Here is a 109,033-nt window from a genome sequence, read left to right on the forward strand (position 1 = left end):
ATGTGTATCTAGAACACAGGTAGCCAGATCTGATCAAAACCCCCGCTTGTTTGCATTTTAATGGCCCATTTTCCCAGGACAATAGAACTCCAATCAAGCAACCGGTACAGTCACAGACTGATCGGCGCCACTCCCCTTACTCAGAAAGCTCAACTGCCAAGGTCAGCGACCGCTAAGGACCCGCCCAGCTACCAAGGCACTTGCCCCTTTATTGGCCAAAATCGAAGACAGTGATCAGAGCCCTGTCACAAACTATTGGGTCCAAGGTTAAGGACCGCCCCTAAGAGCGCAAAATCCCAGAGGGATAAAAGAGGACACAGCCATGTGTTCTGTCTCTTTTGGATCCGGCCTGTGCCAACCCAATTGCAGCAGGCACAGCCAGCTAAGTTCAAGACCAACGATTGCTACCTGACGGATGAGCCCAGCAGAGACAGAGCCACGTTCTTCGAACCAGCCAAGTAAAATCCAGATAAAGGCCTTATCCATTTGCACAGTGCCGGTCGCCCTGAAGTTAAGTATAGGTTATTGTAGCTGATAGGTGTAGTTTATCTCGTAGTAGATATTGTGTTTGCATGTCAAAATAACTCTTGTGTATGTAAATAAACCATCTTTTGAACTAACTAACTGGTTGTGTGGTCATTTGATCGATATAAGGGTAGGCTTGTGGTTCACCAAAATTATTTGAGAGCAACAATTCCAGTGCATGTTCGGGTACACAGAGGGAGAATTCAGAATGTCTAAATTTGAACATGTCCCCGGAGCAGTAACCTGGATTACTAGTTTGGTGACAGTACCACGATGCCACCAGTTTTCCACAATCCACCAACTGTTGTATCTTTAAACTAACAGTGCAAAATAAACAGGCACGATTTAACAAACCAAAACAGAGTCCGTTGTGGGCTGGGATCCATCCCTCCATCTAATGCCTCACCAAGGCCGCATTTAGCTTCATATCCAGCACTGAAAAGCTCCGACGAGTGGAACTCCTCAGTGCAGAAAGAGATCAGAAATGGCACCCCGATCTCTTGAACACCCGACGCGACCCACGGGCCGCCCGCAACACCCCAATACAAAAGTTTATACAGAGACACTTACTGACACAAGAGCCGAGTGGAGTCAGGATATATTTAGATGTAGGGCAAGATTTAGCACAGGGCTAAATCGCTGGCTTTGAAAGCAACCAAGGCAGGCCAGCAGCACGGTTCAATTCCCGTACCAGCCTCCCCGAACAGGCGCCGGAATGTGGCGACTAGGGGCTTTTCACAGTAACTTAATTTGAAGCCTACTTGTGACAATAAGCGATTTTCATTTAATTTCATTTCTAGCGGCCGCATTATCCTGTAATGGTGGCGAAATTACGCGAGGGTCCAAAAACAAGGGGTGGAATTCTCTGATAATGGGGCTATGTCCCCACGCCCATGAGAAAATGGGCGCGAATCACTCTGGATTTCCTGGAGAAAGTCCAGAGTGATTCTCCGTTTTAAAGGGGGCTAGCAGGGCCCCGGAGTAGTCCTCGCAGCTCCGGCTGCTGATACGGGGCCCTGTACCTCCGGCCGCGGGTACGCGCAACATGGCCGACAATATAGCCACCCCCCCCCCCCCCCAGATCGCGCGCGGCCGCCCATCGGTGGCCCCCGATCGCGAGCCTGGCCATCCTGGAGGGCCCCCCGGTGACGGATCTCCCCCCACCAGGGCGGCCGAGGACTGAGTCCGCAGCTGCAATTCCGAGCTCCCGCCGGGTGGAACCATGAGTGAACCACGCCGGCAGGAACTCAGCCAGTTGTTGGCGGAGAATCGCCGCGGGGGCCTCTTTCAGTGGCCCCCAACCGACGCCATGTCGACCGCGCATGCACGACTGGAGAATCGCGGGAAGGCGTCGGACCCGATTCTCCGCTCCCGCCCCGAGGAGGCTCGGAGAATCCCGGCCAAGATCTCAGTTTGAGATCTCTCCCCCACCCCCCTAGCCACTGATGTAATCAGGTTTATGCTCAGATGGGTGTGAACCTGTTATCCATATATTTTAAGAAATTATCATGTAATTATCGTGTAATGATCTGTATGAGCATGAGGATATGTGGGTTTCCCTTATCCATGGCGGGGGGGGGGGGGGTGTTTGGGTGAAGGGGCCCCTTCTGCATGGGGGTTGGGGGGTGTTTCCCTTACCCGATGTCCGTGGGGGCACGGCCTTAAATGTTACTTTGAGATCGGTGCTCCCTTTAAAATGGTGCCCCAATCTCAGACTTCTGGCGTTGCTGCCATGTTTAGGCCCCACCCCTCCAGCTGGCTCTGTGATCCTTGCCAACTTTTTGAAATTCCACAGAGTGCTGTTAAATCAGGCGCGAAATGGTGGTTGTAAAGCCAACAAGTTTCTCACCTCTTATGTCACTTGATTCCACAATCTTGTGCAATTTTGGGAAGATTGCACCTGTAATGTTTCAACCTATGATTAAATCTATTCCAAGTGAAGATTGGCTCTGGTTTCTTCCTTCACCAACTGTGTTTCAGTAATATAACAGTCTGTTCCCTCCTTGAACATAAAACAAATCCCATGCATCATTTTGAAGAACAGGAAGGGAGTTATCCCAATTATTATCCATCTCCAAACATCGCCGAAAGTAGATTATCAGGCCACTTTGACATTAGTGGGACCTTGCTGTGTGCAATGTGGCTGCCACACTACAACACAAATTTTCACATCTCACATTGAAAAGCTACTTCAAATGTAGGCTATTGGCTACACAGTGCTTTGGGATGTCCTAAAGTAGTGAACAATGCCTTTGTTCTCTATCTTAACAGGATTAATCCTCTCTGTTTCTTTTTTCTCAGACAATTCAGTGAAGTAAGCAATATCTTCAGAATAATTTTTAATTGGAAAATTCAGAGCATTTTGTTGAACCAGCATGGTATGTATCAATTGTTGTTGGTGCCTGCAGTTTTTCTGCTGCAGGTTACAAATGGGAATGCACACAGCAAAATAAAAGAAAAAATAAAGTTACAAATACCGGGGCTGTGCGTGTGGAAGTAACTGGAGAAACTGGAAATGTGAGAGTTTCCCATTCATTTAAAATTTGTGTATCGTGACTGTTGGGCTGACAGGTTTGAGATTCGGTTGCTGCATTTGAGTAATTTAGACTTTTTTTCTATTACCCTGAGTTTCATTTCCCTGTTTAAATGTATATGAATTTATTTTTCCCTAATTTCTTCTGACCTTTTCCAGCTGGTGTCACTTTCTGTACTTGGAACTTGGCTTGAAATTATCGGGTAGAGTTTCCATTTTGGACAAGATCGGTGATTCTGGCGCAAACTGCGGCCATTTTGAAAAACATTGTTTTCCCCCAATTTTGCCATCAAAGCATGTGCATTTCGTTGAATGCAAAATCATCCCTGAGGCAGTGCAATTGAGCCGTGTTTTAAAATGGATCATTTTTTAAAAATTGCCTTAACTTTTCATTCACATATTTAAAAGTAGCAATTTGGTGAAGTTTGATTAAAACAACTGAAAATGGGTTTATCACAAAAAACAAATATTTTAAATATTTAGCCGTGATTGAATGGTGGAGCAGACTTGGTGGGCCGAATGACCTAATTCTGCTCCCATATCTTATGATCTTATGGGAAATCAGTGCCAACCCACCATCTCAGGGTAACCTGATTCAAATTGCTGAAATTCACTTGTGATAAATTCATCAAACTATTTGCTAATTATATTTGGGTATAATGGAGTGTTTCTTAGTAAATTGAAGCAGAAATTACATTCAAAAATTTTAAAGTTGACTTTTTAGTGTCCTTGGACTCAAAATAGTCAGATTGATTATTAAAGCCTCTGTGTTATATGATTCTCAATCCCACACCAACGTGGTTGAATCTTAGCTGACGCTTGAAGTGGCTTTGCCAACCGGTCATTTGAGTTAAATGGGTAGTAAGTGGCAAGTCAGGATCAGCAGAAAATATCAGTCTGTTCAGCAACACCAATCTCCTGAGAATGATTTTTAAAAAAATGAAAAACATCATTAAGATCCCACTGAAATCATAGACACCAATGTGTATGAATTCAGGCAGGACCTTATCCAGAGCAGGGGCAACGGAACAGGTCTTACGTCTGTTAAACTGCTAACCTGTATGGGTTAAAATCTACACCAAAGTAACAGAACTTTTGAGGAGCCATGCCAGTGAAGGTTTTCCCTTTACTTTCATTTTAGTCCAGCTCTGTCACACTGTGGTGAAAAGTGTGGTGAAAAATGCTACCGCAGCATTTGTGGGAAAAAAAAGTCTGCTACGTCCACCTGCTTGTGACAGGTTTCTCCACACCACAGTCCCACAGACAGACTGACCATTTTCCAGTTTTCTATTTTTAGATAAGTAGTGGTATTCATCCAACTTTCATTTACCGCCACAAATATATTCACATGGTAGTAGTTCAAGTATGTTAAAACCCAAAAGTTACAAATACTCAAAGGCGAACTTCAACATTACCAAACTAAATCTGCCCTGTTGTCTGTTGTGCTGTAAATGTGTAACGTTTCTACAAGCTGTTAATGTGATTCTTTATGTTCCATGATTCTTCGCCCCGTGACTGGCAGGGACTTAAGGGACTACTTTAGAACTCATTGCAATGCTTCACTTGTGAAAAATCAACCGAGTGGCAGATCCGGCCCGGGGGGAACTCATTAACAAAGTGCTGAGGTTAGCAGCTCGGTGTGGAGAGATTGGTTGATGTGAGTCTAGGTCGAATCATTCCATGCTGCAATGTATTAATTTTGCAAACCACCTATCCGCATTTTCCAGCATGTTGATATTAATGATCTCACCTCCTTTTCGGGTTATACCAATGGGAATGCGATGGAGGAAACAGAGTCTGCCAGTGTCAGCTCAGTGACTTTATCGTTAATTAAATAAATAATATTTACACAGTATGTCATGAAAAAAACAGTTTCTCAAGGAGGCGATGGGAGTCTGACCCCACCAGCTGGAGAGTCAGCAAGGGCCCCACTTCTTTCAAGGAAGCCTCCCCCCACTCTGGGCACGGTAGCACAGTGGTTAGCACTGCTGCCTCACAGTGCCTGGGACCCGGGTTCAATTCCAGCCTTGGGTCACTGTGTGGAGTTTGTACGTTCTACCCGTGTCTGCTTGAGTTTCCTCCGGGTGCTCCAGTTTCTTCCCACAGTCCAAGGATGAGCAGCTTAGGTGGATTGGCAACGAGTTTAAAAAATGCCCCTTAGGTTAGGTGGGGTTACAGGGTCAGGGAGGAGGTCTGGGCCTAGATAGGGTGCTCTTTCAGAGAGTCGGTGCGGACCCGATGGCCTGAATGACTCCCTCTGCACTGTAGGGATTCTATGGTTCTAGGGTTCTAAATTGAGCAACACTCAGGCATTTCAGTGGACACTGACAGTAATGAAGTGACGGTGCCTTCTCTGGGATCAAGGACCCTGGGAGCAGTAGTCCCACCTGCTGAGAGGTGCTGATCAATCAAAGGCTGGCAGCTCTAATTGAACAGCAGCACCACGGGGGAGGCCATGTTTACTGCCAGTAAGTCATCCACTCAAGGCTTAGTATCATCGCTGAATCCCAGGCCACAGGTCAATAATGTTGGGGGGGGGGGGGGAGCACCCGCCCTCGCCTATTGATGCAATACCAGCAGTGGGATGAGGCTATATTTGGGCATTAAATGCCCACTTCAAGGCATTAATTGAAGGCAGGACAGGAAGGCCATCCAAAGGCCTTCCCACCACGGATTTAATCAGGGTGGGGGTGGGAAGATGCTCCTTCTGCTCCTGCTTCAGTTATGTCAGCATCACAGGCTAATATCGTCATTTATATGGGTAACTCCAGCAAAGCCAGGAATGACCTGCTGGAATAGCAGCCCTGATATTGAATCTTTTAAATGGAAATAGTCTAACAGAAAATGGGTCTTGAAGATTTCAAGTGATTTTGACAATTTCCTTTGCCAGCTTATTCCACCCTGAAATTGTCCTTGGGAAGAATGCTTGTTGATACAGGCTGCCATGGAAAGAAATAGAATCAGTCGTTTGGGTGGATGGCTTCCTCGCGTAACGTCATTGCCGGAGGGCATCAGATATTTGTTTCTGTCAGTCCCCACCAGACCATTCCAGATTTTCAGTCTGCTTTTCCCCTTTCTTTCCTGCAGTGGTTCCCCTTCCAAAACTTTCATGAAGGTTGTGACATTGGTGCATTTCCCACACTGACTCGTGCAGAATAATGCAGCTTCGATCCTATATATCTCTCTCGCCGTGCAAGGAACCCACGCGCAACTTGAATTCTCGAGAATTGGGTGAACATTTGGTAAGCCACAAATCTGAAATGGTTGCTGCGGTACCATAGATTCGTCCTCAGAAATCCAAGAACTGTTTGTTTTGGATGTTTTCCTCTGAATAGGGAATCCTCAATCCTCAACCCCCACCCCCACGCCTGATGAAATGCCCCCTCACCCCCAAAACCAAACTCATCCGCAGGAAGAGCATTCCATTCCATTCACGATTCTCTGTTGTAAACGGATGGACCATAACTTTACATTGAACAATGTCAGAGGCTTTAAACTGTAGCAATATGAATGTTGCAGGGATTTTCCTTTACCATAGAATGTTAGAAACCAGGGGCTGGTTTAGCACAGGGCTAAATCACTGGCTCTGAAAGCAGACCAAGGCAGGCCGGCAGCACGGTTCAATTCCCGTACCGGCCTCCCCGAACAGGCACCGGAATGTGGCGACTAGGGGCTTTTCACAGTAACTTCATTATGAAGAACAGTAGTTGGTAATGATCCAAAAGAGTGTTCACTGTTTATGGAGAATAGTAAAAATTGGTTGGGACGAAGAAGTATGTATTGCATTGGCACTAATACCAAGAGATGGGCCGGTTAGGTGGATTGGCTATGCTAAGTTACCCCTTAAGTGGGGTTACAGGAATAGGGTGAGGATTGGGCCTAGGTCGGCTGGTCTTTCAAAGGGTTGGTGCAGACTGGATGGGCCGAATGGCCTCCTTCTGTACTGTTAGGATTCTATGATTCTCTATTTAGAGGTTTCTAATCCTCGTGCTTCCACACTCTGCAACTACACTTGCCAATTTTACAGAAATAGGTTTCCTGCAAACTTACAAGTATTGGGTCAGTATGAACCAACGTTATTTTCAATGTAAAACAATAACATTAAATGCTGGACTCCGTAGGTCTGACCGCATCTGTGGACTGGGAAACAGGGTTCCAGTTTTGAGTCCGTACGACTCTTCTTCAGAGCTGAAGAGGGGTAGAGATATGATGGATTATATGGTTGGAGAGGGGTGTGGAGAAGATGGAGCAGAATAGGTCAGGATAGATGGGAGCTCAGGAGAGATTGACAAAGATGTCACGGACACAATACAAAGGGAGTGTTAATGGTAGTTTTAAAAACTAAAGGAGGTGCTGATAGTGACATATAGGCAAGGTAGCAGAATCTGTTAATAGCAGAATGTGTTGATATGTTTTCAAGATATAAGCTTTCCTCTTATTACATCGACTGCATGAAATGTCATTTTCCAGGTTCACAGAAACCTATCAAAGAACTGGTTACGGCAACATAAAAACTGCAGTCAGAAAACTGCACGATGGGAAAATGATAAATTTTCTTTAATAAAAACAGAAAATGTTGGCTAAACTCAGCAGGCCCAGCAGCATCCGTGGAGAGGGGAACAGTGTTAACGTTTCGAGTCCATATGAGGCTCTGTGGTGTCACACGGACTCGAAAGGTTAACTGTTTCTCGTCCCACAGATGCGGCCAGACCTGCCGAGTTTCTCCAACATTTTCTTTTTTTAAATTTCAGATTTCCAGCAACTGCACTTTTATGTAAGCAATTTTTAAACTCTACCCTCCGCAGCTCAGTCATGACTCCGGTACAGCCATTGCAACCAATCCAGGTCAATATGCTGCAGATGCTGACCTGGGGCGGGATTCTCCGTCCCACCAGTCAGCCAATGGAGTTTCCCATTGTGGGGCAGCCCCAGGCCGTCGGGAAATCCTCGGGCGTGGGTGAGCTGCAGGCACAACGGAGAATCTCGCCAGCGGAGAATCCATTGTTTTTCAAGAAGCCTGCTCTAATCAGGCAAGCTAACTAATATTGAAGAAAGAACCTTTGCTAAGGCAACATTGGACATAAACAATTTGTAAAAAATTCTTAGGCTGGAGTAAGGAAATCGCTAGACAAGATATTTATGCAAATTCTTCATGAAAATCAAACAATCTGCAACTTGTGTTCCAGAGGTAAAGTCCCTGTATCAATTTCCATCCGCAGTTTACAGAGCTAAAACTAGGTCATTCATTATCACCTGATTTGTACTAAAGCCAGTTACAAGAAAAGCTCAGCTGGGGTCATGGGAATTAATTGCATTGGACTTTCACACGGTTAATTCTACCAGAGGCAGGGTCAGATGCCTGTAACTCATACGAGAAGCCTTGAGGTAAAGGGGTGGGGGCTTTTATCCACGGACAAAGTCCTACTTGCCCACAAAAAAGGCAGCCGTGGAGGTGGATGATGGTGTCATGATATTCAAACACACACATCATGATAGATAGACCAACAGACCAATTAGCACACATAACACGACAGCCAATCACAGACAAGAGCAAACACAGTATAAGACAAGAAACACGACACCTGGTGGTCAGTCCATCTGGAGACAAGGACAAGGACAGGACCTGATTAACAAGACACTCACACTGTCACCATGTGCTGAGTACCAAGACAGATCTGTAAATAACAAGTTGGAATAAAACTGCGTTGTACCAATCGCAACCGTGTTGGTTCATCTGTACCTCAGAGCACCCAACACCACATGATACCAGTGAGTGGATCGATACCTGCCGGCAAATCTGCCATCCTGAGCCATGGACTTCCACAACAAACTGCAGCCGTTGCAAGTCGCTGGGAACCTGGGCACCAATTGGAAGATCTTCAAGCAGCGATTTGAACTGTACATGCGAGCCAACGAAAAACAGGGTGCCTCAGATGAAACAAAGATTGCCATGCTCCTCACTACCGCAGGTCAGCACGCGATCGATGTATACAACTCCTTGGTGTTCGCGGAAGGCGAGAACCAATCTATATATGACACGGTCCTCCTCAAGCTCGACCAGCACTTCAACGTTGAGGTCAATGAAAGCGTTGAGAGGTATATCTTTCAGCAACGCCTGCAAGGTAAGGATGAGCTCTTTCAACCCTTTCTGACGCACCTCCGCATACTCGCGCAGTCCTGCGGTTACGGCACCACCTCAGAGTCCATGATCCGGGACCAGATCGTTTTTGGCGTTGCCTCCAGTGGCCTACGCCAGCAGCTTCTTAAAATTAAAGGCCTGACCTTAGCATCTGCAGTGGAAGCCTGTGTCCTGCGTGAAAATGCGACCAGCCGCTTTGCCCAATTTCAGGCGACCGAATCGGCACGGAGGGGGTCCCAAGCGATCGAATCGGCAAGCCAGGCCGCCCACGAGGCCAAACGCATCCAGGCAATCGAGTTTCTCCCGGCCCGCGGCCCGGACAAGGGCGGCCGTTTTGCGCGCTTTTTGAGGTCCCCCGCGTTTGTGCGCGCAAAAACCAACGGTAACATCGAGGGACGCACTGCGCAGGCGTGCCTGACGCAAGACCGAACTGCGCATTCGCAGTGGCGTAACGAACGTCATGACATCATGACGTGCGGCAACTGTGGAGCTGCACATTTAAAAGGGCAATGTCCTGCAAAAACCCAACAATGCCTACGCTGTGGCAAGGTGGGCCACTACGCTGCCTACTGTCGAGCGGTTCAACCGATGGATCCTCCACATCTCCGACAACCTCGCAGACACGTGCGAACCATCCAGCCTCCACATCAGGACATCCAACCCAACGACACAGATGACCAAGACGCCTTCCGGATTGCGGTCATTGATGTGAACCAGGTCAACACCATCAATCCGGCAGACGAATGGAGTGCCACCCTGACGGTCAACCGATCGCCGATCACTTTCCGGCTGGACACTGGCGCATCCGCCAACCTCATAGCATGGTCAGCATTCTCTGCCATGAAGGTCAGACCACCAATCCAGCCATCCCGGTGCAAGATGGTCGACTACAACGGGAACGTTATCCCGGCCATGGGATCCTTCCAGCTCCAGGTGACACACAGAACACACACGGCCACACTCTCGTTCGAAATAGTTGGCTCATCGAAGGACTCCTTGCTGGGCGCACAGGCATGTAAGGCTCTCCACCTTGTACAACAAATTCTGTCTCTCTCTCCAGACGACACATCTGACTTCCCGGATAATGAGTTCAACGCACAGCTCCAATTGCTCCTCGCCCACAACCAGGAGGCATTCGAAGGCATGGGACCACTGCCATACACATACCGAATTCGCCTCAAACCGGACGCCATCCCGGTTGTTCACGCACCTCGCAGGGTTCCTGCGCCACTTAAAGACCGCCTCAAGCTGCAGCTGCAGGATCTCCAGGACCAAGGGGTCCTATCCAGGGTCACGGAGCCCACGCCATGGGTCAGCTCCATGGTGTGTGTCAAGAAGCCCTCTGGCGAGCTCCGCATCTGTATAGACCCCAAAGACCTCAATAATAACATGATGCGGGAACATTATCCCATACCAAAACGGGAGGAGATCACCAGTGACATGGCCCAAGCGAAGATATTCACGAAACTGGATGCTTCTAAAGGGTTTTGGCGGATCCAACTGGACCCGTCCAGCCGAAAGCTGTGCACCTTTAACGCCCCTTTCGGCAGATTCTGCTACAACCGGATGCCATTTGGCATCATCTCGGCATCCAAGGTCTTCCACAGAATCATGGAGCAGATGATGGAAGGCATTGAAGGGGTGTGCATATATGTGGACGATGTCATCATCTGGTCCACCACACCGCAGGAGCACATACATCGTCTCCAACGCGTTTTTGCCCGCATACGGGAAAAAGGACAGCGCCTCAACCGAGCCAAGTGCGCCTTTGGCCAGACCGAATTGAAGTTCCTGGGGGACCACATCTCCTGGTCAGGGGTCCGTCCGGATGCAGACAAGGTGAGCGCCATCACAGCTATGCCGCGGCTGGCCGACAAGAAGGCTGTCCTACGATTCCTTGGTATGGTCAACTTCCTAGGGAAATTCATTCCCAACCTTGCCTCCCACACAACGACTCTGCGCCATCTCGTAAAAAAAAATCTCCAGAGTTCCAGTGGCAACATACACACCAGCTGGAATGGGAGGAGCTCAAACGCAAACTCACTACGGCACCAGTGTTGGCGTTCTTCGACACATTCTCGTCCCACCAAAATCTCAACTGATGCCAGCCAATCCGGCATTGGAGCAGTGCTCCTGCAGAGGGATGACACGTCATCATGGGCCCGGTTGCCTATGCATCACAGGACCTGATTAACAAGACACTCACACAGTCACCACGTGCTGAGTACCAAGACAGATGTGTAAATAACAAGTTGGAATAAAACTGCGTTGTACCAATCGCAACCGTGTTGGTTCATCTGTACCTCAGAGCACCCAACACCACAGATGGGACTTCAATTGCATTACGCACACGTGAATGAACCTTTCCAGACTGCCCACATCTGCCTTGCGAACTGTCAGCAGGCAAGCACAAATGGCACTTACAAGGCGTGATCTTCCGGCCTCGTTACACTCGCGCTCAACCGCTCGCTGCATCTCCATGCCAATCCCTGGATCGTGTACCCGTTCCGGGGGCAACTCTGTCCCTGCCTATCTGCCCCCGGACCACCCATAACCCGCACCGGCTGCCGAGGCCTCAGGCCGTGCAGCAAAAGAATATTGCCAATAGGGAATTGGCTATTGTGGTTAACTGAGCACTTCACACAACACAAGTGTATTCCTGTGGGTGGGCGGGCCATGTAGCATGCGGGAGTCATTACCTAGCTTTTCAAACAGACCATGATGCCTGGACAGTTTATCTGAACACTTCGGGAGGCAACACCACACACGCAGCAGCCAACATCCGAACACCCAGGGGATGGGGCACAGCTCCAGTGACATGTCCATGGTTAGAGGGTGGTTGTGCCACGGGGAGGGGCCAGCACCGGCCCGGGTGATGTTATGAGCGAGTGTTTGGGGTACAGGGTCTGGGGCCTGGAGAGGGAGGTCCACTGCAGCCTGGGGTATGTGGAGAGGGAGTTCAGAGTAGGGTGGTGGGGTGGGAAATCGATGGGGGCATCGATGGGCGAATGGAGCCACTGCTGTTTGTCGGTCTAACACACTCTCCCAATGCCTTACAGGTATCGAACGCAGGGATGTTGGACGCAGTTGGTCCCAGACCCTGTACCCCAGACACTCGCTCATAACATCACCCGGGCCGGTGCTGGCCCCTCCCGTGTCATAACCACCCTATAACCATGGACATGTCACTGGAGCAGCACCGTCTGCTCAGGATTGATGCTGCAACCCCTGTGCCGGATTCCGCCCCATACCCAGAGGACCCGGCCGCCCATCAGGCCAGGATGGGACCCAGAGCGGGAGTCCCACTACGGCCCAGGATGTATCGGCGCTGCAGGAGGCTCCGCCTCAACAAGGAGACGGTGCGACACCTGTGCCATATCCTCGTGGACCTGGTACCACTTGGAGGAGGAGGAGGGTACCCGCTCCTGGCCATTAAGGTCACTGCAGCCCTGAACCTTTATGCGCACGGGATCATTGTGTATCTCAGCCACAGCCCCCAGGTGCATTAGGCAGGTCACGAATATCCTGTATGCCCGGGCGGAAGACTACATCATTTTTGACATGGGCCAGGCCCAACAGGATGCCCGGGCAGCAGATTTCTCCACCATTGCCAGGATGCCCCAGGTCCAGGGAGTCATAGATACCACGCATGTTGCCCTGCGCTCACCGGGCCATCTGGGAGTGCCCTATGTTTACTTATAGGGGTTCCACTCCCTGTACAGCACGTGTGCGACCATCAGATGCAGATAATGCATGTGTGTGCACTGACAAGGTGCCTGAGTGGCACTGCCAAGCTGGCTGCAACACTGCCAGGGCAAGGGTTCCTAGGTGCCCAAGTGGCACTGCCAAGGGTCAGGACCCGAGGGGGGGCCTTGCCCGTGAAAGGAGGGTGGAGAGGGGTTTGAAGGGTAGGGGTGTGCAGGGCAGGTAAGTAGGGCCTCTGGGTGGTTTGGGGGGGGGGGGGGTGACAGGTGGGGGTCCTGGAAGGGAGGGGGATTCCCAGGGACACCAAAGCGGGGTGTCCTCACTTGGGGGTATTGGGTATTACCCATGTGTGTGGGGGGCCCACAAGCGCACTTAGAGATCGGGACACCCTTTCAAAATGGTGGCCCGATCTTGGCGCTCAGCTCCCCAGTGCAAACAAAATTCGAAGTGTGGGCTAAACCGGCGAGAAACACCCCAGGGTCCAAAAAAGTGACTAAGTGTCACTGAATAGCAGTGTGGAACTCGCATGCAGAAAATTCCCAGAAAAACACGGGTCGTCATGGGCGGAAAGGGGGGCCATTTTGGATGGACTGGTTTACGGTGCAATTAAGTGAGGCAGAACTGGTGGGGAATGATGGGGGGGTGGGGGGAGGGAGGGGGGGGCGGTACATAGATACATAGAAGATAGGAGCAGGAGGAGGCCTTTTGGCCCTTCGAGCCTGCTCTGTCATTCATCACGATCATGGCTGATCATCCAACTCAATAGCCTAATCCTGCTTTCTCCCCAAAACCTTTAATCCCATTCGCCCAAGTGCTATATCTAGCTGCCTCTTGAATATATTCAATGGTTTAGCATCAACTACTTCCTGTGGTAATAAATTCCACAGGCGCATCACTTTTTGGGATGAGAAATATCTCCTCGTCTCTGTCCAAAATGGTTTACCCCGAATCCTCAGACTGTGACCCCTGGTTCTGGACTCACCCAACATCGGGAACATCTTCCCTGCATCTACCTTGTCTAGTCCTGTTAGAATTTTATAAGTCTCTATGAGACCCCCCCCATATTCTTCTGAACTCCAGCGAGAACCATCCTAACCTAGTCAATCTCTCCTCATATAACAGTCCCGCCATCCCTGGAATCAGTGGTAAACCTTCGCTGCACTCCCTCAAGAGCAAGAACATCTTTCCTCAGAAAAGGAGACCAAAACTGCACACAATATCCCAGGTGTGGCCTCACCAAGGCCCTGTATAATTGCACAGTACAAAGTCTTACAACACCAGGTTAAAGTCCAACAGGTTTGTTTCGATGTCACTAGCTTTCGGAGCGCTGCTCCTTCCTCAGGTGAATGAAGAGGTATGTTCCAGAAACACATATATAGACAAATTCAAAGATGCCAAACAATGTTTGCATTGTTTGGCATCTTTGAATTTGTCTATATATGTGTTTCTGGAACATACCTCTTCATTCACCTGAGGAAGGAGCAGCGCTCCGAAAGCTAGTGACATCGAAACAAACCTGTTGGACTTTAACCTGGTGTTGTAAGACTTTGTACTGTGCTCACCCCAGTCCAACGCCGGCATCTCCACATCCTGTATAATTGCAACAACACATCCCGGTAGTGGGGAATGGAGACGTAAACCTCTGGTAAGGGCCGTGACGTAGAACATCCTGGGCTAAATGAGCTGGTTAAAAGGACCCAGATTTTTGTGCACCCGAGGAGTTTGAAAGCTGAGGCGATTTTTCTGCAGGAGGCACATCTCCGGGTGAAGGATCAGGTTAGGTTGAGGAAGGGATGAGTGAGATAAGTATTTTACTCTGGGTTTGATTCAAATTCATCGGAGGTGGCCATTTTGTTGAACAATAGGACGGGGTTTGTGGGGGCCAGGGATGTTCAGGACCTGGGGGGGGGGGGGGAAGATATGGGATGGTGAGTGGGGTGTTGGAGGGGACTGCGGACTGCCGGTGGTACACGTCAATGTACATGCGCCCAATTGGGACGACGCAGTGTTCATAAAGGGGTTAGTGGGAGCAATCCCGGACTCGGATATGCACCAACTGATTATGGGTGGAGATTTTAATTGTGTGAGGAGCCGAAGATGGACAGATCGATGGGAAGATAAAGGGGATCAAAGGATGAGTTTCTATCCCCAATTCCTGTACTCCTGGTTTAAAAAATGTGGAAAAACCTGGGGCTGGGTCATTAGCTCCATGGACCTGACCACTCTCTTCACCATCGCCCCTCAGCTATAATTAGCTTTATGCACAAATGAAAAATTCCTTGAAGGGAATTGAAGTCAAGTGATGCCCCATCTATACAACAGGTGTGGCCACCCAAATACCAACAGATCTTGATGTCCTTCCATTTCTGCTGTGACGTTGCTTTGGTGGTGTTGGCAAGAAATGTGGAACGGACTGCAGAATAAACGTACAGATGTGAAGCAAGCACTGCACTGAAGGGAAGGGCAGACTGGGAACATTCAGAAGTGAACAGGACAAAATGTGCATGATGCTTATTAAGCTTTTGTTTGTTTAATCAGTACTAATGGACCCATTTACTGGCGTACAATTGTGATTTCCTTTGTAGAGATCTTGACTGGATTACTTTGGATTTTGGTATTTAATATCGTAATTAAAGGGCATGGTTTACTTCTTGGGTTGCTGTCAAAATAACCAGATCAGGGAGATAGAAACAGGTTGGTAGTTTTAAAGGTAACGGTTTCACGTTGATCGTTCATTTTCATCAAACGAGATGGGGAGGGGTTGTCATTTACTAAAGATCACCTGACATAGTCGGACCTTGAACTCTGGCAGTACCTTATTGAAAAATAAGCTCATGAATGAAGCATATACTGCCGTACAAACCTTAAAAGTGCCAGGCAACTACTCAACTAAGCCAGTTCTTTCAGTGTGCCGTAAGTATAATCATTTCTTTTGCCCAAGATTGTAGACAAACATGGGTGTCATGCCCAATTAATCTCAAGTGCATACGGTAGGCTGAGCCAAGAAGAGAATTGGTCTGCGTGACTCCTCGTCAGACAATTCTAATCCAACTACTACATTCCAAACATGGAGGTCGACAGAGGAAGAATAAATAAGGTTCACAGAAAGAGTGTTTTGCCGTGGGGAGTTGAAAGAAAATGTAGTTTGAATTCTGGAGAACAATAGGGCAAGAATAATGAGAAGGCAACTGAACAAAATTTCTTTGACATAGCATTACTTATTAATTGACATGTTTTTATTTCTGAGTTACAATTCCGAACTGCAGATACCAAGTGAAAAAAATCAATAACATCTATCTTAGCAAATCATACAACTTTCTCAATTGTTGTATTCAATACCATCTTTGCTAATCTCCATTCGTCAATCTAAACAGTACATAATCGACCAGCCTCCTTATTTTCTTCAGTTTAATATATATATATATATATTTTAAAATCTTGGTTCAGCGGCAAACTTTTGAACAGGAAATATGAAATGTGCCCACGCAGCGAATGGGTGTATGTTAACAAAGAATGAAGAGGATGAGAATATGATTAACAGCAATTCACAGAAAGTATCCACTCACTGTGGAGCAACGAAGAGGCAAAGTATCAGAAAACTGTGAAGACAGAAATAAAGACAACAACCCTCAGAACCTGGCAAAAAACCCATGACATTTAGAAAATCTAAGATTTGGGTGCCCAAAACTAATATATTGGGAAGAGTTCAGAGATGACTCAAGCGTAGCTTCAGGGCTTCAAATGACTGTATTGAGACAATCAAAACTGAACTAGGTTTTTACATTCCAGTTTTCTCCTCTGCTGAAGCTCAATTTTTGCTGGAGTTCCACATGTATTTGGTGCCTTGCCCAAATGGTGGTTCTTTATGAGAGGTGGGGTGGAACATCAATACACTACTGCCAGTTTTGTACGCTGGTCAAAGTTGAACACCTGTTATATACACCCAGCCAGATTTTCCTTTATTGAACCGTCTGCTACTGTCCATCTTCATCCTCAGTTGAATAAATGTCAACATTCCATGGAAGGCATCACAGCCCAGGACATCTGTCTTCCCACCTGACATCTTCACTGAACCTTTCATGTGGGGATGACAAGATGGCAATCAGCAGTTAAGGGAGGGGGGGGTCACAATTCACTTGGGGACTCAGTTGCTGTGGCAACATACACTTTTTACAAATATGTTATAGTCTGGATCTATGAATAGACAGTAGATGCTCCAACTTTCTCCCTAGCACACGGCTGTCTGGGAATCTCTCCCACTCTTACTGCCTGCCATTGGCGTGCACTGGGAGGATTTCAACAGAACTTTCTTGACCATCAAATCCTGTGATGGTACTTGAACCCGGAGCTTCTGGCCCAGAGGTAGTGACACTAACCGCTGTGCCCCAAGACCTCCCAATCAGCAGTAGCTCACGTTTAAAAAAAAAAAGAAAATGCTGGAAATATACAGGTGTAGCTTCCTCAAAACATCTTCAACTGCTTGAAGACCTTCCCCTTTTGCTAGCTTGAGACATTAGGAATATATTTTCCATTAGAAGATAGCATATTACATGGATTGAGACAATGCTAGACAGAAGACATCTATGAGTACATTTACGTGAACATGTTTGATGTTACAACTGGATTTACTACTGAAAGTTTGAGATTTCATTTTAAGCAAGTCGAAAAGGTAAAATATTTGTTTTTAAACATTTGTTTATTGTTTCAGTTAACATCTGGATTACAGTGACAGAAGTGCAATAATTAGTGATTTCCCCTCACCCCAATTCCTTGTGATTCACTTACACACCAATTGCACTCAAGGAAAATAAATCACATGCGGTTACAAAGTGCATATTGCACAGAGAGCAGCTCTGCGTCAGTAAGGCAACTGGAGCACAAGACTGAAAATAATCATCACTGAAACTGTTCTAATAATCGATACATTTCACCTGACAATCCATTAGTAATGAAGAGACAAAAGGCGGGGAATGGGGGGTGGGGTGTAGAAGGGAGATCCCTTTCACAGCAAATTAAACAGAAATCAAACGTAATGTGTTCAGTTATTCTCAATCCCTGAAGTCCCATGCGAGATAAGGAGGGAACTTTTCTAAACATATAGTTTGGTCCCTTTTAACTTCTCAATAGGCACACTTTATCCATGGCTTGAAGGATGCTATAAAAAGTAGATAAGATGAGTTATTCAAATGATCTACTTATTCACTGTGAAACACAAATTATTGCTGGATCATCAATGAAATAAAAGATACCAAAAGCTCAATCTACTTTCACTGGATTGGATTCAAAATATTGCTGGGGGCGAGGAGAATGGAGGAGTCCCTATAAAGAGTACTATAAAATACTCACATGGTACCATTCCTCCCCTTCAGACTAGTGTTGGTGCTGGTATCATAAAGATTCCAACTTTACCACCAGCTTCTTCCATTTATTGCTTGTTTTACGTGAATTTAAGTCACTACATTGTATAATGTTAATTACACAGAGGACATAATAATATGGGAGGGGCGGGTGCCACATCCCTCCAGAAACCACGCTGGCGTGAAACAGACCGGCTCCTCACCAACCTGCCCCGTAGCAATAAAGTGCTGCGGAGCTCATTAATGAGGGCCAAGTGGGACTTCCACCCCTCGTCCGTTTGGCCGGCAGCTGTATTAGTCCCAGCAACTCCAGGAGGGCGTCAGTGACAACTGCCAGGACTGCAGCTAAAGAGGGGAGCTAAAGGCCTAGAGTACCTAAAACAGCTAAGTTTAGGGTCTTGGGAGAGGAGGGTTTGGGAGCATTCGGCAGAGGGTGGGTTTAAGAGAGGGAGTTGGTAGGAAGGAAAGGGGTCCACCATCTAAGTGAGGAGCAGCCCTGAGATTGGCAAAGTACAGGCCCCCGAAGGACCTCCCCCCCAAAATAAAATTCTTGCTGCCCTTTAGCCCACCTCGCTGGGGGTGATCTCGTGGGTGGGTGGCGGAAAAGTGGCGGGATAGCTGTCAAGCCCATTTTATGTGCCCCCCTTGTGGGAAACCTGCCCACCAGGGGCACGTAAAATTCAGCCCATCACTCAAACAATATGTTTTGCTAAATTGAAAACACAAGCATTACCTGTTTAGTGAGAAACCTTCTTCACAAAGATTGACTAAAGCATAAAGTTGTCTCAGTGCATATTCATACTAAAGAGAAAACAGCAATATTACAAATAGATATGAGCAGTTCTTTGCTATTTCTTTAGCATTGAGAATTAAGTTAGAACAAAGTTCAGTTTAAGGGTTCAATGTCCAATTTTAAAACGCTCATCAATAAATTTTTTGCAAGAACTTTTTCGCAACACCGTAACAAAATCAATGACTATATGTTCACTAAGCTCCAGTGATTCGGAAGTCAGATAGTCCATAGACCTGCTGTTTTATGAAGAATGATAATTGAGAGACAATTGCTGTACCACAATATTGGTTTGTTAGGTTACATATATGACACAATTGGGACGGACATCAAGGACGTTGTTTTTCCCTGTTATTTTCTATTGGTCCTGATTGCAATAACATGCTCAGATGCAGCTCCACTGGGAGAAGATGCCCTCCAGCTCCTCAACCAAGAGGTTAGCTTTCCGCTGTGTTGCACATTGAGCGGGGTCTGGGTCACCAACCTGAACCCCATGTTATCTTAGCCAGACGTTTACTGCATTTACAAAGATTGTGCAGCCAGCAGCAGTGACCCGCGTTTAAGTTGATTAATCTCAGCTAAGCTGACAGCGGGGATGGAACAGTCTCCCGAAAACAAGCAACACACATCTAGATTCCACACAATCAGCAAGCTAGGGAAAAGGATGAGAGTTGGGGCCGAACGCTTCCGATTTCCAGCCTGGGAATTCTACTGATGGCATGGATGGCCGACAATGACAAGAGTGGACTCTGCTGTGCTGGCGCCCAGCAAGCCAGCACCCTGGCCCAGCCTCAAACAGGAAAGAATCCCTTCTATTTGAAGCACAGTGGAATGTTACTAGAACTGTCACAGCACAATGATGAAGATGGGAAGCAAACCTTCTCCCAGTTTGTGTTAATTTGTTTAAAGCGGAGCTATCTCCATCCTTCTGTAACAGCTATGGCTTGATCTCCGTTTTACAACAAGCTGGTAACAAATGTAATCTTCATTCTCTTTTTCTGTCATCATGCAGAATCTAAATTCTGATGGACACATTTCGTTAGCAAACCTCCAATGCGACTGGTGCCCTCATAAAGCAATACCTGATCCAACAGACAAAGTATTTTTGTAAAACTAGTTTTTAAATGAACTCATTATATATTTACCAGTGGTGCGTGCCAGTTAAAGCAGCGAGTTTTGAAGTGATAATTTGCAGCTTGGTAGCAAGCATGATCACGGATACGATTTCGGGAGTTTAGAATCTGCGCTGCTTGCTCCTCAGATTCTGTGACAATGGACACAATCTTTTGCATGGTCTCCTGGATGAGATGCTTATTCTGCCAAAAACAGATATGCTGGTCAATATTCAAAAAACAGTATTGCATGAAGAAACCCAAGCATGTGCAAACATTTACAAAATATATACGGGAGGGTGCATTCACTTAAGTCTTCCTGCTGCTGGATGTATCTATCCAGAGGGGTCATTAAAATCGCGACCTCAAAAATGTCATTGTATGCTAAGAATGGGTATCACAATAATTATTTCCAAGTAAAAAGGTACTTTACACAAGAGTCCTTGGTTAATACGTTTATAATGCAAGATTTTGCATCAAATATAACATGTCCAAAAACAACAGGATTTCGGCCTTTTGAGAAGGCCTGAAGAACCATTCAGTTGTATCGAGCCACGACTAATAATAAAACAGGTTAATCTGATTAATAAATTTTTTTTTCAACGGTCGGGTAGATTTCTGTCTAATACATCTGCTGGTTCATTTTATTTTAACACCTGACAACCTTGTCCAGTTCTTGCTTTGAAAAAACAGTAATAATATTAAAAGCAAAATATTGCGGATGCTGGAAACCTGAAATAAAAACAAAAATGCTGGATAAACTCAGCAGGTCTAGCAGCATCTGTAGAGAAGAGAAACATCTGGACTCGAAAGGTTAACTCTGCTTGCATTTGCAACAAACTTCCTTGGTGGTTCAATCATGAAAGAAAATGAATTTGGTCTATTTCCCCTCCCAAGTCAGAGTGCAGTCATTCCTTTAATATTACCAATAGAGATTGTCCAGTAAGGAACAATTGGAAAATGGGGGAGGGGGGGGGGGGGGGTGGGGTGGTGGGGGGAAACAGAGGGAAGCTTGCATTTATATATTTTCACGTCCACAGGATGCCCCAAACTGGTTAAAGCCAATAAGGTACTTTTGACATGTCGTAAAGATTGCAATATAGGACCACGGAAGTGAATTTGTGGAAAACAAACTCTCTCAAGCTGCAAATGTGATAATGGCCAGATAATCTGTTTTTGTGATGCTAATTGAAGGGTAAAATTATCCAGGCCAGACTGTCTAACTCCCCTGCTCTTCTGATATACAGATATGCGATCATTTATATCCACCTGAGCAGGCAAATTGGGCCTCAGTTGAATGTCTCATCAGAAATATGGCAACCCCGACAATGTCGCACTCCCTCACTGACGCACTGGAGCATCTGGTTTGATTGCGGAGCTCAAATCCTGGAGTGGGATTTGTAGACAGTTGACTGACAATTTTAAGAGGTCGTTAAAGGATTAAAATCTCATCTTTGCTGTGGTTACTGAATACCCGTTTGTTTGTACAACTGCTTGAGTACTTGGGGGCGTATATACCTTTTCTTTTAAGTATCTTCTTCAAATAAGTTCCCCCCCCCCCCCAGTATTTAAACTACAGTAGTGTTTTCTCTCAGAGAGCTCTTCAAGATTGTTAGAAGATTTTGTTCCCCCCGTGTCCATTTCAAAGGCACGGCTCCGGAGATCTGCTCATAACGGAAACTAGATGAGTAGCTATGGAGGGTATATGGGGAGTATTAGTTGGCATGGGGGGAAAGAGTGTAAGAGGTGAAGATTTGAGGATCTGACATACATCATTAAAATTGGGCTGATGTACCAGTAAATGGAGGCAGGCGGTTAGCCTGTTGCCTTGCCATCCATCCACCTCAGTTGCTGCCTCAGTAGGTAATGGGGCCAACTCCATCCCACCCTACCTCGACAGAATGAAAATATGGTAAGTAGCGGTCTTTTCGTACTACCCGCCTCCTCCACGAAACCCCCCCCCGATGTCAGGGTAAATTCTATTATAAACCAAACAGATTAATGTAGATTCACATTCTCAATAGAGAACTATATAATCCTATGATACTAATGGAATTATCACTAGACATGGTTCACTGCAGACAATACAAGTTTGAATTGATTATTCAATATCTCAACCATTTCCCACAACCATAATTTCAGAGAGTAAGAAAACGTCAGGTTGGTGACGTCTGTGTTGTGCTCACCTGCAGGAGAGCATTGATCTCCAACAGGTACTTCTGAGCCTTCTCAATGCTGTTTGTGGTCATATACTTCCGTTTAAGAATGGAAAGAGCAACATCTGGACTTGGCACTGCATCCACAATATCTGGCAGAGGCTGTCTTGTGTTGAGGGGAGCCTTCTTAGAGCCCTGGAATGCATTCAGTTTCATATGGGAAAGTGTCTGAGGATTGAAAAAACAAAGTATGAAACGATTCCTGTATTTAGTATTACCTGTAATGAGCAGCTTTCAATAGTGTGAGCTGTGTTTAGTGCCAACAATCTTGTCTGAGTCACAAGGTGTGCATGCCCCATTCCAGAACTTGAGTACGTGACCCAGGCTGCAATTTCCCAGCTCCCTCGCAGTGGGAGGGGCAGATCGCCATTGTCTGCCAACAGGAAGGTTTCCCATGGTTCTGCATAAACTACGGCTCGACCTGCCGCTAAGAAATTTGCTGCCGCTATTTAAAGGAAATCAGGAGAATTCTCCCCATATGGTCACTTATTCCTCAGCTAACACCAGTGGTCATTATTTGTATGACTCAGTGGTGTCCAAACTGCTGCCTGCGCAATTGCCTGTGTAATAACATTTCAATAGTAACTTATCTGCAAGAAAATGAAACATGCTACTTCAAAGACAGGATCTTGAAATATAACGTTGCAATGGGGTATTTGTCATTGTTGATTCTGGTATAACATTGGAAATCTAGCCTCTTGATGAAATTCGTTACCACAATTCTCCACCATCATTTCAGATCAGAGATGGGAAGAGATACCACATGCACTGGAGCAGGTGAAAAAGCCATAAAAGTCTGACTTTGTGTGTTGGGGGGGGGGGGGGGGAAATCACATCCAAACCAACTGGCTATTTTATAACAAACTGTATTAATTTTAATTTCAGGGCTTCACTATCTAGGGGACTTTCCAAAAGGCAGTCAAATACCTTTTTGAAAGGCAAAACGCAAGGCGAAACACAAAACATCATTTAGCTTTCAGTCAACTCAGATTATTTAAAGTAGGGGCTGTTCAAAAAAGCACCAAAACGTCACAAGTTTGAAAATGTCAAGCGTGTAACACTAAAGTAATGTACAACTGTCAAATTTCTATTTGTGAGCAAAAGCGGAACTTACGGTACAGACTGAAACACGCATAGACACAATGACTGGGCTGGGTCAGCCTACTTAGAAAGTTCATAAGTGAATTGCAATGTTAACTTGGCAAAGAAACTCATTCCTAGTGAATGTCAATCGTCACGATAAAGGGTGGGATTTTCTGGCCCCTCCTGTGCTATATTTCCTGGCAGCGGAAGCAGCCCATCATTGGCCAGCAGCCAGTCTTCCAGTCCTGCCGGTGTCTATGGGGTTATGCGGGCCCTGCACCCCACTGCTTCCAGTGGGACTGGAAGAGCGAGTCACCATCAGCAGGACCGGAAGATCCCACCGGCGGAAGGAGCCAGAAAATTCCGGCCAAAACATTTCCCAACTAGATTTGAAATTCTGCATTAGGCTAGGCAACCAAAGGCAGCGTGTCCAAGTTCACTAATGATACAAAGCTAGGTGGGAAAGTAAACTATGAGGGAGGTGTACAAAACCAGCAAAGGGATATAGACCAGTTAAGTAATAGTGCGAGGAGGAGTACAAGTAGAGAAGTGGTAAATTAAAGACGAAGTTTGGGGGGGGGGGGGGGGGGGCCTGACCAGACTGGTTACATGGAATGTTCGTGGACTGAACGGGCCGGTTAAGGGAGCTCATGTGTTCGCACACCTGTGACAGTTAAAAGTGGACGTGGCTGACTTCCGGTTGCGGCGATGCCCAGCTAAGCCGCACGTTTCGGCGGCTCCAGCTCAAACGGACCTTCTGGCTCTTTTAAGAGCCCCAACGGGGAATTTTTACAGGACGAAACCCGGTGTGGGGTGAGTTAACAGGGAGTCCCCCCCAACAAAAGAGAAAAATATCGGCGGCGGTGGCTACATCGCGAAGAATCCTCGAGGATAGGGACAGGAGGAAAAAATAAGCAAGATGGCGGCGGAGAAAGCCCAGGCAACATGGGGGGCCGATCAAGACGAATTCTTAAGAAGGTGTGTGGAGCTACTTAAGAAGGAGGTGCTGACCCCGATGCTACAGGCAATTGAGGGGCTTAAGGAGGCACAAAGGACCCAGGAGACGGAGCTCCGCGTGGTGGAGCAGAAGGTGACGGATAATGAAGACGAGATCCTGGGCCTGGCGGTCAAAACACAGATGCACGAGGCGCTCCACAAAAAGTGCATTGAAAGGATTGAGGCCCTAGAAAACAGAGCACAAAGGAAGAACCTTCGGATCCTGGGTCTCCCCGAGGGAGTGGAAGGAGCGGACTGCGGGGCTTACGTGAGCACGATGCTAAGCTCGCTGATGGGAGCTGAGGCCCCTTCGGGCCCCTTAGAAGTGGAGGGGGCTCATCGGGTCCCTGCGAGGAGACCAAAGGCGGGAGAACCACCTAGGGCGACAATCGTGCGATTTCATCGCTTCAATGATAGAGAAGTGGTTCTGAGATGGGCCAAAAAGGTACGGAGTAGTAGATGGGAGAATGCGGTGGTACAGGTGTACCAGGATTGGAGTGCGGAGGTGGCGAGAAGGAGGGCGAGTTTTAATCGAGCCAAGGAGGTGCTACACAAGAAGAAGGTGAAGTTCGGGATGCTGCAGCCGGCGCGATTATGGGTCACGTACCTGGAGAGACATCACTACTTCGAAACGGCGGAAGAAGCATGGACCTTTATTAAAGACGAGAAACTGGATCGGAACTGAGGGACTGATCTTAGAGGGGAAATGACACTGTCGATGTATATAGGGATGTAAATTGGGAAGGGGGGGGACACTAAGAAATGCGGGCGCCGGTGGGGGGAAAGAGACATAGGTGGGGGATGATGAATGGGAGTGGTGCGGTAGAGGGAGCTGCGCCACAAGGGGCGGGACAACTACAGAGAATATGGGGCCTACTGTCCTTGTTCCCGTGCCAGAAAGGCGATGGCGGGAAGATAGGCGCAAGGTAGATGGGAGTTCCCCACGCGGGGGGGTCAAGGAGTGGGCGGGAGAAGCCGGGGTCAGTTGAAGTCAGCTGACTTTCGGAAGTAATATGGGGGGAGCAATCACGCTAGATGGGGATCTAGCGCGGGGGGGGGGGGGGGGGGGGATAACTGGGTTGCTGCTGCAGAAATCAAAGAGGAACTGGTTAAAGAAAGGGTGGTCGGGGCTGGAATGCGCCACCTGGGGAACGGGTGGGAGCGCGGAATCGGGACGTGGGACTGGCCTAGAGAGGGTGATGGCTAGTCGACACGGGAAGGGGGCAGGTAGCCCCCCAGTGCGGCTGATCACGTGGAACGTGAGAGGCCTAAATGGACCGATTAAAAGGCCCCGAGTGTTCGCGCACTTGAAAGGACTGAGGGCAGACGTGGCTATGCTTCAGGAGACGCACCTGAAGGTGGCGGACCAAGTTAGGTTAAGGAAAGGATGGGTGGGACAGGTGTTCCATTCAGGGCTGGATGCAAAGAATAGAGGGGTGGCCATACTGGTGGGGAAACGGGTATCATTCGAAGCTAGGAGCATTGTAGCAGATAGTGGAGGCAGATATGTGATGGTGAGTGGCAGACTGGAGGGAACGGAGGTCGTGTTGGTTAACGTATATGCCCCGAATTGGGATGATGCGGGATTCACGAAGCGGATGCTGGGACGTATCCCGGACCTGGAGGTAGGAAACTTGATAATGGGGGGAGACTTCAACACCGTGCTGGACCCAGGGTTAGATAGATCTAGATCTAAGACCGGAAGAAGGCCGGCAGCGGCCAAGGTGCTTAAGGGGTTTATGGACCAAATGGGGGGAGTGGATCCATGGCGATTTGTTAGACCGAAGGCCAGGGAGTTCTCCTTCTTCTCCCATGTTCACAAGGTGTACTCCCGGATAGATTTTTTTGTTTTGGGAAGGTCGTTGATCTCGAGGGTGGAAGAAACTGAGTATTCAGCCATAGCTATCTCAGATCATGCCCCACATTGTGTGGACCTGGAACTAGGAGAGGAGAGGGAGCAGCGTGCACTCTGGCGATTAGATGTGGGATTGTTGGCGGATGCGGGAGTCTGCGGAAGGGTGTGGGGATGTATCGAAAGGTACCTGGAGGCCAATGACCATTGGAAGGTCCGAGTGGGAGTAGTATGGGAAGCACTAAAGGCGGTGGTCAGAGGAGAGCTGATCTCCATCAGGGCCAACAAAGGGAAAACAGAGGCCAAGGAAAGGGAAAGATTACTGGGGGAGATTTTAAGGGTGGATAAAGAATATGCGGAGGCCCCGGAGGAGGGACTATACAGGGAGAGACGACGACTCCAGACGGAGTTCGACCTGCTGACCACTAGGAGGGCGGAGGTGCTGTGGAGGAAGGCACAGGGGATGTGATATAAATATGGGGAAAAGGCTAGTCGCCTGTTGGCCCATCAGCTGCGAAAGAGGACAGCGGCGAGGGAGATAGGGGGAATTAGAGACGAAAAGGGAGCTACTGTGCGGAGAGCAGGGAAGATAAATGAGGTGTTTAAGACCTTTTACGAAAGACTTCATAGGTCCCAACCCCCGGAGGGAAAAGAGGAGATGCGGCAGTTTTTGGACCAATTAAGGTTCCCGAGGGTGGAGGAGCAGGAGGTGGAAGGCCTGGGGGCACCAATTGGGGTGGACGAGGTTACCAAGGGGCTGGGGAACATGCAGGCAGGGAAGGCCCCGGGACCAGATGGGTTCCCGGTGGAATTTTATAGAAAATATGTGGACTTGCTGGCCCCGCTGTTGGTGAGGACTTTTAACGAGGCCAGGGAAGGGGGGACTCTACCCCCGACAATGTCGGAGGCGACGATATCGCTAATTTTGAAGCGGGATAAAGATCCACTGCAGTGCGGGTCCTATAGGCCTATTTCACTACTAAATGTGGACGCCAAATTGCTAGCAAAGGTGCTGGCAACGAGGATAGAGGACTGTGTCCCGGGGGTGATGCACGAAGACCAGACAGGATTCGTAAAGGGGAGACAACTAAATGTTAACGTGCGACGGCTATTAGGGGTGATAATGATGCCCCCAGCAGAGGGGGAGGCAGAGATAGTGGCGGCAATGGATGCAGAGAAGGCATTTGATAGGGTGGAGTGGGAGTATCTATGGGAGGTGCTGAGGAGGTTCGGGTTCGGGGACGGGTTTGTTAGCTGGGTCAAACTCCTCTATGGGGCCCCAACGGCAAGTGTGGTCACGGGTCGGCAAAGATCGGAGTATTTCCGACTATACAGGGGAACAAGACAGGGATGCCCGCTATCTCCATTACTGTTCGCATTGGCAATTGAACCACTGGCCATGGCGCTGAGAGACTCCAGAAAATGGAGAGGGGTGATTAGAGGGGGAGAAGAACACCGAGTGTCACTCTACGCGGATGACCTACTGCTGTATGTGACGGACCCAGTGGGGGGGGATGACAGAGGTCATGCAGACATTGAGGGAGTTCGGAGATTTCTCGGGATATAGGCTTAACATGGGAAAGAGTGAACTTTTTGTGATACACCCTGGGGACCAGAGTAGAGGGATAGATGGCCTGCCTTTAAGGAGAATGGAAAGAAACTTTCGATACCTGGGGATTCAGATAGCCAGGAGCTGGGGAACCTTGCACAGACTTAATCTGACACGACTGGTGGAACAAATGGAAGAGGACTTCAAGAGGTGGGACATGCAGCCACTGTCACTGGCGGGCAGAGTGCAGGCAATTAAGATGATGGTCCTCCCGAGGTTCCTATTTGTATTCCAATGTCTCCCTATACTGATCACTAAGGCCTTCTTTAAAAAAATAGACAGGTTCATCATGAGCTTCGTGTGGGCAGGGAAAGTTCCGAGGGTAAGGAGGGGGTTCTTACAACGTAGTAGAGACAGAGGGGGACTGGCGCTGCCGAATTTGGGCGACTACTACTGGGCCGCCAATGTGGCGATGATCCGTAAATGGATGATAGAAGGAGAGGGAGCGGCGTGGAAAAGATTAGAGAGGAAGTCCTGTAAAGGGACGAGTCTAGAGGCGCTGGTGACGGCGCCACTACCGTTCTCACCAAAATAATTTACCACGAACCCAGTGGTGGCGGCAACATTAAATATCTGGGGGCAATGGAGGCGACAGAGAGGTGTGCTGGGAGCCTTGGTGGGGTCCCCAATTAGGAATAACCATAGGTTTGCCCCAGGGAGAATGGATGGAGGATTCCAGAGCTGGCACCAGTTGGGAATTAGGAGGGTGGGAGATTTATTTATAGACGGGACGTTTGCGAGCTTGGGAGCGTTGGAGGAAAAGTATAAGCTGCCCCGGGGAAATTTCTTTAGGTATATGCAGGTGAGGGCGTTCACAAGACAACAGGTGAGGGAATTTCCATTGCTCCCGACACAGGGGATCCAGGATAGAATGCTCTCGGGGGTGTGGGTCGGGGAGGGCAAGGTGTCAGAGATATACCAAGAGATGAGAGAAGAGGGGGAGGAGCTGGTGGGCGAACTGAAAGGAAAATGGGAAGAAGAGCTCGGGGAGGAGATAGAGGAGGGCCTGTGGGCTGATTCCCTAAGCAGGGTAAATTCCTCTTCCTCATGTGCCAGGCTTAGCCTGATTCAATTTAAGGTGCTGCATAGAGCACACATAACGGGAGCAAGGTTGAGCAGGTTCTTTGGAGTGGAGGACAAGTGTGGGAGGTGCGGCGGAAGCCTGGCAAACCACACGCATATGTTTTGGCTGTGCCCGGCACTGGAGGGGTATTGGAGGAGAGTGAATGGAGTGATCTCGAAGGTGGTGAAGGTCCAGGTCAAGCCAGGCTGGGGGTTAGCTATATTTGGAGTTGCGGATGAGCCGGGAGTGCAGGAGGCGAAAGAGGCCGATGTCGTGGCCTTTGCGTCCCTAGTAGCCCGGCGTAGGATTTTACTCATGTGGAAGGAAGCGAAACCCCCCGGACTGGAGGCCTGGATAAACGATATGGCGGGCTTCATAAAACTGGAGCAGATTAAGTTTGCGCTGAGAGGATCGGCTCAAGGGTTCACCAGACGGTGGCAACCGTTCCTCGACTACCTAGCAGAACGTTAGAGGGAAGATAGATGACCAGCAGCAGCAACCCAGGGGGGAGGGGGGGGGGGAGGATAGTTTCATTTTATGTTATTTGGTTAGTTTACCATGTTAGTTAGTTACTCTTTATTAGATTGTAGTTATCATGTTATTTGTACTGTTAACTTTTCTTTTTGTTTGATGTGTAAGGGGAAAAAATTGTGAATGAAAAATTTCAATAAAATATATATTTTTTTTAAAAGTGGACGTGGCTATGTTACAGTAGACACACTTGAAGCTGGGAGACCAAATTAGATTAAAGAAGGGATGGGTCGGGCAAGTGTTTTACTCAGGACTGGACTTTAAAACAACAGGGGTGGCTATCCTGATTAATAAAAGGGTGACATTCGAGGTGGGGAGGATAGAGGTAGACCCGGGAGGCAGATTTATTATGGTTAGCGGGAAGCTAGAGGGAATGGCAGTGGTTCCTGGTGAATATATATGCCCCAAACTGGGATGATGCTGGGATGATGTCGCGTTTATCAGGAAGATGCTGGGGAAGATCCCAGACCTTGACTCGCACTGGCTGGCTGATCATGGGGGGTGACTTTAATACGGTCCTGGACCAGAAGCTGGACCGGTCGAGTGCTAGGTCAGGGAAGCTTTCAGCAATGGCAAAGGAACTGCGGGGGTTCATGGAGCGCATGGGAGGGGTGGATCAGTGGAGATTTGAGAGATCAAGGAGCAGGGAATATTCATTCTATTCCCATGTACATAAGGCGTACTCCAGGATAGATTTCTTCGTGCTGGATAAACCACTGCTAGCAGGGGTTGAGGACACCAAGTACTCAGCAATTGTGGTCTCAGATCATGCACCACACTGGATAGACCTACGGGCAGACACGGGAATGTCCCAGCGCCCACACTGGAGACTAGATACAAGGCTGTTAGCGGATAAGGAGATCTGTGAGCGAGTGAGAGAGGCCATTCGGGGGTACATAAAGATCAATGACACGGGATTTGCAGTTGTTATGTCGGAAGTCCTGGAAGGTAGGGTAACTCCCTGTCCAGAAGTAGCAATATTTGGGGTGTCGGAAGATCCGGGGGCAAAGGGGGGGGGGGGGGGCAGGGGAAGGAGGCCGATATTCTGGCCTTTTCCTCCCTAGTGGCTCGGAGACGGAACTTGCTGAGATGGAGGGACTTGGAGCCCCCAAAATCAGGAGTGTGGGTCAGCGATATGTTAAGAGTTTCTCAGTCTGGAGAAAATCAAGTTTGCTTTAAGAGGATTAATACAGGGATTCGCCTGGAGTTGGCAGCCGTTCATCAATTTCTTTAACAAAAACTGGACATCAGCAGTAAGGGGGGGGAAAAAGGGAAAAGAGGGGGGGGGGGGAAGGAAATAAGGACAGGCAATTTAGTATACGGGTAATTGGGGATAGGGCGGGAGAAGTGAGGTACGTGATTTATTGTGTGTTGTTATTTTAGGGGGTACTTTGTGCGTCGACCCACGCGGTTGTTTTAGAAATGTCAATATGTTAAATTGTGAAAATTACAAATGCTTCAATAAAAAAAAATTTTTTTAAAAAGAAAAGTGGTAAATTATTCACTTGGGAGGAAGAATGGAAATGCAGAACCATTTTTTTAAAAATAAAGGTGACAGAACAGTAAATTTCAGGATTCAGAGAGATTCCAGTGCTGAACACATACACAAAAGGTTAATATGCAGGCCCAGCAAGCAATTAAAAAGCCACTGTTATTCTCACAATGAGATTGCTGCAAACATTTTGGTACACCAAAAGTCCTGTGTACCATTTTATTCTAATTGCCCAAAGAAAGGCAGATTTGCATTAGAGGAGATGCAAAAATAGGCTAAATGGAATCCTGGAATGCGAGGGTTGACCCCTGTGGAGAGCTCGAGCCCCATGGGACTATACTCTCTGGAATGAGTCAAGAATGAGAGGGAACCTCATTAAAACATCAGATTTTCAGAAGTTTTGAGAGGGAAGATGTTGAGAAGTGTTTGCCTAGTTGGAAAGTCGAGAACTCGGAAACATAGGCGGAATCTTTCTAAATATCGGCAAAGGCCGATAATGGGCGGTAAAAGCAGCGTTGAAGTCGCCAACGCCAGCATATCGTTGGGGAGTAGAGTAAAACCATGAGTAAAACCATGAAGGGGCGGGTCCCACAAGGTAACTCTGACTGAGCCCCCCCATCGACTTTGATGTTTGAAGATCGGGACACATTTTTAAAGGCAGCCACAGTTCATTTGGAACCCTCCCCACTAGTCACCCCGACACTGATAATTATACGTTAACTAATGCAAATTATGTTCCCGGCATTGAGCAGCAAGAAACCAGGTTGGGGGAGGGGTGGGCAGTGTTGGACATTTCCTGCTCCCATCACCAATCCCATCCAACAAAAGCAAGAGGGGAAAATCGCAGCCTAGTCTCGGGACAAAGGGGACGGCCATTTAAAGACTGACGTGAGGAAAATTTGCTTCACTCAAATTTGTGAATATTTGGCACTCTACACTCCGGTTGCCTGCTGATGCTCAAGTCATTCAGCAGAGTCAAGACTGCGATCAATCGCTCTTTGGGCACCAATGGGAATCAAGTTGATGCAAGGATCCAGCCAGGATCTTGTGGAACAGCGAAACAGGCTAGGGAGGTCGTAACGTCAACGGTGCTCCTATTTCTCATTGTATTCACATCCCGGCTTAAAAGCAACATGGTGGTTTGCTCTAGCTCCTCTTCCTAAGGTTATTGAGCGATTGCAACGATAAAGTCAAATCCGTACCAAATTTCCATATTCTTGCACGTGGCTCGTGTTGGTCTTTCTCTTTACAATTTTGAATTGTTTATGCAGTGATTCTTTTTTCAGGTCCTCCTAAAAGGATTAGAATACAAATGGAAATCATGTACCACAGCACTATTTCTACAACGTTAATACCAGTCAGAAGATCTGGGTCAGAATTCTCTGCCCGTCGGGGTTCTCTGTTCCCGCCAGCAGCACACCCCCCGCCCGTGGGTTTCCCGGCAGCGTGGGATGGCTTCAATGGGAAATCCAAGTGGTGGGAGTAGAGACACCCGCTGCCAGCGAATGGCATGCCTCTGAGAAACATGCGGCTGGGGGACCGGAGAATCCAGCCCCTGGTTTCAAATATATCCAAGGCAGGTGATGGGTGCACATTTTGACATCCTAAATTCAGCAAGTTTCTACATTAACTGCACAAATATATCACCGTTCCTTCACTGTTGCTGGGTCAAAATCCTGGAACTCCCTCCCTAATAGCACAGTGGGTGTACCTACACCATATGGACTGCAGATGTTCAAAAAGGCAACTCACCACCACCTTAGAGGACATTTAGGGGTTGGTTTAGCACACTGGGCTAAATCGCTGGCTTTGAAAGCAGACCAAGGCAAGCCAGCAGCACGGGTTCAATTGCAGTAACAGCCTCCCCGAACAGGCGCCGGAATGTGGCGACTAGGGGCTTTTCACAGTAACTTCATTTGAAGCCTACTTGTGACAATAAGCGATTTTCATTTGCATTCATTCATTTTCATTTCAATTCGTGATGGACAACAAGTGCTGACCTGCCAACGAAGCCCACATCCCATTAAAAAAAACCAAATTAAAACATACCTTAAGCCGCACATGAAACAGCAATATCGGGAATTCTTTAACAATTGTATGTTTGACTTCTTTTTAACCTTTTTATTTATTTTTTTTTAAAAACGCATTTTATTCAAACTTGTATCAAAGTAGGTTACAGCAAATAAACACCCCGGGAAACATTCTTCCCAACAATCAACTATACAGTTTGTACAGATGTTTCTCCTTTTTCACCCCCCCTCTCCCCTCCCCCACCCCGCTGCGACGAACAGCTCCTCAAACACGGTCACAAACATCCCCCACCTTTTCTCAAACTCCCCCGCTGAGCCCCTTAACTCGTACTTTATCTTCTCTAACCGCAGGAAGTCACACAGGTCACCCAACCATGCTGCTACCCCCCGTGGCGGTGCCGACCGCCATGACAGCAAAATTCGTCGCCGTGCAATCAGAGAGGCGAAGGCCAAGACATCGGCCTTCCTCCTCTCCATGAGCTCCGGCTTCTCTGGAACCCCAAATATCGGCACCAAGGGTCCGGGTCCACTCCCTCCTCCACTATCCTGGCTAAGACCGTGAAAACACTCCTGCCCAGAATCTTCCCAATTTTTCACAACCCCAAAACATGTGCGCATGATTCGCTGGCCCCCACCCACACCGCTCACACTCATCTGCTACCCCCTGAAAGAACCCACTCATTCTCGCCCGAGTCATATGCACCCTTTGCACCACCTTGAACTGTCTCAGGCTCATTCTTGCACAACAGGAGGTCCCGTTTACCCTTCGCAGTGCCTCACTCCATACTCTCCAATTGATCTCCATTCCCAACTCCGCTTCCCATTTCTCCTTGATCTTCACCACCCGCTCACCCAGCCACTTATATATATCCCCAATTCTTCCCTCTCCTTCCACATCCGGAAGCAGCAGTCGCTCCAGCAGGGTGTATCCGGCAATCTAGGGATCTCCTTCCAGACTTTTCATGCAAAATCCCTAAATTGTAGATAACTGAACTCACTACCCCTCGGCAGCTCTACCCTCTCCCTTAGCTCCTCCAGACTGGCGAACCCTTCCTCCAAATACAAATCCCTCACCTTGACCAGCCCCACTTCCCTCCTCCTCGTGTATACACTATCCATCCCCCCCCCCCGCCTCAAACCCATGATTCTTGCACAGCGGCGTTCTTTTTAACCTTTTTAAATGACAGCAATTTAATAATGCAAGCATTTGCCTTTGTAGAATGTTATTTAGCATTCCTACGATTGAACTTCCAATTATTTAAAAAATTTTTTAGGAGTACCCAATTATTTTTTCCAATTAAAGGGCAATTTGGCGTGGCCAATCCACCTAACTTGCACTTCTTTGGGTTGTGGGGGTGAAACCCACGCAGACACGGGGAGAATGTCCAAACTCCACACAGACAGTGACCCAGGGCCGGGATTCGAACCCGGGTCCTCAGCGGCGTAGGCAGCATCAACTTGCAATTATAATGGAACCTCCGATTATCTACCAGAATGTTCTCAGGATAAAGCCTTGCATTAGTCTACCCAAGGAATAACCTGACACTATGGCCAAAATTCTTTGTTCCTTCCCGCTGGCAGGATCCATCCCATATTTCTGTTGTTTGCATTAGTTGTTGCTATACAATATGTGAAAAGTCAGAATTTGGAGATTTAATTATCTGGAAATGTTCACTGACCACCAGGTTCGTCCTTTCCAATGCAGCTGGACACCAAGTATTGGAACATTAAAGCAGTTAATCAAGCCAGTAAGATTTGGGAAGTGATGTGTACATTTATACCTATCAGACTTCAGCATTGACAACTTTTTATGAGGAGAGAGATTTTTCTTTAATACGGAAACCCAAATGTCATTTTGATGTATTCCTTCATACCTGGTCAGAGTCTTCCATCCACACAACACTGTACACATCACCCAAATAGGTATCTCTTTCCTGATCATAGTAACAGGCATATGAGGATTCCTGTTCATTGGCAGCAGTGGTGGAAAATACTGCAATCAGAAGAGTAGCATTTAATGGAAAGGGGGACAAAACAGTGATTAAAAACGTGAAATGCTAGTTTATTCTTCGCTACTAAATATTGCTGAAAAATGAGAGACAAACCATGCATTTCCCATTTCAATAAAAAAACATCAACAATAGTTTCACGTTGGCATTGTGCTACTTAAGGGCAATTAAATTACTAAATTTCACTGAAAGTGGCACTGCACTTAACAATCAGCAACAAGAATAAACATTAGATGAAGAGACAAGAATAATCATCATAGGGAATAAGGAAACGACAGCAACATTAAACAAATAGTGCGTGTCTGGCTGCACAGTAGAAGTCACAAAGTATATGCCAGAAATCGAGGGTAACTAATGGGGCAAATATGAATGAGGATCTTAAAGGAATCAATATCAAATAGTCACATAGTCATACAGAACTTTTGAGTATTTCTGAAAAAAAAAGACATGTTGACGCTTTTCATCTTGCACCCATCATGACACTTCGCACAAATACAATATAGAGGAGAAAAAACATTTATATGAGAAGAGAATGCCAACTGGTTGGCAAATGGACTGGATTGCTAGAGGCACTGCCATGGGGAATGCACCAGTTGATGGTGACTGATAAATAACTGCCATGCATTGTTTGAAATTTAAACCAGGCAACTTGATCTCAATGGCCAAGGAATTGCCCTGGGTAAAGAATCAGCAAATGACCATCACTCATCTTGCTTAGCAGAAACAAGTACAATGTGTATACATACAATGTGTGTACATGTTCTTTCTGTCTATCGTTTTCAGCAAGAATCAATCTCAGCAGAGAAAAAGTATTACAAAAACTCAAGGACTAAAAACCAACATGTTCTCTCCTAATGGCCTATATCCAATGATATTAAAATGAGGTAACTGCAGAGATGGTGAACGCATGGCTTATGATTTTCCAAAATTCCTTAGATCCCAGACTAGTCCCAGTAGATTGAACGGTAGCAAATTAACACCACTATTCCAGGAGAGAGATAAAATAGGGCTCTACAAATCAGTTAGCCTAACATCAGATTCCAGCGTTTTCCCAATGCACCAAGATCATAGTATGATCAGGCAGCATCAACGTCGTTTTGAGAAATCGTTAATGTTTTTTAAGTATGCTGGGCAAATAAAATGGAATTAATAATGTAGTATACTTGGATTTCCAAAAGGCATTTGATAAGGTGCCACACAGAAGGTTATTATTAAATGGCCTCATGGAGTTGGGGGCAAGATGGATGGAGGATTGGTTAAAGGACAGGAAGAAGAAAGTAGTGATAAATGGGACACAAGTTAGCAGGCTGTGACTAACGGAGAGATCTTGAGTAATGTATCTAATTTTGCTGTCAATTCAAAGCCATGTAAGAATTTAAACTGTGAGGAAGATACAGAGGCCAAACGAAATATGGGCAGGTTGATGAGTGAGCAACAAGGTGGCAGATGGAGTATGAATTTGTAGAAGTGTGAGATTATTATAATAATAGTAGAAAGAATAAAAAAGCAGAATATTTTTAAAGTGGTGAAACTTTGAAATGCTCAGAGATGGAGGTGTAATTATACAATGAGCAGTAAAATTAGCATGCGGTACACAAGCAATTAGAAAGACAAATGGCATTTTGCCGTTATTGAATAGTGGTTAGAATACAAGAATGAGGAAATCTTGCTACAATTGTACAAGGCATTGGCGACTCCACATCTGGGGTACTGTGCAACCAAGAATGAGTGCAATTGGGTTAATAAGGAAGTGTTGATGATTTGACAGCTGGGTTGAGCACTCCTGGGAATATGTACAGCAGAAACCATATTTATAACTGGACAATCTGTTGTGTTAAACCCAAGCACTTTCCTCCCATGAGACCCTGGTTGCAACTACCCGTATGGTGACGGTCAGAGATACAGACAGACCCTGGCTCATTTATGGGAAGCAAAGAAACAGAGAAGCATACTTACACAGTTCCTAATGACCAATAATGAATCATTAAGAGACATATTTAGTCAGGGAATGATGTCTGATGTATGCAAAGACAACTATTAGCGGAGTCCAATTTTTAAATTCGACTAAGATGGATTTATTACACCATATATTGTATTTACTGTGAAACATATCAAAAACTAAAATGTTATTTACATAATGCTGCATGCATCAATATCAATAAGAGACAACAATCACAATAATATTAGCCTTCTGTGCAAAAGGTTGGTTAAACTCAAGCTCTGCATGAACACTTGATTTTTTAAATAATAAATCAGCTTATAGAGACCCTGGAAAAAATGAGAAGGCCTTAATATGTAAAGCAAATGTACACTTGGTACCTTGAAATATTTTTATTGGCTGTCTCTCAAAACCGACAACCTTAGGATCGAGGCTGTGCCAGATTTCAGATCTTTCTGGATTTCAGGTCAGGTGGTTTGGGTCACAGGTCACTCGGAATGTGGGAATAGACCAATGAGTGAGCGGCAAAGGAGTCAATTAGTCTGGAGTCATACAGCGTCAATGGAGCACCTAGTTGAATTGCCCAGGTAGGTTTTTTTTTTATTTAAAAAAAATTAAAATTGACGCATGGCACATTCTAAAAAGGTCGGGTTTTCAGACAACTCCTGTTTTTGGACAATGGATTTGAGACAGTGCGCCGTATTCACAAAACAAAAACGTCAATTCATATCAAACGGTCTTTCTGGCATTATGATAAGTTTTATAACTCCCACCCAACTTAAACTACTATGATTTTCATACCATTAATGTCCTCTGGTAGGTCTATCATCATTGATCCAGATTCACAAGCTTCAATGTAAAACACCATCTGTGGAAGCAGCGTAATGGGTCATCAAATCTTAGTCAGAATGTACACAAGCTTATTATTGCATCCTTAAAATGCTGCACTTAACAAAATCCGTTGAACAATGATCAAACAGCGCTCCCAATTATCACATTAAAAATTTCAAGCCATCAGTGCAGCCGGTTTATAAAATGATCACCTGCCAAAAATATGCCATGCACTGCACAATAAAGAAAATTCATATTTTCTGAATAACATGGATTCAGGGTGGTATAGCTAAAATTCAACCAATGTATAGTAGGCTGGATTGGGTCAATCATAGACTGTTAGCAGACGAGCTGAGTGATTGAAAATTATTATTTTGTTTTAAAAACGCATTTTGTTCAAACTTGTATCAAAGTAGGTTACAGCAAATAAACACCCCGGGAAACATTCTTCCCAACAATCAACTATACAATTTGTACACCACCCCCCCCTCCACCCATCCCCCACACCCCCGGCGACGAACAGCTCCTTAAACACGGTCACAAACATCCCCCACTGAGCCCCTTAACTCATACTTTATCTTCTCTAACCGCAGGAAGTTGTACAGGTCACCCAACCATGCTGCTACCCCCAATGGCGATGCCGGCCACTATTCCAGCACAATTCATCGCCTTGCAATCAGAGAGGCGAAGGCCATGACATCAGCCTTCCTCCTCTCCATGAGCTCCGGCTTTCATGAAACCCCAAATATCGCCACCAAGGGTCTGGGTCCACTCCCTCCCCCACTATCCTGGCTAAGATCGCGAACACTCCCGCCCAGAATCTTCCCAATTTTTCACAACCCCAAAATATGTGCGCATGATTCGCTGGCCCCCGCCCACACCTCTCGCACTCATCTGCTACCCCCCAAAAGAACCCACTCATTCTCGCCCGAGTCATATGAACCCTGTGCACCACCTTAAACTGTATCAGGCTCATCCTTGCACAAGAGGTCCCGCTTACCCTTCGCAGTGCCTCACTCCATACTCCCCAATTGACCTCCATTCCCAACTCCGCTTCCCATTGATCTTCAACACCCGCTCGCCTCCCTGCTCCCCAGCCACTTATATATATCCCCATTTCTTCCCTCCCCTTCCACATCCGGAAGCAGCAGTTGCTCCAGCAGGGTGTATCCCGGACTATCTAGGGAACCCCATCCAGACCTTTCGTGCAAAGTCCCTAACCTGTAGATACCTGAACTCACTCCCCCTCGGCAGCTCTACCCTCTCCCTTAGCTCCTCCAGACTGGCGAACCCTTCCTCCAAATAGAAATCCCTCACCTTGACCAGCCCCACTTCCCTCCACCTCCTGTATACACTATCCATCCCACCCGGCTCAAACCCATGATTCTCACACAGCGGCGTTAACTCCGACACCCCTTCAACACCCCCTCAGCTGATTCCATATCTTCGCGAACACTCCCAAAGTGGACTGCACCACTGGGCTCCCTGAATACCTACTCGGGGCCATTGGCAATGCTGCCGTCACCATAGCCCTCAAACTAGACCCCTTACAAGATTCCGCCTCCATCCTAACCCACTCTACCCCTTCTCCTTCCCACCACCGCCGCACCTTGTCCACATTCGCCGCCCAATAATAATGAAGTGAGTTTGGCAACGTCAACTCCCCTGCTGCCTCTGCAGCAGGGTCCACCCCACCCTCGGCACCTTCCCCGCCCATACAAAGTCAGAGATGATTGTGTCCACTTTCCGAAAAAAGGCCTTTGGTATAATGATCGGGAGAACCTGAAAGATAAACAAGAACCTTGGCAGAATATTCATTTTCACCACTTGGACCTTCCCTGCCAACGTTAAGTGCAGTGTATCCCACCTCTTAAGATCCTCCCTGGCCTCCTCCACCAGCTTCGTTAAGTTCCACTTATGGAGCCCCGTCCATTCCCTCGATACCTGAATCCCCAAATACCTAAACCTATCCCTCGCTACCGTAAATGGCATCCCCCCTAAATTAGCCCGCTGTGCCAGCTCATTCACCGGGAATATCCCGCTCGCTTTTCCCTACATTCAGCTTGTATCCCAAGAACCCTCCAAACCTCCCCAACAGGCCCATAATCCTTCCCATACTCTCCAACGGATCCGAAACATACAGCAAGAGGTCATCGGTATAGAGCGACACCCGATGCTCGCTCTGTCCCCTCATTATCCCCTGCCACTCTGCCGACCCCCTGAGATCCATCGCCAATGGCTCTACGGCCAGCGCAAACAGCAGCGGCGACAGCGCCCCTGCCTCGTACACCTGTGTAAGTCAAAGCTTCGTGAGCTCATATCATTCGTCTTCACCCTCGCTCTTGGTGCCATACAGCAACCGCACCACAAATCTCGGCCCAAACCCAAACCTTCCCAAAACTTCGAACAAGTACCACCACTCCACCCAATCAAATGCTTTCTCCGCGTCCATGGACACCACCACACCCTGTACCAGAGCTCTCGACGGATTCATCACCACATTCAACAGCTGTCTTATATTACTCGCAAGCTGCCTGCCCTTCACGAAGCCAGTTTGATCTTCTGCAACCACCCCCGGGGCACAATCCTCCATCCCCCCCCCGCCACCTTATCCAATATTTTCACATCCGTGTTCAATAGTGATATGGGTCTATACGACCCACATTCCACCGGATCCTTCCCTTTTGGGGGGATTAGTGTGATTACTGCCTGCTTCATCGTCTCCGGCAACTCCCCCTTCTCCAGTGCTTCATTAAACGCCCCTAACAGATGTGGTGCCAGGTCCGCTGCAAATTCCTTATAAAATTCTGCCGGGTACCCATCCGGCCCAGGGGCCTTCCCCGACTTCATACCCCTGATACTATCCAGCACCTCCCTCAGCCCCAGGGGCTCCTCCAACACCTGCCTCTTTGCTTCCTCCACCTGGGGAAATTGCAGCTCATCCAGAAACCACCCCATGTCTCCCTCCTCTCCTCCTGGGTCTGCCTCATAAAGTCCCTGGTAAAACTCTCTAAATGCCTCATTTATCTTCCCTGGCTCTGACACCACATCCCCAGCCCCAGTCCAGATCTTCAATATTTCCCTGGACGCAGCCTGCCTCCGCAGCTGGTGCGCCAGCATGTGGCTCGCCTTCTCCCCATACTTGTATTGCACCCCTCTTGCCCTACCGCCCTCCCCGTTGTCAGCTGGTCAAATTGCCCCTGCAACTATTTCCTCCTCGCCAAACCCTCCACGGTGGGCACCCTCTAATATTCCCTGTCCACCGCCACTATCTCGCTCACTAAATGGTCATGTCTCGCCCTCCTTTCCTTATTCGCACAAACCGTAAATGAGAATTTCTCCCCGGACCACTGCCTTCAGTGCTTCCCAAAAAATGTCCGCCGACACCTCCCCATTCTGACTGAACTCCACACAATCCTTAATCGCCAACCGCATCTTATCACAAAAACCTCCATCCGCCAACAACCCCGAGTCAAACCCCAGACTCTGCTCTCGTCCCGTACTGAACCAAATATCCAGCCAGTGGGTTGCATGGTCCGAGATAACTGTCCCCGCATGCTCTGCCCCCTCCACCCCAACCAAAATCTCCCGACTCACTACAAAGTAATCAATCCTCGAATACACCTTATAGATGTGTGAAAAGAAGGAATACTCCCTTCCCCCTGGGTTCTGAACGCACCATGGATCCACCATACCCATCCTCACCATAAACCCCCCCACAGCTCCCTTGCCATTCGTAGCCTACCCATCGACCTGGGGCTCGATCTATCCACCCTCGGCTCCAGGACACAGTTAAAATCTCCTCCCATGATCAACTAGTACGTGGCCAAATCCGGGATTGCTGCCAGTAACCCCCTAATAAAACGCACATCATCCCAATTTGGGGCATACACATTTACCAACACCACCAGTGCCCCTTCCAATACCCCACTCACAAATCACATATCTCCCACCTGGATCCCTCACCTCCTTCACACTCACAAATCCCATTTATTTGCTTATTAAAATCGCCACACCCCTCGATTTCGAATCAAACCCCCGAGTGAAAAACCTGCCCAACCCACCCCTTCCTTAACCTAACCTGGTCCTTCACACGGAGGTGTGTCTCCTGCAAAAAGACCACCCCCGCTTTCAAGCTCCTGAGGTGTGTGAACACCCGCAAACTTTTAACCGGCCCATTCAGTCCCCGGATGTTCCACGTTACCACCCTTACCTTCAGAAAATTACTGATTACCCTTGTGCCTCCAATCCCCTCTACTGTCCAACATCTTCCCCACTTAACTCCTGCCCCTTTAATTCCACTCTGTACCGAACCCATCCCAGATGGCCCCTTTCTTCGCCCTTGACCATGTCATCTCTCACCCCCTGCCACGTCGCAGAACCCCCCCCCCCCCCCGCTTTTCCCCTTCCCCTTCTTCCCCCCCCCCCACTTCCCCTTCTTCCCCCCCCCCCCCCCCCCTTACCCTCCCCCACCCAAACAAGGACTTCTCCTGAACTCCAGGCAGCCTTCTCCAAAAGCAGACAAACAGGTTAAACACAAACAGTCCCATAAAACAGGAGGGGGGGGGGGTTGGGAACATCCATCCCCACATCAACTCCTTACAATCTCAACATTGAACAGAAACCCCTTCTCCCCACAAAAAGGGGCAAAAATCCGCCAATCTCTACACCCACTTCAAACATGCTCCCGACCATTACATAGTGCAAGCACCCCGGTTCCCAAGCATTGTCCACTCCGTTCTCCCCCAGTTTATGCTCCTTAATGAAGTCTTCGGCCACTTCTGGGGTCTCAAAATAAAACTCCCGGCCTCCGAACGTCACCCATAATGTTGCCGGGTAGAGTTCCCCAAACCTGATCTGCCGCCGGTACAGCACCGCCATGGCCTTGTTGAAACCTGCCTGCCGTTTTGCCAACTCGGCTCCAATGTCCTGATAAATCCGGACGTTATTTCCCTCCCAGTGGAAGCCACGCTTCTCCCTGGCCTACCGTAAAATTTTCTCTTTCTCCACAAATTTATGGAGCCTCACGATCACCGCCCGCGGCGGCTCCCCAGCTCTAGGCTTGTGCCTCAGAGACCTATGCACTCGGTCCACTTCAGGTGCCTTATCCGGCACCCCTTCTGCCACCAGTCCCATCAGCATCCTCGAGACGTACCTCGTTGCACTCACACCTTCCACTCCTTCAGGCAGGCCCACTATTCGCATGTTCTGTCTTCTCAAGGTATTTTCCTGCTCCTCAACCTGTGCCCTCAACATCTTACAAAGGCCATCTAGGAGCCCCACCTCCGCCTCCAGAGCCACCACATGATCGCTGTGGTCCGAGATCACTCCTTCAATCTCCCGAATCGGTGACCCCTGCACCTCAAACACCTCTCCATCCGCTCCAAAGTACTCTTCAGGGGTGCCAGTGCTTCTGCAGTAGCCTTTGCATGATCCTCGTGCATTTCTTTCCTCTGCTTATGGAATTCCTCCTTGATAAAAGTAATCAGTTCCAGTATCTGGGGCTTTCCAGCTTGCCCATCCCCCGCCTGCATGCTGGAAGAGGCTGTTTCTGCAGCACCAGACTGTTTCAACTTTCCAGCCAAATCTCTCACTGCTTTCTGCCGGGTCTGGCGATCAGGAGACATACCATTCCAGGGGTAAACTACTCCTCTAACATACACCTACGCCTTTTCATCAAAATTCGACCAGGATCGGTGTGAAAAGAGCCCTTTTCTGTGACTAAGCAGGAACAACCCTGTATGTCACCACTCACTCCGTGGTGTCATGTGAGAGTACCTTTACGAAATGAATGTTTAAGCAATGTACATTTAAGAAATGGAGCTGATCATATTACTGAAGTGATGTCAGAGGGTGGGGGGGGGGGGGGGGGGGGGGAGAGCTGAGCTCACTTCCGCTTTTGGTTTCAGTTTGAGGAAGCAGCTGGGAGTGTCTGTGTGTTTTGCTGAGAGCTGCAGGAAGAAACACAGAGCTGGTCTGTTGATGTCTGCAAATCCAAAGACTGTAAATATATTGAATGTAACCTAATGTCTCTTTTTGAAGGTTTGAAGTCTTTTGGATGTTTAAAGGAACAGTTTGAATGATTATTTAGTGTTGTAGTTTTTGGGGTTATCTTTGAAGTAATGGGTGTTAAGATATTCAATTTTTCTTTTTAAAAGGTTAACTTGAGTTCATAGAATAAACATGGTTTTGTTTTAAAAAACATTTGTCCACAATTGCTGTATCACACCTGGAGAGTACGCAGTGTGCTTCCCACACCACAATCTATTAAAAGCTGTGGGTCGGTTGAGCTCCATGAAACACTTTGGTGTTCTGTAAACCCTGACCCATAACAATTGGGGGCTCGAGGGGGATAAAAGTCTATCGACTGGATTGGCTTAACAAACTTAAAGACAGTGAGGGGTGAGCATATTGTGGTTGCTTTTCAGATGTGGTATTGTAGTTTAAGTGGGGAGTGTGTTGTGGACAATGGCTCTTTCAGAGGCTCAGAGGTTTTGGGGGATGGAGACGGTCACATGCAGTACCTTACGGACAGAGACTAAAAGCAGACTGTTAGATTTGGCAAAAACATTGCAGTTAACATTACCTGACAAAATGCAAAAAAATGAGGTAATTATGGCGGTGGTTAAGCATTTAGAGTTGCCTGAGATAGAGTTTGATTCATTGGAAATGGCAAAAATTCAGTTGCAAATGGAACACGAGAAAGAATTAAAGCAGCTTGAATGCGAAAGAGAGGAAAAAGAAAGAGAGGAAAAAGAGAGAAGAAATGAGAAAAGAAAGAATTGCCCTAGCAGAACAAAAAGAAAGAAAAAGGGAGATACAGATCAGGAAAAAAGATAGAGAGAGAGAGTTTGAACTTCAGAAAATGGCCAAGAAACATGACAGTCAGTTAAAATTGGCAGATGTAAAGGGAAACGTACAGTTGGATGATAGTGATGAGGATAGTGAGTGTCCAAGCATTGCCAAGGTTTGATGAGAAGGAGGTAGAAGCCTTTTTCATTTCATTTGAGAAGGTAGGTAAACAAATGAAATGGCCACAGGACATGTGGGTATTACTGATTCAAACAAAGCTGGTAGGTAGAGCTCGTGAAGTCTTTGCATCACTAGCAGAGGAGGTATCTGGAACATATGAGGAGGTGAAAAAAATCCATCTTAGGTGCATATGAACTGGTGCCTGAAGCCTACTGACAAAGGTTTAGAAATTTAAGGAAAGAATTTGGTCAAACATTCATGGAGTTTGAAAGGCTCAGAGTAATTTTGATAGGTGGATAAGGGCTTTGAAAATAGGCCAAACGTATGACGCTCTCAGAGAAATTATAATTTTGGAGGAGTTTAAAAATTCAATTCTTGATGTAGTGAGAACTCACGTGGAACAACAGAGGGTTAAAACTGCACGGTTAGCAGCAGAAATGGCAGATGATTATGAATTAGTTCATAAATCAAAGCTTGGTTTCCAACATCAGTTTCAGCCTGTGAGGGCTAGAAACTGGGGACATGAGAAATACTCAAGTGGTAAAGGTAAAGGTGATCTGATGGGAGATAATAAGGAGAGTGTACCTCAGATTAAAAAAAGAGATCCAGGAGGATGGAAAAGAAAGGAAAAGCTCAAATGTTTTCACTGTAATAAACTAGGCCATGTAAAGTCACAGTGTTGGCGGTTGAAGAAAAGCACTGGGAAGGCTGATGTGGTAAACAGGATAAGTCAGTGGGGTTTGTTAAAGTGGCAAAGGAAAGCCCAAGTGAAGCGAAGGAGGTGCAAAAGATTGTACAGCCTGATCGAGAGGTGATTGATAAGAAGGTGCCAGATCTCTTTAAAGAATTTACTTGTGTGGGTAAAGTTTACTCGTGTATCAGGAGGAGCAGGTAAAGAAGTCACAATTTTAAGAGATACAGGAGCTAGTCAATCTTTAATGGTAAGAGAAGAGGAATTATGTAGTTTGGGAAGAATGTTGCCAGAAAATGTGGAATTCAGGGTGAGAGGAGTAGCGTTCCATTATATAAGGTGAGGTTGGAAAGTCCAGTGAAGAGTGGTGAAGTGGTAGTAGGAGTAATAGAGAAACTATCTTGTCCAGGAATACAGTTTATCTTGGGTAATAATATAGCTGGATCGCAGGTGGGAGTGATGCCTACTGTGGTTGATAAGCCAGTGGAAAATCAGACAACTGAATTGTTGAAGGACGAATATCCTGGGATTTTTCCAGATTGTATAGTAACAAGGTCGCAAAGTCACAGGTTAAGACAAAAGGAGGAATCAAAGAGTGAAGATGAAGTTGAAGTGCAACTATCAGAAACAATTTTTGATCAGATGGTTGAAAAAGAACAAGAACAGGTGGAGGATGAGGCGGATATTTTTAGTTCAGGAAAATTGGCAGAGTTACAACAGAAAGATGTAGAAATAAAATGGATGTATCAGAAAGCATACGCACAAGAGGAATCTGAGTGTGTATCAGAATGTTATTACCGTAAAAGTAATGTCTTGATGAGAAAATGGAGACCTGTACATATGCAGGCGGATGAAAAGTGGGCAGAAGTTCATCAATTATATTGCCGGTAGGGTATAGAAAGGAGGTGTTGCGAGTGGCACATGAGGTACCAGTGGGAGGTCATTTGGGGACAAGGAAAACTCAAGCAAAAATCCAGAAACATTTTTATTGGCCTGGACTACATAAAGATGTAGTTAAATTTTGTGAATCATGTCACACATGTCAAATGATAGGGAAACCTCAAGCAGTGATAAAACCAGCACCCTTAATATCCATTCCAGCACTTGAGGAACCTTTTACAAGGGTCTTAATTGATTGTGTAGGACCGCTTCCTAAAACAAAAATTGGAAATCAATATCTTAATTGACTATAATGGATGTGTCTACTAGGTTTCCAGAGGCCATTCCAGTAATTAATATTACAGCTAAAAAGATTGTGGAGGAGTTACTTAAATTCTTTACTAGATGTGGACTACCCACAGACATTCATCGGATCAAATTTTACCTCAAAAGTTATTCAAAGAAGTTATGGATAGTTTAGGAATAAAACAATTTAAATCAACTGCGTACCATCCAGAATTGCAGGGAGCATTAGAAAGGTGGCATCAGACATTAAAGACAATGTTGAGGGCATAGTGTCAAGATTATCCAGAGGATTGGGATAAAGGAATTCCATTCGTACTGTTTGCAATTAGGGATGCACCTAATGAGTCAACCAAATTTAGTCCTTTTGAACTAGTTTCTGGTCATGAGCTAAAAGGACCACTTAAATTGATTTTTTAAAAATTGGTGGGCGAGATATCAGAAGTTACATTATTGGATTAAGTGTCAAATTTTAGGGAACGATTAAATAGAGTTGAATTGGCTAGACAACATTTAAAAGTTGCACAAAATATGATGAAACGGGTAGCGGACAAGAAATCCAAAGTTCGTAGTTTTGCCAGTGGAGATAAAGGTTTAGTGTTGTTACCAGTGGTAGGTGAACCTTTAAAAGCAAGATTTTGTGGACCGTATCAGATTGAAAGGAAATTAAGTGAGGTGAATTATGTGGTTAAAAACACCAGATCGAAGGAAGACTCACCAAGAGTGTCATGTGAATATGCTGAAAGGGTACTTTGAAAGGGAAGGAGAGAAAAAGGAGGTTTTAATGATTCTAACTCAAAGTGACAAACCAAATCCAGATGACTGTGAATTTGACATACCTCAAATTAAATTGGAAAACGAGGATGTTCTTAAAAATTGGGATAAATTGTTGAGTTATCTTCCAGAGGAAAAAAGAAACTGACCTGAAAGAGTTATTGATATCACATGGCCAAGTATGTGGAGACAAATTGGGAAATACTAAAATGGCTATACCTGATGTAGATGTGGGAAATGCTGATCCAATCAAACAACTTCCATATAGACTTAACCCTTTAAAATTGGCACAGGTTAACAAAGAGATTGAGAGTATGCTTAAAAATGGCATAATTGAAGTCGGTTGCAGCCAATGGAGCTCACCCATAGTGATGGTACCTAAACCAGACGGTACCCAACGGTTGTGTGAGGACTATAGAAAGGTGAATGCAGTTACAAGAAAGGACTCTTATCCTATCCCACATTTGGAGGATTGCATTGAGAAAGTGGGACAATCCGCTTTTATTTCCAAAGTGGATTTACTTAAAAAGGTTACTGGCAGGTACCTTTATCCGAAAGGGCGAAGGAGGTTTCAGCTTCTGTGACTCCAGATGGTATATATATCGATGATCTGGTAGTTTTCAGCCAGACATGGAAAGAATATTTAAAACATCTTATGGAGTGATTCGATCGACTTCAGGAGGCGTGTTTGATGATAAACCTAGCCAAAAGTGAATTTGGAAAAGCCCAAGTCACTTTCCTTGGCCATACAATCGGACAGGGTCGATTGGTCCCACGGTATGTGAAAACGAAAGTTATTGGGGAGTTTATACCCTCGACACGACACAACAGGAAATAATTTGATTTTGTGGCATGAGTGGATTTGATCGAACATTTGTGCAAGAGTTTTGTAGCGTGATTGCTCCACTGATGGACTTGCTGAAGAAACGTATAAAAAGTTTCAATGGACAGCGGAGTTTCAACATGCATTTGACTGCCTGAAAGCTGTGGTAACCGATACTCCTGTATTGGAGAAGTGCAAGGGACTCTGTGATGAGATTGAACTGAAGTATCTAACTTTAAAGAGAAATTCCGAGGCCTAGAGGAATGGATGGATCGTGCGGAGACTTTCTTGTTCAAAGGGACTGTCAATCGGGAAGGATTTAGTTGGAGGAAGATAACGGGGAAAAAAAATGGGCTATATTATTATACCCGTTTGCGTGTGTTTTTTTTTGAACTGGTAAAGTGTTTTTACTGTGTGATTTCTTAATTGGTGGTGCAAAGGTGAAAAATGAAACGATCTTGAAGTTGATGGTTTATTTTTTGTTCTTGGGGGGAGGTGTCATGTGAGAGTACCTTTAAGAAATGGATGTTTAAGCAATGTACCTTTAAAAAATGGAGCTGATCATATTACTGAAGTGATGTCAGAGGGTGGGGGGAGCTGAGCTCACTTCTGCTTTCATTTTTAGGAAGCAGCTGGGAGTGTCTGTGTGTTTTGCTGAGAGCTGCAGGAAGAAACACAGCTGGTCTGTTGATGTCTGAAATCCAAAGACTATAAATATATTGAATGTAACCTCATGTCTGTTTTTGAAGGTTTGAAGTCTTTTGGATGTTTAAAGGAACAGTTTGAAGGATTATTTAGTGTTGTAGTTTTTGGGTTTATCTTTGAAGAAATGGGTGTTAAGATATTCAATGTTTCTTTTTAAAAGGTTAACTTGAGTTCATAGAATAAACACGGTTTTGATTTAAAAACCATTTGTCCATAATTGCTGTATCACACATGGAGAGTACGCCGTGTGCTTCCCACACCACAATCTATTAAAAGCTGTGGGTCGGTTGAACTCCATGAAATACTTTTGGGGTTCTGTAAACCCGGACCCATAACAATGGTCACAACCAGAAGTGTTGATTGAAAACTATTTGATTTACTAGAACACTACGCTTTTAGGGACTGGTTAATATATTACTGAAACAACTATTAGAACTTCATAGTTCATCTATTTTATTAACCAGGAACAAGCAAAGAAACCACAAGATGCGTCAAACACTGGTTCATAAATTTGCTCAATACCATTTACTTTGATCCTATTTTGCCTTCGCTTCTTCTTTAGATGTGCTGATCTAACCAGAGATACAGCTGACGTACACAAGAAATAAAACTTATGCCTCGAGTTTGCAGGAAACACAGATGCTGCTTTCCAAATACCACAAGCCTAGCTTAAAGTTAAAATGTACTCATTTGCTGGCAGAAATTTATACTTTACATATGGCTCAGGAAAACCAAAACTAATCTCACCTGTCAAGAGTTTGTCTTTCGTGATAAAGAGCTCACAAAAAAGGAGATACTGTTCAGCACAAAGGACAAAGTTGAGAGACCAAGGGATACTTAGTGTCCACACTCAGGACTTATTTGACTCCCTCTTTTGGCACACATCCAGCAAGCGAACATCGAGTCAACAGAAAAGCATCCATGTAGGGCAACCAATCTGTTCGTGCACGACTGCCTGCTCATTTGCAGTGAACGGTGAGCAGTATACATTCCACCCTGAAGTCAAAAAACATATTTGACACAGATTGCCAAGTCTATAATCAGTCTTCAACGAGAGAAATAAAACTTTTAAAGCTAACACATGTTCATGCCACTGAATTCTCCAACGATTACAATGACATGATGTGAGCAGTGTTAAAATGCTCATCGTCACATTCAAATCCCTCCATGAACAATTTGTTTTTTCAGTATATTTACTGCCCTCGTCGGCTTTTGTTTTTTCCCCAGAGTAAAATTTGCACTGCAAGATTATTAGACTTGCTGTTCCCACAATCACAACTGAAGAACAGCTCGGAGCCTACATTTATAAAAAATAATTTTTAATAAGGGTTTTCATAAAATATCAATAACAAAATGAGAAAGATAAAAGAACCCAACAGGGTTAAGTACAAAACACAATCTAAAAAAAGCAACCCCCCAAACCCCTCACCGCCCTGTACAAAAATAAATTAACATTAACACCCCGACTTAACACAACAGGTGTGTACACTCCCCTCAGACCCTCCAGTGTAAATAACATAAACAAAAATAAAGTAAACCCCCCCACCCCCCCCCCCGAGCTGCTGCTGCCATTGACCAATGTCTAGCGTTCTGCCAGAAAGTCTAAGAACGGTTGCCACCACCTAAAGAGCCCTTGTACCGACCCTCTCAAGGCGAATTTCACCCTCTCCGATTTAATGAACCCTGCCATATCGCTGATCCAGGATTCCACGCTTGGGGGCCTCACATCTTTCCACTGAAGGAGAATCCTTCGCCGGGCTACCAGGGACGCAAAGGCCAGAATTCCGGCCTCTTTCGCCTCCTGCACTCCCGGCTCCTCTTCCACCCCAAATATTGCGAGCCCCCAGCCCGGTCTGACCTTGGATCCTACCACCCTCGACATCGTCCTCGCTACACCCTTCTAAAATTCCTCCACTGCTGGGCATGCCCAGAACATATGGGTATGATTTGCTGGGCTCCCTGAGCACCCAACACACCTGTCCTCACCCCCAAAGAACCGGCTCATCCTTGTCCCGGTCATGTGTGCCCTGTGCAGCACCTTAAACTGTATGAGGCTGAGCCTCGCGCACGAGGAGGAAGAATTCACCCTCCCTAGGGCATCTGCCCACGTCCCCTCTTCGATCTCCTCTCCCAACTCCTCCTCCCACTTACCTTTCAACTCCACCACCGAGTCCTCCTCCTGCATCACCTGGTAAGTTTCTGAGATCTCCCCCCCCCAATCCACAAACAGGTCACCCAACTTTTGTATCCCTGCCCTGTGCCACCCCGAAAACCCTCCACCTGTTCTCCCTGGGGCGAACCAGTGGTTCCCCCGTATTGGGGTCCACGCCGAGGCCCCAACTTCCCCCCTATGCCGCCTCCACTGTCCCCAAATTATGAGGGCAGCCACCACCACCGGGCTCGTGGTATACCTCCTTGGAGGGAGCGGCAGCGGTGCCAGCACCCCAGATTCGTACCCACACAGGACGCCGTCTCCAGCCTCTTCCATGCAGCCCCCTCCCTCTCCATCACCCACTTGCACACCATTGTCGCATTGGCGGCCCAGTAGTACCCACAGAGGTTGGGCAGCGCCAATCCCCCCCTATCTCTACTCCGCTCCAGGAACACCCTTCTCACCCTCGGAGTCCCTCGCGCCCACACAAACCCCATTATACTCCGGTTAGCCCGCCTGAAAAAAGCCTTCGGGATAAACACGGGGAGGCACTGGAACGGGAACAAAAACCTTCGGAGCACCATCATTTTGATTGACTGCACCCTACCTGCCAAGGACAGTGGCAACGCGTCCCACCTCTTGAACTCCTCCTCCATTTGCTCCACCAGCCTTGTAAAGTTAAGCCTATGCAGGCCCCCCCAGCTCCTGGCCACCTGGACCCCCAAATATCTGAAGCTACTCTCCGCCCTTTTTAGTGGGAGCTCGCCAATCCCCCTCTCCTGGTCCCCTAGCTGAACCACGAACAGCTCGCTCTTCCCCATATTGAGCTTGTACCCCGAAAAGTCCTCGAATTCCCTAAGGATCCTCATTACCTCTGGTATTCCTCCCACCGGGTCCGCCACATACAGCAGCAGGTCGTCCGCATAAAGCGACACCCTCTGCTCCTCCCCACCCCCCTCCAGTTCCTCAACTCTGTGCCATAGCCAGGGGTTCAATCGCCAGTGCGAAGAGCTGGGGGGACAGGGGGTACCCCTGTCTCGTCCCTCGGTGCAACCGAACGTACTCGGACCTCCTCCTATTTGTGGCCACACTCGCCATCGGAACCTCATACAACAGCCTAACCCACCTGACAAACCCCTCCCCAAACCCGAACCTCTTCAGCACCTCCCACAGGTACCCCCACTCTACCCTATCGAAGGCTTTCTCAGCGTCCATCGCCACCACTATCTCCGCCTTCCCCTCCCTCGCCGGCATCATGATAACGTTCAAAAGCCTCCGCACATTCGCGTTCAACTGTCTCCCCTTCACAAACCCCGTCTAGTCTTCATGGATGATCTGCGGCACACAATCCTCGTGGCTAAGACCTTCGCCAGCACCTTGGCATCTACATTTAGCAAGGAAGTCGGTCTGTAAGACCCACATTGCAGGGGATCCTCGTCCCGCTTCAGGATCAAGGAGATCAATGGGGGGTAAAGCCCCCCCGCCCTCCCTTGCCTCATTAAAGGTCCTAACTAACAGCGGGCCCAACAGGTCCATATATTTTTTGTAGAACTCGACCAGGAAACCGTCCGGCCCCAGTGCCTTCCCCGCCTGCATGCTTCCTATCCCTTTGATCAACTCCTCCAGCCCAATCGGGGCCCCCAGTCCTGCCACCAGTCCCTCTTCCACCTTTGGAAACCTCAATTGGTCCAGGAAACGGCCCAGCCCTCCCTCCTCCCGTGGATGCTCGGATCGGTACAATTCCTCGTAGAAGTCCCTGAAGACCCCATTGATGCCAACCCCACTCCGCACCACGCTCCCTCCCGTCCTTAACTCTCCCGATCTCCTTAGCTGCATCCCGCTTCCGAAGCTGATGCGCCAGCATCCGGCTTGCCTTTTCCCCATACGCGTACACCGCCCCCTGGGCCTTCCTCCACTGCACCTCCGTCTTCCTGGTGCTCACCAGGTCGAATTCGGCCTGGAGGCTGCGCCTCTTCCTCAACAATCCTTCCTCAGGCTCTTCCGCATACCTCCTGTCTACCCTCACCATCTCCCCCACCAGCCTCTCCCTCTCTCCCCACTCCCTCCACTCCTTGTGGGCCCTAATGGAGATCAGCTCTCCCCTCACCACCGCCTTCATACCATCCCCACTCGGACCTCCCCGTTGTCATTGGTCTCCAAGTACCTCTCTATACTTCCTCGGACCCGCTCGCTCACCTCCTCGTCCGCCAACAGCCCCACCTCCAAGCACCACAGCGGGCGCTGGTCCCTCTCCTCCCCCATCTCCAAGTCCACCCAATGCGGGGCGTGGTCCGAAATGGCTATTGCCGAATACTCGGTATCCTCTACTCTCGCCATCAGCGCCCTACTCAAAATGAAAAAGTTGATTCGAGAATAAGCCTTATTGACATGTGAGAAGAATGAAAATTCCCTAGCCCCCGGCCTTGCAAATCTCCAAGGGTCCACCCCTCCCATTTGGTCCATAAATCCCCTCAACACTCTAGCCGCCACCGGCTTCCTACCCGTCCTAGACCTGGAGCGATCAAGTGCCGGATCCAACACAGTGTTAAAGTCTCCCCCCATTATCAGGCCCCCACATACGCCGTATAAAACCCGCATCGTCCCAGTTCAGAGCATACACATTGACCAGTACCACCCTCTCTCCCTGCAACTTACCACTTACCATTATGTACCTACCGCCATTATCTGCCACAATGCTCGACGCCTCGAATGACACCTTCCTTCCCACCAAGATCGCCACCCCTCGATTTTTGGCATCTAGCCCAGAGTGAAACACCCGACCTACCCACCCTTTCCTCAGTCTTACCTGGTCTGCCACCTTCAGGTGTGTCCCCTGGAGCATAACCACATCCGCCTTGAGTCTCTTCAGGTGCGCGAACACGCAGGCCCGCTTAACCGGCCCATTCAGTCCGCTTACATTCCAGGTTATCAGCCGGATCAGGGGGTTATCAGCCGGATCAGGGGGCTACCCGCCCCCCTCCCCCGCCGACTAGCCATGACCCCTCCACGGCCAGCCACGTGCCCACACCCGGGCCCGTTCCCCACAGCGGCATACCCCCGTCTCGACCCCCCCCGACTCGCTCCAGCTCCTCCTTGACCATAGCAGCAGCAACTCGATTTCCCCTCACCCCCCACCAGCTAGGACCCATCCTAGCTGGTTTACTCCCCCCATTGCACTTCCGCAAGTCAGCTGACTCCTGCTGACCCCGGCCACTCCCACCTCCCCTTCGACTCCTCCCATTGTGTGGCACACCCTCCTCTCCCGCTCCCCATCCACAGGCTCTCCCCCTCCCCCCTCCGTTCTAAGCGCGGGAAACAATCCTCGCTTCCCCGCCCTGGCCCCCCCCCAGTCTTCGGCGCGGGGAAAAAGCCCGCGCTCTCCACCTACCAGGCCCCGCCACCAACCAAAACAGTGCCCAACCCACCCTATCCACCCTCCCTAACACGAAAGAGAAAAACACAGAGAAAAAGAAACCCAAAACAATGCAAAGGCCCCCCCCCCGCCCGCAACCAAAAATAGGCATAACATATCCACCGCAGTCCCCAATCGCCCATCCCGACCCTCAGTCTGTGTCCAGCTTCTCGGCCTGAACAAAGGCCCACGCCTCCTCTGGAGACTCAAAATAATGGTGCCGGTCCTTGTAGGTAACGCACAGTCGCGCCGGCTACAACATGCCAAGCTTCACCCCCTTCCTGTGCGGCACCGCCTTTGCTCGATTGTACCCGGCCCTCCTCTTCACCACCTCCGCACTCCAATCCGGATATATCCGAACCTCCGCATTCTCCCACTTGCTGCTCCTCTCCTTCTTGGCCCACCTGAGCACACACTCCCGATCGATGAACTGATGGAACCGCACCAGCACCGCCCGAGGAGGCTCCTTCGCCTTGGGCCTCCTCGCCAGCACTCTATGGGCCCCCTCCAGCTCCAGGGGCCCCTGGAAGGACCCCGCTCCCATCAGCGAGTTCAACATGGTGACCACATAGGCCCCCACGTCTGGCCCCTCCAGCCCCTCCGGGAGGCCCAGAATCCGCAGATTCTTCCACCTCGACCAATTCTCCATCTCCTCGAACCGCTCCTGCCATTTCTTGTGGAGCGCCTCATGCGCCTCCACCTTTACCACCAGGCCTAAGATCTCGTCCTCATTGTCAGAGATCTTTTGTCGAGCCTCTCGGATCGCCATCCCCTGGGCCGTCTGTGTCTCCAGCAGCTTATCAATAGAAGCCTTCATCGGCTCTAGCAGGTCTGTTTTAATCTCTGAGGCAGCGCTGGATACCCTCCTGTTGCTCCTCCGCCCACTGCCTCCACGCTGCCTGGTCTCCGCCCGCCGCCATTTTGTCCTTCTTCCCTCCCTTCTTCTGGTCCACCACCACCTTTTGTGTCGCCCCGCTCCTAGTTAAAGCCATAGACTGACGGGGAGCTATTATTAACTCCTTCCCACACCAGGAAACGTCGAAAAAGTGTCCTTAGGGGCCCTGAAAAGAGCCCAAAAGTCCGTTTTTGCAGGAGACGCCGAATTTGCGACTTAGCTCTGCATAGCCGCAACCGGAAGTCTCGAGAGGGAATCCTTTTGGCAGTGTTCACTTCACCAATCTGCCCCAAAAAGTCTGTGGAAACTCCTGAAAAAGGTCTGAGAGTCCGTTCCAGACGGGAGCTGCCGAATGCGCGACCTACCCCTCCATGGCCGCCACCGGAAGCCTCGTCCCCACTTCTTCAATGGCCTTGGTAGATCTTTTCACAGTTGCTAGAATTCACCTTTAATAAAGGCCCTCAAGTCAGCTTGCAGCTTTAAGTTTGCCCTTCCCCCGTCTGCATGCTGGAAGAGGCCCCTCGCTCCCTGGCAGTTACAGCCAAATCTTTTACTGTTTCTGCCGGGTCTGGTAACCAAGAGACATACCATTCCTGGGGGACACCGTCAGGGGAACGTTGCAATCTTCTTCCCACACCGGGAAATGTCAAACAAATGCCGTGGGGGCCCTGTAAAAGAGCCCAAAAGTCCGTTCCAAGCGGGAGCTACCGAATATGCGACCTAGCTCTGCATAGCCGCACCCAGATGTCAGCTCGGAGCCTTCATGACATCTCCTCCAAACCCAACAACCATCGGAGATCTTTTCGCTCTTGCAATTTGGACCTTAGCACAACCCCAATTTCAATCACTCCACCATTGGCTCAAATCAAAAGCTCTGATTTTCAGTCCCCTCCTTAAGATAATCATTAAAATCTGACGTCATTGTCTGTCCTAACATCTCCTCTGCAGCTTGGTGTCAAATTTAATTTGACATATTCCAGTGAGGTGCCTGGAGAAGTTGTATCAGTTAAAGATGCTGTGTAAAACAAATTGCTGTTAACACACAATTCCAGTCTAGTATCTCCTTAATCTCCAGGATTTATGGCTTCACGTTTGAATAGAAAAAAAGTGGATCAAAATACAAAAGATTAAAAAATCTTCCTATTTGTTAATTAAAAGTCACCACTAACATCCTTTTCTTACACCACCTCCTAACATTCTTTTGTGACTAAGCATTAATGATGCCTACATTTAACATTGCTTCAACTTTCTGACTAAACACTTGCAGAATTATGTTTTGAAATGTGTTACTGCTAAACCAACAGTAATTCTTTTCCTATACAAAATAGTGCTCCTATAGTTGTAATTTTACTGTCAAAAACCTCCCTTTAATGTTTTCAGAGAGAGATGATGTGGAGATGCCGGCATTGGACTGGGGTGAGCCTGTTGGACTGGACTGTTCGTTCAGAGAGAGAAGCATTGGCACTGTATTAATTCAGTAAGTTTTACTTCAGATGAAGAATAGAAATTGGAACATTTAGTTAGAGTTGGTCTCCTTAAGTAGGCAAATATATGTTTTTTTGCACCCAATTCTTTTTTTCCTAATTAAGGGGCAATTTTGTGAATTGGCCACAACTTACCTTTTTGGGTTGTGGGAGGTGACACCCACAGTCACGGGAAGAATGTGCAAACTCCATGTAGGTAAATATATGTGATGTTCAGCCCTCAAAAAAGGTTGACCTTTCTTACTTCTCCCGTAGTAAAAGCAAGTAAATGCCAAGCAGTCCCAAGGCCCACCTCCTTTCTTTCAAGCTTTAGTGAAACAAACTTTCAGTCCGAGTTCCATCGTTTCTCCACCCACCACCTCCAATCCCCACATTCAGGAAGAATTTAAGGCTCTACAGTACCTTAGCGTACATCTTATTTTTATACATGTAGTTAATAGTCCTTTGCAGGTCATCAACTTGAAGCTGAAAAGCAAATCACATTTCATTCAGCATTGTTGTGGAAGACTAGAACGTAATCAAGATTCTAAAAGCTCTTTGATTTATACCAAGGGCAGAATCTTATGGCCACTACATGGCAGGGGCAGTCGGAAAATGCAGCAAGCCATTAAAAGGTATTTTGACTTCGACAGGACTGGAAAATCCTGGTCAGAAGGGCTGTAAAATCCAACCCTAAGTGGATAATAATTTACTTTGATGGTAGGCAAACTTTCTTATAAAGACTGGATCCCCTAACACAGCCAAACACGCACCTCTCAAAATCGGTGGGACAGATAAATAAACCAGTTCCATTTCTAGAGAAGCACGTGGTGCTTTTAAAACCGTGACAAGCCAAAGGTGGATGAGATCCACTGAGTACATCGAGACGATTTGTGGAGATTTAGATAATCATTAGAAAAATGTTGCCAAGGAAAATAAAGAACATTCATTGCAAAGCTTACAAGTGCTATGGATGTGACTTGTCTATCACCTGTTTACTACAAATGGATGATTTTTTGTAATTGACACATAATCACAGATTTCTGCCATGGGTCTTCATGTGGCTGAAAGAGCCAATTCTCAACCTGTAGATCTCGGAGCACATGGGCAGGACATCCCATAATTGAGTGGGATCCAGGGTGCAAGATTTGCTTCCTTTTAATTCTTTTCTTTGCTGCTCTGCCTCAGTAGCAGGACATTGTGACTCAAAACGTGAGGCAACTCGATAGACAAGTTGTTGCCATTCTGAACACTTGGTAACAAGCTCCTCCCAGTGACTAATACCAAAGCTACCATGCTTCAAGGAGAGCTTCAGAGTGTCTGTGGAAGGTGTTATAGGGAATGAAAACACTTATTAATTTACGAGGTTCTTTCTACATGTGAAGGTGGACCCCCCCACAAAAAATGGGTATCAGACCATGTGAAGATACCTGCTTATATCAAACGACACATCCAGAATAGGAAGACAATGGCACTCACAGAGTTAAGACAAAGTGTGTAACTAACTATAGGTAAGTGGAAAGGCATTATCAATGCACGCACATAAACATTAAAGACCTTCATCAGTAGAAGGGGTCCTCTCTGTGCAATATGTTACTAGTTTGGGGATTATGTTCCTGTTGAAGAGATGCATATTCCATACTGATCTTTAGATCAATACCATGAACCATTTCTATTCAAGAAAAATGCTACATAAATTCTTGCACGTCAACAGCACTGGTCGCACTTTAGACATCGAAGATTGTGAAAAAGATATTTCGAAAGTGGAGAGTGGTGTATTCAGGAGAGGTTACTCACATCGCTGTTTGGAAATGCCAAGATTCCATCAGCTCCATGATCAGCAAAATAAACAAATACATGATCGTTGGGACCACTGCCAAAACAAAATTCCAGCCAATCAATTAGAATAGAACAACTGCGTCCACTGTTGTAAAGTGATTCAAAGCTACAAAGCCAAGACAAGACTTGTAAACTAGAAAATAAACGTTACGGTTTGGGGTGGCTTTTCAAGCTGTGCAGTATGCACCATTTATTAAAATTAAAGGCAAAAAAAATTGGATACAGATTTTTGAAAAGTTGGTGCCATAATTAGTGAAGTTATGTTCCGTAAACTACTCAGGATGATTTTCAATTCGGTAAGCATTTACAAGGAGGTGTCAAATTAGCTGCCTCCATAGCAAGAAAACCTGTAGCTCTGAAACATAACAAGGTCCAAATAGATATCCACTAAATAGCTCAAATTCCGTGCAGATAAATTCTGGAAAAGGGCTTGAGAGAAAAAAAGAGGCAAAGCACAAGAATTGCACATAAACACCTGGTTCAATTCAGCATACTGCCACTACCTATTAAATTGCTTTACCTAATTTTTATTTTAACACAGTACAATCTAGGAGCGCCGTTCAACTAAAAGGGAACAAAGTCCCATAGCGAGCCTCTTGGTGCTCGCAGCGCCAAGAAACACATGCCTATAAAACGCATTAGATTAGGAGCCAAAGCGGGGAACGCCGAGGCCGCACATAGCCCCCGTTTTGCGCACTGAGGACCTCCACTCACCGGAAGCCGCTGTTGCAACGAGAGATCGGGATGCGACCCCCGAGCCCCCCACACCCCGCAAGCCCCAATGCACAAAGGGAGGATTCACGGCAGCACGCCCAACACCCCTGCAGGGCTCCTCCGGCCCGATTGCTGGCGCATAGAAATTGCCAGCTTGGCACATTGGCAGTGCCAACCAGGCACCTTGGCAGTGCCAAGCTGGCATCTAGGTGGCACTGACAGGGTACCCAGGTGACACCAGTGCCAGGGACCACCCTGCCCAAAGGGCATGCACCTGGGAGCCTCCGATCCCCTGGCAGACCCTCACAAAGCCGTTCCATCTGGTCAGCGTTTGTGAAGATCAGTTTTTTTTCAAAAAATATACTTTATTCATAAAATCTATCATAAATATTACAGAACATTTCGAATTGTCTTGACTGTACATTTCCATCAAAGTTACACATTCCCTTGACTTTCTTCCATTCAATTTTGATAACATTACACACATATCGCTCTTTACGTTACAATTCCTTCTTAAACATTTACATTGTCATGTTTCTTTTATACATTGGAGTGTTCCCAGACCGAGGGGGGTTTACACTGTTACCCGCCCCTCGGTGCACATTTGCTGGTAAGACCTTACACCGTGGTCTTTCCCCATTGCACCTTGGCGGCAGCTGCCCCAAGCTTGAGTGCATCCCTCAGCACGTAGTCCTGGACCTTGGAATGTGCCAGTCTGCAACACTCGGTTGAGGACAGCTCTTTGCACTGGAAGATCAGCAAGTTCCGGGCAGACCAAAGAGCGTCTTTCACCGAGTTGATGACCTTCCAGCAGCAGTTGATGTTTGTCTCGGTGTGTGTCCCTGGAAACAGTCCGTAGAGCACAGAGTCCTGTGTCACAGAGCTGCTCGGGATGAACCTTGACAAATACCACTGCATCTCTCTCCATACCTTCTTCGCAAAGGCACATTCCACAAGGAGGTGGGCGACTCTCATTTCCCCAACAGCCACTCCCGAGGGCAGCGTGCAACGGCGCTGAGCCTTCGGGTGTACATGAAGAATCTGACAGGGAGGGCCCTTCTCACCACCAGCCAAGCTAGGTCTTGGTGCTTGTTTGTAAGTTCTGGTGCTGAGGCGTTCTGCCAGATGACTCTGACAGTCTGCTCAGGGAAGACCAGTACTGAATGACACTTGCCTAAGGTCTCCAAGGCAAAGGAGATTGATCCCATGCCTCGGGTACCTCAGGAACCTGCACATTAAACTGAGACTTGCTTTAATATGCAAATTTGCTAAAAAGTGATCCCGCCCACAATGGGCGGGATTCATATTGCAACATCTCACGAGATCTCGCGAGGCATTGTGAGCCAGGTAGATCCCAGGATCTGGATCTCCCGGTTTCTATTGGCCACGCTGCGCCGCAGCGAGCTGCTTTGCCGGCACACCGTGGCCGTTGGATCGCGGCGTCCTAAATGTTTACGTTCCAAATGTACAGAATATTATACAATTTTTAAATTTAATCATAAAACAGCTTCAGTGGTGTGTCAAAAGAATACAGGAGATGGAACTAGCAAAGCAAAGCGAAAGTAATAAATTGGTCGCCTGATATATAACCATATTTTCCTCGTCATTGAATCAGTGGAAAGGAAATTGGACAAAATGTATACAAGTGACCATTTCGGTCAATGTCCCCATCAAAGTAGAATTTCACCCCCACTGTAGTTATCACAAAATGGATAATATTCAGTTAATATACCAGGAATGTTTAGTTCGACAAGTGCAATTTCTGGTGCGTTAATTAATGCACTTTGTTAAAAAACAAATTAAGTTTTTCCAAATAAATTGCCCCTTAATTGGAAAAACTTAATTTGTTTTTTTAAACAAAGTGCATTCTCACCCTGCACATCTTTTAGGGCTGTGGGAGTGAGGCCCACGCAGACCCAGGGATACTGTGCAAACTCCACACAGACAGTGTCCCGGAGCCGGGATCAAACTCGGCTCCTCGGCGCCGTGAGGCAGCAGTGCTAACAACTGTGACGCCCCAACCATGGAAATTTTCCAAGTAGATAGTCTGTTAAAATGCATCAGAAGTTTGCAGGAGCTGATTTGTTAAAATAGTATTCAGCTGCAAATGAAATGCAGGAGAAGCATGATTCAGGTAACACAATGTTGGTTATGTGGAAAAAATGTAATCCTTGTAAATATATGACCCTGTATTGGTACACACTTACAGAAATCACTCATTCAGTTTAATTGATTGGAAATTCTGCTGCAAAGAGGTTACTTCATCAGTAACTTCAGTTCAGTAGCCTTGTCAAACAAAACCAAAAAAGAAGGATCCATCCAAGCCATTAAACTAGTTAAGGGACTGACATTTTACCTTTTTAAAACTTTGCCAGAACCTTTCCCCTTCACAGCTTCTTCATCTCCTCGTAGAACAGCCAAAAACAATTCTGGGGTCACACTCTGTACATCAGGGACAGAGAAATAACAGCATTTATCAAATGAGGTATGAATAAAGAACTTTCATTCATAACAGCAAATTTAAATCACCTCAGGATGTCCCAAAATCCTTTCATCGTCAATCAACTACTTTCGAGGTGTGGTTATTTTTCTTTTCTTTTGACATGAGCACCAATTGCAAGATCAGAATTTATTGCCCATCACCAATGGACCTTGAGAAGGTCTTGAGCCGGTGTAGTCCATGCAGTACAAGTACACCCACAGTGCTGTTAGGGAGGGAGTTCCAGTATTTTGACCCAGAGTCAGTGAAGGAGCTAGCGCATAGTTCTAAGACAGGATGGTGATGACTTGGAGTGGGAACTTGCAGGTGCTTCCATGTATCTGCTGCCTTTGTCCTTCTAGGTGGTAGAGGCCCCGGATTTGAAAGGTACGATCGAAGGACTCTCAACAAGCTGATGCAGTGCATCTTGTAGATGGCATATATTGCTGCCACTGTGTGCTGGTGGTACAATCATAGAATTTACAGTGCAGAAGGAGGCCATTCGGCCTATTGAGTCTGCACCGGCCCTTGGAAAGTGCACCCTACTCCACACAGACAGTCACCCGAGCCTGGAATTGAACCTGGGTCTCTGGAGCTGTGAAGCGGCAGTGCTAATCACTGTACCACCGTGGTGCCCCACAAGCTTCTCGAGTCAAGAGCTTAACTCGTCCAGGCAAGTGCAGAAGATCCCATAAATCTCCTGACTTGTGTCTTGTTGTCGCTGGACAGGATCTGGGGAGCCAGAGTGGAGTTATCACAAAATTCTCAAGGGTGGAATTTTAAGGCCATTCTGGTGAGGGCAGGACGATAGAATGCAGAAAGTCCATTGACTTCGGTGGGGCTGGAAAATCCTGCTGGTGAGAGGGACTGTAAAGATCCCACCCAAGCCCCTGCCCTGCGCTTGCAGCCTGAGTATTTATATGGCTGGTTCATATTTAGGGATTTTAATTTAACTTTGAAAATAAGTCTGCTAAAGCAAGGTCCCACAGTGAACAACATACAAGTGGCCATGTAGCAATGTTGGTTGATGGATACATTTTAGCCAGGACATCCAACGGCAGACACTAGTTTGGTTTCATGCTTTATCTGAAAGACGTCACTCCCCACACTGCAGCACTCCTTCAGTGTTTGTGCCGAAGTATCAACTGAGATTAATGTGCTTGACTCCTGCATGCAGGCTTCGGGGCATATCCCTAGAATCCCTCCAATGCAGAAGGAGGCCAGTCGGCCCATCAAGTCTGCACTGACCCCCCAAAAGACCACCCCACCTAGGCCCCACCCCCCCATCCTGGTAACCCCACCTAACCTTCACATCTTTGGAATGTGGAAGGAAAGCAGAGCATCTGGAGGAAACCCACGCCAACACGGAGAGAATGTGTAAACTTCACACCAGAATTGAATCAAGAGTTCCTTGCGCTGAGAGGCAGCATGCTAACGACTATGCCACTATGTGTCATCACTGAACTAAGAGAGAGACCTAAATATAGTTCATAGAATTTACAGTGCAGAAGGAGGTCATTCGGCCCATCGAATCTGCACCGGCTCTTGGAAAGAGCACCCTACCCAACAGCACACCTACACCCTATCCCCATAACCCAGGAACCCCACCCAACACTAAGGGAAATTTTGGACACTAAGGGCAATTTAGCATGGCCAATCCACCTAACCTGCACATCTTTGGACTGTGGGAGGAAACCGGAGCACCCGGAGGAAACCCATGCACACACGGGGAGGATGTGCAGACTCCGCACAGACAGTGACCCAAGCCGAAATCGAACCTGGGACCCTGGAGCTGTGAAGCAATTGTGCTATCCACAATGCTACCGTGCTGCCAGTTCAAACATTGTGAACAGCTCACAAAGAAGCGGCTTAAAAAAAAATTAATCAGGGTGTTGGCAGAGAGCATTTGTGCACTGAAGTGCTGCTCCAGTACATTTGAATTCAGTCCACATGCTAACAGCTTGTTCAACTCAGTATTAGCAAAGATCAAGTAACAAGTTACAGAATAGTGAAAGAATATTTCAATCAATGTATATATTCACAGATAATTGAATCTCCCAATTCCTTACATTTGGTACATAGGGAAATTAATACAACTGTTAACATTTTGTTTGTGCTTATCACACATTTCAGTCATGGGTGTAATGGGTGTTAATAGTTAAACACCCCCTGACATCTGCTCAGAGCGTTGTAATTTTACCAAGTAAATGCAAGCTAGCATTTTGATGTGACCATCATTAGGTTACTTTTTTTTTGTTAAAATACAAATACTCCGATTGGAGGGTTACCTCTTGTACATAATCCTTGAGTACTCCTTTGTAAACATCTTTTCCATTGGGCTGGTTAATAATAATGTCCTTTGTAGGATTCCTGCCAGTCAAGCAAAATAAACACACAAGCTCTTCAGTTACTGGGCATTCACAAACAAAAGCTTCTTTCAACTGTTTCATAATATACTTACTCCTCATTCTGGGCCAAGTCGTCGTACATCATGACGATAATCCGTTCATCGGGTATACCATGCTGGTGGACAATCTGGTAGGCATGGCATATATCGGCCTATTGTTGGGGTAAAACTCTATTAGACCAAATATGTATATGTATATTCACTCTAGTTTTAAAAGTGCCTTGAATATAAAAAAAGCTACAGGGGTGACCCCTTATGAAAATTACATTGGGTATGCACGAAATAGAATGGGTTATAATGTACCCAATAAGGTACATAACTCCAAGCAAACAGAGAAAGACTAAATGCTTCCCTAACACACAGGAATTAAGCGTTAATCTCCAACTATCTTGCTTTCCCCATGGAAAACCATACCGGAAGAAAGTGGATGACAGGAATAGTGCTACAAGGTGTAGCCATCTAAGATGGCCACCTGCAAACCATGGGAATTATGGCCAACCCAGGACTCAGACAGATACACAGTCTATGTGTATCTAAAACAAAAGTAACCAGACCCGATCGAAACCCCGCTCATTTGCATTTTAATGGCCCATTTTTCCAGGACAATAAAACTCCAATCAAGCAACAGGTACTGCCACAGACTGATAGGCGCCACACCCCTTACTCAGAAAGCACAACTGCCCAGGTCAATGACCGCTAAGGACCCGCCCAGCTACCAAGGCACCCGCCTCTTTATTGGCCGAAATTGAAGACAGTGATCAGATCCCTGTCGAACTATTGGGTCCAAGGTTAAGGACCGCCCCAAAGAGCACAAAATCCCAGAGGGATAAAAGAGAGCACAGCCATGTGTTCTGTCTCTTTTGGATCCGGCCTGTGCCAAACCAATTGCAGCAGGCACAGCCAGCTAAGTTCAAGACCAACGATCGCTACCTGATGGCTGAGCCCAGCAGAGACAGAGCCACTTTCTTCGAACCAGCCAAGTGAAATCCAGATAAAGGCCATATCCATTTGCACAGTGCCGGCTGTCCTGAAGTTAAGTATAGGTTATTGTAGCTGATAGGTGTAGTTTAACTCATAGTAGATATTGTGTTTGCATGTTGAGATAACTCTTGGTGTATGTAAAGAAACCATCTTTTGCACTAACTAACTGGTTGTGTGGTCATTTGATCGATATAAGGGAAGGCTTGTGGTTCACTAAGATAAATAGAAATACCCACAGTATTGGCGACGCTGTTGAGACCCAAACAGAGCAACATTATTGGCGAACTCTGTCGGGACTCAATTAGAAGTGACTTTGTCACGCCGAGAGAACCCACAAACCTTGAATCCAATTGCGAGAAAGAGAAAGAACCACAAGTGCAAGTTCCATATTGACCAAATAAACGAATTTCGGAAGTGTGTACTAACCTGCATGCGTACCTAACAGGAAGAGCAAGGTAAACTCATTAGAATTGTGTACAACTATTGAGCGATTGTGAGCCGGAAAATAGCTTACGCCATACCCGCTGTTCAAATCGTCGCCTTATTCCCCTGTCCCAAATTAAAAGTAGAGAAAGAGACAAGAGAAGTAAAGGCCACTAAAGCAATGGAAAGATTGATGAATCCACAGGAGCCCGAGGTCGCAGCGACCAACAGAGCAGAGCAATGCCACATGCGGGAGGAAGAGTTAAAGAAATACTTAAAGGGGAACGGATGGCCCCTTTGGTTGATTTTTTGCGCTAATGATGAGTCAGGTCCAGGAAAGATAGGACAGACTTGGTGGGAGAACCTAAGCGAGGTCCACAAGAAAAATGTAGGGAAAGTCAGAAAGCCGATGGCAATAGTGTTCTGTTTGGCACAGTTGCGAGGCACAGAGGAGGTCGTGAAGACGTTCCGTCGGCAGTTAATGAAGGAAGAAAAGAACGAGGGAAACAGTAACGAAAGCGAAAAGATAATTGAGCAACTCCAGGAACAGTTAGCAGCTAAGGATAAGGAAATGGCCGATGTAAAATGCGCACATCAATCTTGTCTAGTTCACCTCAGTAGCTTCCAGACCCAGTACGATAAAGTCTACCAAGGTACACAGCGCGCAGTCCTGGTAAAAGAAGAAACAGAACAGGTCGCCCAGCTAACTAGCAAATGCGCAGATTTAAAAGCAGCTTTGAGAGCGCTCCACATCTCCACTAAGGAACAGAGGCAGAGTACCGTTGACCATGCTAAATGCCGACAGAAGATCGAAAAGTTACAGTCGCTACTCTCAGTACAGAATGGCTTCGGGTACACTTTCGGGCAGGATTTAGATGAGGAAGATGCTCCCGATTGGCAAGAGTTAAAGGAAAGCGCCCAAAGATACCTAGAGGACACGGGAAATCAAAATCGAACACCCACGCCCCAAAAAGAAAAGCACCCTCGCCACCGACTGCACAGTCAGCACACACCCCCACTCACAATTCGACCCCCATGAATCCGGTTACCACACAACGCAGGTCATCAGATCAGGAGGAGCCTAATATAGTTTACACCACCACACTATCCATAACCCAATTAAGAGAAGCTTGCACGAAGATTATTCCATTCCAGCCCACCGCAGACCCACACAGCTTCTTTGAGGAGGTGCGCCAACAAAAGGTTATGTACAGCCTAGATGAGAGGGAGAAAGTAAAGCTAATAGTTATGAGCCTTAGCCAGTCTGTAAGGTCAGCTTTGCCAGAACCCCAAAATGTAGCAGGAGGAACCCTACAGGAAATTAAACAGCCATATTAGATGCAATCGGGTATAACAAAGGAGATCCAGTCGAGGGTTTAAATCATTGCAGGCAAAAGGGAGAACATCCGACTGCCTTTGCCGGTCGCCTCTGGATACATTTTAAGGCAGTATTTGGGGATTTAAACCGTGCTAACCTAGATACCGAATGGACCCGCACTTTAGTCTCCCACGCCACAGAAGCAGGTAAAAAGGCTTGCGTAAACTCCGATCCCACAGAACAAGCACACAATGAAGCATGGGTACTGAGACATTTATCTAGAGTATGGGAACAGTCACTGCAGGAACAGATACAACAGAATGGACAGGAAGCCACCATGCATCCAGTTAGGACTAGTCAAGGACCCGCATGGATAAACAAAGGTAGAGGAGAAGTCCAATATCCCAGGGAACCATACCCAAGGGAGCAATAGAGCCTGCTCCACCTTACCTGCCCCAGGGATCATGTTACAACTGTGGGCAGTCAGGACATTTCACCCGAGATTGCAGAAGACCCCCACCACCAGCTAGACTAGCCCCCAGATATGAAAGAGAACACCACCCACAGCAGCTACAATGTCCCAGTTGCCCCATGCAAACTGTGAGCGCTTTCCCACCACTTCTCATGGCAGGGACACCTCAGCAATGCCGCTTCATTTTTGTTTCTCTCCTCCTTCCTCTCTTCTTCGGTCACACTACACTGACTCCATATGCTAGTCACACCCCAAGCCAAATGTGATTGCGGCTAACAAATATATAAAACTGGCCGCCCTGAAATTCGGTTGGTTAAGATAAGCCTCAACCACCACTGGTTGCAAGTAAAGAAAAGACTGTTCGAAGAAATTGTCCGCCCACTCCAAGCATCGACCACAAGCTGCGAGAGTCTCTGTACTTTAAAAATTTGTATTTCTTGTCTCTCCAAAATGGTATTTAAAAAAGAAACGAGGGAGTCACACATGGTGACAATCATAACGGGCAATTGGAGGAAGGAGAGAAAGACTAATGAAACAAGATATTAACCAAAGATAATAACAGATACTATGCTTGCATCCCCATGATTACGCGGAAAACAGAAAACACAGGATGAAGCAAGGACTGCTGACATGCGTTTGGATCATCGCTGGACTTCTGCAACTGTGCGCACAATTGACTGTTTTAACAAACACCACACCAGCCCTGAACACTACCACCCAACAGGCCACCACCAGCCCGGACACTACACCACACATAAAGACAGACTTGATGCGAAAACATTGCCAAATGGAACCCCCTTTCATACATAGTAGAGGCCCTTCTAGTAATTGCAATAATCTGCAGTGTCATTCAGACACGCCGACTCCGTAAATGGCGAGCAAAAGCCTCCCGCTCCCCGATGTATACAGTCCGATCCCCCTTTTTGGGAATTCAAACAAATTGAACTCATGTAACAATCGCTGCTAAGAATAAACCATGTACCTCTTTAACTTTATTAGGATTAAGTAGAAATATGATGCTGCTGTTTTAAATTTTGTACTGTATACAAGTTCTTTGATATTCACCAGCAGCACGAGAGTAGCTTAGATAGTGTTAGCCAGAGATCAACTGTGCGGATAAATTAAATGATTTCTAGTGACCTGAATTATAGTAACAGTTAGAGATGAATTAATTTATGAATGTATTAATGGCATATTAGGTAAATGTCCCAAACCACAAGATAGAGTAGAGTAGAACCTTGCCTTGACCAAGGGTGATCGGTCCACCAAGGATGAACAGGGATCGATAGTGTGATCCACCATGCTTCGCGTTCAGGATCAAGAGGAGGGAATGTAGCCATCAAAGATGGCCACCTGCAAAGGACCATGGGAATGATGGCCAACCCAGGGCTCAGACAGATACACAGTCTATGTGTATCTAAAACACAAGTAACCAGACCTGATCGAAACACCCACTCGTTAGCATTTTAATGGCCTATTTTCCTAGTAAATCGAACTCCAATCAAGCAACCGGTACAGCCAGACTGATTGCCGCCACTCCCCTTACTCAGAAAGCACAACTGCCAAGGTCAATGACCACTAAGCTACCAAGGCACCCGCCCTTTATTGGCCAAAATCGAAGACAGTGATCAGACCCCTGTCGAACTATTGGGTCCAAGGTTAAGGACCGCTCCAAAGAACGCGAAATCCCAGAGGGGTAAAAGAGAGCGCAGCCATGTGTTCTGGCTCTTTTGGATCCGGCCTGTGCCAGCCCAATTGCAACAGGAACAGCCAGCTAAGTTCAAGCCCAACGATCGCTACCTGACTGATGAGCCCAGTAGAGACAGAGCCACTTTCTTCGAACCAGCCAAGTGAAATCCAGATAAAGACCTTATCCATTTGCACAGTGCCGGTCGCCCTGAAGTTAAGTATAGGTTATTGTAGCTGATAGGTGTAGTTTAACTCGTAGTAGATGTTTGCATGTTGAGATAACTCTTGTGTATGTAAATAAACCATCTTTTGAACTAACTAACTGGTTGTGTGGTCATTTGATCGATACAAGGGAAGGTTCACCAAGATAAATAGAAATATCCACAGTATTGGTGACGCTGTTGCGGCCGATGCAGAGCAACAAAGGCATGTGCCTAAATCCATTCACACTCGCCCCTTGTACCCCCTCAAAAAGCTCTGAATACAGATTAAGGTTGCCAAATATCTGACTGTCCAGAATCTCCAAGAATTAAAGATTACTCTTCAACACAATACAGATAGCAACAAGAAATCATAAGGCCTTAACAGCATACCAAAATATAACAATCAAGTAGACTGGGGGGTATTCTCCTCGCAGCATTAGTTGGAAGCTCTACCACTGCTCTCCAACTCAAATGGCAGACTCTACCCTCTTCGGCAAACAACCAAATTGCGGAGTGGGATCAGAGTTGTATAAAGAGGGGGATCCCTCAACCAACTACACATGATGAGGGTGGCGTTATCTCAGACAACAGAGGCTTCAAAAAGTTCTTCAGTAAACTATGGCTCGAGGAAAGGCACCTCAATTGTTGAATTAGAAACACTTCAAACACAATAAAGAACACTAGGATGGCCAAAAATAGCAATGAAAAGCCAATCCTAAAATATTTACTCCAATTCATGCATTGTAACATTCTGCGAGTTTGATTAACTGTCAATGAGGTAGAATGGTGTCTTAGATAAGGTGCAGTGACTGAAGGGCAGTTTCTGTTTTATTTAGACTTGGTTGCTAAGCAGGCACGGCTAATTGAATTTGCTCATAGAAATAATACAATCTTGCTTGAGGCATGGTTGCTCAAAGTTCATTTCAACATCATACAAGATTCAACTAGAAAGTAGGTTAATAAACTTGAATCATGAACAATCATTTCCTCGATAACTGCATGTCATCCATGCTATTCTACCTAGTGCAGTACCTGATGCCTGTAGTTGTACCACCCGTTAGATCCAGCAACAAGTACGACCCAGTGCTTGCCTCCATTTTCCAGCTCTTCCAATGGAATAGTGTCGCCATTAGCCAGGAAATGGTTGAGCACTAAAAGTCCTAGTGCCAGATATTTCATCCTGCCGTCAGTCAACTAACTGCAGAGGCAAAGAAAGGTCAATTAATTTGACTCAATTCTTAATGCATCATTAACTATTACAAAATAAATAAGTTCTTAACATTGCGTTTTCGGACAGCCAGCTAACAAAGCACAAGGTTGCTTAAGGTTTTATTGAACTTGCCTTGAGGAAGGTGGAAATTCAGGGCAGTTTTGTATTACCTTTGTCACATACAGTTGTGCCAAAATATGTTTTGCCTCAAAATTCAATAAATTCCCCGCCTCAAAAAAACCACACCTCCAAAAAAAAAAACACCCCAGCTGCGCAGTAATGTGGTCTGATTTTTTTTAAAAATCAGACAGTCAACTTCCTAACCTCAGAAAGTTACATGATCTCAAAACACAGGCGGATTTTTGTTGGGTGAAGCACTTTCTTAAAACAAAACACGGATGGTTTTTCCCCCCTCCCCCAACCTCGGAAAGTTACATGATCTCAAAACACAGGTGGATTTTTGTTGGGTGAAGCACTTTCTTTAAACAAAACACGGATGTTTCTTTCCCCCCTCTCCCTCCTTACTGCAATACAGCATTATATTAGGCTACTTCCTGCATGGATTTCTCCTGTTAACTGGTCACATGCTGAAAGCAGCAATGTTTGGGGAAACCATTACATTGAGGTAATGGTATTGAATTAGTGAACATCTTACAGCCAATTCGTGGTAAGCATTGCAGTGAGAGATCCATTAGTAACATCAAGTCAGCACATTTAAGTGAGCAGAAATCATTTAACCAACAATCTAAAGAGACTGATTGCATCTGAGCTGAACCCTCCAAATGATCATTTGTAAAGTTCCCTTATCATAGACTTTCATTATAACCTTGTCGCCTTGATAGTACAAGTGTGAATTACAAGGCACAACAATACTTACCTTATAAATTAGCTCTAACCACCACCAAAGGAGATTTACTGTCATTCTTTTTTAATAAACATTTTATTGAGGTATTTTTGGTACAGAAACAAAATAGACAATATACATGAAACCATAAACAGAGTGCAAAAACCGTTTACCTTTCTTACAGGTCGCACCCTTATTGCCCCCGTACTCTAACCTAAACTACTCCCCCCCCCCCCCCCCCCCGCCCGCACGCTGGCAATTAATTTTCCGCAAGGAAGTGGACGAAAGGTTGCCACCTCCGGGTGAACCCTAACAGTGACCCTCTCAAGGCGAACTTGATTTTCTCCATACAGAGAAAGCTAGCCATGTCCAATAGCCAGGTCTCTGACATCGGGGGCTTTGAGTCCCTCCAAGCTAATAGTATCCGTCTCCGGGCTACCAGGGAAGCAAAGGCCAAAACATCTGCCTCTTTCTCCTCCTGGATTTCCGGATCTTCCGACACCCTGAAAATCGCCACCTCTGGACCCAGCGCCACCCTAGTTTTTAAAACCTTGGACATGACATCTGCAAACCTCTGCCAAAATCCCTGAAGCTTTGGACATGCCCAAAACATGTGGACATGGTTCACCAGTCCTCCCGTGCATTTTGTGCACCTGTCCTCCACCCCAAAGAATCTGCTCATCCGGGCCACTGTCATGTGAGCCCGGTGAACAACCGTAAATTGTATCAGGCTGAGCCTGGCACATGTTGCAGACGCGTTGACTCTCAACACATCTGCCCATAAACCATCCTCTATCTCACCTCCCAGCTCCTCCTCCCACTTACGCATCAGCTCCTCGGTCTGCGTCTCCTCTGACCCCATAAGCTCCTTATAGATGTCCGAGACGCTCCACTCCCCTACCCACCCTCTGGAAATTACCCTGTCCGGAATCCCCCTCAGCGGTAGGAGCGGGAAGGTTGCCACCTGTTTACGAAGGAAGTCCGGCACCTGCAAGTATCTGAATTTGTTCCCCCTCACCAGTCCAAACTTTTCCTCCAGCGCCCTCATACTTGGAAAGCTCCCCTCTATGAACACATACCCCATCCTCTCAATCCCCACTCTCCGCCAAACTCGGAACCCCCCATCCATTCTCCCCGGGTCAAACTGGTGGTTATCACAAATTGGGGCCCAGACCAATGCTCCCACATGCCACCTCCATTGGCCCCAAACTCTCAGGGCAGCCACCACCACGGGGCTGGAGTACTGCGCCGGCGAGAGCAGCAGAGGCGTAGTTACCCATGCCCCCAGACTGGTGCCCTTACAAGAAGCCGCCTCCATACACACCCACGCCAACCCCTCCCCCACCACCCACTTCCTGATCATGGCTATGTTAGCCGCCCAGTAATAATTACTAAAATTTGGAAGCGCCAGCCCGCCCTCTCCCCGGCTCCGCTCGAGCATTACCTTCCTTACCCGCGGGGTCATGCCTGCCCAGACAAAGCATATGATCACCTTGTTGACCCGCTTAAAAAAGGATCGTGGAATAAAAATGGGGAGACACTGAAATACAAATAGGAACCTAGGGGCCGTCATTTTCACTGTATGTACCCTCGCGCCCAGCGACAACGGGAGTGCGTCCCATCTCCAGAAATCATCCTTCATTTGGTCCACTAGCCGGGCCAGATTCAGTTTATGCAGCCGGTCCCATTCCCGCGCCACTTGGATGCCCAGGTACCTACTGACCTAAACGGCAGTTCCCGCAGTCGCCCCTCCTGTCCCCTCGCCTGAACCACAAACATCGCACTTTTATCCATGTTTAGCTTATACCCCGAAAACTGGCCGAATTCCCCTAAAATCTTCACGATTTCCTCCATCCCCTCTACTGGGTCCGAAATGTACAGAAGCAGATCATCCGCATAGAGCAAAACCCTGTGCTCCACCCAACCCCCGGACCAGTCCCCTCCAGCCCCTTGAAGCTCTCAGAGCGATTGCCAACGGCTCTATAGCCAGCGCAAACAACAGTGGGGAGAGGGGGCATCCCTGTCTCGTCCCCGGTGCAGTCCAAAATAATCCGAAGTTGTCCTGTTCGTCCGCACACTTGCCACAGGAGCCTGATACAGTAACCTGACCCAGTCAATAAAGCCCCATCCAAATCCGAACCGTCCCAGTACCTCCCAGATAGTCCCATCCCATTCTACCCCCATCCTATTCTACCCAATCAAAAGCCTTTTCTGCATCCATTGCGATCACCACCTCAACCTCCCTACCTTCCAGTGGCTTCATGATCACATTTAACAGCCTTCTTACATTGGCTACCAACTGCCTACCCTTAAAAAACCCCATCTGGTCTACCCCAATAACGTCCGGAACACAGTCCTCAATCCTGGAGGACACGATTTTAGCCAGCAACTTGGCATCCACATTCAACAGGGAGATCAGCCTGTAGGACCCACACAGCTCCGGGTTCTTGTCCCGCTTAAGAATCAGCGAAATCATTGCCCGTGACATCGTCGGGGGCAGCAACCCTCTTTCCCTTGCCTCACCGAACATCCTCAACAACACTGGCTCACTATCCCAAAGAACTTTTTATAGAATTCCACTGGGTACCCGTCCGGATCCGGGGCCTTACCCGCCTGCATGGCCTTCAAGTCCTCCACTATCTCTTCCAGCCCGATCGGGGCCCCTAGACCTTCTACCCACTCCCGTCCACCGTTGGGAAATTCAGCCCCTCCAAGAAGCGCCTCATCCCCTCCGGCCCCATAGGGGGTTCCGACCTGTACAGCCTGCTGTAAAAATCTCTAACCACCTTATTCACCCCTACTGAATCACCAACCAGGTTCACCTCACCGTCCTTACTTTCCCTATCTCCCTAGCTGCCTCCCTCTTCCTAAGCTGCTGTGCAAGCATTCTGCTGGCCTTCCCCCCCCCATGTTCATAAATTGCCCCCTTCGCCTTTCTCAGCTGCTCCGCCACCCTCGCTGTGGTCAGCAAGCTAAACTCCGCCTGCAGCCTCCGCCGTTCCCTCAGGAGCCCTTCCTCTGGGGTCTCCGCATACCTCCTATCGGTCTGTAATATCTCCTTTACCAGTCGGTCTGTCTCTGCCCTGTCCACCTTCCCCCTAAGGGCCTGGATCGAGATCAGCTCCCCCCTGACCACCGCCTTCAGTGCTTCCCAAACCACCGCTGCTGAAATTTCCCCCGTGTCATTGACCTGCAGGTAGCTCGGAATACATTTCCTCAGCCGCTCGCACACCCCTTCATCCGCCAAAAGTCCCACATCCAACCTCCAGTGCGGGCGCTGGTTACTGTCTTTACTAACCTGCAGGTCAACCCAGTGCGGAGCATGGTCTGAAATTGTTATCGCCGAGTACCCCGTGTCCACCACCCCAGCCAGCAAGGCCCTGCTCAAAATAAAGAATCAATCCGGGAGTACACTTTATGCATGTGTGAGAAGCCCTCGGCTGCCCAAACCTCCATGGATCCATTCCCCCCACCCCCAAATCAGCTCCATGAACCCTCTTAGTTCCTTTGCCATTGCTGGCACCCTGCCCGTTTGAGCTTGACCGGTCTACGCCCAGGACCATAACTGTATTGAAGTCCCCTCCCATGACCAACCTGCAGGTCCAGGTCCGGTATATTCCCCAGTATCCTCTTTATAAACTCCACATCATTCCAATTTGGCACATGCACCCCTCCAGTTTCCCACTGACCGTAATATACCGACCTCCCACGCCCGAGACTATTCTACCCGCCTCAAACACCACCCGCTTATTGATCAGGATTGCGACCCCTCTAGTCTTTGGATCTAGTCCCGAATGAAACACCTGGCTGACCCAGCCTTTCCGGAGTCTAACCTGGTCAGTTACTCTAAGGTGCGTCTCCTGCAACATCACCATGTCCGCCTTCAATCCCCCAAGATGCGCAAACACACGTGCCCTTTGGACCGGCCCATTTAACCCTCAAACATTCCAGGTAATCAGCCTAGTTGGGGGGCTCAATGCCCACCCCCCTCCGCCGATCAGTCATCCGCTTTTTTTCGGCCCACCACCAGCCCGTGAGCCGCGCCTCCACCGGTCCATCCCCAGGCAGCCCCTGACTGCCTCTCTGTCCCTCAGCCCAAGTCCCTCCCTCGCCAGCAGAACATTCACCCCCACCCCCCACCCCCCTAGCAACAACATCCTGTAACACAAACATATGCACACCCCCCCCAATGCGCTTCTGAGAGCTAGCTCACCCAGCTAGCTTGGTGGCCCCCATTCCGGGCGCCAGAGTCTCCCATCTATTGTTCCCTCCCCACCCCCACCTATTATTCCCTCCCCACCCTCCCCCCACTCATTATTGTTCCCTCCCCACCCTCCCCCCACTCATGCAAACAAACTCCAACATCAAACAATCAACATCAAACAATCCCCACACAATTGCCCAACCAAAAAACACCAAGATCAAAACTAGCACATCTCCATCCCCCAACAGTGCAAATGAAAACCTAAACTCACTCAACTCAACTGCTGGCTCCAAGCAAAACGAGAAACTTTTTACAAAAACAGAGAAACAAAACAGAGAAAACAGAAACACGAACGTTGCAGCCAAGTTCAAAAGTTCTCAGTCCTTTGTCAGCCCTTTCTTTCTTGCTTGCAAAGTCCAACGCGTCCTCAGGCGACTCAAAGTAAAAGTGCTGATCCTCAGGGAGGATCCTCAGAGACGGGTACAACAGTCAAAACTTCACCTTTTTCATGAAAAGGATCGCGCTGATCTGATTGAAGCCTGCTCTCCTCCTGGCCACCTCCACGCTCAGGTCTTGGTAAACCCGCAGGATGCTATTGTCCCACTTACAGCTCCGTGTCTGCTTGGCCCACTGTAGAATACGCTCCTTATCCGAGAACCTGTGGAATCTCACCACCATAGCCCTCGGGGGATCTCCCATTCGCGGCTTCTTCGCAGGTGCTCTGTGAGCCCTATCCACCTCCAAGGGCCGGGAGAATGCCCCATCCCCCAGCAGCTTCTCAAACATGCCTGCGACGTATGCCCCAGCGTCCGTTCCTTTGGACCCCTCCGGGAGCCCGACAATTCTTAGGTGCTGCCAGCGGGACCTATTCTCTAGGTCCTCCACCTTCTCTGGGAGCTTCTTTTGCTGGTCCATCAGCAACCCCACCTCCAGCTCCACCGCGGTCTGATGCTCCTCCTGCTCAGCCAGCGCCTTCTCCATCGCCCGATCCTGGGCGTCCAACCGGAGCTCCAGCCGCTCATCGACGCTTTTATCGGGTCCAAGCAGTCCCGTTTCTGCGTAGCAAAGCCCTCCTGGATGACTTGCATCAGCTGCTCCATATTCTGCTGGGTTGACAAGCCAGAGGTTCGCCCCTCCGCCATGCTGTCCCCTGTTGCAGCTACAGCCCAAGCCTTCTCTGTCTTTTTGTTTCTGCCCTTACGAACACTTCTAGTCTTTCTCTCCATGCACCGAAGTGGGAATTCAGTAGAGACTTACTATTAGCATCCGTTCTACAAATCAAATCCGTTAAAAAATCATGGGAAAAGGTCCAAAAGTCCGACCAGAGCAGGAGCCACCAAATGTGCGACTTGCTCCTTCATAGCCATCACCAGAAGTCCTCGCGATTTACTGTCATGACATGTACATAATGGGGAGGGTCAATGAGTGCATTTTCCAACTTTTAAGTCATTTCAATTTCAAGCAGCATCATATACGATCCTTTGGTAGAAATTTCAAAAAGAAACTGCGAGCTTGTTGCTGGCCCACATTATGTCAATTTCTATGGTTCGCTGTGGGGCCACCTAAGATGGCGTTCTGCAAGGGACACTGGGAGAAGTGGCTAAGTTCGAGGACAAACAGGCTGCAGCTCAAATAAACACTAAACCTGCAGACCAAACTCTTGCAATACACAGGAAAAAGGCCATCACCAGGCCATCCCAGGACAATAGACTTGCATATTAATTTCACCCATCTAACAGACACAATGGTGCCTACCTTCCTTATTTGGAAGGGCCTACGTGCCCCGGACAACTACGGGCATGGCCAGTAAGGGCACACCACACAATCAAGGTGGCAGGCCCTGATTGGACTTGATCGATCAGGGTGATCGAATCCTGATCGAATACTTGGTGGCCCCCCAGGGACCGCCCAAAAGAGCGTGAAATCTAAAAGGATAAAAGATGCCGCGCAACCCTAAGGTCTCTCTTTGTACAGCAGCAACCGAACAACAGTGACCTTCACCAGCCAATGCAAGGAAGACCATCACCCTACCAATAGCAGGAAGACCAGAGCCAGGAACAGACCAGACCAAGGACTGAACAATGAGGACTACAAGATTCAGGATAACAGATAAAGGCCAATATCTGTCCGGTACTTGCTGTCACTCTGAAAGTTAAGGTCTTGTAGTGTAATTTATGTTGAGAATGTGATTGTGTAACTATAACATTGAGTGCATGTGAATAAATATTGATTGTTTCAAGGAAGAGACTTGCAGTCATTAGTCCACCTTATACGGGTTAAGACACACTGTTTTAGCAGCAGCTGACAATCTTAGGTAATTATTGCAGCGGGGAAAGAAGTTGCAGCTGTTCCGTCCTGTGCTACCTCAGCACTGTTACAGCAAGAAATATCAGACTATAAACAGCAGACTTTGCAAATACCATTGTTAAACTAATAGTGTAGCATGTCGCGTCAAACTGATGATATGGAAACTGTGCCATTTAATAAATAAAATTCAATATGATTGTACTGGTTCTCATTATTTGCTGTTATTCCTTTAAGACAATAGAAGGTAAATAAATTGGGAGAAAAATTCACTTTGTCCAAGTTCGGTGGGGGACAGTTTAGAGGAGCAAGGGGAGCTGATAAATTGAGGTGATCGATGTCACACCAGTACTTCTTAACAAAAAGATCTAGATTGGTAAAAAGCTGGAGTTCCGATTCAGATCAACCAAGCTTTCCGAAGACAGGGTTGGAGAAGTCGGTAGCACATCCTAGCACTCCATATATAGTTATTCTAATAATAGTTTTTTATTGTTCAAACGTGGTGTCACCAATCATTCAGATATCACATTGGCGACGAGGCTCAGGGAATCACCACGTAAAAGAGGAAACAGGTCTTGTGTTCCAATAATTCAAATCAAGACAGTGTATAACTGGTGTGTGCGTGTGTAGGGGGAGATGTGGAGGAGGAAGAGGAAAAGGGAAAGGGACTTGTGGCCAAAATATTGGATGCACAGGCAAAGGAGGACGAGCTCAAGAGTTGGGAGGTTGGATTTTAAGGGAATGAAAGTTGAGGTCTTTTTTGGGGGGGGGGGGGGGGGGGGAAGAAAGAGAAAAGAGAGAGAAAGCCGGAAGGGATTGCGACACTTGACAAGGGAGGAGATTGGAAGACGGGGAGGGGTTAGAAGCAAAGATGGAGTCAGAGAAAAAAGGGAAAGGAGGATCCAGAGGGGCATTGGTATCCAAGAGATGTTATTCTTGACACCTGAAAAAAAAAGAGAGGACGGTTTCTTTTGAAGTGTCATAAAAGACAAAGGGCACGATTCTCCAGCCACGTTGCGCTCAAGCGAGAGCACAACGTGATGGGAGAATACCGGGAGAGGCCTGCAGCAAACCTCCCGACAGCCTCCGTGCCTCGTGGGATTCACTGAAGTCCTGCGAGAGGCTAGAGTCGGAGCTCCGCCCCAAATGGGCAGAATCAAATGGCGTTCGTGGGAGTAGGTCGGAAACCTATTTATGACCTACTTGACTGGGATCCACTGGCTTACGTCGATTCGCCGGCCTCCCCAGGGAGGTCCAGACATACGTGGACCAGGCGGAACGGCACCCGGGAGGGGTGGTCTCACAGACCATCAGAGAACCCTGGGTGGTCAGCTTAAGTGCAGGGTGGGCCCCTCGCCCTCCCCCTGGAACATGGGCAACTTGGCACTGCCCAGCTGGCACCTTGGCATTGCCACCACCAAGGTGTCTGGATGGCTCTGCCAAGCAAGGAGCACTGCCTGGGTGCCCGAGTGCCAGGGTGGTGAGGGGGCCATGCCCATGAAACAAGGGTGAGAAGTGCATGGCAGGCCTCTGGAGGTTGCGGGGTGTAATGGGGCTTGGACCTGAAGAGGGGGGACCCCCAAGGACCCCGTAGCGGGGTGTCCTCACTTGGGGGGGGTGTGGGACCCACAGGCTCACTTATAGATCGGGGCACCCTTTCAAAATGGTGGCCTGATCTTGGAGTTCAGCATCCCAGTACTAAAAAAAAATTCTAAGTGTGGGCTAAACTGGTGAGAAATTCCCCAAATTCCCCAAAACGTGACAAAGTGTCATTGAATAGCGGTGGGGAACTTGGCGGCAGAAGACTCCCTGAAAAACCCAACACAAATTAACTTAGAACATTTTTGGGAGAATCGCACCCAAAGGATGAAATGGTACTACAGAACAGAACAGGACAGCTTTGAGAAAAAGTGAGATTGAAAATAATGGCTACAGTCTGCATAGTCATGAGCTAATCAGGTATCTTTTGAAATCACTATTAGGAGAGAGTCTGGGGATTTTAGGAAGGCCAATTAGTTATTGGTTATTGTTTGTAGCAGTTAGATTTCCCTTGTTTCACTCCAGCTAATGTGCAAAGTTGAAACCCTGTAGCAAACTCCTGGCCAGGTTCCCAGGTAGAGACGTCAAGGCCAATCCAAGTCTCTGCCTACTCATGTTCCTTAGGCAGGGTCTTGCTCCTTCACTGGTCTGGATGTTTTCTCTTTTCTGCTCCAAAGATGTGTCTTAATAATCTCATCAGATATCTAGTTTATATAATTTGACCAAGCATCTCTTTCCCATTATCTTCACAATGGGATGAATCTCCCATTGTCAAACAATGGGGCCCAAGTATAGCCCATTCACATACCACTGTGATTATTAAGAGCTTTTTCCACACCCATTATCTGGAGTCCAACTTTGTAGTCCTCAAGTTTCAAAATGTATTGTGAAACAAATATATTTGATTACTTGGAGAAGGTCAGCAAGTACAGTTAAAACCCTTTTTATTTCCTTAGCTTCCAAAATTAAAAGGACAATGCTTCACACAATAAATTATGAAAACAGCTGCATTAAAATACTCATCACCAAGATTGACATGTGAAACATTATTAAAAATGGTGAGGTTACTTCTTTGGATCACGTACGTAGGTATTTCTCCACATTTAATATTTTTACACGGTCTTATTTCTCCTCAAATTCTTGACTTTCGGCGTTTCATCAAATTACTTAACTCCAACACATTGGAACTAGCATCCTGTCTTGTCTGGGTGCCCAACAAGGCTTCATAGTTGTTCAGCCTCTTCTTAGATATAACATTGTGACCTGGTATAACGAAGTGGGATGGGAGTAACACACTCCAAAAACTAGACTGATTTCAAACGTTATTCCAAACCGACTCTGCTTCATATCTAAACCAATAATTTTAAACGATGACACTTTCTACTGGTCTGGGAAACCTGTTGGGACAAGGCAGAAGCATAGAGCAAACTTTTCCTTCAGAAAGAAATTGGTTCAGGCAATTGGTGCACTCAAGAGTTACTCAGAAAACTCTTGTCCTGTGCGTATACTAATAGATTCACCAGTTTGATACCTTCATCAGTATTTACGCTCCAAGGATGTCCTACAAGTTAGAGAAAAGGGAGAGATTCTATGATGAACTTTATCAATTATTGAAATGAAAAAAATCTTTATTTTAAGAGACTTCAATGCACACGTTGGAAAAGACATATGGTGCCCAAGCACAGGTGACCGTGAATGACTGTATTGGAGCTATGAATTCAAGTGGATAATTCTAAAGCAATCACAACTCAAAGTCATCACCAACATGTTCGTTCCAATGAAAGGGAGATAGAAAGTGATGACAAACATCCCTGATCCACCCACTGACATTAACTTGATTGTCTGATGTGGAGGTGTGCGGAATGTCCAAACATGCATGGTTCTGAATGTGGAATTGATTATGCCCTTGTCCATTATAAATGTTCCATTCCATTCAAAACAAAAACTAAGGCACAAACAGGGAGGTATCCAAGGAAAAAGTTGCAACTCCTCTAGGACAGAAAACCTTTTAGCTTTATGCAGTTCACCACAGATATTATACTCGTTACACCTGAAGCACCTATTAACTGTTCCTTGGACATTTATGGAATTTGTTTGGGCATTATTGCTGTTCCCAATTCAGTCTCCTGCTGTAACAGCCAGATCTGCTAAATGTGTTTTCAGCTTCATCTTTAATACTTTCATTATAATATTACCTTGCCCCAGTATCGTGGACCATTTTGAAATCTGGCAATTAGTCCTCCATTGATCGCGTCATTGCAGAATATCCCATCTGTTCCACGAAGGCTGAAGCTAATTATGCCAGGAATGTTTTCAAGGCAGCAGACATCAGGTCCAATAGGGTCTCCCTTACCAAGAGTGGAAAACCAGTGAGAACCATTATCCTGTCCACACGAGACACCTTAGCGCAATTCTGCTCAATTTAAATGCTAGTACCGATCCAGGGATCCACAAATCTTAAAAAGTCCATGATCTATTCTTCTTTGGAATTACCATTTGTTTTCTGAAATCTATCAAAGTTTGACCAGGCCTCACAGATATGTATCAAATCATCTTTCATGTGGATTTCATCCAAGAATCCAAAAAAGGTCCACAGCTTCATCACAATTCAACTGATGGGCATCCGCCTTACAAAATACTACTTCTTTTAGAAAATAACAACAGCCATGCCATATCTTGTTTCCTCTTTGGTCGGGGTGTAATCTGTGTCACTATGTCCACTTTATTCTTCCACTGATCGGAGGGGAATCACACTTGCTTTCTGGTCACCAGGATTTAAAACAATTCCAAATGTAAATCTATAGTTTACAGCCATCACCTTTTTGGTCACCATGTTATACTAAGCAAGCTAGTTGGTGAAGGATAGAACTGGAGCCAATCTTCACATGCCTTTATAAGCATTTATTTACAGAGTCACACATTACAAGCATGCACCTCCTGAACCAATAACCAGTCTGTGTCCATTTATTGTAAAATAAGTGATCCCCGGTTAGTGTCCATAAACTGCACATAATTAAACAGTTATTTTTTTTTATAGTGCCTCAAAACACTTCACAGAAGCATTATAAAATGACGGCATGTCACATAAGGAGGTAGGGGATCTGCTAACCAAAAGCTTGGTCAAAGAGATGGGTTTGAAAGGGAAGGAAGATTGGTAGTGAGGCAGGGAAGGTATTCCAGAGTTTGGAGCCTAGGTAAGGAAAGCTGCAGGTGGATTACAAATCGGGTATGCCAAGAGGACAGATTTCAGAAATGCAGCTGTTTTGGTGGGTTGTGGAGCTGGAGCAGATTAGAGAGATAGAGGGGGACGAGGCCATGGAGGGATTTGAAAACAAAGATGAAATTTATAAAATCAAAATGGTGCTTGACCAGAAACCAATGTAGATCACCGAGCACAGGGATGATAGCAGGAACAAGGCTTGGTGCGAGTTAAGATACTGGCAGCAGATTTTTACATGACCTGAAATTTACAGAGGGTAAAATGCAGGCGGCTAGCCAAGAGTACATTGGAATAGTCAAGTCTAGATATAATGAAGGCCAAGCATGAATGAAGGTTTAAATACAATTAACAGCTTCTTTAACTTGTTTGGACATTCTATTAGATCATAACTAATCTGTACTCCAACTCCACTATTTATTGATCCCCTTGCCGAATAGAGACTCATCAATCTCTGTTGAAACAATTCCAGCATTTTGAGAAAGAAAAGAGAGTTCCATTGTGTGTGTGTGACCATGCTTCCTAATTAATCAATAGTTGTAAACTATGGATTCCTTTCTCAGTACAGGTTTGTCAGTTAATTAACTGAAGGCCAAGTAAAATTAATATAAGTAAATTAAAGCTAACATATGCGATGTAAAGTTAAGACATGGCAGGGCAATTTGGACATGTGCTATGCATACCCTGTAGTATGTGGGAAGTCAGGGACTTCCAGTTGCGGCATGTAGGTGGAGATCACATGTTCGGTGACTCCTGCCAAAAGGGTCTTTTATGGTCTTTTTAGCCAAGTGAAGATTTGTTAATGAGGAGATGTGGGGTGTCTTAGGGCACTTAAGAATGGCAAAAGCCGGCAAGAATCTTAGGAAGAAGGCAGTGAGCGAAGGTCCACCACTGACTGTGTCGAGTGGTGCAACAGGAGGAACGATGGGGGGGAAAAGAGCCCGTCTGGTGGGGCCATGCCAATTACAGTAGAGAAGATGACGGAGGTGATGGCTGGTGACTTCAAACAGTTGTTCTCGAAGTATTTGAAAACCATCAGATGGGGATGATGACCTCGCTTAAAGTGTGGGTGGGAGAGACCTTGCCCCAGTGAGAGAGGAGCTGATGAGAACTTTGGTCATGGTGCAGGAGCATGGGGGAGGGAGAGGAGCTCCCCCAGTATGAGTTGGACAGGGCCCACCAGTCGCTCGGCCGAAATCGAGGATGTTTCCGTAATTTCCAGGTGAAGGGGAGAATACGGAGATGAGCGAAGTAGAGGTGAAAGGTGGAATGGGCTGGACAGGGTATATGTATATACCAGGACTTAATGTCGGAGATGCCAAGGAGGCAAAGCCGAGGGTGACGTACAATGGCAGAGACCATTACTTCAAGACGGTGGCGGAGGCGTGTGTGACGGCAGAAAGCCTGGGATCAGACTGAATTTGGACTTTTGGCGGTTTTTGTTTTGTTTTTCCGTTTTCCCTTATTTCCCTGTTTTTTTTCAAAACTGGGCTCATTTTCTTTTATGGGTGTCATGGACAGCTTTGGGTTTTTTTGGGGGGGGATGTAATGGGGTGTGGAGGGGCGAGGGGGGCATTGGGGTTGATGTAGTTTTGTTTTTGGGTATGGGGAGGTGGCTCTGGCAGGGGCCATTGCGCTAACAAATGGGAGAGAGGGGAGGCGCCGCAACTGTTGGAACCTGTAATGGCAGATTCCGATGGGCCTGGGAGGTGTGAATGGTGTGGGGGGTGGGGTTGTTGGAATGGAGATGGGGTCAATACTGGGAGATGGTTTCAAGAGGAAGTGATGGAAGGGTTGCTGGGGGTGGTGGTGGAAGGCAGGGTGGATTGGGGGATGGTGATGGCAGTGACTAGGGCAGGGCAGGGCAAAGGACCAGATGAGGCTGAGGAAGGGCTGGGTGAGCCAGGTGTTCCATTCTGGCTTCGATATCAGGGCGCTCGGGGTGGCTATACCGGTCGGTAATTGGGTGAGGTTCCGAATGGAGAAGGTGGTGGCGGATCAGAGGGGGCAGGTATGTGATAGTAGCGGGTGTGTTGGAGAGGGTATTGGTCTGCATGTATGCCCCGAACTGGGACGACGCTGTGTTTGTAAGCAGGATGCTAGCGGCCATACCAGACCTGGATAGTCACCCGCTAATAACGGAGGTGGATTGGAATATGGTGCTGGACCCAAGGATGGATAGGTCGAGGCCACGCTTGCTGGCCTCCTTGGGTGGGGTGCAGGCAATGTGTTAGGGGGGTTTATGAAGGAGACGGGAGGGGTGGGTCAGTGGAAGTTTTTGCATCCAAGGAACAGGATGTATTTCTCCTCAGTACACAAGGTGTTTTCGAGGATTGACAATTTTGTGGTAGGGATGGCGTTGCTGGCTGGGGTAAAGAAGGCAGAGTACTCGGCGATCATGGAATTGGATCAGGTGCTGCATGGGTGGATGTGGTCCTGGAGAAGGGCCCGGCCTAGAGGCAGGCTTGGAGGCTCAACGTGGGCTTGTTGGCAGACCCAAACGTTTGCATTAAGGTGGTGTTAAGGTGGTGTGCTGGAGGAGTAAGTGGAGCTTAATCAAACCAGAGAGGTTTCACCGTCATGGGTCTGGGAGGCATTGAAGGCAGTAGTGAAGGGGGAGGTAATTGCATTTAAGGCGAAGGTGATTTAAGGCGAAGGTGGATAGGAAAGCGCAGGAGTTGCAGCAGCATCTGATAGAGGAGATTTTGGAGGTGGATGGAGGATTCACGGGGCCGGGTTGGAGGAGCCATTCGATCTAGAGGAAGTGAAGGTAGCGATAGGAAAATACAGTGGGGCAAGGTGCCAGGGCTGGATGGATTCCCGGTTGAGTTCCCTAAAAAGCTTAAGGACAGGTGGGCACCACTGATGGTGGAAATGTTTGAAGATGCAATGGCGAAGGGAGGTTTACCGGAGACTAGGAGGCAGGCATCTATATCACTGTGATTGAAAAAGGATAAGGATCCGGTGGCGTGTGGGTCATTTAGGCCCATTTCTCTAATGGATGTGGATATCAAGATATTGGTTAAGGTACTGACGGTGAGGCTGGAGGGGTGACTTCCAAAGGTGGTGGATGAGGATCAGACGGGGTCTGACAAGGGCAGCTGTCGTCAAACGTGCAGTGGCTGCTGAATGTGGTGCTTTCTCCGGCAGAGGGGAGGGAGTTAAGAGGTGGTGGTGGCGTTGGATGCGGAGAAAGCATTTGACAGAGTGGAGTGGAGATATCGGTTCTCAGGGGGCCTGGCTCTTCCAAATCTGTTGCACTATTACTGGGCGGGGTCTGCAGAGAAAGTGCAAGGCTGGAGGAAGGAGTCAGAGGCTTTGTGGGTGCGGACAAAGGCGGGGTCCTGTAAGGGGCGGAGTTACAGGCACTGGCAATGGCGCCTCTTGACACTAGCCCCAGGGAAGTATTCCGGGAATCTGGTAGTGGTAGCCACGCTGAGGATCTGGGGGCAATTTAGATAGCACAAGGATGATGCCATTCAGGGGGAATCATGGGTTTTAGCCGGGGAGGATGGATGCGAGGTTGCGGGGATGGGAAGAGAAAGGGTTGAAAGAGATGAACGATCTGTTACTGGTGGGGAGATTTGCAAGTTCAGAGGAGTTGGGGGTGAAGTATGGCTGCAGTATGAGGGCAGCTGTAGATATCTGCAGGTGCGGAATTCCGCGAGAAAGACTTCCGGATTCCTGGGGAGGCTGCCCTCCTCATTGTTGGAGGAGGTATGGCCGGTGGGGGGCTGGCGAGTGGGATTGTCTGAGCGATTTATGGTAGGATTGTGGCGAAGGAGAAAGAGTCAATGGAGGGAAATAAGGCAAGTGGGAAGAAGAGTTGGGGATGGTGTTGGAGGAAGGATTTTTGGTGCCAGTGCTGCGAAGGGTCAATGCCTTGACCTTGTGTGTGAAGCTGAATGGAGGTCAGCTCCTCCCCCCAGTGCATCGGTGTGGCTGGGGGCCCTGCTGGAGTTTTTGGCCTTGGAAAAAGGTAAGGCTTGCTCTTAGAGGGGTGGGGGCAGTCCACCAGAGGTTGCTGCCAAGGGGGTGGGGGGTTGTTCATTTTAAAAATGTCAAAATATTGATAATGTTGAATAAAAATATTTTTTTTTAAAGTACGTGGGGCGTCATGGACGCTAAAGTGATCTAGATGATCACGTGTGCAGGAAGTGTGTCACCATCTACAGAAACATGAGCTCTGGGTTTCAGAGCTCGAGGTGTCGTTGGAGAATGTGGCATATCGAACGAAAACGACTCCGATCCTGGCGCGGTTTCCCTCAGGTTCTACAAGGATTATATATATGTGTATATTTTTTGATAGATTAAAAAGTAAATGTTCAATAAAGAAAAGAGAATATGTCATATCCACAAAATTGAGAACTATGTGAATAGCACGTTCAGAAATGTGGCCACACTGCAGGCTAGGCATCAAGGAAATGGATGACCGCCAAACAACCCACAAGAACCAGGCAGGTAGTGCAGCACTCCCATGAAGGCTGCGTGCTAATTGGTTTTCCGAATTGGATACAGGTGTTGGTTCCTTGGAGTCCAGAGAGAGCCAAGTTCTTGGTTCCATGGGAGGCTCAGCTGTACAGGAGGGGAGCAAGCAGAGCAGAAGAGCAGTAGTGATAGGGAATTCATTAGAGAAACAGACAGGTGTTTCTGTGGCTGGAGACGTGACTCCAGGATGGCATATTGCCCTCCCTAGTGCAAGGGCCAAGGATGTCATCAGCTGCAGGACATTCTTCTGGGGGAAAGTGAACAGCCTGAGGTCATGGACCATGTTTGTAGGACCCAAACAGGGATGAGATCCAGCAAGCTGATTTCAGGCAGCTAGGAAGGAGATTGAAAAGCAGGACCTCCAAAGCAATAATCTCAGATTTACTTCCAGTCCCACATTCTAGTGAGCACAGGAGGAGGTGAATTGAGTGATTGAACACTTGGCTGGCAGACTGGTGTACGAGACAGGGCATCAGATTTCTAGGGCATTGGAACGTGTTCTGGGGCAGGTGGACCCTGTACAAGGTGGGATAAGTCTTAGCAGGGCCAGGACGGACAGCCTCGCAAGGAGATTTGCTAGTGCAGCTGGGTTTAGATTAGACTGACAGCAGGGTGGGAATCTGAAGGGGAGCTCATATTCAGGGGAAAGCAAAATGGGTAAAGGGAAGTAGGAGAGAAGAGAGCAAAAATAGAACACACCAGAACATAGCATCAAATACAACCCAAAGTGAGAATGTTAAAAAAGCAGCATTAAAAGGCACTATCAAAATGCACGTAGCATTTGTAAAAAGGTTAATGATTTGAATGCAGAAATGGAAGTAGACAGGCATGATTTAATAGTCATTATGGGGATGTGGCTACAGAGTGACCAAGATCGGGAACCGAATATCCAAGGATATTCGGCATTTAGAAGGGGTAAGAAAAAAGCAAAAGGAAGCAGGGTGGCACTCTGAAAATAAGGGGTGAACTGAGTACATTGGTTAAGTCAGGATCCTAGATCAAAGAATCAAGATGTGGAAGCAATTTGGGTGGAGTTAAGAAACAGCAAGGGACAGCAAGCATTGGTGGGAATTGTTTTTAGACCAGACCAACAAATTGTAGTGCTAATGTTGGGCAAATGGTATAAATCAGGAAATTGGATATGCATGTAACATGGGCAAGAACAGTAAATACAGTAATAATGGGCAACTCCAATTTACACAGACTGGATTCATCCAATCAGCATTAATGTGGAGTAGAAATTTCTGGAGTTTGTACAAGATGGATTTCTGGAGCAGCATGTTGAAGAACCAACTAAGGATAGAGCTATTTTAGATTTAGTGTGGTGTAATGAGAAAGGGCTAATATATAACCTTGCTGTAAAGGAGCCTTTGGGAAATAGTGACCATAATATGGGACAATTTTGCATTAAGTTTGAATGCGATATAGTTCATTCTGAAACTGGGGTCTTAATTCTGAAGAAAGTAAATGTGAAAGTATGAGGGACAATTTGGTAATATGGTGGACTGGGAAAATACATTAAAATATTTGACTAGCAATGGCAAGTATTTAAAGAAATATTACATGGTCGACAACATATTTACATTTCTCCAAGGCACAAACACCCAAAGAGAAAGGTAAATCGACTGTGGTTAACAAGTTAAAAAGATCAAAGGATGCCAGAAAGGGTGGTATGCCTGAGGATTGGGAGCAATGTAGAACCCAACAAGGAGGACCAAGAAACTGATTAAGGAAAAGAGAATATAATGCAAATGTGGGCAGTACGGTAGTACAGTGGTTAGCACAGTTGCTTCACAGCTCCAGGTTCCCAGGATCGAATCCCGGCTTGGATCACTGTCTGTGCAGAGTCTACAGTTCTCCCCGTGCTCAGGTTTCCTCCCACAGTCCAAAGATGAGCAGGTTAGGTGGAGTGGCCATGTTAAATTCCCCTTAGTGTCCAGAAAGGTTCGGTGGGGTTACTGGGATAGGGTGGAGGCGTGGGCTTAAGTAGGGTGCTCTTTCCAAGGGCTGGTGCAGACTCGATGGGCCAAACGGCCTCCTTATGCACTGTAAATTCTAAGATTCCACAGCAATGACCATAAAAGCAGACTGTAAATACTTCTTTAAGTTTGGGGAAAGGAAAAGGTTACTAGGATACATGTGGGCCCATTACAGGTGGGAACAGGAGAATTTATAAAGGACCAAAGGGAAAAAGTAGCAAAATTAAGCAGTTAAGACCATAAGACGTAGGAGCAGAAGTAGGGCACTCAGCCCATCGAGTCTGCTCTGTCAGCCAATGTGATCATGGCTGATCTGACATAATTCGCAACTCCGCTTTCCTGCCTTTTCCCATATAACTGACTGATTAAAAATCTGTCTATCTCAGCCTTGAACATACTTAACGACCCAGCCTCTCAGCTCTCTGCGGTAAAGAATTCCACAGATTCACCACCCTCTTAAGAAATTCTCTCATCTCTAAATGGACGACCCCTTCCTCTGAGATTGTGCCCTCTGTCCTAGACTCTCCCACAAGAGGAAACATTCTCTTCTCTAGTGATTGTTATTGTATTTATTACCTCCCTCACCACTACTCTGCCCTTTGATTACTTAGTATTTTAGAATGTTATTAGTGTCTCCCACTGTGAAGACTAACTCCTCTGCCATTTCCTGGTTCCCATTATGATTTCTCCAGTCTCATTCTCGAAAGGGTCTATGTTCACTTTGGCCTATCTTCCTTAAGGACGCTCTTGCTGCACATTTTAATATTACTTTCCAGTTTACCTCCAGTTGATCATCCCTCTCTATTATTATTTTGGTAATCTTTTGTTGTTTTTTTTTTTTTAAAACTGTCCCAACCTCTGGCTTACCACTGATCTTTGCCACATTATATGATGTTTCTTTCAGTTTAATGCTATCCTTCACTTCATTGGTACCATGGTTGATTTGAATCCTCATTGGGATAAAGCGTTGTTGTGAGTCATGAACTATTTTCAGAAATGTCAGCCATTGCTAATCAACTGACTATCCTGCTAAACCTCTTTGCCAGTCCACTTCAGCCAACTCTGCCCTCATTCTTTTATAATTACTCGTATTTCAGTGTAGCACAGTTGTTTCTGACCCGTTTCTCACTCTCAAATTGAATGCTAAATTCTACCATGTTATGGTCACTGCTTCCTGGGGGATAGTTTCCTCAGATTGTTTACTGAACCTGCCTCAATACACATTACCAGATCCAAAATAGCCTTATCCTGGTTGGATCCACAACTTCAGACACTGTCCCGAATACATTCTAAATTCTTCCTCATGGCTACCTGTGCCAATTTGATTTTCGCAATCTGCATGAAGATTAAAATTGCCCCATGATTAAATAATGCCTTTTTCTGATTTATTCTCCATCCTACAATATAGCTACTGCTCTCAGGCGGTTATAGGTCCACGATCTTTGCAAATGATTTGGATGTGGGGACCAATTGCAAAATTTCTAAATTTGCTGATGACACTAAACTGGGTGGGAATGCAGGTTGTGAAGCGGATGCAATGGAGCTTCAAGAGGACTTGGACAGATTAAGTGAATGGCCAGAATATAGTAGACTGGTAGGCCGGGCTTGGGCTGGGGCACCACCCATACGTCATGCCTGTGGAACAGAGGATAGAGGCAGAATGGACAGGTGGTGCAAAAGGTTTTAATTCTGATTAATTACACGATGTGTGCCCTTTCCCCTATCTAGTACACCGTGCCAGCTAACGTATAATCTACCCTTCAAACTTTGCATGCTCTACCGCTCCTGGTGTTACGCCAGACAGCACATCAGGAGTGGAGACAGCCTGCTGCTTGTCCCGCCCTGTGATACCCTTGGCGGTCATTCGTGGAGGGCCTGGATAGGCCGGGTGTCACAGGTGATGATGTGTCAGCCTGTTCTACCCGCTGCCCAGCAGATGTACCTATAAGGGCGGAGGTATTTGGAAGCAGTGAGGTGTTCGAGGTTGGCCCCGTCGCTTCCTCCACCTTCAGGATGCTCGCTGGCTCCCTGGTTACTCCATGGGCCGGCTGGAAGGCTCGAGTGAGCTTTGGAGGTGCTACCATCAACTGGCACTGCCAGTTCTGGAGGTCCGCCATCGTCTTCACCATGGTCTCGATGCCCTCAGCCAAGGTGTGCTGAGAATGAGCCATGTCCCTTGGACAGTTCACTCTTATGAGCGAGTCATTCCCTTCAGTGCCTCAGCCATGTTTTGTGTGTGTCCAGTCATGGTCCCTCAACATCCTGCCAATGCTCTCAACACCCTCAGCCATGATCCTGTGTGACTGGGCCAAGCTCTGGAGCACTGCAGCAATGCCCATCTGTGACTGGACCATCCTGTCCTATGCCTTAGACCTGGACAACACAAGTGTGCCCCAAGCACTGGACATCCTCACACATGGCTCTGATGTCTTGCCCCAGGCCTTCCACCGCAGCGTCAACCTCAGTGTAGGCCTGGGTGCCATGCACGGTCACCAACATCTCCTGTGCCTGAAAGCGAGTGGACTCCTCCAGCTGACCTTGCAAGCTCTGGAATGTCACCGACACCCTCTCCTGTAGATTCTGGTTCTGCAGAGGCCGGGAAGCGAGCGGCTATACACTGCTCGCGTGCAGGATCGTTGGCATATCCGGAATAGATCATCTCCAGCGCTCTCAGCAGCAGTGTGCATTTACAGCAACCTTCCACCAGCAAGAGATCTTAACTCTCCTAAATGGAGAATCCTGCCCAAGATGTTTCCCCTGGCTGGCAAGTAAAAATCAGGAGGCATAAGCTTATTTAAAACAAAGATTAAGAGGTATTTCTACACTAAGAGGGTCATGAACTTTGGCATTCTCTACACCAGAGGACTGTGGAAGCTCAAATGGTTGAGCGAACAATCGATAGACCTCAGCGGTATCAAGGGATATGCAGATAAAGTGGTGTTGAGGTAAATAAATGGAAGAGCAGACGCGATGGGCAATAGCCTACTCCTGTTCCTCTAACAACTTGCATTTATATAGCACCTTATAGTGGTGGAGTGATTAAAGTCAGATGCTCGAGGCAACAAGGACTGGAAAATGGCTAATGTAACACCCCTGTTTAAGAAGGGAGGGAGGCAGAAGACCGGAAATTATAGGTCGGTTAGCCTGACTTCGGTCATTGGTAAGATTTTGGAGTCCATGATTAAAGATGAGATCACGGAGTACTTGGAAGTGCATGGTAAAATAGGACTGAGTCAGCACGGCTTCGTCAAGGAGAGGTCACGTCTGGCAAATCTGTTCAGAGTTCTTTGAGGAGGTGACAAGGAATTTAAGCAAAGGAGAACCAGTGGATGTGATTTATTTAGATTTCCAGATGGCATTTGACATGGTGCTGCATAGGAGGCTGTTAAATAAGTTAAAATCCCATGGTGTTAAGGGCAAGATCCTGGCATGGATAGAGGATTGGCTGATTGGCAGAAGGCAGGGAGTGGGGATAAAGAGTTCTTTTTCAGGATGGCAGCCGGTGACTAGTGGTGTGCCTCAGGGGTCTGTGCTGGGACCACAACTTTTCACAATATACATTAGTGATCTGGAAGAAGGAACTGAAGGCACTGTTGCTAAGTTTGCAGATGATACAAAGATACGCAGAGGGACAGGTCGTATTGATGAAGTGGGGGCTGCAGAAGGACCTGGATAGGCCAGTAGAGTGGGCAAAGAAGTGGCAGATGGAATACAATATGGAAAAGTGTGGGCTATGCACTTTGGAACAATGGAAGTATAGACTTCTTTCTTAATGGGGAAATTAGGAAATCAGAAGCACAAAAGGTCTTAGAAGTCCTTGTTCAAGATTCTCAAAGTTAATGTGCAGGTTCAGTTGGCAGTTAGAAAGGCAAATGCAATGTTAGCACATGTCAAGAGGGCTAGAATAGAAGACCAGGGATGTCCTTCTGAGGCTGTATAAGGCTCTGGTCAGACCCCATTTGGAGTATTGTGAGCAGTTTTGGGCCCCGTATCTAAGGACGATGTGCTGGCCTTGGAAAGGATCCAGAAGAGGTTCACAAGAATGATCCCTGGAATGAACAGCTCGTCATATGAGGAACGGTTGAGGTCTCTGGGTCTGTACTCGTTGGAGTTTAGAAGGATGAGGGGGAATCTTATTGAAACTTACAGGATACTGCGAGGCCTGGATAGAGTGGACATGGAGAGGATGTTTCCACTTATAGGAGAAACTAGAACCAGAGGAGGACATCATCTCAGACTAAAGGGACGATCCTTTAAAACAGAGATGAGGAGGAATTTCTTCAGCCAGAGGGTGGTGAATCTGTGAAACTCTTTGCCGCAGAAGGCTGTGGAGGCCAAATTAGTAAATGTCTTTAAGACGGAGATAGATAGGTTCATGATAGAAGGATCAGGGGTTATGGGGAGAAGGCAGGAGAGTGGGGGTGAAAAAACTATCAGCAATGATTGAATGGCAGAACAGAATTGCTGGGCCGAATGGCTTAATTCTGCTCCTATATCTTATGGTCGACGAATTGAATTGGAGGAGCATAGAGACCTGAAAGGGTTATGGGACTGGAGGAGGTTATACAGAATTGGAGGGACATGAAGCAGGAGAGGAGTTTTAAAAGCAAATGCACGGTCAGGATGGGAGCAACTGTTCAGTGAGGAAATGGATTATGGCAGACAGGATTTGTTCCAAGTTAGGATATGGACAGAGGTTTGGATGAGCTCATGTTTATGAAAGATGATAGATCAGAGGCTTTGGAATGATCAAGTTTCATAACAAAGCCACAGAATGTTGATTTCAGCAGCATATGAGGTAAGGATGAGAGGCAGGCTGGGTGAGAGACAGGCTATGTTACAGAGTTGGAAGGCAACCGGTTGCTGATGGAGCAGATATGCAGTTGGAGGTTCATCTCATAGGCCAGGAGGATGCAAAAGTAACAGTTTGTTTCAGCTTCAGGCAATGGTCAGGGAGAGAGATGGAGTATGTAGCAGGGACCAAAGAGAATGGTCTTCCCAATTTTAGTTGAAGGAGATATCTGTTCATCCACAAATGTGTGCCGTCGCCGAGGACCCGGGTTCGATCCCTGCCCTGGGTCACTGTCGGTGTGGAGTTTGCACATTCGCCCTGTGTCTGCGTGGATTTCTCCCCCCACAACCCAAAGATGTGCAGGTTAGGTGGATTGGCCACGCTAAATTGCCCCTTAATTGGGAAAAAAATAATCTTTTGTCAAGCAGGCTTACATTAACACTGCAATGAAGTTACTGTGAAAATCCCCCAGTCGCCACATTCCGGTCGTCACATTCCGGCGCCTGTTCGGGTACACAGAGGGAGTTCAGAATGTCCAAATTACCTAACAGCACATCTTTCGGGACTTGTGGGAGGAAACCGGAGCACCCGGAGTAAACCCATGCAGACACAGTGAGAACGTGCAGACTCAGCACAGACAGTGACCCAAGTGGGAATTGAACCTGGGACCCAGCTGCTGTTAAGCAACGGTGCTAACCACTGTGATACCGTGCCGCCCACGATTGGGTACTCTAAATTTTTTTTTTAAACAAATGTGTGCCGAACAAACAGCATGACAAATTAATGAAAGACATCGAAGTCAATTCTTCCTCGGCCTCACCTCAGTACAATCCAATGTTAAAACCCTCAACTGTTGCCGAACAACATTACTCCACAGTACTAACAACATTACTCCACAGTACTAACAACATTACTCCACAGTACTAACAACATTACCCCACAGTACTAACAACATTACTCCACAGTGCTAACAACAAACAAGGACTTCCTGCCTATTGGCATTGCAAAGTCTCAGTCTTCCTACCTCACTGCTCCCAAGAATCACTGCAGCTCTATGAAACACCTGGAATTTCCCTCCTCTGAACCACCACTATTGACAACCCTCCAAATCGCTCACTCATTGCTGCCAATCTACAGGACTTCCAACCAAGTCACAGGATGACTCCTTCCAGTGCTGCACTCTTAAGATCCCTATTAACATTATACCAGATTCCAACAGCCCCAAACCAATGCTGTTTTGTCCAATACCATTACCAAATGTCCGCTATCTACCTGCTATGTATCTTCAGTTTAAAGGGAAGATAGTAGATTAGAAATGGAGTACCTAAGTAATGGAACATATAATTATCAACGCCCTTGATTACCAGTCTCCACAGAAAAATAGAACAAATCGGGAAATTCAGAACTTCGAACAGAAATCAGAATACCAAGATCTATTTCACTTGTTCGCTCACTATAAAAATCAGTGGTCTGGAGATGCCACAATCTCCTTACTGTTTCAACAAAATAAAAAAAAAGTACCATCCAATGGGATAAGCATAATATCACTGGAGGTTTGCTATTATGAAGATGGTACATCTAGCTTGCATTTCTGGCCTCTTTTCAAATCTCAGCACACTTTGAATGAACAGCATATTTTTTTAAAACTGTAATAAACACAATAGATCAGAGCAATGTTTGCAGCCTCCTAACTGGCCTCTTTGATCAAAACGTTCTGGGCTTAATCAACATGTTCTGTGTTGCATGGCATTGCAAATTGCTGGTCTCCACATAATAGTCTCCACATCATTATTTCCTCTAGTAAGCAGATTCTCGGTGATCAATATTTTGATAAACTGCCCAGTCAAAGACTCAGTGAAACAACAGAATCTCTTTCTGCAATTTTACACGATCGCCACCCATGGTTATTTCCATCTGCCCACCTCAAAAAAAGGAGTGTTAAATGATCGAGACAGAAGGTCATTTGTAACATAAATTAGCTTGCTGGTTTACATGAAAATATGAACAAAAATATAGCTTTCAATGAATTTCAATCTGTTGTCATAGATAATAAAGGGCATACCACTCTAAAACCTATTCACTGCGGAGACTAGCAAATACTGGCGATTACTCATCTCTAACATTAGAAACTACTCCTGCAGTTAAAAAGCAGAAAATGAAAGCAGGTTGGACAGCACCTGCTCCAGAGTAGGTTTTCAACAACAAGCTTTGCAGCTATTCGGCAAACTAAACCCGCTGACATTTAATAATGAAAGCTGCATTCATTGAATCATAGAATCACGCAGGAGGCCATTCGACCAATTGCTATGGCAACTCTCTGAAAGGGCTGGCCAATGATTCCCACTCCCCCCCCCCCCCCCCCCCCCACAAATGGCCTGGCAAAATTTTTCTTTTTAAACATACACTCAAATCTCTAAATCTCTTACAGAAACTGCTTCTAGTCAGTGGATTTCCACTCATGGCAACACCTCATTCAATCTCTCAATTTTCTCCAGGAACAATTCCAGCTTCTCTCCCTATAACACAAGGTGCTCATCCCAGGTACCATTCGAAGAAGATGAAAGTAGAGATTTATAGATGTAGTGCCCAGAATTGGCCATAATACTGCCGTTGAGGCCTAACCAGTGAATTGATATGTTGATGAATGGCCAGTGGAGCTTCTATCCAACTCTGGCACTGCCCTCCGACAACCCTTGGGGGAAAAATGAATGTTAATAAACCACAAGTAGATGCATGTGAGAAACAGCATTTCTGACAAATATTTCATGTGGAACAAATCTGCAATTCCAGCAGTTGACATGTTATGGGGATTGAATCACTTGTGGGTTAATTTCAATTCACAGCACCATCTTTAAAAAGTTGGCTTAATTTACATGATAAGCCAAATAGTTAAAAATCCAAAATCATGGCATTGTCCAAGGCTCCTATCTTTGTAAAGCTGCACATTACCAGAGTAGCTCAACTCTACCAGGAATTAATTCTGATAAAGGACATCAGGTGCATATTGCCCATGTGACACACTTCAAATTAAAAAAGGAATAAAAGAGCGAAAATAATTGTTTCCCAACCGCCGGAATAGTCAGACGGATTTCATCAACATGTTTTAAAGTCAGGAATCGGACTTTCAGCCTCAAAAGAAAATAGTAATTGTTTCACTGTGAGTGAGCTTAACTTAATAAATAAATTCGGCATTCTTTTTTTTTAAATAAACATTTTATGGAGGTATTTTTGGTACAGTAACAAAATAAACAATATACATGAAACCATAAACATAGTGCAAAAGCCATTTACCTTTCATACAGGTCCCACCCTTATTGACCCCCTATTCAAATCTAAACACCCCCCCCCCGATTTGCTGACGATGAATTTTCCGCAAAGAAGTCGACGAACGGTTGCCACCTCCGGGTGAACCCTAACAGTGACCCTCTCAAGGCGAACTTGGATTTTCTCCAAACAGAGAAAGCTAGCCATGTCCGACAGCCAGGTCTCCGACTTGGAGTCCCTCCATGCTATATAGTATCAGTCTCCAGGCTCCTAGGGAAGCAAAGGCCAGAACACCTGCCTTTTTCTCCTCCTGGATCCCCGGGTCTTCTGACACCCCGAAAATCGCTACCTCTGGACTCAGCGCCACCCTTGTTTTTAACACCGTGGACATGACATCCGCAAACCTCTGCCAAAATCCCCGAAGGTTTGGACATGTCCAAAACATGTGGACATGGTTCGCCGGTCCTCCCGCACATTTTGCGCACCTGTCCTCCACCCCAAGGAATCTGCTCATCCGGGCCACTGTCATGTGAGCCCGGTGAACAACCTTAAATTGTATCAGGCTGAGCCTGGCACATGTTGCGGATGTGTTGACTCTACTCAATGCGTCCGCCCATAGACCATCCTCTATCTCACCTCCCAGCTCCTCCTCCCACTTACGCATCAGCTCCTCGGTCTGCGTCTCCTCTGACCCCATCAGCTCCTTATAGATGTCCGAGACGCTCCCTTCTCCTACCCACCCTCTGGAAACGACCCTGTCCTGAATCCCCCTTAGCAGTAGGAGCGGGAAGGTGGACATCTGTTTACGAAGGATTTACAGATCATCCGCACCTGCAGATACCTGAATTTGTTTCCCCTCGCCAACCCAAACTTTTCCTCCAACGCCCTCACACTCGGAAAGCTCCCCTCTGTAAACATATCCCCCATCCTCTCAATCCCTGCTCTCCGCCATAACCGAACCCCCCCGTCCATAACTCCCGGGGCAAACCGGTGATTATCACAGATTGGGGCCCAGACCAATGCTCCCACATGCCTCCTCCATTGGCCCCAAACTCTCAGGGCCGCCACCACCACTGGACTGGTGGAGTATCATGCCGGCGGGAACGGCAGAGGCGCAGTTACCAACGCCCCCAGACTGGTGCCCTTATATGAAGTTGCCTGCATACGCACCCATGCCGACCCCCCCCCAACCCACTTCCTGATCATGGCTATATTAACTCCTTATAGATGTCCGAGACGCTCCCTTCTCCTACCCACCCTCTGGAAACGACCCTGTCCTGAATCCCCCTTAGCAGTAGGAGCGGGAAGGTGGACATCTGTTTACGAAGGAAGTCCCGCACCTGCAGATACCTGAATTTGTTTCCCCTCGCCAACCCAGACGTAGCCCGTGATCACTCTGTTGACCCGCTTAAAAAAGGACCCCGGAATAAAGATGGGGAAACATTGAAATACAAATAGGAATCTCGGGAGGACCGTCATCTTCACCGTCTGCACCCTCCCAGCCAGAGACAACGGCAGCGCCTCCCATCTCCGAAAATAGTCCTTCATTTGGTCCACTAGCCGGGCCAGATTCAATTTTTGCCGCCGATCCCATTCCCACTTGGATGCCCAAGTACCTTAAGCATCCCTCTACTAACCTAAACAGCAGCTCTCCCAGTCGCCTCTCCTGTCCCCTCGCCTGGCCCACAAACATCTCACTCTTCCCATATTAAGCTTAAACCCCGGAAACCGACCAAAATCCCCTAGAATTCTCATGATTTCTTCCATTCCCTCGATTGGGTCCGAAACGTACAGAAACAGATCATCCGCATAGAGCGTAACTTGGTACTCGGTGCCGCCGCCGCCCCCCCCCCCCCCCCCCCCCCCCCCAAGGATCAGTCCAGCCTCTCGAGGCTCTCAGAGCAATTGCCAACGGCTCAAAAGCCAGCGCAAACAACAGTGGGAGAGGGAGCATCCCTGTCTCGTCCCTCGGTGCAGTCTAAATAGGCCAATGTTGTCCTATTCGTCCGTACACTTGCCACAGGAGCCTGATACAGTAACCTGACCCAGTCAATAAAGTCCCGCCCGAATCCGAACCGTCCCAGTACCTCCCACAGATAATCCCATTCTACCCGATCAAAAGTCTTTTCTGCATCCATTGTGATCACTACCTCCACTTCCCTACCTTCCGGGGGCATCATGATCACATTTAACAGCCTTCTTACATTGGCCACCAACTGCCTGCCCTTAACAAACCCCGTCTGGTCCTCCCCAATAACGTCCGGAACACAATCCTGGAGGATAAGATTTTGGCCAGCAACTTGGCATCTACATTCAACAGGGAGATCGATCTGTTCTTGTCCCGCTTAAGAATCAGCGAAATTGTTGCCCGTGACATCGTCGGGGCAACACCCCTCTTTCCCTTGCCTCATTGAACATCCTCAACAACACCGGCCCCAATATCCCAGAGAACTTTTTATAAAACTCCACTGGGTACCCGCCCGGACCCGGGGCCTTACCCGCCTGCATGACCTTCAAGCCCTCCACCATCTCATCCAGCCCGATTTGGGCCCCCAGCCCTTCTATCCGCTTCCCGTCCACTTTTGAGAAATTCAGCCCCGCCAAGAAGTGCCTCATCCCCTCCGGCCTCGTAGGAGGTTCCGACCTGTACAGCCTGCTGTAGAAATCCCTAAATGCCTTATTCACCCCTACTGAATCACCAACCAGGTTCCCATCTCCATCCTTTACTTTCCCTATCTCCCTAGCTGCTTCCCTCGCCCTAAGCTGCTGTCCAAGCATTCTGCTGACCTCCTCGCCATGTTCATAGATCGCCCCACCTCGCCTTTCTCAGCTGCTCCACCGCCCTCCCTGTGGTCAGCAAGCTAAATTCCACCTGTAACCTCCGCCATTCCCTTAAAAGCCCTGCCTCTGGGGTCTCTGTATACCTATCAATCTGTAGTATCTCCTTTACCAGTCGGTCCGTTTCTGCCCTGTCCACCTTCTCCCTATGGGCCCGAATCGAGATCAGCTCCCCCCTGACCACCGCCTTCAGTGCTTCCCAGACCAGCGCTGCTGAAATTTCCCCCGTGTCATTGACCTGCAGGTAGCTCTGAATACATTTCCTCAGCCGCTCGCACATCCCTTCATCCGCCTAAAGTCCCACATCCAACCTCCAGTGCGGGCGCTGGTTACTGTCTTTACTAACCTGCAAGTCAACCCAGTGCGGAGCATGATCTGAGATTGCGATCGCCGAGTACCTAGTGTCCACCACCCCAGCCAGCAAGGCCCTGCTCAAAATAAAGAAATCAATCCGGGAGTACACTTTATGCACGTGTGAGTAAAAGGAGAACTCCTTCACCCTCGGTTGCCCAAATCTCCATGAATCCACCCCCCCACCCCCCCACCCCCATATCAGCTCCATGAATCCTCTTAGTTCCTTTGCCATGGCTGGCAGCCTGCCCGTTTATGAGCTTGACCGGTCCAAGCCAGGGTCAATAACTGTATTGAAGGCCCCTCCCATTGACCAACCTGTGCGGGTCCAGGTCAGGTATCTTCCCAGCATCATCTTTATAAACTCTGCATCATCCCAATTTGGCGCATACACATTGACTAGTACTACCTGCACCCCCTCTAGCTTCCCACTGACCATAATGTACCGACCTCCCACATCCAAGACTATTTTACCCGCCTCAAACACCACCCGCTTATTGATCAGGATGGCGACCCCTTTAGTCTTTGAATCTAGTCCCAAGTGAAAGACCTGACTGACCCAGCCTTTCCTGAGTCTAACCTGGTCCGTTACTCTAAGGTGCGTCTCCTGCAACATCACCATGTCCACCTTCAATCCCTTAAGATGCGCGAACACACGTGCCCTCTTCACCGGCCCATTTAACCCTCGAACATTCCAGGTGATCAGCCTAGTTGGGGAGCTCATTGACCCCCTCCTCCGCCAATCAGCCATTCCCTTTTTTAGGCCCTCCTCCAGCCAGTGCTCTGCGCCTCCACTGGTCCATCCCCAGGCAGCCCCTGCCCCCAACCTCCTCTCTGTCCCTCAGCCCAAGTCCCTCCCTTGTCAGCAGAACATTCACCCCCCCCCCCCTTGTAACAACACGCTGTAACCCAACCCCTTTACTAAACCAAACATATGCACCCCCTCCCCCCCACTGTGCTTCCGAGAGCTAGCTCGCTCAGCTAGCTTGGTGGCCACCATCCCCGGAGCCAGATAGTCTCCCACCTATTGTTTCCCCCCCCCATACAAACAATCAACATCAAACAATCCCCACACAATTGCCCAACAGAAAAACACCAAGATCTAAACAAGCACACCTCTATCCCCCAACAGTGCAAATGGAAACCTTAACTTACTCAGTTCTACCGCTGGTTCCAAATCAATGCAAACGGCATAACCAACATCTTCCATCATGAAATACAAAACGAGAAGCTTTTTACAAAAACAGAGAAACAAAGACAAAAAACATAAACATGAATGTTGCAGCCAAGTTCAAAAGTTCTCAATCCATCACCAGCCCTTTCTTTTTCGCAATGTCCAACGCGTCCTCAGGCGACTCGAAGTAGAAGTGCTGATCCTCATGTGTGACCCAGAGACGGGCTGGGTATAACAGTCCAAAATTCACCTTTTTCTTTAAAAGGATCGACCTGATCTGGTTGAAGCCTGCTCTCCTCCTGGCCACCTCTACACGCAGGTCCTGGTAAACCTGCAGGATGCTACTGTCCCATTTACAGCTCCGTGTCTGCTTGGCCCACTGCAGAATGCGCTCCTTATCAGAGAACCTGTGGAATCTCACCACCATTGCCCTCGGGGGGTCTCCCATTCGCGGCTTCCTCGCGAGTGCTCTGTGAGCCCTATCCATCTCCAAGGGCCGGGAGAACGCCCCATCCACCAGCAGCTTCACAAACATGTCTGCGATGTATTCCCCAGTGTCCGTTCCGTGGGACCCCTCCGGGAGCTCGACGATTCTTAGCTTCTGCCGGCGGGACCTATTCTCTAGGTCCTCCCACCTTCTCCAGGAGCTTCTTCTGCTGGTCCCTCAGCATCCCCACCTCCAGCTCCACCGCAGTCTGATGTTCCTCCTGCTCAGCCAGCACCTTCTCCACCTTCTGGCTCGCCCGATCCTGGGCATCCAATCTATGCTCCAACCGCTCAATCAACTCTTTTATTGGGTCCAAGCAGTCCCATTTCTGTGTAACAAAGCCTTCCTGAATTATTTGCATCAGCTGCTCCATAGACTGCTGGGTCGACAAGCCAGAGTCCGAACCTCCGCCATGCTGTCCTCTGTTGCAGCTACAGCCCAAGCCTTCTCTGTCTTTTTGTTTCTGCCCTTACGAACACTTCTAGTCTTTCTCTCCATGCACCGAAGTGGGAATTCAGTAAACAATTGCCACTAATATCTGTCTTACAATTAGAGTTCGGTAGAAAAACGGGGGAAAGGTCCAAAAGTCCGACCACAGCGGGAGCCACCAAATGTGCGACTTACTCCTTCATAGCCGCCACCGGAAGTCCTAAATTTTGCATTCTCGAAAAGACACACAGATTTTTACATGGGCTTTATTAAAGGGGCTTAGAGTAACAGGAGTAAGCCATTCAGCTCCTCGTGCCTGCCCTGCCATACCTTTCAATAAGGTTACGTCTGAACTTCTATCTCAATTCCCCCTTCTCGCACTATCCCCATGCCTTAAGTATCCAAGACTCTCGGAATGTCTGACTTGAACATACTCAATGACTAATCATCTACAGCCCCCCGAGACAGAGAATTCCAAAGTTTCACAACCCTTTGAGTAAAGGAGATTTTTCCTCATTTTGGCACTACTTGATTGACTCCCTGTTCTGAGACAGTAGTTCCCCAGTCTGGTTTAACAGCCTCCAAGCATCTACCCAATAAGCTCACCATTCAACTTACTGACAGCAACACTGCAAACCCGCAAATAGTACAGCATCACGAAAAAGTACATTATTGCACTGTTAAAGTGAAACTTACAGATGTTTTAAAGTTTTACTTTACAGTCACACCTTCCCGAATCCCAACTGGTCTGGCTGGTTAAAACAGCCCCTTTCTTCCCCACATCTTCAATGGTTTATTATTCCCCAAAACAATGGGGAACTACTTTCTCAGAACAGGGAGTCAATCAAGTAGTGCCAAAATGAGGAAAAATCTCCTTTACTCAAAGGGTTGTGAAACTTTGGAATTCTCTGTCTCGGGGGGCTGTAGATGATTAGTCATTGAGTATGTTCAAGTCAGACATTCCGAGAGTCTTGGATACTTAAGGAATGGGGATAGTGCGAGAAGGGGGAATTGAGATAGAAGTTCAGACGTAACCTTATTGAAAGGTATGGCGGGGATTACATCAATAGTGCTTATTCTGAGCAGTCTGAAAATTGTGGGTCTCGTCACCCATGATTAAGTCGCCCCTCTATGCAGTATGATTGGGTTTCTACAGAGAACCGTAAAGGCGAAGGGGCTGAAGAACGAGGAGGGAAAGAAGGTCCATCACCAGCTCAAAACATATTCCACCTTTTTTTACATGTTCTTTGGAACAACTCAAAACAAGACCAGGAAAACAAAGGGAGACAGCTGGAAACAGATAAGACAGAGAAAGAATTAGGTAATGTTTCACCTGTAACCTCTGGACAGCTCTAATGGAGACTAGAACTTTTCAACAAAACATCAACCCGTTACCAGAAGGGCCCCAAGTGCACATTTCCAGCATTTCGCTATTGCTGCTTTCTTTCTGATTTCCAAGAAGATTATTTTTTAAATACATTTTTCCTGAAGGCAGTCGGTAATAAGGCTTTACTGTGCCAGGAAACGAAGAGCATTAAACGCTCATACACAAAGAATATTAAATTAGAACATTCCGCCTTGACAAATCTCCAAGTATTGCGCAATACTGCCCCTTGTTATTGTCAGGGAGTCACTAGATTCTGCATTTCTTATAAAACACTAGATCCTCATTTAAAACGAGCGTTTTAAATAAAACGAAAGGATTCCGACAGCAACAAAACGAGCCTTCAGATTGCCACTGGTTTGGTTTCGTCGTGTTATTGTATAAAGAACACCTTGACAAACGCACACAGCCCTTAAAAGCACACAGCAAAAGAGTCCTGGCTTCTTCCGTCACCTTACGTTTCAAAGACCCTTTGAAGCCTTTCTCGAGGTGTCGAGAGGCATAGCCCCCCCCTCCCTTACCTACCGGAATAACTTGGCGCTCTCTCTCCCCGCCCCTGGGTCGTTCGGTCGCACTGATTGTCAGTCTGCGCAGCGTCTGCTGTCTGCTCCAGTGAAAGAGGAACTGGCCACCGAACTGACATTGAAAACAACCAGTCAAACCCTCGCAGCAAATTCCTGGCCACAGGCGAAGGGAGGGCGGGAGGAGGGGATTGTTTCTAATTAAAGCATACACATTCAATAAAACTGGTGTCGTGCATCAATTTTTTTTGTTAGATACAGGTAAGGAGGGGGAAGGTCTACATCTTCCTGGGGAAATAAAGGATTTTTAAAAATAAGCCAATGCTATGGATTCGTGAGTCACTGTCCAGCAATTAAAAAGTTGCCCGATGGGGGAAAGTTTTTTTTTTAAACTGAGAATTTACTAATCGGTTTTTTAAAAATTTTTTGCTTTAATATTATGTTGCATTCCAAATTGCATTTTATAAAATGGGCAACTCTTGTTGATCCCTTGTCATTAATATAGCCAAGGCAGCCTGCCTTGAATTAAACATGAACTCTGCGGGGAACTCGGGAAGGGGAGAGTCACAGGGAAGTAGAATGGGTTCTTCCCCCTTGCCTTCGAACACCATTGTTTTGGGGAATAATAAACCATTGAAGATGTGGGGAAGAAAGGGGCTGTTTTAACCAGCCAGACCAGTTGGGATTCGGGAAGGTGTGAGTGCACGTCTAACCACAATGACTCGAAACAGACAAATCCCATTTCCTGAAACTGACGTGAATAGAGAGAACGCCTGAGTCATTCTACGACTTGTTGCAAAAACTTTATTTAAAATCGTGAGCATCACTGTTTCTCAGGGGTTTTCAACGTTTTGAACAAGGATGTGCGTTTTTTTTAATTCGTTCATGGGACATGGGCATCACAGGCTGTGCCAGCATTTATTGCCCATCCCTAATTGCCCTTGAGGGTTAAGTCAACCACATTGCTGTGGGTCTGGAGTCACATGTAGGCCAGGATTTCCTTCCCTAAAGGACCAGACGGGTTTTTACGACAATCGACAATGGTTCCATGGTCATCATTTGACTTTTAATTCCAGATTTTTATTGAATTCAAATTTCAACATTTGCAGTGGCGGGATTTGAACTTGGATCCCCAGAGCATTACTGTGGGTCTCTGGTTTACTAGTCCAGCAACTATGTCACTGCCTCCCCTGTACGAGTATAAATAATGTGAAGCAGACAATGAATTTGAGTTTTCTTGCAAGCAGACTGCATGCGGGCGGCTGGTGCAATGTATCCACATTGAGGATCAGGGCTTCATGAGACTGTGCGTGGGGTCAGTCGGTGGGCTGGAGCTGGAAATACAGACCATAGACATCATTTCTTCCCCCCCCCCCCCAAGTCATCCAACACCCACCCGCATACATGGAAACATCAAAAATAGGGGAAGGAATAGGCCATTCGGCCCTTTGAGACTGCCTCACCATTCACTATGATCATCCAACTCAATAACCTGTTCCTGCTTTATTCCAATATCTTTAGATTCCTTTAGCCCCCAGAGATGTATCTAACTCCTTCTTGAAAACATACGTTTTGGCCTCAATTGCTTTCTGTGGTAACAAATTCTACAGGGTCTACGCTCTCTGGGTGAATAAATTTCTCCTATCTCTGTCTAAATGGTTTACCCTGTATCTTTAGACTGTGACACGCCGGCCATCAGGAACATCCTTCCTGCATCTATCCTGTCTAGTCCTGTTAGAATTTTATAGGTATTATGGGCCAGGGTTTAGAGAACACTAAAGTATGTCATGGAGTTCACCTGACCCACAACTTTTAATAGATTTTGGTTATGGAGAGCACAAGGGCCCACTTTACAGGTGTGATGCAACAGAGATCTAAAGTATGTTAAAACAAAAACAATGTTTATTCTCTGAATCCAGATAACATTTTATAAACACTCCGTAAACATTTTATTAACTACCAACACTGATAATCCCCACAGATACAATACTCTATAGGTAACCCTTAATAACTTTCCTAACAACATCAAAAACCCTTTTTAACAAAGGTTTGCATTCCTTACAGAAACAGGTATTACTTTGAAATCATCAAGTGATCTGGAGACATTCTTTAGCATGCAGAGAGACACCTAAACACCTCCTTGGTTTGAATGCAGCTCTCCAACTGAAAATGAAACTAAAAACTCAGAGCTTAAAAACAGCTTTCAGCTCAAAGCGAAAGTAAAAAGCAGAGCAGAGCCCAGCTCCACCCACACACTGACATCACTGCAGCCACTTGAGAAGACAAACATTTCTTAAAGTGACTTTCCCATGACATAGGTTTCTAAGAGATCCACCCCCCCCCCCCCCCCCCCGCCCCCCATTTTTCTGAACTCCAGGTAAACCTTCACTGCACTCCTTCCATAGCAAGGACATCCTTCCTCTGGGCGGCACAGTAGCACAGTGGTTAGCACTGTTGCTTCACAGCACCAGGGTCCCAGGTTCGATTCCCGGCTTGGGTCACCGTGCGGAGTCTGCATGTTGTCCAAATATCTGCAGGGGTTTCCTCCGGGTTTCTCCCACAAGTCCCAAAAGACGGGCTGTTAGGTGAATTAGACATTCTGAATTCTCCCTCCGTGTACCCAACAGGCGCCGGAGTGTGGCAGCCAGGGGATTTTCACAGTAACTTCATTGCAGTGTTAATGTAAGCCTACTTGTGATAATAATAAATTATTATTATAAGGAGACAAAACTGCACACAATATTCCAGTGTGGTCTCACCAAGGCCCTGTATAACTGCAGCAGGACATCCCTGCCCCTGTACTCGAATCCTCTTGCTATGAAGGCCAACATACCATTTGCCGCCGTCGCTATCTGCTGCACCTGCATGCTTACTTTCGGCAACTGGTGTACAAGGACACCCAGGTCTCATTGCACATTCACCTCTCTCAAACTAAAGCCAATCAGATAATAACCTGCCGCCTTGTTTTTGCTACCCAGCTGATACAGAATACACATGGCGGTGAAATCCTCCACCCATTCAGCCCAAAAACTACGTTGAGGTCCTAATGGCATTATAGAGTTCAAATTTTAAACATTTCTGTTGACTTACTAAGAGGAGGCCAGCAAAATGGCAACAGCCATTTGGTCACTGAAGTTGAGTTAATGCTGTGGGCAGGAGGATGTCCTTTGTGTCGCCCTATGTTACTGTTTTGTTTCCATAAGGCTAGCAGTACATGTACTAGCTGTACATGAACATGGAACCAAGTTTCAGGCCAATACTAACCTTGAATGTACCAGCCTTTTGTTGTGTGGTGTCCTTGTGACACAATTTTGCATCTGTTTCTCTGTTGCTTCAACCCTGAGATGAGTCCCTCTCATGGTCAGTGCTAAGTAAGAGTGATTTGGCCTTTTTGAGCAATTTAGTCAGGCATTCGCATTATCTTAGCAACCTACATGCCAGAGTGTTCACCTCTGTCTGTGATGTCACAGCAACATTAGCTGCCTGGTATAGGTACATCTTTGTAGATTAGTTTACAGAATCGGACATGATAGGATTTTCCGTCCGATCACGGCAGCAACATTCTCCGTACCTGCTGCAGTGAATGGGAGATTTGGCTGGGCAACAAATTCTCCGTCCTCGCTAGCAGCGGTAGTGGGGCCGACTCGCAACAGAGAATCCCGGCCAGCATCTCTGCCCTTACTGCACAGCAGTTACATTTTCTCTTTATCAAATGTCATTCCACTTACCTGACAAAAGCTATTTTCGGAGGTGTTTTCCTCCAATACATCTAGCTTTGTGTTCCCTGTCTTCCCAATCAGGTTTGTGGGGAGAATTGTTCCTCCATTCTTTGGTTATAACCTTGGCCGGGATTCTTCGTTTCTCCAGCCGTGTGTTTCGCAGCAATGCACCATTCACTGGAGGTGAGATTCTATATTCGCGCCGCTTGCCAATGGGATTTCCCATTGAAGCCAGCCCATGCCAATGGGAAACCCAAGGACAGCGATGTGCTGCCAGCGGAACCAGAGAATCCTAATGGCTGGAGAATTCCGTCCCTTATATTCAGGCTTTCCAGCTACTGATTCATGGGGAGGTAGTTGATCTTACTTTATCTGATCAAAATATAAAATATTTGGCTTCCTATCCCTATAAATAGTAAAAGGGTAGTAAAAGGAAGAGTAGAGCCAATTAGGGACCAAAAAGGGAATTTACCCATGGAGGCAGGGGGCATGGTTGAGGTATTAAATTAATATTTTGCATTTGTCTTTACCAAGAAGGTTAATGTTACCTAGGCTATAATGACAGAAGGGGAAACTCGGTCACTAGAAGAGTTCAAAATTAATAAGGAGGAGTTGTTGAAAAGTCTATTGGTTCTTAACGTTGACAAGGCACGAGGACCGGATGAGATGCATCCAAAGATATTGAAGGAAGTGAGAATGGAAATTGCAGGGCATTGACCATAATCTTTCAGTCTTCCCTGGAGTCAGGGGAGGTGCTAGAGGACTGGAGAATTGCAAACCTTTATTTTAAAAAGTAAGGATAAACACACCATTTACAGAGCAGGCGGTTTAACTTCAGTGGTGGGTGGGTAAGCTTCGAGTAACAATTATTTGGGATAGAATT

The 109,033-nt window shown here is 47.1% G+C and overlaps 1 protein-coding gene and 1 long non-coding RNA gene across 4 annotated transcripts; one reads left to right on the forward strand and one right to left on the reverse strand.

Moving 5' to 3' along the window:
• The first annotated feature begins 4,640 nt into the window (after nucleotides 1-4,640).
• Nucleotides 4,641-65,463, forward strand: LOC140404037 (uncharacterized). Its single transcript, XR_011938448.1, has 4 exons — nucleotides 4,641-4,715; nucleotides 6,146-6,300; nucleotides 56,799-56,895; nucleotides 64,922-65,463. It is a non-coding gene; the product is annotated as an uncharacterized lncRNA (long non-coding RNA).
• On the reverse strand, nucleotides 16,117-104,609 carry lgmn (legumain). 3 transcript variants are annotated; one of them, XM_072492364.1, is made up of 14 exons: nucleotides 104,436-104,609; nucleotides 70,439-70,604; nucleotides 64,375-64,472; nucleotides 64,202-64,283; nucleotides 61,791-61,876; nucleotides 58,679-58,754; nucleotides 57,305-57,367; nucleotides 37,783-37,849; nucleotides 34,908-35,026; nucleotides 32,206-32,295; nucleotides 22,348-22,545; nucleotides 20,195-20,365; nucleotides 18,993-19,060; nucleotides 16,117-18,057 (listed from the first exon to the last, which is right to left on the reverse strand). In XM_072492364.1, the coding sequence occupies exons 2-14, from the start codon at nucleotides 70,583-70,585 to the stop codon at nucleotides 18,015-18,017; spliced, it is 1,308 nt and encodes a 435-aa protein (XP_072348465.1). In that variant the 5' UTR covers nucleotides 70,586-70,604; nucleotides 104,436-104,609; the 3' UTR covers nucleotides 16,117-18,014. The 3 variants fall into 3 exon arrangements, with proteins under 3 accessions (XP_072348465.1, XP_072348474.1, XP_072348483.1); XM_072492373.1 differs by lacking the exon at nucleotides 104,436-104,609 and adding an exon at nucleotides 100,432-100,454; XM_072492382.1 differs by lacking the exon at nucleotides 16,117-18,057 and having other exon boundaries at nucleotides 18,989-19,060.
• Between the last annotated feature and the right edge of the window lie 4,424 nt (nucleotides 104,610-109,033).

Source organism: Scyliorhinus torazame, chromosome 2 (assembly GCF_047496885.1).
Source record: "Scyliorhinus torazame isolate Kashiwa2021f chromosome 2, sScyTor2.1, whole genome shotgun sequence".
NCBI classification, from domain to species: domain Eukaryota; kingdom Metazoa; phylum Chordata; class Chondrichthyes; order Carcharhiniformes; family Scyliorhinidae; genus Scyliorhinus; species Scyliorhinus torazame.

What these genes read in the sequence shown, in the direction of transcription:
- lgmn (XM_072492364.1), bottom strand. Translation starts at nt 70,585, where the DNA reads ATGAAATATCTGGCACTAGGACTTTTAGTGCTCAACCATTTCCTGGCT. An exon ending in TGGCATTTCCAAACAGCGAT is followed by an intron (nt 57,368 to 58,678) that starts GTGAGTAACCTC and finishes TTTGCTTTTCAG; the next exon opens with CTTCAAGTTGATGACCTGCA. An exon ending in CCTACCAGAGGACATTAATG is followed by an intron (nt 35,027 to 37,782) that starts GTATGAAAATCA and finishes TTCTGATTGCAG; the next exon opens with TATTTTCCACCACTGCTGCC.